Consider the following 144,179-nt stretch of genomic DNA (forward strand, 5'->3'; position numbering starts at 1 on the left):
CCCATCGGTTTGGGTCGTGACATATTCGTATCCTTGGCTTCCTATGTTTCATGTCTATAGATCCCAGTGATTTATTACACTAACATACTAGCCTCTTATGTTACCCAGAGGAGTTCAGAGTATCCTTTTACGAGCTTTTCATGCATTATATATATTTATATATATATATATATATATATATATATATATGTACATCTATTTTCTTATACTGCGCCGCGCTATAGTCGGTCGGGCAGGCACATAGATGTGCACACTACTGCAGTGAGCAGATTATGAGATTACCCCGGACGCGGGATGACATGATATATGGATCGGGTTGTACGTTCCACAGCACTAGCAGATATACTATGATATATGTATACAGTTTTGAAAGGAATCATGCATATCATACGCCGCAGAGGCACTTTCAGTTATCCAAAGTATATGTTGAGATTAGCTTTCATGTTTAAGATATCTTTCATGATTCTTATGTATATGTTGTTCTTATGCCTTACAATTCAGTACATTATTCGTACTGACTCTCATATTGCTCGGGTGGGGCTGCGTTCATGCCCGCAGGTTTAGGTAAACAGATAGGCGGTCCTGCTCAGTAGGACTTCCACCCAGTAGTAGTCAGTGCGCTCCACTTGGTTCGGAGCTGCAACCTATTTTGGTATGCTATTTTGAGATGTATACATGGGTATGACGGGGCCCTGTCCAGTCCTTTCTACAGCTTTGTACTCCATTAGAGGTCTGTAGACAGTTGTACGTAGTTGGGATGTGATGTAGCCTTGTCGGCTCCGTTTTGTTTTACAGTAGATGTAGCAGCCTAGTCGGCTTGCACTGTTATTTTCAGCATGTATGCATATATGTTGGTTGCGAGTTCTTAACATAGAGACTATTATGTTGTTCTTACAGGAGTCGGTATAGTTCAGTTATAAGTCATATATGGGTCATCTTGTTGGTTAGCGAGATCCAGATACAAGTATAAGGGTGTCTGGTCAGTAGAGGTCAGGCACTCGTCATGACTCATCGGTTTAGGTCGTGACAGGGATCATCATCATTATCATTATCATCGTAGAAAACATCTATCCTTAGCATCACAAGAACTTTGAGAATCATGAACTTCTAGCTTTTTGGAAATAAGGATACTATGGAAAACATGTATGGGCTCATAAGAAAAGAATCATGCCTTTAGAACGAAAGGGATTAGCCCATACCTTTTTGGTCTCCTACTACTTAACGTTTATCCTCCCAAGCTCGTAGATCTACATTCAAGATAATTCATACTATTGTTAGGCTTATCGTCATATGCTTATCTTAAGCCTTCAAATTAAATACTTTTAGAATTTGCCGAAATTTGGGCAGCATCTCTCCTGTTTATATCCCTAGCCCGAAATCACAATACCAACAACCAACAATAATAACAACTACTCTAACATCAACAAGATCATCATCAATACCAAAATACTCCATAAAAAATCCCACACGATGTTTTCCCAATGTCCCAACCAATCACTAGCCTTTACGAAGCCTTAACAACTAAATCTCCATAATACCATTCATAATATCAGAAATAGAGAGTATCCTTACCTCAATCAAAGTTGGAAGATCTTGAAATATTATTTATCTTCAATAGATTCCTTCGTCCCTTCAAGATTTGATGTTTAGAACAAGAGCTACAAGATCCTATACACTTCCCGAGCCTCGTTGATGGCTAACTTTAACAGTTTATGACCAAAATTTGCATATGGACTTGCAGGAATATGTATGTATGTTATGGAAGGGTCTAGAGTTGGAAAAATGACCAAAAGGGTCCTTTTATACTTGCCAAGGTCGGTTCCACCGACCTAGAATGTTCGCACACTGTAGCAGCGCGTTCGCGCACTGTCGCAACTGCCCTCGCCTCTGCTCCGCCAGCCTAACTTGTAACGTCCATAACTCTCTACTTTGATGTCATATCAAGGATCCGTTTGTTGCATTGAAAACTAGACTCAATGAACTTCAAGTTAGGCTTTTGTTCCACCTCAAAACTCCTGATATACTAGGAGATATACTTCTCTAAAGTTGACCAAAAATCTAAATTTTTGACAAACTTATTTTCTTCGATTTGCTTGATCCCAGAACCTTTAGACACTTGCTTAACACTTGTTAAGAGTATTCTTTAACCTTATAAGGGTTCCATGACCTCTTCGAGCTTACGTTAGTTTACTCATGACGTAAACGACGCAAAAATGTTCGAGGTGTAACATTCTCCCCCCCCCCCCCCCCCCCTTTAAAAACATTCATCCTCGAATGTTAAACTCTCAGAGATCTTATGGAAGTTTTGGTAGAACTTCCTCTATAGCTATAGTACTACCAGCCTGAAGGTTATAATGTCTCAATCTAGATCTCCTTTAATAATGGAAACAAATGTGGATACTTGGATCTCACATCTTTCTTAACTTCTCAAGTCGTCTCTTTTGCCTTCACATTCTTTTGATAGTACTATTACCAAGGCTACATCTCTGGTTTTTAATCCACCATCCTAGAACTTTGGCGATCTGAGAGGGTAGTAGGGACTTCCTCATACGATAATTTTTTTGTACTCCAAATATCATCAATTGGTACAACTATGGGGGGATTTCTCAATACACTTGCAAAGAATAGACATGTAAAAGACTGAATATACAGGTTTCGATTTTGAGGGTAAATCTAGTAGGTCCTTCGACCATCATCTTGCGAAGTCTAAGATATCTAAGGGTCATACTTACCTTCATTATTACTTTTCGTCAATTTCTTCAGGATGAGTTTCAAAATTTCAAACAATCTGACATTCTCCCATTCTTATAGAGCTTCATATGAGCCATATGGATATTGGAATGATGACTAATGCCATATGCATATTCAATCCATACTTACTGGTCATCCTAATTTTCTTCAAGGTTCTAATATACATGCTCATGACATAACCTTGGACGTCGGAAAAGAATGCTCTTCTTACCCACTTATCTCAAAGTGGGAAAGAATACTGAAGTAATCTATATTCTTTAGGTTTCTCTGTATATACTGATCCTCATGTGCTAGTAGAGAACTGAACATCTTAATCGGGTAACCAAAACTACTAGATAATCGAATAATTCCATGCTGATCATTCCCTGAATATTCTATGCTTGGAATTCTCATATCATCATCATACATATTTGTATCATCAAATAATCACGTTCCTCCGAATAGTTCATTTTCATTTTAGTCCTTCTCAATTGATAACTCCACTTCTTTCCATTGACAAGATGTTACTAGATTCTGGCTCGAATACTTTTGCCTTTAAGGCTTCCCTGTACAATGCTTTCCTAACTATTCTGTGATGTTGAAACTTTGTATCCTCACAACTAGCTTGCGGTGGCTATTTCACTTAACTTTTATCTTAGTCTACTATCTACTTCGAATACCATCATACCCAATCCTTATCTGCTTCTTTATTTCTGAAATTCCTATTACACTCTTATCTTGAAATTCTGAGTAATTTCCTCCTTAGTGTACTCCCTTTCAATTCTTACTTAGTCATGCACATGACTGACTCATGCATATGACTAACTGGTTATGCTTATCATCAAATCGTCCTCACATCTTATCGGCCCGCTAGTGTAATATCCCTTTAAGGTAGTTTCCAATTTCTTTATTATCATATTTCCATCTTTTAACAAGGCCTACTTATGATCCAGTACTTGTTTGTATCATCTTCCCCCTTTAGGGTGTTAGCCCATTATTCTATATTTAACATCCCATTAGTTCTCCTTTTTCTTGCAAGTACATACTCTCAGCAAATCCGCAACTAATCTTAGGTGTGACTATTCATCGTCTGATTTTATCTAGTCAGTTGGACATATTTGTAACGAGTCACATATTCCCATAGATGTACTGGTCCTGGATGGGCCTAATCTTTCCTCCAAAGGATCTTCATAGTTTCTTTACTGTTCTTCCAAAATCACCTTTCTCCTGTTACTCACTTTCCCATTTCATCATCGTGATGGTATCTAGCGCAAATTTTTATTCTTAAAATCTGCCCTGATTGTTAATATTCCTACTTCCCTTCGCTACATAAACACTCGGTCTTTAAACAATCCTCTCTTAAACTACAACTTCATCTCATCAATTAAGGGCACATCTTATATCAACTTACGACTTTAAACTCATTCATCTACCACCATACAACTAATTTCTTCAAAGCATCATTCACATCCTTCATTAGCTATTCAGCCTTGTATTACTAACTCAATAATCTTGTGACAAGAGAGCTTTTGAAAGAGAATCTTTTTGTACCTTAGTCCTTACTTTGTCTTATATCCACATATCCTTATACTCGTACCTCCGTACAACATCCTTGCCGATATACTTGGCCTTTGTCGATATCTGGCTCTTTTAGTAACGTACATCGTCCTCTTACCTCTTCTACCCCTTTGTACTCATAAATCATTAGCATGTTTATACTCAAGGGTCATATTTAAACACATACTTATCCCTTCCATTTCTTACTTCGAGAAAAAGTTACAACTCCCATCTAATCATACTAACATCTCATTAATGAAACACTTCGAAAGGTTTAATCGACTCAAGTTTCGCCCCAATCTGACCAGTAGTATAAGGAGTAACAATGTAGAACTCGGATCAACTAATGCATACACATCATGAGAAAATACGGACAATGTACCGGTAACAATATTGGGTAAAGACTCTAAGTTCTGTCGACCAGTCAAGGCGTAAATACGGTTTTGAGGACTGCTCAAGCTGGATGCTCCCCCTCTGCCTCTGTCACGGTCTGCTGAAATCTGAGAGGTCTGCCCAGGAGGGCGCACAGACAATGAAGAACCAACAGCAGACCCTGTCAGTTAAGTCACACCTTCACCTACTCTCAAAGGACAATCTCTCATAACGTGGCCTGGCCACCCATAAGTATAACAAACATTTAAACCCAAGAAACACTGTCCTGCATGCAACTTGCCCCACACAGTACATCGCGGTGAAGATGGTCTCGCCTGGCTAGAAACCCTCTTGATCTTAGAACTGGAAGCTTTGAGACTTTGAACTGGCCCAAAACGAGCGGGTCTATCAACCCCGGGTCCAGGAAGTTATGGAGGCGCACTAGTTGTTGAATGAGCTAAGCGTTTAGAGAACTGCTTCCTTGGGCCACCTCTGAACTCACTGTCAAACCTTGAAGACCTGACCCTCTTCCTATGACCCCTATCACCATGGCCCGCACCCTACCACTGAGCATGAGCGGCTACTAACTGGGTCACCAAAAGGATGGCCTGTCTCATCTGTTGGCTTGTGGCATCTGGTGGAGGAATTGGAGGTGCTGTAGTTGGAGCTGAGGACCCTTCATACTCCTCTGAGATGGGTAGAGTTAGAGAGGTCTAAGATGGAACCTTATTATGGGACTAACCCTCTTCTATGTCTGTCGGTGTTTCCCGCTCAGTCCTCCTTCCAGCCATCGTCTTGCCCTTCTGGGCCGCTGTTGCTTTTCTCTTCATAGGCATCGCTGAAAATCATAGCACACGATTAGGAAAAAAGGAATCCTGATAACACAGCTCTATTGCACGATCTAAGATAAGAAAGAAGTTATTCCTAAATGCCCTACAACCTCCTATTTAAAAGTGTGGCACGCTTCACACCCATAAACGGGACTCTACCTCGTAAACACACTGTAGGACGAACTGCTCTGATACCACTTTTGTCACAACCCAACCAAAGGCCATGACGAGGCACCGGGAGCTAACCTACCAAGAACCTCTAAACGTACATCTCATAATCATTTCTAGGTGGACCACAAAGATAGTTCATGGGCATCATACTCTGTAAGGGCACATATCACAAGATATTGACACATCTCTATATAATAATCAATAGCTATGCCCATAAACACAAGCCAACAAGGCTGCTAAAATACTATATAACAACATGAAATAATAAGGTTATGGGACATCTAGCTACATACATCTGTCTACGAGCCTCTATATAGAATACAGCTTTTCATGAAGACGAGGCAGGACTCCATCTGTTGCATCTCGGAGATTTTTGGCTTGTTACGTTGTGAGAAGACTAACATGAGATTAAGGTGAAAATGAAGTCCTTAGGAGATTAAGGATAGTATGTGATAACTTTAAGCGCGTACCATAAGATTTCGAAGTCATATAAATCGGTGAAACTAAGTTCGTCGAAGGAAATGGAAATGTAAGCCATGTTTAGGAAGGTTTTGCAGCAAGTGAGCTATAATGTGTTTAGTAATGTCTCGAGGGGGAGATATAGGTTCCTTTTGATGGTTAATGAAGTGTTATACAAGTGTCAATAAGGTTCCATAAGGATTTGAAGTTGAATGAATCGACGAGAGTAAGTTTCGGGAAAGGATGGGTTGTACGGTCATTTTTACAGACCGTATAAATTATAAGGCCCACATAATGGTCCATAGAACCATTCCAGAGAAGAGTATATCCCTGGTGAGATTATATGGTCCATTTATACTGACCGTATAATTTATACGGCCTGTATAATTGGCCATACAATCGCGTCGGGCCAGTTTTTGTTTATATAGGGAGGACCCTTGTTCATTTATTTCATTTCCCACATTTTCCCCAAGACTTGAAAGCTCTATAACCTTCCTCCAAGCATATTCCACTCAAACCCAAGAGAAATCAAAGATCAAATAGCAAGAATCAAGATATTCAAGTGTTGGGAGACTCACTAAGGTTTGTAGGATTCCAGAATTCCTTGGGTGTTGAAGTTAGGGTTTCACTCAAGTTGGTAAATTGATCTAAAGCTCATTCCTATGAGATAAAAGGTTAGTTTTCATGTCTATTTCATGATATTAAGCATGTTTGGATGTTGAATAACTTGGGTAAGGGAAGAAAGTAGAAGATGGAACTCAAATATAGATTTAATGATATTTTTTAGTAGTAAGTTAACTTGAGCTATGATTCTTAGTATGCTATGAGTATAATCTCGTTGTGGGTGGTAATAAGGATGTTGAGGAATTATTGTATGTAAGTGAGTATGGTGTTGTGTTGTAGCTCTTGTCATGAATGACCTTGAAAGGGAGTTTTGAGGATTGGACGATGCTTAACTTGAATGAAGCCTCTTTATTATGGTATTGTTGATAATGTCATTGCTGTTTAGAAATGTTTTGGAGTTTTGTATAAGTCGATTAAATAGGGGAAATGCTGCCCAAATTTTCGCTAGCTTATCAATTATTCTAATTTGAACTTAAGAGTGCCGTTAAGACTTAACCTTGGTATAAATCCTTTTAAATATAGATTTCTCAAGCTTTGGAGGTGAACGTTAAGTAGTTAAGAAAATGTAAAGGTATGTAAGGCTAACCCTTCCTTCTTAAGGTATAATTCCATTGTTGTGCACCTATTCATGAAATTCACCATGTCTTCCATGACGTCTCAATTTCTAGAAATGCTAAAGCTCATAAGTCTTGATACTCTCATGATATCGTTGATCTAATCCTATGATAATTGGCACTATAAGGGAAGATGTATCGATGATGATGAAGATGATGTTGACGCTACTTATGTACTCCTATGTGTATATGTATGTATATATGTGTGGCCATTATGTAACACCGAGCTTGTATGGCCGGGTATGATATTCATTGCGCGCACACCACTGCAGTTGGGTACGGATAACACTGAGCCTTGGGAGGGCCAGGTGTGCATACCATCGAGCCTTGTTATGGTCGGGTATGTAAGACACTGAACTTACATGGTCGGGTATGGTACTACTATATATGTATGCGTATGTAATGGAAGGTTCCCATTAGGAAAAGGGTAAGTAAATATGATGAACGTTGCTAGAGATATAAATGGCTCTATTGTCTGATGACTCTTCTATCTCATGTTATTCTTCTTATTATTATTATTATTATTATTTTACTGCTTATGCCTTACATACTCAGTACATTGTTCATGCTGACGTTCTTTTATTTGTGGACGTTGTGTCATGCCCGCAGGTGGACATGGAGATAGACTTGGTCCTTAGGCTGCCTATCCAGAGACTGCTTAGAGGAGCTCCATTTGATTCAGAGCTGTAGCTGTTGATACTATTCTTTTGTGTATATACATATGGGCATGGCGGGGTCCTGTCCCGTCTATATGATGTTACATGCTTTTCTTAGAGGCTCGAAGACAGTTGTGTATAGCTAGATGTCTCTTAGCCTGGTCGGCTCATATTTTTGTATATCATTTTGCCAGCCTTATTGGCTTGTGTATATGTAAATGTGCATAGTTGATGATGTTGATATAAAAGTGCATTAGCCCGATGAAAATTATATTATTGATTCATAAGATTGCAAGTTAGCCATATGGCTCACCTAGATGTGATTGTGAAAGTATGATGAGAGGTGCCAGGTGGATTAGCTCTGGGTGCCCGTCATGGCCCTCCGGTTAGGTCGTGAAAAAAGTGGTATCAGAGCAGTTCTGTCCTAGGGTTTGTCTACGAGCCGTGTCCAGTAGATTCTTGTTTATGGGTGTGTTATGCGCCACAGTTATAAGTAGAAGGCTGCGAGCATTTTAGGAATGAATGACCTTCTTTCTTCATAGATCGTGCGATAGAGCCATGATATAAGGATTTCTCTTTCCTTAACCGTGTGCGACGTATTTCAGAGATACCTGTAAAGAGATAGGCTATAGCAGCCCAAAAGGGCAAAACAGTGACAGGGAGGCGGACTGAGAGAGTACCGCCGACAGTTATAAAGGAGGGTGAGTCCCAGAATGAGGTTCCATCTCGGTCCCCTCATTCATTGTCTATTTCAGAGGAGCATGAGAGAGCCTCAGCCCCAGCTCCAGTACCCCTAATCCCCCCCACCAGACGCTTCGGGCCAAGATGTCAAAGAGGTCATTCATTTGCTGACTCAGTTAGTTACTGCTTAGGCCCAGCAGCAGGGTACAGGTCGTGGTGATAGGGCAGTTAGTGTAAGAGCCCATGATTTTATTAGCTTGAACCCTCTGGAATTCTTCAGGTCAAAGCCGGATAATGACCCCCAAAGCTTTATTGATGGAATGTTGAGGACCCTTCGGTTAATGCATGCTTCAGACGTCGAATCGGTAGAATTAGCATCATATAGATTGCGGGATGTTGCGATTCATTGGTATACGGTGTGGATGTCTTCTAGTGGAGTTAATGCACTTTCACGACTCAAAACCATGGACCGTGACGAGTGCCCGATCACTACTGACCAAGCACCCCTAAACTCATACTTGCCATATGCTGAATAACCTGGTGGCCCATTTCTAACTCATATCTGAGCGATAGCATCTGCTGCAAAATTTATGCAATAAACTCGGTTTCCAAAAACTCATAATTTATACACATGGATATGTATATATAGGCATACGTGCAACGGATGACAACGCAGTCCGACATGGCCACTACATGTGCTGTACGGAAAATAGAAGACCGCAAAGCTACATGATATTCCCACTATATACAACTGTCTACAGACCTCTATGGAGTCTAGCTGTAGAAAGACAGGACAAGGCCCTGTCATACCCACATCTGTACACTTCATAAATAGCACACTAAAAGCGGCAGCTCCGGATCAAGTGGAGCGCACTAACTGCGGCTGAGGAGATCCTACTGGTCTGGCTCATCCGAATGACTACCTGAACTTGCGGGCATGAACGCAGTGTCCACAAGAAGGGACATTAGTATGAACAGTGTACTGAGTATGTAAGGCATGAATAGTAACATAGTAAGAGATACTGAACATGGAAAATAACATAATGAATGTATGAAGATAAAGTAATATAAAAGAGATCAACCTGTGCCTTTGAATGCCTTTTTAAGACGGATGTCGTGTATGCTTAGCTTCTTAAAAAAAGACTTTTCCATATATACATATATAATATCTTGTCCGGCCGTTAAAGCGCGGTAATATATATAGCATCTTGTCCAGCCATTAAGGCGCGGCCTTGTCTAGCCATGTAAGTGCAATGTTATACATATATAGAGTATCTTGTCTGGCCATTAAGGCGCGGTGAAATATATATAGTATCTTGTCCGGCCATTAAAGCACGGTGAAATATATATAGTATCTTGTCCGGCCATTAAGGCACGGTGAAATATATATAGTATCTTGTCCGGCCATTAAGGCTCGGTAAGTATCTAAATTACACATATATAAATACATATAACATGCACGAGAGCCCAATTAAATGTTACTTCTCTATTGGAGTGACGTGAGGTCGGTAACCTCCGATTTATATTATGGAATAATCATCATCGCCTTACCTCACCTTGAAGGAACAATTATTATAAGGTGAAATCAATAACAGTGAATAAAATCGAGAAAATCATGAAATAACTCAACATTCTCATAATAACATTGAAATCATAAACTTGGAACCTTTAAACATAAAATCATCATTATCGTTGTAATCATCATAGAATCATTCTCAGCTTTAACATCATGGGAAGCTTTAAGAATCATGAACTTCTAGCTTTTGAAAACAAGGAGGTTATGGAAACATTTATGGAATCATAACATAGGCATCATGCCTTTGAAAGAAAGGGACGAGCCTTAACATACCTTTTTGGTCGCCTTAAATTTAACTACTCAACGCTTGTCCTCCCAGGCTCGTAAATCTATATTCAAGAAAATTTATACTATTGTTGGACTCACCTTTATATGCTTGTCTTAATCTTTCAAATAAATCTTTCTAGAATCTGCCGAAATTTCAGCAGCATCTCCCCTATTTATATGCTTAGCCCGAAATCTCAATTCAACAACTAACAACAACAACAAAAATACCAATATCAATCATAATATTCTCAATACCAAAATACTCCATAAACATCCCATATGGGTTTTATCCCATATTTTCACCAACAAAACTATTATACGGCTATTTGACAGTTCTATCTCCGTAAATAAACCACGATTAACATTAATAATAAGAGATTCATACCTTTCTCCCGATAATATTGCTATATCTTCACTTCTCCACCTTGAAATTTAAGCCAAAATCTACTGCGAAATGATGCTATAGTCACAACTATGCACCACCCGAGCCTTGATTAACTAGAATCACTCAATTTTCTCAACTTATTATGACTAAAAAGACCCTATATGTGCTGAGCTCTAAAATCTGATTTTTTGTTAAAAAAAATGGGGTTTTGCCCCTTTTATAAAGTTCTAAATTCGGGTCGGGTCACTGTAGCAAGTCAGTACTGCAGCAGTTACTGTACGATCGCATCCACTCTACTACGTGACCTTCATCGCATGACCTAGAACAAGTTGATGTTCTAACGGATCCCAATCTGTAATGCATCTCCCTCCGGATTGGAAAAATCCCTTACTTTCCTGACCGAGCAAATGTTGGTTTAGCCTTCGGAACTCTCAATAATAACCATCGATCAACACACGACTACCTTCCATTCCTAAATTTAAGTTTTCTAGTAAGGGCCAAAACATCTTAGTCGCAGTTATCCATAAGTACTTTGGTTATCGGTTCCTCTAAAACTCCCATTTGTCACCTATTAATGATATCTTGCAATAATTGTACACACATAAGAAATTTCAATAAAGAACCCATATACCTGTAGTCGACCTGTCCTGAGCTTGGTCTGGAGGGCTATAAAGTGAAGTATCCTCTTCGTTGTCCTCCCGCCATCTGCTAGTCTGGCCCTCCTCATCTCTCTCCTCTGAGTCCGAGGGATACGGATATTCGGGTAGCTCCTGGTTTACTAACGGCCAAGATAATGGGCTAGAATAATCAGTAACACTCTCAGGCGTAGCTGGCCTGACATAGTGCTCTACCATAGGAGCAGCTGGGGGAGTCAACTCTAGTACAGTCTCGAAAATCTCCTCCTCTGGCGTCCCATATGAAACCTCAGACAGGTCCGTGTCATAGCTGTCCTCCGATGGATCCTCCTCTCTAGAAGTCAAAAATTCTGGGGGAATCGTCGCGGGGTCCTCAGAGGGATCAATCTCGATTGAATAGCTAAGGCTCCTCCTGCCAGGTCCCGGAGCCTATGGTCCTGAATCTACTCTAGGGGTCTTCTCAGCACCCCCACTATCTGAGGCTGATCTCTTCATCTTTATAAATTTGTGCTTACCTACAGGAAAGGAGGGTCGGAAATAATCTTTCCTAGACTTTTGCTCTATCGCACGATCTAAGATAGAAAGAAAGGTCAATGATTCCTACATATCCTGCAGCCTCCTGTTTATAAGTGTGGCCGGCTTCACACCCATAAACAGGTTTCTACCGGACACGGTCTGTAGACAATCCCTAGGACGAACTGCTCTGATACCACTTTTGTCACGACCTAAACACATGGAGTGTGACGAGTGCCTGATCACTGCTGACCAAGTACCCTTAAACTTGTACTTTCCATATGCTGAAAATCCTTATGGCCCATTTCTAACTCATATCCGAGCGATATCATCTGCTGCAAAATTTATGCAATAAACTCGGTCTCGAAAAACTCATAATTTATACACATGGATATGTATATATAGGCATACGTACAACGAAAGACAACGTAGTCCTACATGGCCACTACATGCGCTGTACGGAAAATAGGAGTCCACAAAGCTACATGATATTCCCACTATATACAGCTGTCTACAGACCTCTATAGAGTCTAGCTGTTGAAAGACAGGACAAGGCCCTGTCATACCCACATCTGTACACCTCATAAATAGCATACTAAAAGCTGCAGCTCCGGATCAAGTGGAGCGCACTGACTGCGGCTGAGGAGATCCTACTGGTCTAGCTCATCCAAATAACTACCTGAACCTACGGGCATGAACGCAGCGTCCATAAGAAGGGACGTCAGTATGAATAGTGTACTAAGTATGTAAGGCATGAATAGTAACATAGTAAGAGATACCGAACATGAAAAATAACATAATGAAAGTATGAAGATAAAGTAATATAAAAGAGATCAACCTGTGCCTCTGAATTCCTTTTTAAGGCGGATGTTGTGCATGCTTAGCTTCTTAAAAAAAGACTTTTCCATATATACATATATAATATCTTGTCCGGCCGTTAAGGCGCGGTAATATATATAGCATCTTTTCCGGCCATTATGGCGCGGTCTTGTCCGGTCATTAAGGTGCCGTAAGTATCTAAATTACACACATATAAATACATATAACATGCACGAGAGCCCAATTAAATGTTATTTCTCTATCGTAGTGACGTAAGGTCGGTAACCTCCGATTTATATTATGGAATAATCATCATCGCTCTATCTCACCTTGAAGGAACAATTACTATAAGGTAAGATCAACAACAATGAATAAAATCGAGAAAATCATGAAATAACTCAACATTCTCATAATAACATTGATATCATAAACTTGGAACCTTTAAACATAAAATCATCATTATCGTTGTAATCATCATAAAATCATTCTCATCGTTAACATCATGGGAAGCTTCAAGAATCATGGACTTCTAGCTTTTGAAAACAAGGAGGTTACGGAAACATTTATGGAATCATAACATAGGAATCATGCCTTTGAAAGAAAGGGACGAGCCTTAACTTTAACTACTCAATGCTTGTCCTCCCAGGCTCGTAAATCTATATTCAAGAAAATTTATACTATTGTTAGACTCACCTTTATACGCTTGTCTTAATCCTTCAAATAAATCTTTCTAGAATCTGCCGAAATTTCGCCAGCATCTCCCCTGTTTATATGCTTTGCCCGAAATCTCAATTCAGCAACCAAAAACAACAACAGCAATACCAATATCAATCATAATATTCTCAATACCAAAATACTCCATAAACATCCCATATGGGGTTTATCCCATATTTCCACCAACAAAACTATTATACGGCTATTTGATAGTTCTATTTCCGTAAATGAATCAAGATTAACATTAATAATAAGAGATTCATACCTTTCTCCCGATAATATTGCTATATCTTCACTTCTCCACCTTGAATTTAAGCCAAACTCTACCGCAAAATGATGATATAGTCACAACTATGCACCACCCGAGCCTTGATTAGCTAGAATCACTCAATTCTCTAAACTTTTTATGACCAAAATGACCCTATATGTGCTGAGCTCTAAAATTTTATTTTTTGTTAAAAAGAAATGGGGTTTTGCCCCTTTTATAAAGTTCTAAATTCGGGGGTCACTGTAGCAGTACTGTAGCAAGTCGGCACTGTAGCAGTACTGTAGCAAGTCGGCACTGGAGCAGTTACTGTAGCACACGTTTCTACTCTATCAGCCTAACTTGTAACGTTCATAATTATCTACTCCGATGTCGTATCGACGAGCAGTTTATTGAATTGAAAACTAGACTCGACGAACTTCATTTTAGGATTTTGAAACACCTTAAAACTCTTAATATATTAGGAGATATACCCCGCCAAAGTTGACTAAAAATCTGCCCAAAATCCTGCCAACTTTTTCCCAATTTTCGTCAAACTTATTTTCTTCGATTTACTTGATCCTGAAAACTTCCAAAACTCTACATACATGATATTTATCACTAATCATACTTGATAATGGTCATTTCCTTTGGTTCCAAGGTTGTCCTTTCCGGTTACGACTTACAAGATCATAATTCATCCTTTACTTAAACAATATACTTAATAATGCTTCGTTCCTCACAATCTAAAGTTGTTTTACCTAGCCATAGATTGAAATACTTACATTCAAATTTAACCAGTGCTTCTCCGAGGTACGGGGTGTAACATGCACCTCCCTCGGTATGGCAATAATTTGTTGATGCCTTCCTCTGGCATTACTTGCAGCCCGAGGTTCGGCAGGCTAGAGCAGATAAGTTTTTGAATCTTAGGCAAGGAATTATGAATGCCTTGGAGTATAGTCTCCACTTCAATTCTTTGGCTAGGTATGCTCCGGCCATGTTGGCGAATATAGGTGATCAAGTGCACGGGTTCGTGAGTGGCTTAGGGCCACACTTGATGGATGAGTGCTTGACTGCGTCACTTCAAGATGGTATGGACATTTCTCGCATTCAAGCCCATGCCCAGAATTTGGAAGAAAGCCAACAATAGCAAAGAAGTGAGCGTGAGCATGATCGAGGTTATAGTAAGAGGGCTAGATCATTCCATGACTAGTGTGCCTCCACGGTTTATGGGCCAGAGATTTGATAGATCTATTCACTCCGGGCCGAGTCAGAGTTTTAAAGCTTCAGGGGTGACTTGTGCCAGGAAAGATCTCCCATACCACGATGTTCTCAGTGCGGGAAGTTACGTTGGGGCCAGTGCCGATTGGGTTCAGATGTTTGCTATGCATGCGGTCGATCAGGCCATATCATGCGTGATTGCCCCTCGATTGATGGCAGGGGTAGAGTCCAGCCCTCAGGGTCAGCAGATGGGTCTTCCTCATCTATACGCCCTCCGGGACAGGGCCCGCAGACACCAGTCAGTCGTGGTAGAGGTAGAGTGGGAGCGCCCGGTTCTAGAGGTTCTCAGCACCATACTTACGCATTTGCTAGACGGCAGGATATTGAGTCCTCCCATGATATTGTCACCTGTATATTATCAGTATTTTCTCTTGATGTATATGCATTAATCGATCCGGGATCCACATTTTCATATGTTACTCCCTATATTTCTAGTCAATTTGGGGTGAAACGGGAGTCAATCAAACCTTTCGAGGTATCGACACCCGTTGGTGATCCGGTAATACCTAGTCGAGTATATAGAAATTGTGTAGTTGTGATTTGTGATCATCGTACTTTGGTTGATTTACATGAGTTGAAAATGGTGGACTTTGGTATTATTATGGGCATGGATTGTTTGGCTTCTTGCTATGCCAGTGTTGATTGTAGAACAAAAATGATTCGCTTCCAGTTTCCAGGAGAACCAGTTTTGGAATGGAAAGGAAATACAGCGTCTCCGAGAGGTAGGTTTATTTCCTATCTCAAGGCTAGGAAAATGATTTCTAAAGGTTGTATTTATCATCTAGTCTAGGTTCAAGTTATAGAAGACAAGTCGCCGACTCTTCAGTCTGTCCCCGTAGTGAATGAGTTTCCGGATGTATTCCCAGAGGAGCTTCCAGGCCTTCCCCCAGAGCGGGAGATCAATTTTGCTATTGATGTGCTACCGGATACTAAACCTATATCTATTCCTACTTATAGAATGGCTCCTGCAGAGTTGAAAGAGCTGAAAGAGCAATTGAGGGACTTGCTTGAGAAAGGCTTTCTTAGGACTAGTTCTTCCCCGTGAGGAGCACCCGTGTTGTTCGTAAGAAAGAAAGATGGCTCCTTGTGAATGTGTATTGATTACAGGAAATTGAATAAGGTGACAATTAAGAATAAATATCTGCTTCTAAGGATTGATGATTTATTTGATCAATTGCAGGGTGCCAAATGTTTTTCAAAGACAGATTTGAGATCCGGGTATCATCAGGTGAGAGTTAGGGCGGAAGATATTCCTAAGACAGCCTTCAGAACAAGTTATGGTCATTTCGAGTTCCGGGTAATGTCATTTGGGCTAACTAATGCACCGACAGTATTCATGGATTTGATGAACAATGTGTTCAGGCCTTTCCTAGACTTGTTTGTAATTATGTTCATTGACGATATCCTGGTATATTCTCGATCTGAGGCAGAACATGCAGGTCATTTACGTACCATTCTTAGAGTTCTTCAAACTCGAGAGATATTTGTAAAATTTTCAAAGTGTGAGTTTTGGTTGAATTCGGTGACCTTTTTAGGGCATATTATTTTTGCCGATGGTATTCGAGTGGATACCCAAAAGATTGAGGCTGTGAAGACTTGGCCAAGGCCAATAACACCTATAGAGGTTCGTAGCTTCCTGGGCTTGGCAGGTTACTACAGAAGATTTGTAGAAGGCTTTTCTTCTATTTCTGCACCATTAACGAGCTAACTCAGAAGGCAGCTAAATTTCAATGGACGGATGCTTGTGAGTGCAGTTTTTAAGAGTTAAAGAATAGATTAACTTCTGCCCCAGTCCTGACACTTCCAGAAGGATCGGAAGGTTATGTTGTCTATTCTGATGCTTCGGGCGTTGGGTTAGGATGTGTGTTGATGCAACATGGTAAGGTGATTGCTTATGCTTCAAGGCAATTGCGAAAACATGAGAAAAATTATCCAACCCATGATCTTGAGTTAGCTGCGGTGATTCGTGCATTGAAGACGTGGAGACATTATTTGTATGGTGTCCATGTTGATATTTATACGGATCACAAGAGCCTTCGGTATATTTTCAAGCAGAAAGAATTGAATTTATGGCAAAGGCGATGGTTGGAGTTGTTGAAAGATTATGATGTTAACATCCTATATCATCCTAGGAAGGCGAACGTTATGGCTGATGCTCTTAGCCGTAGATCTATAGGTAGCTTATGTGATATTCAGCCAGGGAAAAGAGAGTTAGCTCATGAGCTCCAGTAGTTAGCTAGCCTAGGATTTCGGGTAATGGACTCGGGCAATATGGGAGCTACCTGTTATACCCCGAAATTTTCCGTTCATGTACAGTGAATAGACTAGCGAAGGGCATGAAGTATACCATGTTTCGATAAGTAAGAAATAGCGCTTGATGATCCTAATTGAGGTTTCAAAGGCATTTGAAGTAAGAGAAGAAAGTTTGCTAAGAAAGGCAAGGTATACGTTACGAATCGGAAAGGATTACAAATGATAAGTTAGCGATGATTTAATGATGTCTAGGAGAAGAGTTATAATGTCCCTTATATTGTTAACGAGGTGTTAAACAAGTGTCAAGAAGGTTCCATAAGGATTGGAGATCAAACGAACGACGGAGATCATTTCAGGGAAATGGGGTTATACGACCGACTTATACGGTCCGTATAACATTATACGGTACGTATAAGGGTCCATATAACACCTAGCAGAGATGATGTTTGCCTGGTGGTGAACCACAACCACTTATACGGGCTGTGCAATGTTATACGGACCGTATAAGTGTCCGTGGAAGTCCCAACGGGCTGAGTTAAGTTCAATTATATAAATGTGATCCCACTTCACTAATTTCACTTCCCACACTTCTTCATCTCTCTCAAGGCTTCTATAGGGTTCCACACACTTCTTCCATAAGAACTCAAGAGAGATTCAAGATCAACTTCATTAAACCAAGAGAGTTAAGTGTAAGAAGCTCACTAGAGTTCATCCAAGACAAGGAATCTAAGTAGAAGTGAAGCTAGGGTTTTGGTGCAAGAGGAGTATCTCCGCTCAAGGTTTATTCTTACACTATCTAAGGTAAGTTTTATGATCATTCCATGTTGTTTAAAGTAATGAGAGGTTGAAAGACTTGGATTGTAAAAGGATATAGAAAATGGGTCATGAATGTGAGGATAGTGACATTTTGAGTGGTAGTTTGGAATAAGTCATGAATATTGATATGTTGTGATTATAATTATGTTATAAATTACATTTAGGACATGGGATAAGCATTATATGGGAGAAAACGTAATAGCGTACTATGACCATGATTATGGAGGAATTGAAGTGAAACTGTGAAATGTGGATAACGTAGATGAATGATGATTGTTGCTTATGATATTGTGAATGTTGTTATGGATGTTTGGGAGTTGATATGTAATACGAGGAAAGTTGTATAAACAAAGGAAATGCTTCCCAAATTTCTCTAGCTTTAGTAAGAATGTTCTTATAATCGAATAGCTAATGTTAATACGAACTTTCTTGAAGGTAGAAACGCGAACATCGAAGGAGAACGATCAAACGATAGAATAGCTAAACGAAAGAGGTATGTAAGGCTAATCCTCTCCTCCTAAGGCATTACTCCTATGACATGAATCTTCCTATTTTTCCTTGATCTTCCTGAATAATGGAAATTAAGAGTCCATGACTATAAATAGCTACATACGCATATGATAAAGAAAAGAGATATGATACGAGCATGATAATGGTGATGATGAATTTAAGTATAAAGAATCCTAGAGTAACATACGATGTGCATGAGGTTAATGATCCTAAATATGGTTCCATTGATGCTTTTCTTGTGTACACTCACCTTAAAATGTTAGTCCCCTCAAGGTGAGACATAATGATTATGATCACTCCATAATGTAATCGGGGGTTCACGACCTTATGTCACCCCGACATAGCCATAGTTGCCTTCAAGTTCTAATGTATGTTTGATGATAAATGTATAATGACGCTAACCTTATGATATGCCTATGCAATGTATGAAAATGTTAAGTTTACGATGGGTATATGACGATGCGATTCCACCGTGCCTAAATTGCCGGGCATGTCATCGCGAAGGCGGGATGCATACGATTCCACCGTGCCTAAATAGCCGGGAATGTCACCGCTAAGGAGGGATGCTATGTTTACACCGAGCCTAGAGGGCCGGGCATGACACCACTAGTGGGCAGCATATGATGGTTACCCGGACGCGGGTTAATGATGGTGATATATATATGATATGATGATGTATGCGCTATGATGATACATGTACTATGATTATATATGATATATGTATGAAATGTATCCACCCTTAAAAGTTACGCAGGTTATATCTTCACCTTATGTCTTATCATTTCTCCATTATGTTCATTTCTTTCATGCCTTACATACTCATTACAATGTTCGTACAGACGTCCGTTTTCTTTTGACGCTATGTTCATGCCCACAGGTAGGCAGGTAGGTGATCCAAACTCGTAGGAGCTATTATCAGACTTTGAGAGCACTTCATTGTTCCAGAGGTGCCATTGATTCATTCTTTTATGTATATATATGTTTTGGGCATAACGGGGTCCTGTCCCGCCCATATGTCTAGTACTCTAGTAGAGGCTCGTAGATGTGCATGTGTGGGTAGTATGATCTCACGATTTCTCCCCTGTGTATATATGTAATATTTAGATAGCCGAAGGGCTTATGTATATAAAGGTAATTATGTTTCAAAGTGAAAATGGTTTTCCTATGATTTGGGTATAAGATTAGTGAACGAACTCTTGATGTGTACGATGGGTAATGGTATGAGCGGTGCTCGGTGGTTATCCCCGGGTACCCGTCATGGCCCCTAGTTGGGTCATGACACTACCATTCAGAATTCAACTGTCTCGTCACTAGTAGTCGAGGTGAAAGAGCGCCACTATGAGGATCACATACTAGTTTGCTACAGAAATACACTTCCTCAGAAGGAAAAGTCTTGCTTTGACAATTCTGGAGATGGAGTTCTCCGATGTCGAGGCAGGTTGTGTGTTCCCGACGTTGCAGGATTACGTCATCGGATTTTGAAAGAAGCCCATTGTTCCCGTTAATCTGTTCATCCCGGAGCAATGAAAATGTACCATGATCTTAAATCCATGTATTGGTGGAATGGAATGAAAGAAAGATATAGCGGAATTCGTGGCTCAATGTCCTAACTATCAACAAGTGAAAATTGAGCACCAAAAGCCTGGTGGATTGTTGCAAGCTACAGAAATTTCGACTAGGAAATTGGAAGTGATTAATATGGACTTCATCGCAGGCTTACCTCATTATAAGAATAAATATGATTCTGTATGGGTAATTGTAGATAGACTTATGAATTTAGCTCATTTCCTACCAGTCAGAACTACATACGCCGCTGAAGATTATGCGAAGCTTTATGTCAAAGAAATAGTACGACTCTATGGTGTTCCAGTAGCTATTATTTTCAATAGAGGGACACGGTTCACAGCCAATTTCTGGAAGTCCTTTCAGGAAGGTTTAGGGACTCAGGTGAGTCTTAGTACAACATTTCATCCACAGACTGATGGGAAGCTGAGCGTACCAACCAGACCCTCGAGGATATGCTACGGGCATGTGTGTTGGATTTTGGAGGTAGTTGGTATGATCACTTATCGCTTATTGAATTTTCTTATAACAACAGTTATCATTCTAGCATCCAAATGGCCCCGTATAAGGCTTTATATGGGCGCAAGTGCAGATCGCCAATTGGGTGGTTCGAAGTGGGAGAAACCAAACTAATAGGGCCGGACTTGATCCAACAAGCCATAGAAAAGGTCAAGCTTATACAGGATCGACTATTAACAACTCAGAGTCATCAGAAATCCTATGCAGGTAATCGTCGACGAGATTTAGAGTTCCAAGTGAAAGACTGGGTATTCTTGAAGGTGTCGCCAATGAAAGGCGTCGTGAGATTTGGAAAAAGGGGCAAGCTTAGTTCCTGGTACATTGGACCTTATGAGATTGTACGCAAGGTAGGCCAACTGGCTTATGAATTAGATCTACCTCCGGATTTGGAATCAGTCCATTCGATCTTCCATGTATCGATGCTTCGCTAGTGCACTGAAGATCCTTCCAGAATTGTACCTGTACATGATGTTCAAGTCACCGAGCAACTGTCCTACGAATAAGTTCCCATTGCCATTCTAGATAGGCAAGTACAGAGACTCAGAACCAAAGATATGGCTTCAGTTAAAGTCTTATGGAGATATAATAATAGATAGAAAATGTCCTGGGAAGCGGAAGAAGACATGAATTTCAGGTACCCATATTTATTTCCACCTCCAGAAGAGACTCGGGCAGAGATGCCATTGTCCCCAAGTATGTAATGCTTTCTTTGATGCTTTCTTGGTCGTGTGTGGCCATGGTTGTTGATGATGTTGTTGTAGCCTTGTGAGGCGATATATTTCGGGTTGCTGTGACAAAATGGTAGTGCCATATTACAGGGAAAACTCTGGCAAAATTTATATAGAATCTCCGAGAGTCTAACATTCGAGGACGAATGTCCCGAAAGGGGGGAGAATGTTACATCTCGGAGATTTTTGGATTGTTGAGTTATGAGTAGACTAACGCGAGCTTAAGGTGAACATGAAGTCCTAGGAGATTAAGAAGAGTATGTGATAACTTTAAGCATGTACCATAAGATTTTGAAGTCATATGAATCGGTGAAACTAAGTTCGTCGAAGGAAGTGGAAATGTAAGACATGTTTGGGAAGGTTTTGGAGCAAGTGAGCTATAATGTGTTCAGTAATGTCTCAAGTGGGAGCTATAGGGCCCCTTAGATGGTTAATGAAGTGTTATAAAAGTGTCAATAAGGTTCCATAAGGATTTGAGGTTGAATGAATCGACGAGAGTAAGTTTCAGGAAATGATGGGTTGTACGGTCATTTATACGGACCGTATAATTTATACGGCCCGTATAATGGTCCGTAGAACCATTCCAGAGAAGGATAAATCCCTGGTGGGATTATACGGACCGTATAATTTATACGGCCTGTATAATTGGCCATATAATTGGGTCGGGCCAGTTTTTTTTATATATATATGGACGACCCTTGTTCATTTATTTCATTTCCCACATTTTCCCCAAGTCTTGAAAGCTCTAGAACCTTCCTCCAAGCATATTCTACTCAAACCCAAGAGAAATCAAAGATCAAATAGCAAGAATCAAGATATTCAAGTGTTGGGAGACTCACTAGGGTTTGTAGGATTCAAGAATTCCTTAGTTGTTGAAGTTAGGGTTTCACCCAAGTTGGAACCTTAGTCCAAAGCTTATTCCTGTGAGATAAAAGGTTCGTTTTCATGTCTATTTCATGATATTAAGCATGCTTGGATGTTGAATAACTTGGGTGAGGGAAGAAAGTAGAAGATGGAACTCAAATATAGATTTAATGATATTTTTGAGTAGTAAATAACTTGAGTTATGATTCTTAGTATGCTATGAGTATAATCTCATTGTGGGTGGTACTAATGATGTTGAGGAAGTATTTTATGTAAGTGAATATGGTGTTGTGTTGTAGCTCTTGTCATGAATGACCTTGAAAGGGAGTTTTGAGGATTGGACAATGCTTAACTTGAATGAAGCCTCTTGATTATGGTATTGTTGATAATGTCATTGTTGTTTAAGAGCGTTTTGGATTTTGGTAGAAGTTGATGAAATAGGGGAAATGCTACCCAAATTTTCGCTAGCTTATGAATTATTCTAGTTTGAACTTAGAGTGTCTTTAAGACTTAACCTTGGTATAAATCCTTTTAAATGTAGATTTCTCAAGCTTTGGAGGTGAACGTTAAGTAGTTAAGAAGAAGTAAAGGTATGTAAGGCTAACCCTTCCGTCTTAAGGCATGATTCCATTGTTGTGCACCTATTCATGAATTCACCATGTCTTCCATGACGCCTTCATTTCTAGAAATGCTAAAGCTCATAAGTCTTGATACTCTCATGATATCGTTGATCTAATCCTACGATAATTGGCCCTCTAAGGGAAGATGTATCGATGATGATGATGATTTTGACGCTACTTATGTACTCCTATGTGTATATGTATGGATATATGCATAGCCATTATGTAACACCGAGCTTGTATGGCCAGGTATGATATTCATTGCGCGCACACCACTGCAGTTGGGTACGGATAACACTGAGCCTTGGTAGGGCCGGGTATGCATACCACCGAGCCTTGTTATGGTTGTGTAAGTAAGACACCGAACTCACATGGTCGGGTATAGTACTACTATATATGTATGTATATATAATGGAAGGTTTCCATTAGGAATAGGGTAAGTAAATATGATGAACGTTGCTAGAGGTATAAATGGCTCTATTATCTCATTACTCTTCTATCTCATGTTATCCTTCATATTATTATTATTATGTTACTGCTTATCCCTTACATACTCAGTACTTTTTCGTACTGACGTCTTTTTTTTTTGGACGTTGCGTCATGCCCGCAGGTGGACAGGGAGATAGACTTGGTCCTTAAGCTGCTTATCCAGAGACGGCTTAGAAGAGCTCCATTTGATTCGGAGCTGCAGCTGTTGGTACTATTCTTTTGTGTATATACATAAGGGCATGGCGGGGTCCTGTCCTGTCTATATGATGTTACATGCTCTTCTTAGAGGATCGTAGATAGTTGTGTATAGCTAGATGTCTCTTAGCTTGGTCGGCTCATATTTTTGTATATCATTTTGCTAGCTTTGTTGGCTTATGTATATGTAAATGGGCATAGTTGATGATGTTTATATAAAAGTGCTTTAGCCCGATGGAAATTGTATTATTGATTCATAAGATTGCAAGTTAGCCATGTGGCTCACCTAGATATGATTGTGAAAGTATGATAAGAGGTGCCCGGTGGGTTAGCTCTGGGTGCCCGTCATGGCCCTCCGCTTGGGTCGTGACACCGTCATGCCCAAGTATATACACAAATAGTAATACCAATAAACTGCAGCTCCGAAACAAATGGAGCGCTCCTGACACTCCGCTGATGAAGCTCTTAAGGATCACATCCGTCACCCTGCTTTCCTGCGGGCATGAACGCAACGTCCACAAGAAAGGACATCAGTACGAGTGATGTACTGAGTATGTAAGGCATGAATAATAACATGATAAAAGCATGAAGAATAACGTAAGGTAAAAGAACTGTTTATACCTCATGATACCTTTTAAGACATTCATCATGCTTACTTAACCTTTTTCTAGAAGAAACATTTCATTTATCCACATACATACCTATACAATATCGGTACCCGGCCATAATAGGACTCGTTAATATTGGTACCCAGCCGTAATAAGACTCGATAATATCGGTACCCGACCTTAATAGGACTCGGTAATATCGGTACCCGGCCTTAATAGGACTCGGTACTATCGGTACCCTGCCTTAATTTGACTCGATAATATCCGCACCATATTCGTACCTGGCCATAGCAAGGCCCGGTGTCACAAAAATATAGCTATCAACATGTATAACACACATACGTAACCAAAGGAAACATTACAACTCTATGGGGTGACATCAAGTCGGTAAACCCCTGATTTATATTATGGAACAATCATCATCGCTATACCTCACCTTGAAGGAACAATGATCATAAGGTGAGATCGACAACAATGAGTACAATCATGAAATAAGCTCAATAATGTCATAATAGCGTCAGAACCATAAACTTTGGAATCTCTAGAATTGGGATCATCATCATTATCATTATCATCGTAGAAAACATCTATCCTTAGCATCATAAGAACTTTCAGAATCATGAACTTCTAGCTTTTTGAAAATAAGGATACTATGGAAAACATGTATGGGCTCATAAGAAAAGAATCATGCCTTTAGAAAGAAAGGGATTAGCCTTACATACCTTTTTGGTCTCCTACTACTTAACGTTTATCCTCCCAAGCTCGTAGGTCTACATTCAAGAGAATTAATACTATTGTTAGGCTTATCGTCATATGCTTATCTTAAACCTTCAAATTAAATCCTTTTAGAATCTGTCGAAATTCGGACAGCATCTCCCCTGTTTATATCCCTAGCCCGAAATCACAATACCAACAACCAACAACAATAGCAATAACACTAACATCAACAACATCATCATCAATACCAAAATACTCCATAAAACAAAACATCCCACACGATGTTTTCCCAATGTCTCAACCAATCACTGGCCTTTATGAAGCCTTAACAACTAAATCTCTATAATACCATTCATAATATCAAAAATAGAGAGTATCATTACCTCAATCAAAGTTGGAAGATCTTGAAATATTATTTATCTTCAATAAATTCCTTCGTCCCGTCAAGATTTGATGTTTAGAACAAGAGCTACAAGATCCTATACACTTCCCGAGCCTCGTTGATGGCTAAATTTAACACTTAATGACCAAAATTTGCATATGGACTTGTAGGAATATGTATGTATGTTGTGGAAGGGTCTAGAGTTGGAAAATAACCAAAACGGTCCTTTCATACTTACCAAGGTCGGGTCCACCGACCTAGAAAGTTCGCGCACTGTAGCTATGCGTGCCTCTGCTCCGCCGGCCTAACTTGTAACGTTCATAACTCTCTACTCCGATGCCATATGGACGAGCGGTTTGTTGCGTTGGAAACTAGACTCAATGAAATTCAATTTAGGATTTTGTTCCACCTTAAAACTCTTGATATACTAGGAGATATACCTCTCTAAAGTTGACCCAAAATTCTGCTAAATTTTCCCAAATTTTCGACAAACTTATTTTCTTCGATTTGCTTAATCCCAGAACCTTTAGAAACTTCCTTAACACTTGTTAATATTATTACTTAACCTTATAAGGGTTTCATGACCTCTCCGAGCTTACGTTAGTTTACTCACGACGCAAACGACGCGAAAATTTTTGAGGTGTAACAAGTGCGTCCTTCTGGGTGCGGGTCTCAGTCTTCAGCATGTTAAAGCAGAGGTAGAGGCGGAGCTTCTAGCTCAGGTGGTGCTTAGAACCGCATCTACGCCTTAGCAAGTTTTTAAGATCTGGAGTCCTCACCAGATGTTGTGACAGGTACATTGATAGTCTGTTCATATAATGTTTATGCATTGATAGATCCGGCGTCCAATTTCTCGTATGTTACTCCGTTTATTGTGGGGAAGTTTGGTATAAGGATAGAGTCATTGAGTGAGTACTTTTCTGTGTCTACACCTGTTGGTGATCCTGTTATCACTCGGAAGATTTATCAGGGTTGTTTAGTAGTTGTTTGTGGTCGTCCGACCCTAGCAGATCTTATAGAGTTACAGATGGTCGATTTCGACGTTATTATGGGTATGGATTGGTTAGCATCTGGTTATTCTAACGTTGGGTGCTGGATAAAGATTGTTACGTTCCACTTCCTAGGGGAACCAGTTCTGGAGTGAAAGGTCAATACAGCTTTGCTTACAGGTAGGTTTATTTCCTATGTCAAGGCAAGGAAGATGATTTTGAAAGGTTGTATCTATCATATAGTTCGAGTTCAGAATGAATTAGCACACAACAATAACTATCGTACTATCTACATTCTAGAGGATCATGACAGTCAAGCGACCTCTCCTTATAAAGAATAGTGTGGAAGGAAATGTAGATTCACCACAAGATAACCTGACAGGAGGAATAGTTTTACCTGATTTAATGTATCAAGTTATAGAAAAGTTAGCGCGACAACGAGACTTGAGAAACTTTCTAGTTAATAATGAGGCCTTCGTGAAGATGTAATGCACGAAGAGCATGATGGTATAATGAGACAAACTAATCAAGATATATATATATATATATATGTAACGCATGAGGAAGAGTTCTATGCTACACTAACAATGTGAAAGAGACTACACAGGAAGTACAAGACGAAATGAAGACTAGATATTCTTACCTACTACAGTTTAAAAGAAAACATGGCCTAATCAAAATAATAAGGTGATTTCGTACGTAAGAACTAAATGACTTGGCGTGTCCTACTATATGCTTTTAAAAAGGCAAGATTGAGAATTCTCCGTTAGTACCAGGATTTGGCAGATCGTATTCATAAGGGAAACTCTTTCGAAATGCCACGAGAACTTTAAGGATCAGTGGTTACCCCTATACGTCCCTACATTCAAGGACGAATGTTCTTGGGGGGGGGGGGGGGGGGAGGGGGGAAGATGTTACACCTCAATTTTTCTTCGCTTTGTTCGTATCATAAGTAAACTATCACAACCCAAATTAAAGGGCAGCAACGGGCACCCGGGCCTTACTTGTCGGGCACCACCATAACATACATCCATAGTTGAACTAACATACATAAGTGGGCCAGGGGGCCGTTATAAGACAATTTGAATAGACCATAAGGAATACTCAACAAGAAATGATCCCAACATGATATACATAAGATATACGAGTCTTCAAGGCCGACATAGACATCGTATGTCAAACTATAGGCCTACATGGCCTTACAAAATATCTATATACATCACATATGTCTACAAGCCTCTAAAGAGTACATAAATGTCATAAGGTCGATACAAGGCCCCACCATACCCATAAACCTATATACATAATTAGACTGACTCACAAGAGCAACTCCGGAGCAAATGGAGTGCAACAATACCTTCTGTTGAGCTGGCAACCTACTGGGAGTACCGTCAACCTATCTATCGGGACCTGCGAGCATGAAACACAGCGTCCCCAGGTAAAGGGATGTCAGTACGAATAAAGTATCGAGTATGTAAGGTAGATAACAACATAAGGAAAGACATCAATGTAATAGAGGAATAAGAAACCCAACCATGGCCCTGTATTACCATTGTGGGTCATGATATGCATGAATACAGTTTATACTAGCATATAGTGCCATCATCATTGAATATATCTATACATGCATATAGCACTGTCAAGCCTCTTTGGGAATCATCATAATATCCACCCAATCAGGAGTGCGTCTATAGTGTCGTCGTTCCATATATATGTGTATATAATGCCATCAAGCCACTGTGGGCATCAATATCATAATATATGTATGTGTGTGTGTGTGTGTGTGTGTGTGTATATGCATATGCAAGAGCCATAAAGAGACATCATGAACTGATCGGAGTGACGTAAGGTTGTTGCACCTCTGATTAATGTTATGGACATCAATACCATCAATATAAACCTCAATAGGATTCAAGGATCACATATACATGCTTAGAATAACATTATAAGGAAAGAAACAACATGGATAGTCTTAGTTGCTAGAAGTAGATCTGTTATGAAATGCCGTATCATTTGCGTTCGTTTCACTTTAGATCATGCCAAAAGAAAGAAGGAAGTTCCTTAACATACCTCAATCTCCTCGTTTCCTCAAAACTTCCGGTGCAGCTCATAATACAACTTAATCTACATAAGCACAATGAAGTCTATCGTTAATACCGTTACGAGACTTAGTCGAATCTTTACGTTAGTAGCTTACGAGGTGTAACATCCTTCCCCCCTGGTAACACATTCTTCCCTCCGGAAAGGGAGATTGATTTTGCCATTGATGTGTTACCAGACACCAAGCCTATTTCCATTCCTCCTTACCGAATGGCTCCTGCAGAATTGAAAGAGCTAAAGGCACAATTGAAAGATTTGCTTGAGAAGGGATTTATTAGGCCCAGTTCATCACCGTGGGGAGCACCTGTCCTATTTGTGAGAAAGAAATATGGTTCCCTACGGATGGGTATTGACTATAGGCACCTAAACAAGGTGACGATAAAGAATAAATATCCTCTCCCGAGGATCAATGATTTTTTTGACCAATTACAGGGCGCCAAGTGGTTTTCCAAAATAGATCTGAGGTCAGGTTATCATCAAGTGAGAGTTAGAGAAGAAGATATTCCTAAAGCAGCTTTCAGAACGAGATATGGCCACTATGAATTTCAGGTAATGTCATTTGGGTTGACTAATGCTCTGGCAGTGTTTATGAATTTGATGAATAATGTATTCAGGCCTCTCATAGACCTGTTTGTGATCGTGTTTATTGACGATATTCTGGTATATTCTCGGACAGAATTTGAGCATACAGACCACTTGCGTATTGTCCTTGGCATTCTTCGGACTCGAGAATTGTATCCTAACTTTTCAAAATGTGAGTTTTGGTTAAATTCTGTGACATTTCTGGGCCATGTTATTTCAGCTAATGGCATTCGGGTTGATACTCAGAAATGAAGCTGTGAAGACTTGGCCAAGGCCTACAATGCTCACGGAAGTCCGTAGTTTTCTGGGGTTGGCAGGTTATTATAGGAGATTTGTGGAAAGGTTTTCCTCTATTTCAGCACCATTGATGAAGCTAACTTAGAATTCAGCGAAATTTCAATGGACTGATGCTTATGAAAGCAGTTTCCAAGAATTGAAGGACAGATTAACTTCGGCCCCAGTCTTGACACTTCCAGAAAGGCCAGATGGTTATGTTGTATATTGTTATGCCTCTGGCGTTGGGTTAGGATGTGTGTTAATGCAGCACAGTAAAGTTATCGCCTACGCTTCAAGGCAGTTGCGGAATCATGAGAAGAATTATCCGACCCATGACCTTGAGTTGGCTGCGGTTATTCATGCATTAAAGAAGTGGAGACACTACTTGTATGGTGTAATTGTTGACATTTATATGGATCACAATAGTGTCCAGTATATTTTCAAACAGAAGGAGTTGAATCTTCGACAGAGACGGTGGTTGGAATTATTAAAAGATTACGACGTGAGCATTTTATACCATCTTGAAAAAGCGAACGTAGTAGCTGATGCACTTAGCCGCAAATCAATGGGCAGCCTATGTGAGAATCCTCCGGAGATTAAAGAATTAAACCGTGAGCTCCACCATCTAGCCAGCCTAGGAGTTCGCCTAATTGATTCCGGCGATGCAAGAATTAGTATTCACAATCCAACTGTTACATCTTTAGATATGGAGGTAAAAGAGCGCCAATATGAAGATTCTCAGTTGAGTCACTATAGAGATACATTTCATGAGAAAGAGAAGTCGCCATTTGAAATTTCTATAGATGGAGTTCTTAAATACCGAGACAGGCTATGTGTTCCAAATGTTGCGGAATTACGTCGTCGAATTCTAGAAAAGGCTCATTTCACTCGGTATTCTATTCATCCAGGAGTGACAAAGATGTATCACGATCTTAAGCTAATAAATTGGTGGGATGGAATGAAAAAGGACATATCGGAATTTGTAGCTCAATGTCCAAATTGCCAACAAGTGAAAATTGAATATCAAAAGCCAGGAGGATTATTGCAAGGAATGGAAATTTCAACTTGGAAATGGGAAGCGATAAACATGGATTTCATTGTAGGGTTACCTCGTTCCCGAAGCAAGTATGATTCTATATGGGTGATTGTGGATAGATTGATAAAATAAACCCATTTTCTTCCAGTCAAAACTACCTATTCAGCAAAGGATGCAAGGTATATCTTAAGGAGATAGTGCGACTTCATGGTGTTCCGATGTCTATTATCACTGACAGAGGAGCACAGTTTACTGCTAAATTTTGGAAGTCTTTCCAAGAAGGTTTGGGGACTCAGGTAAAGCTTAGTACAGCATTTCATCCACAAACTGATGGGCATGCCGAACGCACTATTCAGACTTTGGAAGATACGTTACGGGCGTGTGTACTAGATTTTAGTGGTAGCTGGGATGACCACTTACTCTTATTGAGTTCGCTTACAACAATAGCTACCATTCCAGTATTCAAATGGCCCCGTATGAAGATCTACATGGAAGAAAGTGCAGATCGCCAATTGGGTGGTTTGAAGTCGGGGAGACACAATTAATTGCTCCAGAATTGATTCAACAAGCAGTGGAAAAGGTCAAGGTTATCCGAGATCGATTGTTGACAGCCCAAAGTTGCCAGAAATCCTACGCAGAGAACCGTCGACGAGATTTAGAATTTCAAGTTGATGATTGGGTATTCCTGAAGGTATCACCGATGAAAGGCATGATGAGATTTGGTAAGAAAAGGAAATTGAGTCCTCGATACATTGGCCCTTACAAGATTGTCTGCAAGGTGGGTCAAATAGCTTATGAATTGGACTTACCCTCAGAACTTGAATCAGTCCATCCGGTTTTCCATGTCTCAATGCTCCGAAAATGTGTTGGAGATCCTACTAGGATCGTGCCGATAGATAATGTTCAAGTGACAGAAAAGTTGACCTATGAAGAGGTACCTATTACTATACTAGACAGGCAAGTACGGAGACTTAGGAATAAAGAAGTAGCTTCAGTCAAAGTCTTATGGAGAAATAATAACTGAGAAGAAATAACTTGGGAAGCGGAAGAAAATATGAAGACTAAGTACCCGCACTTATTTCAACCCCCGGAAGAGATTCAAGATGAAACATCAACATCATGAAGTATGTATGCTTTCTTTTCACGCTTTTGGTCGTGTGTGGCCATATTTTCTTGCCATTGTATTGTAGCCCTGTGAGGCATTGTTATTGTGGGCTGTTGTGACAGGATGGTTGTCACGACCCGTCTAGAGGGCCGCGACGAGCACCCGGTGCTAGCCTACCCGGGCACCCCTTATCTTACGCTTATGCTTACATCTAGGTGAGCCACATAATTAAACACATAATTCTACTCATTCATCATGCTAGTCCCATTGGACGTCAATGCCTTTATATCATAAATTGGCACCTATGCCACGTCAACGTACATGAGCCAACAAGGCTATCAAAATGACATACAAAATATAGGCCAACAAGGCCAGACATATCTAACCATATACACGTGACTACGATCCTCTAAGAAGAGTATAACATATCACATGAGCGGGACAGGACCCGCTATACCCATAATTATATACACAAAAGAATAAGTACCCAAAATCTATGGCTCCGAATCAAATGGAGCTCTGCTATGTACTCTCTGAGTAAGCAGCTATGGATCAAGCCTGTCTCCCTATGCACCTGCGGGCATGACGCAGCGTCCACAAACAAAAGGACGTCAGTACGAAGAATGTACTGAGTATGTAAAGCATGATCAATATCAATATAGAAGCATAAATAGCAACATAAGAAATAGCGTAGGATGGGAGATGGCAATATCATCGTCATATGCACTTACTTGTCTTTCATAGGAACTTTCCATTGCTAATACGTATTTGTGTACATACATCATTATCTGTATTCCATAATAGTACCTGTACCATATTTGTGCTCGGATTCGTATACATGCCCTTATTCACATTCATATACATAGTCATATCATATTCATATTCACGTCATATACATAATCATATCATATACATAGCATTTACATAGCATACCCGAACACGTAGGATCGGTGTTTCATGCGTACTTGGCCAACCAAGGCTCAAGGTTACTCATACCTGGCCCTACCAAGGCTTCAGGGTTAAATCTACCTGGCTCTACCAAGGCGCCAGGATTATCCGTACCATCTGCAGAGGTGTGCGCGCGTTACGTAATCATATACATACTTATTTACATATCTTACCCGGCCTCATAAGCTCGGGATTCCATATTAGTCATACAGAGACACATATACATAATAGCTCATAAGCATCTTTACTAATTTACATCGTTATCACAATCGTCATCGACATCGTTATTACTACTATCGTCAACCACCACATTTACCTTAATAGGCTTACTCATCATACGAGGAACTTAGTACAATCGTAGCATATCGAGAATCATAAGCTTAGTAGAAGATTTAGATGATTGGCCAAAGAACCATGCCTTATGAAATAAGGGTTAGCCTTACATACTTTTCCGTACAACTATTCTACACTTGTGCTTTCTCCTCCAATGCTAGCGTTTCTACCTTCATTAAAGTCATACTATCATTAGAATCGATAGCTAGCATATATGACTAAAGCTAGAGAAAATCGGACAGAATCTCCTTTATTTATACGACATTCCTCTATATCGTAATTCAACTCCCAAACATCAACAATACATTCACAATACCATAACAATGGCCATTAATTATTTACGTTAACCACATTATCTAGATTTCTCAATTCGCTCCCAATTCACCCATATTCATGGTCATATCACCCGACTTCGTCCATTCATATACAATGCCCATTTTCATGATCTTAACATCATTTATAACACATTCATGTCACAACACAACAAGAATCACAATTCAATTCAAACTATTTCTCAAAACGTCACTATTCATCATTCATGACCCATTTTTATATACTCATCTAATGTCCAAGCATTTTAACTCTCCAATACCTTAAACAACATATATGTTATACCCCGTATATTTATACGTCGAATTATTCGCAAGCAAATCGACTCAAGTTAAAGGCGGAATTATCTTCGGACATGAAATAGGAACCTTTAATTTTCAATCTTAATTATTACACAAATTGTTTATAAATTTTATTTAGTGTAGAAATATTATTGGAAATTATGGATTAATTAATTTTTATTATATTATTAAGTAAGGATTAATAATTTATTAAAATTAATTAATTTAATTATTCGTTGTGGGCCCCACCCGAAATAAAAAAAATAATGGGCTGCCACGTGGCATCCAAGTAGGCTTCCACGTGGCATCAATTGGTCAAGATGAGTGGCATTAACGTGTCAATACATGGAGCAACATATAAATGCACAATTGAGTGAAGAATGATTCAACACTTGAAATCATCTTTGCAAATTAAAACAACCAAAAAAAAAAACAAAGAGCAAGGCCATGGCTGCTGCTCACGGCCAGCCATGGTCAAGAAAATTATGTTGTTTTTTGCTTTGATTTAATTCCAAGATGATTTGAAAGTTCAAGGAGGTGATAGCAACATTGGATATTAAGTTGGGGAAGAAGAAATTGTAAAATTGGAGCAATTGAGCGTAGAAATTCCTCCGAGAAAATTTATGTAAGATTTTCTTATTTTGTGGTGTAATTTTGTTAATAGTGTTGTAATGGAATTATTAAAATTGGATTGGACGAAATTGGAAGTAAGAAAATGCAAGAAATTGATGTTATATGAAATTGTGGGTTGAAATGGGTTCAGAAAGGTTGTTGGGTTGTTAGAATTGTTATGGGCTGAATTGTAAGGAATCCATATGAATATTGCTATTACTATCATTGTTGGTATTTCTGTGTTAACTGGAGGATAATTGGAAATTCGAGTTAGGCGAATATATAGGGGAAATGCTGCCCGATTTTCGTTAAGTCCTTAACTAATGAAAAACCCTAAACGAGAAAGTATGAGTTAAAGAATAAGTTCTATAAGCGATGAGTTGCGGAATTACAACCTAGAAAGTATAGTACTAACGATAGCGTTACTTTTATATTAACTAGGCTAAAGGGGCGACGAAGCGAACGAGATTACGAATAACCTTCAGCAGGTATGTAAAGTTGTCCCTTCTTTCTTTTGGCATGTCTTAGATCTAAGTGATGAATGATATGAACTTTGGGGTAATTCTATTCATAAGTTTTGAGTGTGATTTATGATTCTTATTCACTTTTTGATGTTAGAGCTCTTAAGTGATTGAGCTTCCCTCTTCAGTTTTCTGTACGTTGGATAATAGTCGATATATATAAGCTCCAATTCCTAGAAACTCTACGATAACTGATGTCCTTGACTTCTATAAGCTGTTTCATTATATATTGACATATGTCTATGGTTCCTAAGGCTCTTTTGATATTGTTTATGATGGCGTTCGAGGGATATTTGATATGATTGTCGCTATTGATACTCAGGTGTAAATCCCTTCTTCTTATTCTGTTTGAGTCTTGATAATGTTTTAAATTGCATATGGTTGCTCACTACTGTGCTCGTGCATGCCTCAATATGTCTTTCACCGAGTCCCGGGCCGGGTATGTTATCGTGCACAGTTTCACAGCATTGTTCACCGAGTCCCTCACTAGAGGGCCGGGTACGGTATATATATATATATATATATATGATATGTTATGGCGGCCAGGAGGGCATATGATGACTCTATTCACCGAGTCCCATAATGGGCTAGGTATGATATATGATATTGACATGCATGATTTATGTTTAAAAAGGCAAGTGTTTTGGTATTCTGGGTGTTATACTTGTCTCCTGCACTCCCTATTTCGGTTATGATCCTCTTTACTATATTTCATGCTTTACATACTCAGTACATATCTCGTACTGACCCCCTTTCTTCGGGGGGCTGCGTTTCATGCTCGCAGGTGCAGATACTCGCTTTGGTGATCCGCCAGCTTAGGACTTCTATTCAGCTGTCTTGGAGAGCTCCGTTGTTCCGGAGTTTAGACTTTTGGTACAGATCGTATGATATATAGATGTATGTTTATCCAGGGGTACGACGGGGCCCTGTCCCGTCATATTTCACTGTTAGTACTCTTAGAGGTCTGTAGACATATGTGTGGGTTGTGTATAAGTTCTGTCCAGCTGTGTCTATATGATGTACTATGATATGATGTCTGTCTGTAGCGGTAGCCTTGTCGGCTTGGATATGACATGATATTGATGAGTAGTGGCGGCCTTGTCGGCTTGCGTATCGTTTTATGATTTGATCAGTTGTGACTCCTCAGGAGACAGTTTATCTGAATACACATATATGATGATGTTATGAACCGTTGGAGTTCTTTTGCAAGTTTCCATATTGTTCATAGAATCAGTTTGATTATATTTAACAGGTTCGTATATGGGTGTCCAGCTCGGGCACTAGTCATGGCCCACGGGGTTGGGTCGTGACAAAAGTGGTATCAGAGCAGTTCGTCCTCGGAGTGTCTACAGACCGTGTCTAGTAGAGTTGTTTATCGGTTTGTTGTGCACCACATCTATAAACAGAAAGCTACAGGACATTTAGGATGTTACCTTTCTTTCATATCTAAGATTGTGCGATAGAGCCCAGCCATAGGAAGTGAAATTTCTTATACTAACCTTTGATTTCAGGTGAAGAACGATATTGACAGAAGAAAGTGACTGATGATATTAGAAGCTACACAGTACACAGGTAAGCGATGGTGCGAAAGAGGCATGTCGGATAAGGTAAGAATATTGATATATGATTGAAATGTAAGGTTGAAGGATGAATGAGAAGGTAGATAGGAAGGTATAACAGGACAGATCGTTAAAGGATCAGGTACGTCTCGAGGTGTGATATGTGAGGTAAGTTCCGACACCTTTATACTTTTTACTGGAAATTGGGAGCCCTGTGTGGCTATGATATGATATGATATACACGTATATATGTTGGCCCTGTGAGGCTTTGTTGGTATTTCCTGCGTGCAGGTTTTGGGATAGTAAGAAGTACAGATGAAACTCTGCCCAAACTTTCCCAGAAACAGAAAAAGAAGAGAATGAGATATAAGTTCATAATATGTCTTGAAAGTCGATACCGATTGGGTAAATTTATTATGTCGGATTAAAGCTTTAAGAGATACCCTCCATGTCATGCGTAAGAGGCGCCACTCTTATTTGGGAAATTTTATTTCGAAGAAGCATATATGAGCAGCAAAGTTTGGAATTCATTTGAATGGACCGGAATACTTTCCAGTCATATTTTACCTTAGAAGAGGCTCATGTTGAAGGGTAAAAACGTCCAGCGATTAAGTTTCACTTTTATTGAAAAGTACAAAGCATACAACAAGTAGTTTATGAACTAAATAATTCGTCCACGACTCAAGGATAAATCTGAGGGTAAACTATGTGAATTAAGCGATAGAAGTCTCGTGGTGCTTGTCGGATTCTAGTTCTTCTTGTGTGGTTTCATAGGACGCTTCATGGTGACGTAACCTTGGAGTGGGAGTGTTCTTGTGTTCTTTGAGTTTATTAGTTTAATCAACTAATTGGAGATGGAATTCGTGGAAGGAAAATTCAAACTTGTGAGCTGTCATGGATCATGTGTTCCACGTGTTATTGATGAAATACTAGGATGATTCGGAAGGGCTTGTGATACTAAGGGATGATTTAGAAAAAGGTGGCAACTCTTAACAAAACATTTTATTTAGGTATCGAGTGAACGATAAGTAGGGATAAATTACAACGAGTTTACAGTTAAAAGGGAGTAGTAGTATGATTGAGATAAAAGTACGGAGGAAGAAAAGTTATGACAAATTATGAAGGTATTGATAAGACAGTTTGTGAGATATTAAGGATAAGATTGATTAGAAAGGGTGAAGGGTTAAGTACGCCTAGTCCACAGAGTGTAATTAAAACATAGTAAGAATCGTGAATGAGGTTAAGAAGTGTTACGTTATAGGTTGGATTACGAGCATGATGTAATATGAATACCATAAGGATTGTTATAGAAATGAGTAAAGTCTAGCAAGGAAGTAACTAAAGGATATGACGTGATTAGTGTGAGACGGAAAAGCAAATGTAGAACGAATAAGAAAGACTTACAAAAGTTCTATAGGGAAAATTCAAAATAGAAGTCAAGTGGTAACGAAAGTGCAGGCGAGCACAGGAAGAGGAGGAGTTAATAGAAGGAAGAAGATAAGAAGAAAGCGAGTGGGATTACAGCGTGGCGATATGTTATGACGTGTATAGCTGAGAAAATGATTAATATAAGCGACAGAATTGTGAAAGACCAACCTAAAGAAAGATGAGCAACGAGACCGAATGAATGCCAGAAATGACTGGTGTGATGAGAACAAATAGGGATGAACAGAATTTTTTTGACAATGAAAAAGGGGTTATGTAGAAGTAGTGTTTTCTGAAGGATACAGGAGTAGCATGAGATTCCTCGTGCACAAAATAAAAGATGGACATAGACTGGAGAAATGAAAGGAATACTAAAGGAAGCACTCAAGACGGACGTACTTAATTGAGTATGAGTATAGGATAAAAGGGAAATATATAGCTACAAACTTAAGGTGTAGTACGACGAAAAAGGTGATAAGACAAGACCACTAGTAAGACGAATTTGATATGATTTTAAGTAAATTAGAAGTTAGCGTTGGGTATACAACGAGGGTGAAAGCGCATGAGGCATAAAGGAGTACTGCGTATATGTGACTTCCCCTCGGAAATAGTGAAATCCTTAAAGGACAAGGATTGTGGATTTGCAAAACAACTGATGTATTGTGAGTTTATTAGAGGAAACAGGTGATATCCGTTGGGATAAAGATAGTGTTATAAGAAAGCTTGGGACGCTTATCATTAGAATATAAGTGCTACCGAATGAAGAATTTGAAACGACAAGCACTAGCTAATTACTGATTGGAATGAATGGAATGTGGCTTCGGATAAATTGCTACGTTAATTACATTACTCGAGTACCAACCATCAGATAAAATTTTGTACTATATATCGAGAGTTCTCATTGCCTCGTGATTGTGTAGGAGTTTCATACATGGGTAATCTAAATAATAGATGATATAAAGGAAGACATGGATATGGTGCAGTGTACCAAATGTATTGGAAAAGAATCATATGAATTTGAAAAATTGGAAATAGGGACATAGAGTAGAATATAAATAGATAATGATGTAGGTACACCCAAAAGGGGGGGAAGCGGATGAGAGAGATGCAAGTGTAAGATGAAAACAACTGATACTGTAACACACTTAATGTGGATATTTTAACTTCAAGTGAGATCCCTTGCTGAGACAAGTTAGTAAGATTTGAAAGCCAGCAATAAACGGATAGAAGTCAAGATCGTATTTGAGACAACGCTGAGAATTATTGGTAAAGATCTTCAATAATATGACATCAGAAGGTGGATGCTTACAAAAAGGAAGAATGCGAAAAGAGAATGGTAACAAGTAACTTAAAGGATATTATAAAGGATAACAAGGATATACTGGATTAGGAGTTAAGATGTTGGCAACGGAGTTATTAGCTAATGATATTGTGACATATAAGTAGCAAAGAGAAAGGATAGGAAATCTCTCCTATAGTAGAATATGAGAAAACTAAATGGTAAGTAAAGGAAGGGAAAGGAGTATGACAAAATAGACAGCAAGTGAGTGTTAGTACAATAAGATATGTAGAGCAGAATAAACCAGGAGAAGGAAAGACTATGACTAAGATTGGATGCACTTTGTACAAATTGTACCAGAATAGTTATACAACCTACGAATATTTGTATGCTAAGAATGAGACCAAGTGAGTACTTGATGAGAAGAGTAAATATTCAGTACTAACAACGTGATTGTGATATTTTGGATACATCAAGGAAAGGTATAAGACGGTTTAAGGCAAAACTACAGAGATATAATTAGTACTGATGGCAAAAGCCATAGTTGAGCCTTGATATCAATTGAAAGATATAAGAGAAGAACATAGGGACTGCATAAAGACTAGCATGGCGACGCTAAGGTATTTTCCGGGCTGATTTGAGCACCTACACATACTCGTGTAAAGATTGCAATAGGATGCGTGATAGGAGAACTAAGAGCAAATTTGAGTAAAGGGGCAATCGAAGATTTTGAGTCAGAAATAGAGAAACGACGCGAGATAATATGTCTAAAGTATTAAAAGTTAGGGTAAAGGAAATTACGAAATGATTTAACCGAGACAATCAGAACAAGCGAGTTACGGGATGACAATGAAGTTATAATATGAGGGAACTCTAGCGCTATTTGATAGCCAACCCTAAAGATCGAGATCAAGAACTAAAAGTAAGTGATAGTTAAAAACCTTTAAAAGAATGTCAGAAAGTGACACATGATGCTGAGGATTCCAGAATACGGACTGTAACAGCAGAGTAAACCAAAAATATTAGAGTGGAAAAATGTTACCCTCTGGGAAATTCCGTTTTACTCGTAGAACCTGCGAAGGGTCTACAGGTTACCAGAGGCATGTAATACTCCAGGGATATTAAAATCTAATGAACCGACGAGGGACGTCTGCGCGTCATAAAAAACTTATTTAAGGATTAAAAGGTAAGATGAAGGGAACGATATCTTAAGGGAGTAACTACAGAAAAAGAAGTAGTCGAGTTAAGACTAAGCGCACAAGCGAGAGACAGTAACATTTCAGCAGAAGAGCCCGCAACACTACTGACAACCGACTGCGAAATAAAGAAGAGAGTAAAGACAATGACATGGAATTATTACCTTGAGAAGCAACAAAAAGAGCAAATATTACAGGAATGACTATGAAGAGATCTGGGATGCATTATAGTAAATTATAGCGAATCGACAAACAGAAGAGGTATGTGAAGGGCATAATTAAATAAGAGAACACTTGAGGAAGTATTGAGAGTTCAGGGCCAGTTTAACATTCGAGGATGAATGTTCTAAAGGGGGGAAGGATGTTATACCCCGTATATTTATACGTCGAATTATTCGCAAGCAAATCGACTCAAGTTAAAGGCGGAATTATCTTCGGACATGAAATAGGAACCTTTAATTTTCAATTTTAATTATTACATAAATTGTTTATAAATTTTATTTAGTGTAGAAATATTATTGGAAATTATGGATTAATTAATTGTGATTAGATTATTAAGTAAGGATTAATAATTTATTAAAATTAATTAATTTAATTATTAGTTGTGGGCCCCAACACAAGCTGGAATAGCTCAGTTGGTTAGAGCGTGTGGCTGTTAACCACAAGGTCGGAGGTTCGAACCCTCCTTCTAGCGTATCAAATGCTTCCTTTGACAAAGTTCCAAGACAGATCATATGGAAATGCTTGGAGGCTAAAAGTGTACCTGTGGCATACATTAGGGTGATCAAGGACATGTATGAGGGAGCCAAAACCAGGGTAAGGACAATAGGAGGAGACTTAGAGCACTTTCCAGTTGTGATGGGGTTGCATCAAGGATCAGCTCTTAGTCCGTTTTTATTTGCCTTGGTGATGGATGAATTGACACGGCAAATTCAAGGTGAGGTGCCATGGTGTATGTTGTTCGCGGACGACATAGTCTTGATCGACGAGACTCATAGCGGAGTTAACGCTAAGCTGGAGAGTTGGAGACATACTCTGGAGTCTAAAGGGTTTAAGCTGAGTAGGACCAAGACAGAGTACTTGGAGTGTAAGTTCAGTGAAGCACCTCAGGAGGCTGGCTTGGAAGTGAGACTTGGTACCTAGGCCATCCAGAAGAAAAGTAGTTTCAAGTACCTTGGGTCTATTCTGCAAAGCAGCAGGGAGATTGACGATGATGTCATACATCGTATTGGGGCAGGGTGGATGAAATGGAGGCTTGCTTCCGGAGTACTATGTGACAAGAAGGTGCCACCAAAACTTAAGGGCAAGTTCTACAAAGTGGTGGTTAGACCGACTATGTTGTATGGGGCGGAGTGTTGGCCGGTTAAGATATCTCACGTTCAAAAGATGAAAGTTGCCGAGATGAGAATGTTAAGATGGATGTGTGGCCACACCAGGAGTGATAGGATTAGGATTGAGCATATTCGGGATAAGGTGGGGGTGGCCTCGGTGGAAGATAAGATGCGAGAAGCGAGATTGAGATGGTTTGGGCATGTGAAGAGGAGAGACAGAGATGCCCCAGTGCGGAGGTGTGAGAGGTTGGCCATGGATGGTTTCAGATGAGGTAGGGGTAGACGGAAGAAGTATTGGGGAGAGGTAATTAGACACAACATGGCACAACTACAGCTTACCGAGGACATGACCTTAGATAGGAGGGTTTGGAGGACCCAAATTAGGGTAGAAGGCTAGTAGATAGTCTCGTTTTCCGTTCTTATTAGTAGTCGTATTATCGCAATATAATTTCTTCTGCTCAGATTTCTGCTATTATCTGTTATTTCCTGTGCTTTGATTATCCTGTGTTATCCGTGACGCTTGCATTATTTCATCTCATATCGCTTTGATTCTCTTAACCTTATCTGACTTCTTTTTATGCTTTTATTGAGCCGAGGGTCTTTCGGAAACAGCCGTCCTACCTTGGTAGGAGTAAGGTCTGCGTACACTCTACCCTCCCCAGACCCCACGATGTGGGATTTCACTGGGTCGTTGTTGTTGTTGTTGTTGTTGTTGTGGGCCCCACCCGAAATAAAAAAAAAATAATGGGCTGCCACGTGGCAACCAAGTAGGCTGCCACGTGGCATCAATTGGTCAAGATGAGTGGCATTGACGTGTCAATACATGGAGCAACATATAAATGCATAATTGAGTGAAGAATGATTTAACACTTGAAATCATCTTTACAAATTAAAACAACAAAAAAAAAAAAAAAGAGCAAGACCATGGCTGCTGCTCACGGCCAGCCATGGTTAAGAAAATTATGTTATTGTTTGCTTTGATCATTTGGCAGAAAGTTGAAGTTTTGGAATCCAAAATACGACATGGAAGTTTACGGACCGTATACCACTTTACTGTCCGTATTTCAATTTACGACCAACTGGCCAGAATGCAAACCTGCAACTTTTCACATTTCCAAAACCTATAATTATTCATTATGGAGCATAACCTATTTCTTATTGCAATTGCCTTCGGAATCTTACTTAGGGTCGTCAAATGTTATTTCTTACTCATGAAAACATCGGATACTCGTACTCCTCGCGGGTCCATTCACTTGGACAACAATGGAGGATTTTTCCGAGGTGTAACAATGGTAGGGCCATATTATAGGGGAAACTCTGGCGAAATTTTCGTAGAATTCCCGAGAACTTAACATTCGAGGACGAATGTTTTTAAAGGGGGGAAGGATGTTACACCTCAAAAAAATTCCATGTCGTTGCATAGTAAATAGACTAACACGGGGTAAGAAGTATACGATGTTTCTATAAGTAAGAAATGTTATATAACGATTCTAATTAAGATTCCACATACATTGGAAGTAAGAGAAGAAGTTCCTTAAGAAAGGCAAAGTATATGTTGTGTTTTGGAAAAGTTTCGTAAAGTACCGAGCCAATGTTGACTTAATCATGTCTTAAAAAAAAAGAGTTATAACGCTCCTTAGATTGCTAATGAAATGTTAAACAAGTGTTAAGAAGGTTCCATAAGGATTGGAGATCAAACGAACAACAGAAACAATTTCCGAGAGGTGGGGTTATACGACCACTTATACGGTCCGTATAACATTATACGGTCAGTATAAGGGTCCGTATAACACCCAACAAGAAGATGTTTTCCATGATGGTGAACCACGGTCACTTATACGGACCGTATAAGCGTCCGTATAACACCCGACGTGCTGAGTAATTCCAAGTATATAAATGTGATACCACTTCATTATTTTCATTTCCCACTCTTCTCCACTTCTCTCCAAGACTCTAGAACATTCCGCATATTTCATATACAAGAATTAAAGGGAAATCAAAGGTTCATATCATAAATTCAAGTGAATCAAGTGCAAGGAAGCTCTTGGGGTTGCTAGAGTCAAGAATTCTCTTGGAAATGAAGTTAGGGTTTTTCTTCAAGTGGAGTATTGCTATCCAAAACTCATTCCTAATAATCAAAGGTAAGTTTTACGATCATTTCATGTTATTTGGACTATGGAGAGGTTTAAAGACTTGGATTATAGAAGGAAATAGAAAATGGGTTACAAACATGAGAATAGTGACATTGTTGAGTAGTAGCTTAATATGAGTCATGATTCTTGATATGTTGTGATTATAATTATGCTATAAATGATATTAAGAACATGGGAGGAACATTATGTGAGGATGAATGAAATGCTGTATTATGACCATGATTATGGATGCCCTTGAAATGGAAGTAGGAGGATCGAATAATGTATGGTTGATGAATATTGTTGGATATGATATTAGGAATGTTATTATTGATGATTGGGAGTTGTTATATGATATGGAGAAAGTTTTATAAACAAAGGAAATGTTGTCCAATTTTCTCTAGCTTTAGTTCAAGCATGCTTATGTTACCGATCCTCTAATATTAGTACGAACTCTCTTGAAGGTAGAAACGCGAATATTGGAGGGGAACGTTCAAGCGATGGAGTAGCTAAATGAAAAGGTATGTGAGGCTAGGCCCTTCCTTTCTAAGGCATGAATCTTATGACATGATTTTCCCTTATCCTCCATGACCTTCTTACATTCCAGAAAGTATGAGTCTATGTTCATGAAGAGCCTCATATGAGATAAAGATAAGAGATACGTTACGAGTATGATAATAATGATGATGAGTCAAAGTATAAAGATTCTAAGGCCTATAATATGATGTTTCTACAAAGCTAATGATTCTAATTATGATTCTTTGATGTTGTTCATTATGCTACACTCACCTTATATGCTAATTCCTTCGAGGTGAGGTAGAATGTTTATGAAACTCCATAATGGAATCGAGGGTTCACGACCTTACGTCACCCCGATAGATTTACAGTTTGTCTTGAGTTCTTATGCATGCATTATGATACGTATATGATGATAATATTACATCGCGCCTATATGGTCGGGCAGACACCACTAAGGCAGGCAGCGTATTACACCATGTCCAGAAGGCATAGGCAGACACCACTAGTGGGCGGCATGAGATGTTTACCTCGAACGCGGGAGGCCTGGACGCGGATTAATGATTATCATACTGTACCTATATGGTCGGGCAGCTTATATATTGATACATGATATGATGATGTTTATGAAGTAAGTTAGCATGCATTATTTCAGTCTTAAGTGACAGTCAGTTACAGGTTGTTCCTTTCTTGATGTCTCCTTGTTTCATTAATATGTTATTATTGTTTATGCCTTACATACTCAGTACAATGTTTGTACTGACGTCCTTTTATTTGGACGCTATGTTCATGCCCACAGGTAGACAGTGAGACGGTGCAGATCCATAGGAGCTATCAGCAGATTTACAAGAGCACTCCATTATTCCAGAGGTGCTATTTTGAGATATTCTTTTGTGTACATATTTGGGCACGACGGGGTCTTGTCTCGTTCTTATGTCTAGTACTCTAGTAGAGGCTAGTAGATACGTATGTGTGGGTAGTATGGTCTCATGAATCCATCGTTGTATAGTTGTATATCATTTTGTAGCCATGAGAGCTCATATATATATATATATATATATATATATATATATATATATATGCATACATGCATATGTTTCCCTTGAGACCACAAATGTTAAGGTTGGGTATGATGACTAGCAGGATAAGTGGTGCTCGGTAGTCAGCTCCGGGTACCCGTCATGGCCCCCTAGCCGGGTCGTGACAATACCATACAATAATAACAAAAAAATAGCCCATAAACTCATCAATCTTCAATAGCAACTTTGTTCAGTAGTTCATACTTAATCCAACCATTTTTCTTTTCCAACACCAAAATAACATTAAGCACAAGCAAGAACACATTATACTTACCTCACATAGCATCCACAAGTCAAATCCCTAGCTTCTATTAGCTCACAACCATCCTCAACACCACAACAACACCATAGAAGTACTAATCTTCCCTTGAGCTAATCTTTGGTGTGGAATTAGGATGAAAGTGTTGGAGTTTGCCTTACGACCTTCACAAACTAGTAGAGAGGGTTCTTAGGAGTTTGTAGATGAAGTTTGGTTGAGAAATAATGAAAAATGACCTCTCAAATGTATTTAAAACCAACTAAATTCGGCCACCACTTAGGATGTACGCCCAACTTGTACAAATCGTACATTTTTATACAGGCCATACATGGCACCGTACTTCATGAATTTACAATCTGTCAGTTGCATTGGAAATAGGACTCTCTGAACTTGTATTTAGATAGTATATGCATTCCATAATTCCTTATACACTAGAAGATATACCTCTTGAAAGTTGGGCCAAAATCCTGTCCAGAATTCTGCCTAATCTTCCCCGAATTTCAACGAAATTAATTTCTTCGATTCGCTTAATCCCAAAACTTTAGATACATTCTTATCACTTGTTAAAGTATTTCTTAACTTATAGGTTCCATGTCCTCTCCGGGTTTACGTTAGTTTACTTGCGATACCAACGACGCAAAACTTTACAAGGTGTAACTTTAACTAATGTGAGTTTGGGAAGCCATGAAACTCCTACAAGGATAAAAAATGTATTAAACATGTTTTATTCATGGACCAAAGGTTTTAGGTCTAAAGGAAACAAAGAAAATAAGTTCGTCGAAAAGTTGGAAAAAGGGTGCAATTTGATGGCCAGTAAACGTTTCATGGACCGTTTGTTGGTGGTGGTGCCACGGTAGAACATGGAGGCATAAATTTGAAGCTAAAGTGGTGTTCCACAATGTCCTTTGATGGCTCGTGAAACCATATCACGGTGGCAAGGCCACCGTAGAATAGTTTTATGGAGCGTGAAAGCCACCATGAAAGTGATAGCATTGACCGCTTAACTTTTTATAAAATGTTTGGGGGCCCCATTTCTCATCATTTTTTAACAAACTTCGTACCCACACTCCCCATAAACCCATCTAACAGTTCTTGAATATTCAAGGGGGATTCCAAGTAATCACACCATATTCTAACACCAAAGGCTTGCATAGAAGGCAAATAACACCTCTATAGTGTTGTGGTGTGATTAAGGGTTATTGTGAGCTAATCAAGGTTTTTATTTATAGTTTTATATACTATCTAAGGTAATTTTAACATATTTTTGGTTGTGCTCAAGGTTAATTTCGTGTTGGTTAAGTTATTTGGATGAAATACTACAAGATAGTACTTGAAGTTGTACAAGGTGTTGTTATCTCTCATTGGACTGTTGTAGAAGTTGGATATATAATTTTGTAGGGTTGGAAATCATTAAAAATAGCTTGATTATGTTATGGTTATTGTTGTTACGATTATCTATCTATTGGTTAAGATGCTGGTGTAGAAGAAGAAGAAGAAGAAGAAGAAGAAGAAGAAGAAGAAGAAGAAGAAGAAGAAGAAGAAGAAGAAGAAGAAGAAAAAAAAGAAGAAGAAGAAGTCTTACAACATTAAAAAGTGGTTCATGTTGTGTTAGTTTTTTTGGGTTGTTAATGTAGTTATTTAAGATGGAAATAAGGCTAGAAATTATACAACTATGTTTATTGACAGGTTGGTTATATTTCCATGTTGAAGTTAAGACAAAATAAGGGTAAAAGGGCTTAAATGGGTTCCAATCCGAGCTTGTCGCTCGTCGTGTTGAATAAAGTATTGTTGATGATATTGTATATTGATTGTTGATAAGTGTAGTTGAACCGTGTTGTTATTGGTATTGCCTGGTTGTTATTGTTGTTGTTTGGAATGGAGGAAGTAACAGTTATAGGGGAACTTAGAAGTTTGTTTGTAGATCCTTCATTAGTATGAACTATGAGTTTTACTGTCTTAATGTAGATTGAAGTCTACGGGATGATATACATTGAGTCATTAAGTAAACGACAAAGGTATGTTAATGCACTTTCCTTCATTATTTTGGCATAATTCCAACGAACGAAACGTAAACAAACGAATGATACTTATAAACGACTCTATTCTTAGTAACTATAGAAAGCTTATGTCATTGTCTTTCATAAAGTGTTTTTGATCCTTATTGCATTGATGATGATATTAGTTCTATAACGTTAATCGGAGGTGCAACGACCTTTCGTCACTCTGATAAGTTCAAAACATACTCTATTACTCCTATGCATTCATATATATACACTATATTATGTTGATGATTCCCATGAAGGCTTGATGGCGTTATATAAGCATATATATGGTACGACGATGATATAGACGCACCCCCTAATCAGGTGGATATTATGATGATGATGCCCACAGAGGCTCGATGGCGCTATATGCGTGTATATATTGTACTCATGCATATCATGGCCCTCAGTGGCAAGACAGAGCCAAGGTTGAATTTCTTATTCCATTATTACATTGATGTCTTTCCTTATGTTGTTATATTCCTTACATACTTGGTACTTTATTCGTCTAACGTCCCTCTGCCTGGGGACACTGCGTTTCATACCCGCAGGTCCTGATATACAAGTTCACGGTTCTCCCAATAGGCTAATAGCTCAGCGAAAAGGGTTGTTGCACTCCACTTGCTCCGGAGTTGGCTTTTTGGGTTAGTTTGATTATGCAAATATGTTATGGGTATGGCAGGGCCCTGTCCCAACCTTATGATGTTTATGTACTCCTTAGAGGCTTGTAGACAGATGACATGTATATAGATGTTTTGTAAGGCCATGTCGGCCTATAGTTTGACATACGATGTCCATGTTAGCCTTGTAGGCCCGTATATCTTATGTATATCATTTTGGGGTCATTCTTTGTTGAGTACTCCTTATGTTTTATTTAGATTATCTCATGACGACCCTTACAGTCTATTTACGCATGATAGTATGGTTACAGAAAAACGTTATGTTGGTGCCAGTCGTTCCCTCCGATTTAGGGTGTGACACTCTAACTTTAACATTAAGTGTGTGCTTGTTGATCCAGATAGCGCTGTGAATGTAGCACAACCCTGAGTTCTCAAGGAGATACAGATGATAGAAGAGGTGGTGATCTCGGTGGTCAAAATCTTGACCAAATTCATCCTATCTAGCGAGACCACCCGAGGGCAAATCGAGTTGATTACTCATGTGAAAGGGTTCTCTTCGAAGGGCTTGTTTGACGTCCTCGAGGGGTAGATGCCCTTCAATTTGGTGATAGGGAGGCCCTGGCTACATACCATGAGGGCGATCTCCTCTACTTTTCATCAGGTCATGAAATTTCCAAACCCGTGGGGGATCGCTGAAGTCCGGGGGGACCCAGAGCCTCCAAGGGACCACTTTCCATCAATTGACTAATCGAATGTTCTAATGTCAGTTAGGTCAAAGTGTGGAAATTTTATTTATATGATATAATTGTTAAGTCACTGGAAACAGCGGAACATATAAGACATTTGAAGGAAACATTCAATATCCTTTGGAATCACAAGTTAAAGCTGAATCCAGAAAAATGCATCTTTGGGGTGGGCTCTAGGAAATTCTTGGGGTTCATAGTGTCAAACAAAGGCATCGAGGTCAACCTGGATCACATTCGCGCAATCGAGAAAATACCGGACAACTTGGTAACGCCAGAGAGGTGTAGCAGTTGACTGGAAGGATAGCTTCTCTAGGGAGGTTCATTCAAGGCCGTCCGAACGCTGCCAGAAGTTCTTCAGCATATTGAAAAAGAAAAAGGATTTCGAGTGGACCCCAGAGTGCCAACATGCATTGAAAGACTTGAAAAAGTACCTATCAAATCCACCGCTGCTCGCGAGGTCGGAGGTAGGGAAACCCTTGTTGATCTATTTGGCTGTTTTAGAGACTGCAGTAAGTGTTGTGCTGGTCTGCAAGGAAAAAGGTACGCAATCTCCTGTCTATCATACCAGCAAGGCCTTGTCCCAGGCCGAAGTTTGTTATCTGCATCTTGAAAAGCTTGCCTTGGCTCTAGTAGTCGCGGTCCGAAAGATAAGACCATATTTACAATGCCATCTGGTCTGCGTGGTAACGACATTTCCTATAAGGAACATCTTACACAAACCCAAGCGTTCGGGTAGGTTAATAAGTTTGTCAATCGATATGGGTACGATGTCACTTATCGGCCCGAACTGCTCGCAAGCCTCAGTGGAATTTGTCGCAGACTAAAGTCCGGGCATGATGCCCTGTGTTCAAAAGGAAGCAGTTCGGGAATCTGAGGCTGCTTCTAGAGAATGTGTCATGTATACAGACAGAGCTGCTAACACAAAGGGCACGGGGTTAGGAATCATAATGATTGCTCCGTTACGGAATATTATCAGGCAGGCTATTAAATGTTTACCTTTGACTAACAATAAGGCCGAGTATGAGGCCGCGATTGCAGGTTTGTAGCTAGCTCGAGGGCTCGGTGATGAGAATATGGAATTAAAAAGTAACTCTCAACTGATCATAAACCAGATTCTCGACAAATAAAAGTCTAAAGAAGATCGGAGTCAGGATGTTGTTGTCTCGTTTCTGACAATAGAAGCCACTTAAATTCCTCGAGAAATGAACACAAAAGCTGATACCTTGGTAAACCTGGGTTCTTCGACTGGGGCAACTGAGGTAGGATCGGACTCCGTAGTCCATCTACTGTTTCCGTCCTGGACCCCAGCTTGCACAAAGTAAACACCGCCAGTTTGACATGGAACTGGCGGAATGACATCATAAATTATCTACAAAATGGGACTTTCCCTGAAGATATCAAAGCCACACGATCTATGAGAGTTTAAGTTGCGATATATTGCATGCATGAAGGAGAGTTGTATCGCAGGTCATACCTTGGCCCCCTGGCCAAATGTCTGGGACCAACAGAGGCAGAATATGTGATAAGGGAAATACACGAAGGTAGCTGCGGGAATCATTCCGGGTACAAATCACTAGTTCGGAAGATAATAAGGGCTGGATACTATTGGTCCCAGATGGAGGAAGACGCCAAAGCCTTCGTTCAAAAGTGTGACAAATGTCAACGACACTCTCCTATGATCCACCAGCTTGTCGAATTGCGCCACTCAGCAGTAGCCCCATGGTCCTTCTTAAAATAAGGGATGGATATCGTGGGACCATTGCCGGGGGCCGCGGGGAACGTAATATTTATGCTCGTATTGACAGATTATTCTTTAAAGTGGGTGGACGCAAAGCTATATAAAAAGATCTAAGAGAAGAAGGTGATAGACTTCATCTGGGACCATATGATATGCAGGTTCGGGGTGCCAAAGGAGATAACATGCGATAATGGTCCTCAGTTCATTGGGGAGAAGGTCACCAAGTTCCTGGAAGGGTTGAAAATCAAGTGAATAGCCTCTTCGCAATACCATCCGTGCACAAATGGGCAAGCAAAGTCGACCAACAAAATTCTGGTCCAGAACATTAAGAAGAAGCTAGAAGACACCAAAGGAAAGTGGCCAGAGGAATTGCTCGGGGTTTTATGGGCATATAGAACTTCAACTAAAACAAGCACCGAGGAAACTCCATTTTCCCCAATATATAGGGCCGAGGCCTTGATACCTGTGAAAATCGGGGAACCTAGCATCAGATATAACCAAACCACAGAGGACTCCAATAAGGAATCAATGGCGGCCGGTTTGGAGCTATTCGAGAAACGCAAGGAAATGGCCCTCGTACGGATGGTAGCACAAAAGCAGAGGGTGGAAAGATATTTCAATAAAAAAACAAATTTGAGGCATTTTAAGGTTAGAGACTATGTTCTCCAGAAGGTCCCATTTTCAACATGGACGTCAATGCGGGCAAATTAGGGCCTAACTAGGAAGGCCCATACCAAAATATGGGGATCGCAGCCAAGGGATCCTACCGGATCAAAGGCGAGCATGGAAAGAGTTGAAGAATAACTGGAACGTCAACAACCCCAAGAGATTTTACCTCTGAAAGGACAACAGGTATGGTCTACACCATGTATCTTGTACTAACTTGCTTCCTCTCCCTGGCAGGGACTACCCCTGGAAGAGAATCTTCCTGTTATAGCCCGTACTTTGTACGTTCAGATATTTCGAGGTAGTCGTGGTACGTTAAAGGCACGACCATTTTCCAAAACTATTTTACTGTGCAAGTTGTTTGTGAATATTATTTATGAATACTATTGGTATGGAAATATTGAGAAAGGCTAAGGGTAAAAAGGGAAATTCACAAGATGGCTCATGGAAATAATGAGGAAGGCTGAGGGCAAATTTGGAATTAGGAAAATAATTTTTCATGAATTACAAAAAAAAAAAAAGATGGGCTTGAAATAAAATGGCCATGTGGCCGTCCAAGTTATAGTGGGCCTTGGCCCATATGGAAGTTTAAAATAAATGGCCCAAAAGATGATAAGTATATCATCTTATTCACCTTCAACATTTGGGAAGATTCAAGAAGCTTAGAGAAAAAGAAAGAAAAAGAAAGAAGAGGAGCTAGGTTCGGCCATGGCAAGAAAATTTAGTGCCATGGAAATTCATCAAGAAAAATTATTTTCTCCTAGTGTTCCAAGCAAGTTGAAGGCCCTAATTAACATGGAGTGGTTGTTGGAGCAATAAAACCATTCATTCTTGCAAGGCATAATTCTAGCCAAGTTGAAGAACTAAGTGAAAAAGGTAAGGCTTCATCTTCTTTTATATGTTGTGGGTGGTTTGTATGTGTTGTAGAGTGGAGAAATGGATGAAATTCATGAAAGTGTGGATGCTATGTTGTAGCCGTGTGGGTTGATGTTGTGGCCGAATGTAGTTGTATTGTGTAGAACAAATGAATTGATTTTATTTAGTAATTTGATTGTTGTTGTGTTGTGGATTCTATGATGTAAAATGAGGATTTAATGGTTGAAAATGAAGTTGTAAGCGTTTGTGGATTACGGAAGAAGTTAATGTGACATTAGTATGGTTCTTTATAATTATAAGAATAGAGTTGCTAATGTGTATGTTGTAAATATAATTCATGAATATTGGAAATGAGACATGTGTTTGGAAGATTGTAAGTTGGGTTGTTGTAATTGAATTTGAAAGAAGAAAGTGTGTTGTTATGGTTCTTGTTGCTTTTGGAAGGTTTCGGGTGAAATAGGATATTGGCTAGATTGTTTTGAATATTGTATGACTTGTTTGAAGTATTCTTGAATTGTGTTTGTAAGGTCTTGGGCAAGTATTCGAATGTGTAAGCATTGATGTTGGCTTGATTTCATGTGATTGAATTGAGTAAAAATGGAATGTCGTCGGATTGTGTAGAAAGAATTGTTAATGTTAGAACGTATTTTGAAATAATTGTTGAAGTTGGAAGATATGATTGTTGGTATTGCTATTGATAAATTGGCCGAGTTAGATTCTTGGGGATGATGTGTTTACAGGGGAAATGCTGCCGAAATTTCGATAGAATATAAGTGAACTCATTTGGAATACTAAGACAAGTATATGTCGATGAGTCTAATGATTATGCAAAATCTTCTTGAATGTAGACAAGCAAGTTTGGGACAAATAAGCGTAGCTAATAAGGCGTGGCACAGGTATGTAAGGCTTACCCTTTCTTTCTTTTGGCATGATCCCTATGAAACGAGTATATGATGTATATGTATGATTTCAAAGAGATTCCTATTCTTAGAGCCACTAGGATGGCTAACGTTCTTGATTTCCATAAGCTGTTTCATATGGCTTTGATACGTATCCATGGTTTCCAAAGTTCTATTGGATATGCTTCCGAACGTGTCTACGATCCTTATTTGCCTATTGATATGAGCATACTTAGTATGGTTGAGGTTATGGCCTGATTGGATAACGAGCCAGGTATAAGAGTTCATGTCCTTAAAATGGTTCTGTAAGTATTAATGTTTCTAACTTTTGCATACAGTCTTGGATCGGGCCGAACGTTCCTCGGCAGTAATATAATATAATTATGGATCGGGCTGCACGTTCCGCAGCAATATATTTATGGATCGGGTTGCACGTTCCGCAGCAATATATTGTATGGATCGGGCTGCACGTTCCGCAGCAATACACTGTTTGATGTTCTATGAGTACGCATGCATGAATCTGTTATATGTATATATGATATATGATGTCGGCATATTGATTTGATCCATAATGATATTCGAAAGGTACTTAACATGATTGTTGCTTTGATTTTCCAAAAATGGCTTCTGAAACGTTTGAAAAAAGTTCTGTACTAAAACGTCCATAACTTTTCATACGAACTCCGATTGACTCGAAACGTGTTTACGAACCTCAAGTGTCAGTTTATGTACTTACCTATCGAGTCTTGATTTGTGTGCATTTGGTTTCTCACTACTTTGCTCGTGCAAGCTCAATATGTCTATTCACCGAGTCCCGGGCCGGGTATGTTATCGTGCGCACTCCTCTGCATTGTTCACCGAGTCCCTTAATGGGCCGGGTACGGTATATGTATATGATGATATGATGATGATGATGTGTTATGGCGGCCAGGAGGGCATATGATTATTTGATTCACCGAGTCCCTCACTAGAGGGCCGGGTACGGTATGTGTATGATATATGATGTGCACGGGCATGATTCTATCTACCGAGTCCCTTAATGGGCCGGGTACGGTATGACATTATTCACCGAGTCCCTCACTAGAGGGCCGGGTACGGTATATATGTATATGTATATGCATGCATAATGATATGAAAGTATGATGACATGATTTTATCCACCGAGTCCCATAACGGGCCGGGTATGGTATGTGATAACGATATGCATGATTTATGTTTTAAAGGCAAGAGTTTTGATATTCTGGACATTGTACATGTTTCTGTATTCTTACTGTCAGTTCTGCCCCTTTTCTGTGATCTCTGCCTTACATGCTCAGTACATTTTCCGTACTGACCCCCTTTCGTTGGGGGCTGCGTTTCATGCCACGCAGGTACATATAGATGAGTAGAAGATTCGTCAGAAGATGTTTCAGCAGGATTGGCGGGCTCCATTTGCTTCTGGAGTGTTGCCGAGACAGAGTATATGTATGTTCTGATTTCTGGATTGATGTTAGAGACTTTGCAGACAGAGTCGTGGGTATTGGAAGTCAGTCTGTAAGCGGCTCCATCAGCCGATGTGTCATTTCGTGTTATGATATAAATTCCATGTGATTACAGATTTTGTTGGATTTGAGAATGATAAAAAGAATGTTTCTGGAAAAAAAAAAATGTACCATGTATTCCATCTTTATTTGATTTAAAAAGTCTAAGAAGATTATGTGTGCACTAAGAGTCTGAGGGTTCGCTCGGCCCTAAGTAAGGGTCGGGTGCCCATCACACCCTGATCAAGATTAGGGTGTGACACTCCCGATCACTAGAAGGAGAGCCAAAGATGTGCATTGCACTCTTTTCCTTAACTGAGGTTTTATCTTGAATGGGTTTTACCGGTGAGGTTTTTAATGAGGCAATAATCCAAAAGTGTATCATACTCAACCAATATCAGGACTAGTGCATGCCTTTTTTTTGCGTTTTGTGTTTGAGGTCATCATTTTTAACTCAATCCGGGCATGTCACTTCTGGGAACACTTTTTGCGATCGGGAATTAATCGTATGATTGGCAATAAAGGAGGGTCTTTAGTTTCGGTGCTTATGAGGAGGACGTCTCGACCTTATTTAATGGCACAAAGGTTCAAGGAACCGGCATACTCTGAGGCTCTAAGGTTGTGTCATGTGTTTGAAGCGATTTTTCGGGGCCATGCGGCCTCCAAGTTCGGTTTTGCCCTGAACATTTTGAGTTTAAAAGATGTCTTGCTAACAATAGCTGGGGAATAAGTGAGGATTCTTATTTCATTCTTGAAGTTTGTATGTACAAACCATCCTATTGATACATAAACCTTTTCAGGACTTTTAGGGCTTGTTTGGAAAGCCACCTAGGTAATTGGAATTGGGTGTTGGGTGTAATTACACAGTTTGGCCTGTTTGTTTGACCAGTTAATTATACAGTTAGGTGGGAATTGAGTGTAATTGAGAGGGTGTAATTACACTCTCCAATTCTCAAGGGAGGCCTGAGAATTGGGTGTAATTACACCCTGTAATTAATTACAGGGTTACTTTTTTGTTTATTTCTTTTCTTTTTATTTTATTTTTTATTTCTATTATTTAATTTATTTTTTTATTTTATTTTAATTTCTTTTCTTTTCTAATTTATTTTTTACTTCTATTATTTAATTCCTTTTTTATTTTTACTTTTTAATTATTTATATTTTTTAAAATATGTTTTTCTTTTTATAGAATTTATATTTCACTTTCTTTTTTCTCATTCCCAACTTTTACTTCTTGTGGTTCCATGTAATTGCTCGTATTTTTTTTAGTTTTTTATTTTATTCATTTAGCATAACCGTGTTAATATTCAAATTTTTTAAACTACATATCTTAATATTAGAAAGAATGAGTCGTTAGCAAACTTGACATATAAAAAGTGACGTTATTAATGTAAAATTTCGTTATGAATGAGGTTATTGACTTATATTTTTCATTTCTTTTGAATTATAGGAGTGTTTACTCATGTTACGTTGAAACTTACTTATGTAGCGCTAGAATTTGACATAAGAGTATTATGTTAAAAATATTCTTTTGGATTTTAAATTTAGGTTATATTTTCGATTTTAAAAATGTTTGTTTTAGTACTATTGACTTGTTATTTCACATTGCATGTTGTTTATTTTTCACTTACAGTTGATAGAATTATTGTCAAATGCTTGAATAGTGTTATGGCATTATATTTATAAATATTCTTTTATTGTCAAACATCCAATCTCATGATGTTCTCACAAAAAAGGTATGCTTTTAATATTTATAATCAATTAAAATTAAAATATTATTAATTTGAAAATATATTGTATATCAATTATTTTTTACAATATTAGTTACAAATATATGATTATTAATTAGCATATTTTCAAGAAACAATGTATTATTGAATAACTAATTTAATATCATTTATAAAGACACATATTTTTTAAATATTAATTTTAAATTTTTTATATTTAAATTTTATTTTTAAATCAAACTAATTGTGTAATTACACTTGTGCAACCAAACCGCACACTTGTAATTACACTTTAATTACATTATGACAAACAAACAGGTCGTTGTAATGACAATACTGTGTAATTACTAGGCTGTGTAATTACTAGGGTAGTAATTACACCAATTCCAATTACCAGGTGGCTTTCCAAACTGGCTCTTACAGAATCTTGGTAAGATGTACAAAAAGAGAGAACGAGGTGTGGCCGTTGATTGTCAGCGGTCCCAGTTCACATGGGAATGTCTCCAAGAAAGTCTGTGATTGGCGGCCCTACTGGTTCTCATGGTACCCCTTTTCTCCCCCCGATACTCGAATGCGCGGTGCCGAGGATTCGAGTATTGGGTCACAGGGATCCGGCTAGCTTCCCGAACATTCCAACATTTCCTAACTAAAACACCAACACCCGAATATGAACATAGTTCGGTAAGACGGGCATAGCGGTCATGCCCTGACAGCTAAGTGTTAAAAATATAAAAGCCAACAGGTTACTCATGACCACGATTGTTGCAAGCAAAACACATGTCAAAGCGTAAAAACGAACACAAGGCTGAAAGTAAACAGGCTGATGCCATTCATCATAAAAACAGAAGGTGAAAAAGCCCGAGAGCTCAGACAATAACATACAAGGGGCACACAGGCCCCAATATCCGATAAGATGGGCGAAAGTAACCAAACATTAAATGGCACGCAGGCCAAAACATTCAGCAAGGGCATGGAGGCCCGCAAATTAAAGACATAAGCTAAGCAGGGGGAGGAAAGTCTTCACCGTCCGAGAAACTGGCAGAGGCATCAGAAAAAAAAAAAAAAAAAAAAAAAAAGGATGTTTAGTCATAAAGTTCATCTAAAGCTACCTCAGCGGCTGCTACATTCATATCGACATCTAATAGGGCTGAAGAGATGTTTGTAATACAGCCCTCATAAATGTCACAACCCAAACCGATGAATCGTGATGAGTGCCCGACCTCTATTGACCAAGCACCCCTATACTTGTACCTGAAGCTTACTGAAAGATAGGGTGGCCCATTCACAACTTATAACTGAATTATACTGACTTATACAAGAACAACATCAAAATATAAGTATCAAGAACTATCAACCATCTGTGCATATATATATACTGAAAAGAACAGTGCAAGCCGACCAGGCTGCTACATATGTTGTACAACAAAAGAATGAGAGCCGACAAGGCGACATCGCGTATCAACTACATGCAACTATCTATAGACCTCTTACGGAATAGAAAACTGTAGAAACGATGGGACAGGGCCCCGCCATACCCATATATGCATATACATCTCAAAACGGCATACCCAAAATAGACCGCAGCTCCGGATCAAGGGGAGCACACTAACTATCGCTAAGGGGAAGTCCTACTGAGCTAGATTGCCTCTCTGTCTACCTGAACCTGCGGGTATGAACGCAGCCTCTCGAGAAATAGGGGAGTCAGTACGGATAATGTACCGAGTATGTAAGGCATAAGAACATCAAGCATATAAGAATCATAAGAGACATCTGAAACATGAAAGCAAATCTCAATATCTGAATGCATCTGTGGCTGAACATCTGGGAACATCTGCATAACTCTGTATAACATGAAAGTTCCTATGAGGGCGCATGATATGCATAGGTCATAATATAACTGTTAGTGCAGAGGAACATACCGCCCGATCCATATCCCATATGTTAGTGCCGAGAAACGTACTGCCTGATCCATATATCATATAATGGTACCGAGGAACGTACGGCCCGATCCATATATAATCATCATCGCTGTGCACCCGCTGATCAGGTGGTAATGCGTATATAACGACTATCCCTTTCCCCATACCCCGTATACATATAATATAAGTGTATATAACGCCTTCTGGTCAAAGGTCAATATGCATATGTATAATGAATGCAATGCATAAGTACAATGAGTAACTAGAACTCTCGGAGTGACATAAGGTCGTACTACCTCCGATAGACATCTTTTGGGCTAACATTTTTAATATGTGAAATCTCAAGACCCAAGAACAGAAGGAACAATCATATCAAGGAGTAAAGGATCAACAAAGACTGAGGTACTCCTAGTGCTTCTAAGAGTAGAGTAATATGGAAGCTCGTTTATACGTTTGTTCGTTCATATTATAAGATCATGCCAAAATGAAAGAAAGGACAGCCTTAACATACCTTGAAGCGTATCTAATCGTTCAACTTCTATTCTCGGACTCGTAAGTTTACAATCAAGATAACATAGGCCACAATTAGACCATTTACATCACTTGCTATCCAATTCAAGTGCAAAAGGAACTTAACAAATTTCGGACAACATCTCCTTCGTAACTTAATAATTCCTCAACTTCTAATTCAACCCAAAAATCAACAATAACAATATCAATACTTACATATCAAAATATAATCAATTCTACTCCAATTCCTCTCTCAAAACAGCCCCTTGTCTCACCTAACCCTTATTCAACTTACAACCTTCGTAACTATGTTTCCTTTACTCAAAACCACTAAGATTCTTAATAATCAACTCAAACACAAAGGTAGGAATCATATACATACCTTGAGGAGTCTAGGATTCCAAGAATAAACTCCAACTCTAATTCCCAAGCTCACAACTTCAATAAAACCCTAGGAGCAACCTTTTTCTTCACTAGTTGGGGTTTTACGGGACTCGGATCTTACTAAACTCTCACTAATATGATGGAAAATATAGAGAAGAAATGTTCTAGGGATTTATCTGATTTTGGAGTGAAAATAATAAGGATAAAACGTAAGGGTCAAGTATATATAAATGGAACTAGAAAGTTCCAACGAAGCAGATCCATGGACGGGTCGACGGCGCATTGTCGTGCTACGTCGACCTGCCACCAGAAAGTTCAGAGGTGGCAGAGCAGGGACGGTGCACCATGACGGCTCGTCGACTTGTCGACGGCCTGTCAATGGTGACTGGTTTCTGTAGACTCTCCTGAGTCATTTCGGCTCGCGTCGGTTCGGTTCGTTCAGCTTTTAATCCTATCGCATTACAAAGAATGCATACTTATACTTTGGTACACGCGAAGTAAGGCACTTAATAGCTCAAAAGCTCAAGTACGGATCTCCATCCTAAGGGTATAAACCACCCATAAGCCAAGGACTTTCTTGCAAAGAAAATAAGAGGTGTAACAATAAACCTCCGGGAGAGTATCTTCTCGGGTCTTTAAAATGGAGAAGTCTTTATGATGTTGGCAGCATTCTTGTTAGCGGCCCGACGGAGTAGCAGCGGGTTGAGACGAGCTCGAAGTCGTGCTCGGGAAGCTTCCAGGACTTGCATCCACCCTCAGCTAACAGCTTCCTCTGTTTCAGCTTGAGCCGCCCTCTCTTGAAGCTCTTGATGAGCGGCAGGAAGATGCTGAAGAACACCCTCTCAATTGGACAAAGCCTGCCTAGCTTCCTGTCACTTTGATATGAGGGTAGTCTGTCGAGACGCAAACCTTGACAGGTCGACCCACAGGCGCAAATTCTCAAACTTCAACCTTTTCAACTCTTCAGATGAAAAAGAAGGCATGCTCCTTAGCAGTTCGATGGTAGGAGCAATGCTAGCATGGGCCTGCATAAGAAAAAGGGAGAATAATGTATAGACCCTGACAAAGCATAGCAAGAACTTCATATAAAGAAATTATAGATGTACCCAAATAAATAGTTTGGCCAAGTTGGAGAGACGCTTCCAAGCTAGGACCAGTGGTGGAGCTGAGAGGCCGGCACCCATATCACCAGGCACATTTTCGGAATGCCCGGAACTAGCATTCCCTGGAAGAGTCACCTCACCCTCGGCAGCAACAACGGATGGCCCCCTGGTGCCCCCACCTACAGTCGCCTCCTCTTCACCTTCATCCAGATTTGCCACACCCTGGATAGCTTCTTTCTAATATTAAACAAGCCTGTGGCGTGTCATTACCCGGGAACCAATTCCTCAAGAGGAAAAAGCGTCAGCATCGCCCGAAGGCCCTCATTTGCGGGTACCTGAGGCAGTGGCCGCAGCCAGTGCCATATTGGCCCGGGCTTCCTCCCAGGAGGGGGCCCTCGAGATAAAGATCCCCGAATAGGAAGGCTTATAGAAGAAAAAAACATGCGGAAGTCTCATCGTGAGAGGAGGCGTAAGGAAAAGGTTCTTTAGCTCACCGTGGATCTTGCCCCTCTAGCGATTAGCAGAAATACTTCTCCACGTCCTTTTGACCCCGAGAGACACGCACAGAATGGCCATCACCCAGCCAAAGAGGTATGAGCATAAATTCTTGTTCAACCGGGGCTGCTGTAAGAAAAGCAAGTTACAAATTACAGGTAGTGCCTGTTAAAGTGAAAAAAGGGGTAGCAAAGAAAAGAGGTACGTACGAGCAGGATTCCATAGCTCCTGGAACGAATCAGGAGATGCACGATGCAAGAGATTGGTGTGTATCATTACAAACTGGTCATACCAGCCGCGATCATGATTATCCTCAGCACTAGTGATCAGGCCTCGAGAGCATCGAGAGGCCAAATGAATCATTCCCCCCCTCCCCCCAACCATGGAACGTGCTAGGGGAGTACAAGTGGATCAGATGATCCAAAGTGAAAGGGAGTCAGGCTAGGTCGGCCAAATATTGAATACACTGAAGTATTCTCCAAATTTGGGGTGCCAGTTGCATAATACAGACTTGATAGCGGCGGTAGAACGCCTCAATCATATCATGCACAGGCAGGGAGAAACTGATGGTGAAAGGATAAGCGTAAATCATCGACATACCGGCATCATAATGAGAAATGTTTCCATTCTTAGGGGCCAGGAAAATCTCAACCTCGAATCCCCATTGGCAGTCGATACGAACCTGGCGAAGGGCGGAATCAATGACCAAGAAGTGTATCCCCATAACCGATTCTAGTTGATGATGGGGGCGAAAGCATAAAAACTAAGGATTGGGGGGATGATGTCAACGGTAGTGGACCCCAAGTCAATTTCTTGGGTATTGGCAGAGGGGGCGGTGTCGTTTCCCTAGTCGAAAGGGGCTTTAAAAGCCTTGTCCAATTGTTCCTGTGCTGGAATAGGGGTCTGATGTTGGGAAGAAGACAAAGAGGTAGACATGACTTTTTAAGGGGAAAGAAAGCGAGAAAGACCGAGGGAAGGGATGGAAGAAGAGCGAGAGTATTTGAAAGAGTTTGCGAGAGAGTTCAGTGGCCAAATTGGCAGTGTAAACAAAGGGAATGATAATCATTAGCCTCGATTGGCGAAGCGGCGTGCCTGACCCTGTAACCGTCAATCGCTGCCTCTGAAGCGGTGCCGCCGAATGAGTGAACAAGTGCATTAAATGTTGTCCTAACGAGATGTCTAATGATGGGAAGAGTGGCGATGTTTCGCTAGTTTCCTGCGTGGAATTCGAAAAAGACGGACTCTTCCATTTCCCAGGCTCATGCTATAGAGGACCCGAAAAGTGGGGGACTATCTGCATTGGGTGAAAAGTTCACCCAGAGTTAGCTCACATGATGGAATGCTCGGGGGGTCCGGAGGATCCATGCTGTTGGATTCCACTCCTACCAACTCGGGTCACATCTACCGACCTCGATCAGAGCGACACGGCATATACAAACGTTGATGCCACAGAGAGGTCACATCACCCGTACTTTAGGGTTTGAAAATTCCAACTTTGGCTTATATAAGGGTAGCTTAGGATGGAAGGAAGTGTTACACCCCGTAGTTTCGTATGTTGAGATTCGAGCTACCTTTCAGGAGGTATGTGAGCTTATGTGTGTTTAACGTATGGTTATAAGGATTTAAGTTCATATAGTAAGCTATGAAAGGATTGAAGGGCAAGTGAATTAAGGAAATTAAATTTGTTGGAACTTGGAAGAAAATATGAGGGGCAATTTTGGCCCAACTTGGAGAAAGGATATCTTTTAGTAGATGAGGAGTTTTGAAGCAAAGTAAAAGCCTAAAATAAATTTCGTCGTGTCTAGTTTCCAGCGCAACAAACCGCTCGTCGATACGGCATCGAAGTGGAGAATTATGGACGTTACAAGTTAGGCTGATAGAGCAGAAACGCTGCTACAGTAACCGGGCTGCTATAGTGCTGCTACAATAACTACTACAGTAACCGACTTGCTATAGTAACTGCTACAGTGACCCGACCCGAATTTTACCCACTATTTAAGGATCAAATCGGATCCTAAAGCTCATTTTTCAACCAAGAATTTTCCAAATATTTCCCAAATCTTCTAGAAAATTCTCCCAACTTCTGTCCACTAGATTTTAACGCAAATTAAGTGAAATCCCTGAATTTAAGTTCGAACAACACATAGTTGTGATTATAATACCAAATTGCGGCGAAACTTGTCTTGGATTCAAGGTGATAATCGAAGATATTGCAATTCTAGCGGGTGAAAGATTACATGTTAGGAGATAAGTGGGAAGGTCAAGGACCAAGATTCCAGGTATGTTAAGGCTAAACCTTCCTTCCTTAAGGCATGATTCCTTTGTTGTGAACCTATATATGACATCTTAAATAAACTCGTTTCTAAAAGTACCAAAGCTTACAGTTCCCGATGTTCTTGTGATATCCTTGAGCTTGTTTCATGGCTATTGTTGTTATTCATTGAGGTTGATCTCATCTTATGACTTTGTTCCTTCAAGGTGAGACGTGTTCGTGATGACAGTTCCAGAATAATAATCCAATGAGTTTAGGAACAGGTTCTTAAGGGATGTCTTATAGGACATGAATAGAGTGCTAGTAAAGGATCCCTAATGAAGTATTTAGTGTTCGAAGAGAGGTTCATGTTGTATCTTAGGATTTGGTTATAGTCTAGTCAAGTGGGAAGAAGTACTAATGGCCAGAGATGTGCTTATAAGGCTTGTATGATTATGTAGACACTACGGGTTAAGCGAAGACCATGAGAAGTGCATATAGATTACTTGTAGAAGTTTGATTATGATGTCGATCATAGTTACCACTGGTCTACGACCAGTTGGGTAGTTATTACCACCGTGCTACGGTCGGTTGGGCAGATGTATGTATGTATGTATGTATATATGTATTTACCACTAGTCTACGACCAGTTGGGCAGATGTATATATTTACCACTGGACTGCAGCCAGTCGGGTAGTTACCACCGTGCTACGGCCGGTCGGGCAATTACCGCTGATCAGTCGGGCAGTTGCGTTCTACCGTCGGGCGATAATCGGACGGGCACTTATTACCACCGGACTGCAGTCGGTCGGGCAGTTACCACTGATCAGTTGGGCAGTTAGTATAGGATGATTAGTAAGATAAAGGCACAGTATTGTACATAGATATGGTTAAGCATGCGAGAGTATAGAGAGAGAGATGTATCATATATGGATCGGGTTGCACGCCTCAACACAAGTGCAGATAACGTTTGATGATAAGGTAACCAGGACTATGGTAGGGTATACAGACCTAGTAAAGATCGCAAGAAGATGAAGAGGTATGTATACATATTCTAGATTTCCATCGGTAGTTCAGAAATGCCAGGTTGATTCTTATTCTTCCCATCTTTAGTATATGGCTATTTTGTTGCACTTTCCGCCTTGCATACTCAGTACATTGCTCGTACTGACTTCCCTTTGCCGGGGGCGCTGCCTTTCATGCCCGCAGGTCTTGAGATACAGCTTGACGGATCTTTCAGTAAGGATACCAGCTCAGCAAGCAGAGTCGTGGCGCTCCACTTGCTTCGGAGTTTCCCTGTGAGTCAGCATGACTGCATATGCATTTGCATGGGTATGGCGGGGCCCTGTTCCGGCCACTTTATGCCATGTACTCCTGTAGAGGCTCGTAGACAGATATGCACAGTTAGATATCTTATAATTAACTCGACTTGTACTAGTTTGTATCATTATTATGGATAGCCTTACCGGCATATGCACTCGAGATTAGTTTGAAGACGTAAGTATGTTATCTTTTGGGCTTGTGCCCCTATGGTTTATAGTACCTTGGTCTTATGCTGCCTTTCGAGATACAGAAAACGTGAGTTACAGTTGGTTCGCTCGGTTCCCGTAGGATGCCGAGTGCCAGTCACGCCTTACCAAGGTTGGGGTGTGACAGGAAGGGCGTCTTGCTCACACTTTGTAACACTATCTCTCTTTTCTCTCTAAGGAATATACACAAGATCATACATTATTTCATTGAAATTACATTCTTGAATCATTTCTTACTTTTATCTCGCATTGTGCTTTACCCATACTCGCTGCCATTCTAATCGGACTCATAAAAGAGTTTTCGGGATTGGATATGACCCACTTGTCTTCAAACCCTGTAAAAACAAATCTCTAACTGATTTTTTGATTTAATCCGTTTTCGCCGGAAAACAATATGTGGCACTCTATCATTTTTTGTCAGTTCCAAAAAGAATGACGTCTTTCTATATTAGTTAACAATTTAACTTTAAACTTCTCATTTTACTCTTAATAAAATGTTTTCTAGTCACATAAATATCTGTGGCTTATTTTAGTTCACAAGTTTCAAAAAAAATCTTTTCATTCTTAAACTATGTGCCAAGCCAAACACCCTCATATAAATTGGGACGGAGGGAGTAGAATTTATTTTCTTATTATAGTATATAAACTATAAACTCACATTAGTAAAGGTTGCCAAAGGACGTATCCAATATAGTCTCTAATACAACCTCAGCACCACACAAGTGCATGTTGTCTTATACTCCACCCAGAAATTTACTTTTTTCGCTTCGTTTTACTTTAGTCGTATCTTTAATTCCCCTAATCTTTTTCTTTTTTTTTAAATATTTGATTAAAAACTTATCTTTATATTTTAAGGATTTAGTACGAACATTGGTTAAAGGAACTTTTTCCCGTTTAAAAGTGGTTTCAATGTGAGGAAAATGGAAATAATAGTCCACTTTCATTTTTCTTACTCGAATGTTCCTGCGGATTAATTGCCCACTTCGCTTACCTAATGCAAAACCACGTTGACATATTTGCGGGAAAAAAGAATGTCAGTAGAGAGTATTATTAAAATATGTCCAACATTTGATTGTGCGATACACACTCCAATACGATACTCCCTTCATTCATATGACACTATTAAAAAAGTTGTATTTAAAAAAGAATTGACACCATTTCTTTATTCAATAACATTTACTTTTAAACTTCCTACTTTACAGTAATGAGATAATTTATAGCTACATAAATTTCTACAACTTATTTGAAACCACAAGTTTAAAAAATCTTCTTTTATTTTAAAATTTCGTGCCTGGTCAAGCACTTTCAGACGGAGGAGTACTACTTAAATTGCTTCTTGTTCTTCTTTTCTCTCATTTTTAAACTTCAGCACTGATAAAGAATGATGTTTTACTAATATAAGGTGCCAAAGAAATTTTCCAATAGTCTCTAATACAGCCTCAGCAGAAAGAAAGCAAAAAAAACAAGTAAATTCCAGTGTGCTGGCTGCTTGTACTCCACCCTGGAATTTACATGTTGGTCTTTTTGCTTTCTTTTCCTGTTCGTCATATCTTCAATTCGCATTTGTATTCATCCTTAAAATGATTAAACGAATATTAATTATGGCAGTGTTGTGCTTAACTTCCACAGAAGATAATAAATAGTAATAAACTAAAGCACGAGACAAAAACGTCAATATACAACAAACTTATGAGGACGAAGTTCTGTAAACAACTACTAAGGCTTCACGCGCATTTTAGTGCAAATGGCTAAAGGACAGCAAATTTTGAAAAAATTACAAGTCAAAACGTTGCATAAACCGAGAATGATGAGTAATTTCCCTTGGTCCTCTCTCTAGAAGTTACCAAGATTTTCAAACTCATTGTAAGACTAGTCAAAGGATCTTTCATTTAGCTGTTACAACTAAATCTCGATATTGTCAACGCCGCATACCATGTCGTTCTGCTTATCAATGAAAACCCAAGTTCATCCACTCGGTAGAATCTAGGCATTTTAAAATTAGAACCAGTCAACCAACTTCATTGTCAATGAATTTACATAGCTACAGAACCTCACAACCATTTAGGACCCTAAACGAAAAGGTGCCCACTATCGTTAGGAGACTGAATATCGGAAACAAATAAATAGAATGATTTTCAGTAGACTATTCAAAGGGCAGCACTGAGCAACAACAATTCACATAAAAAAATGCTAGACTTTAAAAGTGTCTTGTTCTGTGACATGGCCAAGTTGACGCTCATGCAGAAAACATGTTACCAGGAATGCGCATTTGCAACAGCCACCATCCATCACCAATCAAGAGAAAACTACATATTTTATCTTATACCATCCGTGGATATATTGATTTCTTGCTGATAGTGGCAGGTGATCTGCACTGAAGCCAAAATGAAAAGACGTGGACTAGTTCAGTAGTTACATCTCACAGTAGCAGTCTCCCATCACAAACCGAAAGGAACAAAAAATATTTTAAATTGAAACAGGTAAAATGCATAGATTAGTAAAAGTTCATTATACGAAAAGGAAAACAAAAAACGGAAGAAAAGAGAGAGAAAAAGAAACAAATGTGATGAAACCGGCATATGAAATGAACTAGCCAAAGCAAACTAGACAATTAATACAACGGCTAGAAAAAGCTCCTGATATCACTTTCTTGTAAAACTAAATTTCACAACAAGTGGTGTGATACCAAATCCAACAACACTTTTCACAAGTTCATCAGAAATGTAAAGGGAGAATTGAGTTGATAAGTATATTGTGCCATTCAGAACAATCACACATTATTTTCCAAGTTTCTTCCTTCCCCTCTCCTGCCCAAAAAAAAAAAAAAAAGAGTAGATTGTGAAGCACTAAATCTATATATACTGACCACCAAATGCCCAAAAAAAAAAAAAAAAAAAAAAAAAGAAAAGAAGCAATAGCAGCAACTAGCTGGTGACAGAAAGCTGCAGCACTTATTGAAATCCTACAGCAGTTCTTCCATGGGACCAAAACGAAATATGTTTTTACTACCTCCTTCTTTTGCTTCTAATACTTACATTGTCTATTTCCTTCTTTTATGTCTCGTCTACTCAGTGCCTTGAAATGTGCCCCAAGCCCCTAAGGTATTGGCTAGTAAAAATTTGAACTGGCTTTGGGACAGCCAACTTTACTGTGCTTCCACGTCATGTCCTGCACTTTTCTTATTTGTCCCTATCAAGCACTGTTTACCGCTAAAAAATGGTTTTAGGATAATCAATTAAATTTGTTGAAAATGGGATTAAAGACAAATGGATCGTGATTGATGACAGAAAAATAGATGGACGAAGTGTTACAGAAATGTAAAGAGTGACAGCATAGTGACTTGCTGTATTCGGAGCTCAAGAATGGAGTTTTTTTTTTTTTTTTTTTTTTTTTGACTAGCACCGGGTGTCCGAGTCTCTTTGAGCCCCGACTAATCCCGGGGGTGCACAGGCCCTCGGCAAGGAGTTTCCCGCAAGTGCACCACGGTTAATTCAGGGTTTCCCCAGTCCGATGGCCCCCAGAAATTGTTTGCACCCAGCGGGTTTCGAACTTGAGACCTTGAAGGGGAGCACCCCAAGGCTCAAGTCAATTGCCACCAGGCCAACCCCTGAGGGTTTCAAGAATGGAGTTTTTAGGGCTACAAGTGTTAGAGATGAGATGCCTGTTCCTTCTCCAAGAAGGTATATTTATCTACACAAGCCCTAGACTTTTCAATGCTAAGGTGCACGTGATGTGACGAGCCAACAGTGTTACCGTCCTATTGTACAGTGTTGTTAACGTCGAGACTGACAGATGTGACGGGGGTTGTCTAGAGTGCAAGCCAGCTGTGAGCAGGCACCGGGTCCTTGCAAAGCAACCCCGTTCCAACGGCTCTCTAGTTTGCTGAGTTCCGATCTCCTACATCCTCAAGGTCCCCGGCCCTTGAAGATTCACGGGGTATTACGGACCGGGCATTCCGGGGATGTAACCGAGGTTACTGCTTAATTGGCCCCACGCCTCCACTTGGCGCGCCTTGATTGGGTTTCCTGCCGACCCCGAATTTCCCCCATACAAGCACAAAAATTATGTATAGAACAAATAGGCATTCAGAATGAGCCTAACCTCAAAATAGATTGAGATGAACTATGAGTTTAAAATTACTTCACTTATATATCGGCATTCAGAATTTTCAGAGAAACATACCAAGCATCCACAACAATTAGGATCAGGGTACTTTCAGTATATGATACACTACAATTACAGTTAGCATTTTTTACTTTCCATGATAATACGAGTAAGTACTCAGCTATATAACACACTGCAAACCAGATTAGTTTTCTGGAGTGGTGCTTTTTCACTACCTAAGTCCAACAAAATCTCATTAGGAAAGACCTCGATAAAGAACCAATGACAGATATGAAACCAGATTGTGAAAGGTTAACTAAAAATAATCTCTTGTTCCTGCATTTATAACAAGTTGACACCAGTTTATGCCTTCACATATCAATTTAAAAAGGACAAAGGGTCAAATTTACCCTCCAAGTATGGTTTATAGTTTAAGTTTGCCCTCCGTCAAAGTATGGGATGAGATTTGCCCTCCCCGTTAGGATACTTGATAAATTTGCCCTTATATGGATGGAAGTATGACTTGGACTCCACAACACAAAAATATTAGCCACATCACTCCACATAAGCTCCCAACCCCAATTATTTTAACCCGTAATCTGTTTCTATGGGCAAGATCCTTCGTAGCAATGTTTATGTGAAAAAGCCAATGTAGCTGATACCTGTAAGTGCCACTTACCCAATTTCTCCAAAAAAGGGTGGACATATTTGTCCCAACACGTTACCTAACTATATAACTTAAGATTCATTATTCAAAGCCTACTCATATCCTTTTTTTCCACTTTACTGCTGTTATAACTGGAAAAAAAACAGAAGAAAAAAAAAAGGATCCCAAGAAATAGAAAAGGAAAGCTCAACAGATACCCCCTTTAATGCTATGATGTTTCCAAATCTTACAGGAAAGCTATGCATATTTTATTAGGTCTCGTTTGGGTTTGTAATGTATGAAATATTATTACAACTGGTCAACTCAATTGAAAACCAACTTTTCCAACTAGTTTACCAGATGAAGGCTGCTCAATATGTTGAAATTTTATCTTCTTTGGTTCTTTTTGTTGAGTTAGCTGAGTAGCCAAACGTTGCCTTAGAAGCTGAAACAGTCTTTGTTTGCCACCAGAAACGGGTTACGGGTTAAAATAATTGGGGTTGGAAGCTTACGTGGAGCCTACGTGGATCTGACGTGGCTAACTTTTTTGTGTTGTGGAGTCCAAGTCATACTTCCATCCTTACAAGGGCAAATTTATGAAGTATCCTAACGGGGAGGGCAAATTTGATCCCAAACTTTGACGGAGGGCAAATTTAAACTATAAAGCATACTTGGAGGGTAAATTTGACCCTTTGCCGATTTAAAAAAAGTAGCACTCATTTAGGCTAATTTTAACTATTTACATCTAAGACTATAATTCTCTGGCCCAGGCACGGTGAGCAACTTATGTGACAAGCAAATAGGACATCCAATTTTCAGCTTGAAACTTACCATGCTACAATAGCCTAAGGTGAGCCAAATAAAATTTAAATAGTTGTAAGATTATCTAACAATGCTTTTTCTATTCAACTCAATTTGTAGTATAATGCTTTAAGTTAACTTTATTAGATGTGATTGCAAGAGCTTGTCAACTCATTCAGGAGCAAAATAAAGGTGCCACATTATGTTGCATAATACATAAGCTAATGATTTAAGCACGTCAATTATTGTATGATTACTCTCCAATTATCCGTTCACTCCACACATGTAAAACTAATCAATTTTTAATATATCTGGCCACCGATATGTTTTGGATTGAAATGTTACCAGACTACTCCTCCATGTAGTATAGATTAAGAAATCTTAAAGTAGTTTCAATTGTTCAAAGTTGAGTCCCAACAGGGGAAATAAGCACCAATTGAAAGATTATGATCATTTAACAGAGTTTACTATTCTGCAGAATTATACTACTCAGGCAAAAAATGAAGCTGCTTCCTTAACATAGTCTAGATATTGCTCCAGGAATCACATCTTTTCAATTCTCCTTTTCAATGACCTACATATAGTACCACGGACTATCATACAACTCAATTTTCACCACACCACAATCATAGATTAGTCGAGCACAAATTTAATTATGTAGAGCATCTAAAGCACATTAGCATTCAGCATAGATGCCCAGCTATTCGATTCAACAAGTGATATCACGACTTAACAACTCACTAGATGCGCTTGGGAAAAACTAGAACAACATCAGATAATTGACTTGTGAAGTTTTTTGGCTTATGTCAATCCAGCCACATGGTGACAGAACAGTACATCACATGAGGAACTACCAAAATAAAATAAGGATGTGTGTTTGACGAAGTGCATCAACTAAAATGAGAGGCCATCCCTATTAGAAACTTCTATCTAGTGGATGCTTAGTCAATTTTTTATGTTTTAGATAAACATCTCATTGTCAAGTATCTTATATATTCTTGTGTGGTGTCTTTATTTCTATAATGATGACACAACTATCTTTGATTGTTAAAGTTCCAGGTGCTCATATTGAGTTGTGTGAAAATATTCCAAGAGTGAAGGACACAATGACTAATTATGGGGAAAAAAAATACTTTAAGTCCTCCTTAATATATCCAAATTAATTTACTTCAAGTTAGGAATTTAAAAATAAGGTTTGCTCATTTCCTCTGATATACATGGAGTCTCCTCAAAATTGTTAATGTCCTCTGAAACTTAGTGGGTATGCCTTGTGAGTGAAACTTAGTGGGTATGCCTAATGGTTCTCTTAAAATACTACCTTACACTAGGCTTGATGTCCTTGCAAGATAGATAAAATGCAATATACTTTTCCACATGACTTAAAGAGTTTCCATCATGAATAAATTTCCTTGGAGAAACCATAAGGTATAAGATTAATACTTCATGAAGGACTGGGGTAAAGGACTTCATTGGGATCAATAGATAAAATTACAATTTGTTGTTCACAAGATAAAATTAGAAGATTGTTGGTGAGGGATTCTAAAACTGTTCCACTCACTCTAAGAACTCTTATGTTACCACCTTCTCCAACCTCCCAAAAACCAAGACACAACTACATAGAAGCTAAAACAAGAAAACTGCTTTTATTGTAAGTTAAAATATAAGAAATATCTGCACCTTCACTGCTTCAACTAGTTCCCCTTATTCTTCAGCCTATCACGGTTTTTGCTACAGACCTTACCTCTCTACGGTTTTTTTTTTTTTTTTTGAGACTTGTAACAGTACTGCTCTATGGTTTATTATACATCTATTCCTAGAAAACACTACAACAATGGTTTGATGAAATACTTTTTAATTACAGATTTCCATTTAAACAAATCATTTCTTTGTTTAGAATAATATCTTCATGTTCAACTAAAAGACATGGATGATGAATAACAGCGAAACCTAACAGCCTCATTTAGCTCAGATGTTATGTTTTTCAAAATATAACATATGAAATGACTCTTCAAAACAATAAACAAAAAACATATGAAGTGACTCTAAGCCAACTCATAATTAATAAAGAAACTAAGACTACTCACTCTGTGAATATTTGAAAATGATATCTGATCTTTCAATGATTTAAATAACTACTTGTAAAACACCATACCAATTAATCATTATGAGAATATCTGTCTTGCGACATTTTATCAAATACCAAATAGGATTCTTAAATCCATCCTCTAGAAGCAAACATTACAAGTAAGTATAAACAAATGAATCTGAACCAAACCAAATCCCAAGCAATATAATGAACAAACGGCTCAAAACTAAACCGAGTATCCTATGATTAAAAGACAGAGTACAACCAAACGCCAAACAAAAAAATCAAGCTAACATATACTATCACTGTAAATTTGAAAAATTGAGAAAGAAAAGAACTTACTTACTCTAAACGACGATTTATATAGAGATGGTTGCTGGTCAAAGCAACTATCAACAACAAATCACATACCCATTCAGCGAGAAAGAACATTTAAACTTTATCTAAATACTTCCATCTTCAGAACCATGGAACATTGAAAGGAAAATCCTTATTTTTCACCGGAGCGGCTATAGTGTCTGTTTGCTGAATGAAACACCATAGATAAGACAAGAATATCAAAAGAAGATGAATACTCCTGGTAAATAGAAAAAAAAAAAAAAAAAAACCCCTCAGGCGGGATGAGTTAAAGAAAGAGGAGGGAAATGAAATCATATAGGGTTTTCTTTGGAGGGAAGATAAAAATAAACGTTGCCTCTTTTGCTGGCAATTTTTTCTCCTTGCCGTAAGAAGGTACATTTTCTTGGCTAATGTATAATAGTCGCTAATAGTTTAGCTTATTGAATATATGGACGGCAATTAATTTATTGCCATTAAATAATTGCCGCTAAAAGCTATTTTTGTAGTAGTGAAAATTGGCAAAAATTATGACGCTCTTTGAAATATTTCCTTGATCTAGGCGACAAAATGCTAGGTAGTTAAACCTGTACATTCTTTTTTGTTTTTTTTATGACAAGGGAACCCGCACCCGCTAACCTTTGGGTGCGCACAGGGTAAACCCCGCTCCTGTGCAATAGCCCGCAAACCACACAGGAGAGATAACCCGCACTAAGCAAGCCATGTGCGACCCAGAAGGCAAATCCCCTAATTTCGTAGGCAGAGGGTTTCGAACCTGAGACCCTTCATTATGAAAGCCCCATGCTCAACCAACTGAGCCACCCTTGCGAGTATTAAACCTGTACATTCTAGCAATGCATCATTCATCTAATTCCCCCAGAGGCATTTACCTATTGAAATTTTCGAATTGTTTCTTCTCAGGATTCTATAATTCACAGAGTTATAAAATCTAGAGTGTGTTAATACCTGTATTTCGGTTGTCCCTCAAAATACTGAGGCAACACAAGCAAAAAGGAAAGATATTGATGGGGAGGAAGAGACCAGAAAAATCGAAGGGGATAGGGCCAAAAATACCCTTGAACTATCCGAAATAGGTCAACTTTACCCCTCTATTACATTTTTGGCATATAAATACCCTCGGTCTACTAACTCAAAAATGCCCTCCAATAGTCCACCAATAATTAGGGATGGCAATGGTGCAGTGCGGTGCGGGTTCTGTATTAACCTGCAACATTACAACCCGCCCCGCCCCGCATAGCTTCTTCACCCACGTAAACCCGCCCCACGCCCACATCCGCACACGCCCGCCCCGCACCGCCTCACGTGTTTTTGAAGAAAAAAAATCCCCTGTTCTTTTGTCTGTATTGAACGTATGTTCTCTCTTTTTGCTATTTGCTCTGTTTTCTTCAAGTCTAATTATCAGAAATCAGATGTCAAACATTATAAACCATTAATAGAGAACAAAATGGACTCCTTCTCCATAAGTTATCTACTTAATCTCCATTTACTGTATAAAAACATAAAAAATTAACTTATTTCTAAAGAATTTCTCTATTGAATTTTTGCAAACCATTACAGAGCCTAGATTATCTATTTTGAAAACAAAGGATTTGAGTGAATTTTGTATTGGATCTTTGATTGCCAGCACTTCTACATAGTATATAACTTTGCGCACAATTCTGGTAGCAGATTACATTAAACATGAACACACTGATTACACAAATAAAAAAAATATATTAAAACAAGATACTGTCAAAAAAGATTAGATTGATGATCCTTGAAGTTTCAGCATCACTATTCTTGCTTCTTCATCTTGTTTACATATGCAAAGTAGATGGAAACATGATACTCATATACGTAAAGGGAGGAAACCCACAACCCGCCCCGCACCCGCACTAAGTTCCTTAAAAAAAGTTTCAACCCGCCCCGCCCCACATAAGGCAAAACCCTCCCCGCCCCGCACCCGCACCGCCCCATTGCCATCCCTACCAATAATTGTATAACATAAAATAATAAATCTAGTGGGAAATCTCTACATCTTGTGCAAAAAAAGTAATGGAGGGTCAAGTTGACCTATTTCGAATAGTTCAGGGGTATTTTTGGCCATTTTCCCAAAATTGAAATATACAATATAGTAGCTTCAACTTATGAGCCAACTTGTCCGTCGGACAACTGCAACCAAATTAAATTCAATAGGAATCATACTAAAGCTTGAATAACTCCATCTCAAGAGGCACATACCGCAATTTAGCACACACTTCTAACTAATCTTATGTTTCTTTCCTATCTAGATTCTACTGCCTATTCATAAAATAAGCCAACTTAGATGATTGAAGCCATGTTAAAATCCAATTGAAATCAAGCTAACGCTTGAATATCTCGTCTCAAGAGGCACCACACCATAATTTAGCATACACATGTTACCATTGGAAACTCATGAATCACTTTCCTAGACAACAGCTCATGAGAGGACTTTACTTTCAAGTTATATTAATAAATTAACTATACAAAACCCATCAAGATACATGAAAGGGACATCACCGAAGATAAAAAGGCAGAGGATTACCATTTACGGTTTCACAAACCGAGCGATCTTAGCAAGCACTGTTCTTAAACTTCGGATACCAGCTCCAGATTTTGAGCTTACCATCACCTGAAAAAAGTCAAAACAAAGTATTATTGTTTTCTAACCAAAAATGCACCTAAACTCAAAGTGCAGCTAATAAATGTGCCCTTCTTACCGCAGGCTGAACAACAGACTTGTTTGCCTTGAGGCTCTGCAAGATAGTGCATGTACGATGATCAGTACTTATGTGATAATGGAAAAGCCAAAAAGGTTAGATAAAAAGGACACTATATTTTTCTATGTTCACCTCTTCAATTTGCATGGCTCGTCGTGCCACATCTATTGGGAAAACCGTGTCTGTCTTGGTTAAAATGATCTGGTATTTTGTTTGAGCTCTGCAATACAACAGAAATTATAATCTCAAATCAGCAGCAAGCTAACAATCATGCAAAGAAGTTCATAACATCTGCAAACACATTGTGATTGGTACTATTGTCCATTTTTTTCTTGTGAAGGAAGTAAGACTAAAGAATTAATTGATTTATCTAGACAAAGTTTAGTTTCTCTTGGGGCCGAATAGCTCATATCAAACTACTGGCTTTCCTAGTTCATCAGTTTTGAAGGTTTTCTGAAGAATATATCTTTACATCTCATGAGAAGGGATATTTAAACAATGAATCCTACAATAGTTAAGTAAAGACGATCAATTACAATAATAGGAAATATTCTATTCTTATAAATCTCCTAAAATCAGGCTAATTAATTAATACAATCAACCCCCTCAAGTTGGTGCAAAGATGTCGCACAAGCCCAACTTGGCAAACTAAAGTATGAAAAGTCTTTTTGCTGAGCCCTTTTGTAAGCACATCTATTAGTTGTTTTCCTGGCGATACATGAAGCAAACTCAAGGTACTACTAGTAACTTTCTCTTTGATGAAGTGCTGATCAATTTCTAACATGTTTTGTTCGGTCATGTGGAACAGGATTCTGACCTATACTGAATGCAACTTTGTTGTCGCAATACAAGGAAAATAGCACTCCCTCCATCCTAGAAAGATTGACACTTTTCGCTTTTCGAGAGTCAAACGAGTTGTTCTTTGACTGTAATTTTTTTCATGTCTTTTAAATATTTTAAATTAGTAATTATGGTGACTTATAGTACTTTTTACGTAGTTTCCAAATATGTAGATTTCATTTCAAAAATTTTAAAGATTCTATGTTCAAACATAATGTCAAAATTAAGAAGTTTGTTTATTCCTTGTACCTCTCCATTAAATTAATGAGCTCATGATCCGCCTGTTTCATGCCCCACTTTGTATCAATCAGAAGGCAGACTCTCTTTAGACCAAGACGTGTAGAAACATACTCTTTCACCTGCAAATTGGAGTATTCAAAGAGGGTGCATGTTCAAAACTTATACAAAGAAACCTCAAAATTTTGGCAGTACCAACAAACACAACAAGTTAACACAAGTAAAGACCAGAAAGGTCAAAGCCAATGGCATACTCACAAGCTCCTCCCAAGCTTCTTTCACTTCTTCTTTGGCATAAGCAAAACCATATCCCGGCAAATCAACCAAGCACATTTTTGAACCAAGCTTGAAGAAGTTAATAGTCTGCAGATGTCCCTATCGTTAGCTTACACGTATAGCAAGAAATACACTTCACTTTAGGAAACAAGTGTCACCTGAGTGAGGCCAGGCTTATCTGATGTCCGTACAACACCCCATTGCCTGGTCAATGCATTTAGTAAAGATGACTTTCCCACGTTTGACCTTCCTATTTCAAGGAACAAAAATTATATAGGCGGTACCCAAATTCCATCACTTGAATTCTTTAAATTTAATTTGTACTCAATTGACTCTAGCACACTAAAAGGTTGTAAAACAAACCAGTCCAAAAAGAATGTGATATCAAAGGGGATGAGATGAGAATCAAACATCAGATAACTTGGATAGCAAAAACTATTGTGTTTTTTTTTTTTTTTTTTTTTGAGAAGGTAACATGTTGTATGTATTAAACACAAAACAGTACATGGATTTTACTGAAACCATATTTACAAGTGAGCAAAAGAGAGTAAAACCAGTCTACAGTTCTAACAGGAACCTAATGAGGCTAGGATAGATATAGTATCCTCTGGGTAGATTTGGTTACACCAAAAAGGAAAAAGCTTAATACAGTTAAGTTTGATCTGATCTCCTGCATTGTGTTGCCGCTGTTCTCAAAGCATCTAGAGCTCCTTTCTTTCCAAATTGCCCACCAAATGCAAGCAGGGACCATCCTCCATCTGTTTACGTCATCTGCTCCAGCTTCAGCTGCCTCCCAACTAAAGAGAGCTTCAGTAATCTTTCTAGGCATTGTCCAGGCTATGCCTCTGAGATTAATGAAGATCTTCCATAACTGATCAGTTATCCTGCAGTGCAAAAATAGGTGACCAACTGTCTCTACTTCCTTTTCACAAAGAAAACATCTTGAGCACACAGTCCAGTTCCTCTTCTTTAAATTTTCATGTGTGAGCACAGCTTCCTTTGCCAGTAACCATGAGAAGCATGCAACCTTGTATGGCATCTTGGTCTTCTAAATATGCTTCCAGGGCCAGTTGGTGACTTGAGGTATTGGTTGGTTTATCATTTTATAGGCTGCATCAACACTGAAATTTCCACTGCTATGTCCCTGCCATCTCAATGTGTCATCTCCGTTTTGAGTTCCTGTGAAGTTATCCAGTTGTTTGTAGAACTCAACCATTCTATTTATCTCCCAACCATTCAGGTCTCTTCAGAGTATCAATTCCCAACCTTAAGGTGACCATATTTCAGCTATAGATCTCTGTTGGTGATGAGCTAAAGCATATATATGTCAAAGAATAGATCCTTCAAAGCTCCATTCCCCAGCCAATTATCATTCCAGAAGGATGTCCTGTTACCATTTAGCACTCTGATTGAAACTTGACTCTTTAGAGATGGCCATAGTACCCTTATAGACCTCCAACGACTAACTCCATAAGCTGAGTTTACTGGTCTAGTCATCCAGTTGTCTTCTACTTCATATTTGGCTTTGATTACCTTCCTCCATAAGCTTTAAGGGTCTTGAGAGTACTTCCATAACCACTTCAATTTGAGGGCTTTAATGTGATTCTTCAAATTTCTAATTCCCAATCCACCTTGAGCCTTGCTGAGAATTACCTCTTCCTACTTAACCAAGCAATAGGCTTTTTTTTTTTCTTTTTTACCTTGCCACAGAAAGTTCCTTCTTATGTTGTCCAATCTTTCAATGGCCCCTACAGGAATGGGAAAAAGGGACATCATATAGGTTGGTCGTGAGTCTAATACAGAATCAAAATGAGCCTTCCTCCCATTGACAAATATTGACACTTCCATCTTGAGAGCTTCTTTTCACATTTCTCCGAGACATTGTTCCATATTCCAGTAGAATTTGACTTGGCCCCCAATGGCATGCCAAGATAAGTAGTAGGAAGAGTCCCCACTTCTCCCCCCAGGATCAGTGCCAAATCCTCCATGTTTGTTACTTCATTAATTGGGAAGAGATGACTGTTTCTCCAATAAATATGCAGCCCAGAAATGCCTTCAAAAAGGACCAGTATAATTCTCAAAATTCTCAGTTGTTCCATTTATGCATCACAAAAGATCAATGATATCTATTACGATGTTCTTTTAAGGGGGTGTTCAAGTCGGCTTTTAGTGTGTCATCAGCATATTGAGGATGCGTAATCTCCTGATTGTTGTGTCCATTCATGGCTACCTCAAAGCCTTTAATCCACCCATTAAGTTTGGTTGTTTTGACCATGTTGTTCAAACCTTCCATGGCTATTATGAAAAGAAAAGGTTACAAGGGATCACCCTGCCTGAGACCTCTCTGAGCAGAGAAGAATCCTTCTGGAGAACCATTAATTATGACTGAGAATCTGACAGTCGATATGCAAAATTCCATCCATTTAACCCATTGCACTCCAAATCCCATTTGTTGTAACATGCTTAGTAAGAAGTTCCAATTCACATGGTCAAATGCTTTCTCAATATCTAGCTTGCAGAGAATGCCAGGCTTCTTCTGTTTCTGTCTTGAGTCTACTGCTTCATTGGCTATTAGTATGGCATCCATTATTTGCCTTCCTTTTATGAATGCCAATTGTTGAGAATCTACCGATTTTTCCATCGCCTTTTTCAACCTCTCAGTCAAGACTTTTGCAATAATCTTGTAAATACTGCCTATTAGGCTTATAGGTCTGAAGTCCCTCAGCTCCTTTGCACCGTTCTTCTTGGGGATCAAGGCAATGTAGGTTGCATTAAAACTCCTTTCAAATAAACCATGGGAATGGAAGTTGTGAAACACCCCCATGATGTCTTGTTTAAGTACCTCCCAACATTTGATAAAGAATCCCATTGTAAAGCCATCAGGTCTTGGTGCGTTGTCCGTAGCACACATTTTCAAACACCCCAAAACTTTTTGTTCATCAAATCTGCTTTGTAGCAGATCCTTATCTTGCTCAGTTATTGTTGGACAGTTCCCAAAATTGCTTGCAGGTCTCCATTCTTCAGTCTCAGTGTAGAGTGTTTTGTAGAAATCTACTATCTCATTCTTGATTCTCTGTGGTTCTGTGATTAATTCTTCCTTGATCATTAAGTGATCAATGTTGTTGCATCTTTTGTGAGCATTGGCAGTCTTATGAGAGAACTTTGTATTCCTGTCTCCTTCTTTGAGCCAGATGGCCCTAGACCTTTGCCTCCAGGCCACTTCTTCATTCTTCAGAAGATCTTCATACTTCAGCAGTAGTGATGCCTTCTCCACCATTTCCCCTTCAGTTAGGATTCTTACTTCTAGTACTCTGTCCAGTACTACCAATTGATTAAGCAGGTCTGATTTTTGTACTTTCAGGTTGCCTTGGCTGCTTTTGCTCCACTCTCTTAGTTTACCTTTCAAGGCCTTCAATTAACAAGCTAGAATATAATCTGATTTCCCTCAGAAGTCAAATGCTATCCACCAACTCTTAATTCTATCAACAAAGCCATCAGTATTCAACCACCAATTGTCAAATTTGAAATATGACTTTGGTTGGTCCCAGTCTCCACATTGCAGAACAATAGGGACATGATCAGATGTCACTCTCTGAAGGAGAGATTTTTTTTATTTTTTTTTTGAAACTGAAGGAGAGATTGTTTAATATTGCTAAAACTGTCATCCCACTCTTCAGAGATCAGGATTCTGTCAATTCTTGAAGCACTAGTGTGATTGTCCTCTCTGTACCAAGTATAAGCACCTCTTTCTAGCTGAAGATCAATTAGACTCATGTCCTCTATGAAGTCTGAGAATTCCACCATACCTATGGACTTCTCCTACAATTTCATTTCTCTGTCGGGAATCTAACAATATTGAAATCACCACAAATTGCCCATGGGCCCTCCATCAGACCCCTGACAGCACTTATTTCCCCCCAAACCTTTTCTCTTTCAATGTCACAATTTGGAGCATACACCCCTGTAATATGGCATTCAAAGTTCTGTAACTGGCCTTCAAATCTGCAAGTCAAAAGTATATGACCCAATCTGAAGAATCTCCCCTTTCCATACCCTTCTATCCCATATCACCATGATTCCACCTCTAGTTCCACTGGCTTCTAGACATGCATAACTTGCCCATTTTCCTCCCCAAATATAATTAACAATATCTTCTACATCCCCCTCAAGCTTTGTTTCCTGCAAACATATAATGTCTGCACCCCAATCAAGAATAGAATTCTTCACCAACCTCCTCTTATCCATGTTATTTAATCCCCTCACATTCCATGTGACTAATTTGAGCTCCATTGATCAATTAAAGTTAAAGCCCTTCCCCTGCTCCTGTTTCCATTACTTTTGAATTTAACATCAAAAGAGGCCAATCCCTTCAGTTCTCGTGTCCCCTTGAACCTGCTCTTCCTAATATTAATCTCTAATTCCATCTTCCTTGCTTGTCTACTACTATCAATCTGCAAGAGAAGTTCCATGGCTTCTTCCTCGTGCCTTTGAAAGTCAGTTCCAAACAATTTACTTAGCTTGAGTAAGTATCGGCGGACCCAAATAGGTGTATCTGTTTCTTTGTCTGAGCATCCATCTTGTTGATGAACCAAAATTGGTTCGGCATCCTCAACTTCCCAGATTTCCCCACAATTTCCCAATTCTGCAGTATTGCAATTAAGCTTTGGTTCCTCCATTACTGTAATAGATAGCTCTCCGCTGGTGTTCACCGATTGTTTTTGTTCTCCCTTTTTCGAGCTTCTTCTAACGTACGTCGACAATTCTCTGCTTGTCCAGTCAATTCGTGAAGAGTCCACTCTGTTAGAAATAGGAGTATAAGGGGAACATTGTTGTTGCAACACATCTGCATATGTGTCTTTGTTACCCTCTTCTTCGATCATATGTAAATCTGCATCGTTCTCTCGGAATTTTCCCCCGTTTTCTTCCTCTGGCTCTTCCCTTACCCCCGAAATTTCTGCATGCATCACATCTTCTGAATAAGAATAAGTCTCACTTGGGACTTGTTGAATCGCCTGACTCTTTCTGGATTAGAGAATTCCAGTAGTTCAGCCAAGGATACGCCTCTTGCTTCTTCCACTATTGTGTATACATGTGATATAAGCATGTATACATATCAGATTTTCATGTTATATCCAATGGATTTGCAAATCAACTAAACTATACCCACAAATTTTGAAGCTTTTTTAGGTGATGGGTTTCTTTAATTTCAAAGGTCTGCTAATGGTGAAAAGTGGAAGAATCTTAAGTGGAGAAGAAAGAGAAAAAATTGGAAAGACGAAATAAGGTAAAGGTAGTTGCCCCCCCCCCCCCCCCCCCCCCACCAAAACTGAATAAAGAAAAGAACCAAAAAAATAGTTAAAAATTAGGAAAAATATGCTCCCCACTTCAAACTAGCCTTTTCACGGGCCTAGTTGATGTGGAACTCATGCAAGTTGCCAAGTCAGCGAAAAGTGTCAAACTAGTACACTTGGGCCCTACTACAGTATAGGTGCTTAATAGGTACAAGGCTTAGTTGAGGTGTCTAAGTGAAAAATCGTGCCAACTTTAGGTGTCTCCATATGTGTGACATCCCAGTAACTTTAGGTGTGACATCGCAGTAACAAGCCCATAAGTGTAGCTTTCAAGAGGAAGAATGCTCAACGTAAATGGGATGTCAAAAAAAAGGGGTAGCCCGGTGCACGAAGCATCCTTCGTTCACGCAGGGTCCGGCAAGGACCGTATTCCAGGGAGTGTAATGAAAGCAGCCTACCCTGGTCCCTGACGCAAGCCTCAGTGACTATCCAGAAGATGGTGATATCATTTTTTTTTTTTGATAAAGAAGATGGTGATGTCATTTCTGACAAAACAAAAGCTCGTGATGAAGCCGTCAAAAAGGAAAATCAAGTATTCATGCCAAGCATAAAGGAATTTTAAAATAGAAAAGGGACTGATCAGTAAACCTGCAAAAGCAATCTCTGGAAGATCTGCAGGGGGAAATGACGACAAAACCTTAGCTGCAGCAAAAAATTCCAACTTATTCCTGAACACCTACAGAAAGAGTAAGCTAAGAAAATAAGTAGAGTATACTGAAAAGAGAACATGAGAATCATATGTGGCTTCAAACTATGGTGAAACACTGAAACTTTGACCTAAAGACATGCCAAGCATTTGATATCAATTAACATGTACTATTAATTATTGTACCGGCCCTTCAATCCGCTTCCTTTCTGAGCTTGTTGAGAAAGGAATGTTATCTAAAGGAGCAGAGAGTTCAATGTTATAGCCTGCCCTCTTTAACTGAATATCACGTCTACGACCCAACAACTGCAATACAAATTGGAGGAATTAGGACTTTAGACAGGAAAGCTGAACACTGAGATTCTGCACTAATAATATTGGCAATCAAACATACAAGTCCTAGCAAGAGTGATTACGTTGTCTTCCACAAAAGAAAGGATAGATGGACTGGGGCATATTGAACGAAATTGTGCGTTCTTTGACAGTTCAACAGTTTTCTGTTTTGCTGACTCTTCTTGCTTTTCCTTATTGTTATCTGAAAGCAATGGAAATGAGTTCAGAGGAAAAAGCTTAATCTACTTTACTCGCAGATGAACATCAAGTAGATTACATGACATGAAAAAGCAAGGATAAATAATTATATAAACACGAGGCATATTAGTGTCTCTATACTCGGGAAGGAGTTAAACACTAGTAGAGGAAGATGTTTCTACTTTGAACCACTAGGCACTCCCGTTAAAGGGTAAAAAATAGTTTCAGCAAAGAGTTCATCTCTTTGGAACACAGTTTCTCCAGGATGATAAAATAATAAATCCTCTACCATTTATCAAAAACTAAGTAGTCAAGAATCTTAGGCTATATTCTTACAGACCTGCCAATTTATTTGTTAAATAAAAGTACTCCATCCGTTTCATTTGACGTGCTTAGTTTGACTAAGCACAAAGTTTAAAAATGTAAAGAAGACTTGAATCCTGGGTTTTGAACTAAAAGTATGGGTAACTTACCAAAAACACCCTTTGAATCTTGTGATCTTAAACATGTCATGTCATTCCTATAAGAAAGTGTCATTGAGGGTAAAATGGGAATGTTGGAATCAAAAACATACTAAATATAGAAAGGTTGCATTTTTTTAAAAATAAACTAAAAAGGAAAGTAAGACATGTGAATAGAAACGGATGGAGTATGTAATGTAATTCTTTGATCATTTTAAACTATAAACTATAAAGCCTTGTAAAAGATCATTTTATAATATAAAGTCACAGGTCAATAAAAAGTATAGAACTGTGTGAGCTTGCTCACATTTTCCGTCTGAGCCCGGATAAAGGAGGAGAATTTGCAATAGGTTGACAACGGGAGTAAAACTAGCGAATTCGTAATGAATAATATTAGACTGAGACAGGATTAATGGAACAACACGGGCAGTGAGAATTCATACAGCAGAAACGAACTTGCTTTTGATGTTGTTTAAATGGTTCTATCACATATTTTGTTCTATGTTAATCACAGATAAAAGAAAGTGCAACAGATTCTAGGTTGTCATGGCTGAGTTAGAATCAAAATAGTATAAGCACGGTTTTATCTTTCAAACAACGAAAAAAGAAATGGTTATAGTCTAACCTACATATTTCAACTTTAAAAGGCTCCAAAATTACACATCATTTATTTTATTTTTTTAATTTTGATACACTTGAAACTCTTAACTTTGGCTATTACTGCAAAGGAGAGAAGTCAATGACATTGACAAGAGCATCTTTTTACCCTCCATGATGGAGGGCTCAGATGGCTGAAAGCTGAACAGAAGATAATACGAGTAGGGGAAATAATAATAGACATAATGCAATGGGATGACTCAGATACTGACCTTTACTTGGCAGTCCATCATCAAGCCTCTTGTTTGAGGTATCATGAGGATCTATTCGAATGACTCGCTTTTTCTTCTTTGGCCTTTGCAAGTTGTTCTTTGTGGAAGATCTTCTAGGAGATTTTTGGTTGCTCCCACTCTGGTCCAATGTCTTTCTTTTAACATTTTCTTCTTCCCCATAGCCATCCACTTTCACGTTCCTAGATTTTCTCTCATTAGACAGCGACCTTCTACCTTCACCATATAAAGCATTCTTTCTAGAAAACTTTTCTTGCGCCTCCAAAACCATTTTACCTTCTTCTTTCAATAAGTACCTTCTTCCAACACTGTTGTCCATATCTCGATGAGCATAAACTCTCTTCCTTTTCCCACCAGACTTACCATTCACTACTCCCTCATAAACTTGCTCCCTATTTTGTTGTGCTTTGTTAGCTCCTTTTCCATTGGAATCTAGGGTCTTCTTATCATCTTTGGATATACAATTAGCAAGTTTTAGTTTTTTCCTAAGCTTTATGTTTCCTGAACTCTTTGAAGCAGGCATATTGACAGCAGATAGTAAATGGGTGAAGGGAAAAAACAAGAATCAAAATGGGTGTTGAATAAACACTCATCAGTGATTTGAAGGAAGGAAGAAGATGAATGAATATCACATATTGACTCTTTTTGTTTGCGGATGGGAACTAGTCAGAAGCGGCTTGGACGTGGCAAATCTAGGAAGGGCTGAGATTTTAGGAGGGTTTAATATCCAAGTTATTAGTCTCCAGTCTCCACACACAACACTACTCGCTACTCGCTACTCGCTAGTGGCCCATGGCTAACACCAAAAATTACAGGGTCATTCGCACTTATGACCCGATTTTGTGTTTGGTGTAATATTTCTCATGTTATGTCCACGCCCTTTGGCATAAATATTATTAAGAGCAAAAATTGCAGACCAACCCTTTTGAAGGGTAAAAATTAAAGGAGAAAGATCACGGCCCTCGAACCAAAATAATTATTCGCCATATGTATTCCTAAATTATGATACCAACATGGTATATTATATTGAGATAGTATTATGAAAGATGTTTCAGTCCTTCTCTTATTCCTCTATGATACCATCATGATATATAAACACATTGAGATGATATCATGGAAGATGTTTCGGTCCTTCTCTTAGTCCTTCATGATATCATCATGGTATATAAATATATTGCGATGATATCATGGAGGCAGGGGTTTGGGCGAGATACACATTAATTAGTTTGGGCTGGGCAGGGCAGAAAATACTTTGGGAGGGAACATAAGCAGGTAAATAGTTTGGATTGGGCGGACAATTAGTGATGTTTTCCCAAAATTAAAGATTAGCCATTTGAAGGGTAACCGTGCAATTTCCTCAAAATTACATTTTCAATTATTTTTCCAATCATTTCTTACTTACTATTTTGTTTAATTTTGTACCTCATATATATTGAGAAAAGGGTTTTGACATTTTGTAGTAACAAATTTTCTTAAGTTATAGGGATAACTTAAGAAACCTTCCTCCAGGTTTGTTTTTATAACACTGATCCAGGTTTGTTTTTATAACACTGATCAAAAGACTAGGTTAATTTGCCAGGGGAAAATAATATCCCTTTGAAATTAAATTTTCTTTACAAGGTAAAAATAGTTTCCTTTATGTTAATCTTTTATTTTCCTCTCAAACGAATGTGTGAAATAAAATCTCATCCTTTTTATTTAGCTAGACTTCTTGTACAACATAATCCAGACTCTTAAACCCCCGCCTGTCATAGTAAAAGTTATGAATTAGATTAAATAGTAATTAACCTATTTTTTAGAAAATTATCCAAAATGAATAATCTATAATTTTCACTAAGGAGCCGTTTGGACATGATTTCATCTCATGAGATGAAATCATGCGATGAAATCATATTTGGACATGCAATTTGGATTTCTTAAGTTACAGTTTTTTTTATAAACATCAAAACCCCACAAGTTGTGAAAACCATCAAAATTTTCTCAATTCTTATACAAACTTACCAAATGAGTAAATAATAGTTCATAATAAAATTAATACGCTACTAGAAGGCCTTTTTAAAAAATACAACATCAATTGATCAAACTTTAGTTCAATAAAAAGGAAAATTTAACATGAATAGTAATGTAACTACTCTTTAATATAGTCCTCCCACATGGTAAACATGATTGGTAAATATATTTTACCAACTTGCAGGTTAATATTTAATACAAATGGTTGGTAAATATGATTGGTAAATATATCTACCAATTTATGGATCTTTTTTTACAAAATATAAACATATGGGTCAAATTTTATATTTATATTTTTTGAAATCATGATTTCAAATCCCAAATCATCCAAAAGATGAAATCAGAGATGAAATCGCATGTCCAAACGCTGATTTCATCTCATAAGATGAAATCGCATGTCCAAACGCTTACTTAATAATGAACTTAACTTATAAATAAGAGTCATATTTGAAATTAGAAATTAGAAATTCAAAATTCCAATACTAAAATATAATGACTACATGTAGACTTTATTCCACGTTAAACCCCACGTAAAAAAAGTTTGAAAGTTTAAGAAAGACAGTTTCACTCTTTCTTCAACTTTTATTTCCTTTTTAAAAATGCAAGTCATGTAATTTCTTCTCCTTTTTTCCTTCATATACTGAATTTCATAAAATGAAACTTAAATTACAATAACATTTCTGACACCCAAAGATGTTTACCCGTAAAACAATACAATTGAATTTGTGTACGTGGTTATGGACACGCGAATCAATATGATCAAAATAATTAAATAATCGACAAGAATAAGTAAGATAATTTCTAGTAAGATAATTGCAAAGAAAGCTAATGATATTCAAAGTAAATAGCTTGAGGCCTGGCGAAGCGGCAAGCTAGAGTCGAAGCGGTGAGCTAGATCTCCGGGCGGACTGATTGCCATAAATCAAGAACAAGTATAAAGAAGTTACTTAAGAGTGTTTGTTTACTATTTGATTTCAGATCCCTTTACAATGGAATGAGAAGTCCTATTTATGCTTGAGCTATGAGATACACGTTCCATGAAACTGTGCCCTCCCCCCCCCCCCCCCCCCCCCCTCTCCCACCCCCTTTATTGCCAAATATTAATGTTAAGGTAACTGTCACCATTCCCAAATCATTTTAATCATTTATAAGAATTATGGGGAAATAAATAGTGATTTAGCTAACAGATTTAAGTTATAAAGACGATAAGTGCGGAAGTAATAATAACCCCAAAATATGGTCTGAACTAGTACAAGAACCACTATTACATAGATACAAGTCCGATGGGACGTACAAATCTTAAATGTCAATACTGTCTCAAGAATACAAAGTAGACAGTTAAATACAAGAAGAGTCTCCGAGTGCCGATCTAGCCCAAAAGCTCACCCTGGAATCTCTGTGGAGTAGACTTGGACCACTTTCGAAGACGGGAACTGGAATTAGTAACACACTCTGCACTCAAAATAAGACTACAACAAGAGTAGCATCAGTACAAACAACAAGTACTGAGTAAGCATCATAGGCCGACTAAGATTAATTCACGCATATAAGCATAAAATCAGCAAGATAAGAAGATAGGCACATACTACCCAAACCGAGGTCACAGAACATCCCATAACCGAATCACAGCCTAAGATGAAGCTTCCAAACCACAAGTTCGTCGAGTCTCAATAATCTCAAATCCAAGTTCTAAACCTAGGCAGAGCCACTAATCCGCAATCTGACCCAGTCCATAATCCGATTGCCACCACAATGATACGAACAAACCACACCAAATCAGACGTGAAGAGCCATATGATGATGCAGAATAAAATTTAATGATGTGCAATGCAATGCACTGGAGAAATACCTCAAATATGTACACACATGCTAAAGGCGTTGTTCATACAATAGTCATGACCTGCGGGGGACCCATGACGTCCATGTACCACTCGCTCCGGAACTGACCTCGGATCACGAGTCCACTCTCTCTGAAATAGACCTCAGATCACGAGTTCCCAAATAGGTCACATCCTCACCCCCTGTCAAATGTGCCTTATAATCATAAGATAGGCCACATCTTCGCTCCCTGTCATATGTGCCTTATATACATATTGATATAATAATGGATATGGAAAACAAAGGAATAACAAGGAAATGAAATAGATAGATAGATTGACACAAAAATAGGCACAATTAGGCAACCAAAGTTCTATAATAACTAAGATCTCCTACTTACACACTATTAAACACCTAATCTCTTAGGATGACCTCAAGGGAATTGAATTCCCAAGCAACCAATCCTCTCAACAACAATAATCAAGAAGAGCCTTCTATAGGCCTTTCATAAGTTTCTCTCTCTAGAGATAACATAAACACTCAATATTCATAATTCATAAAATGCTCCCTAATGAAATAAAAGACCTACTATTTATACTAGAAAATTGTCACGACCCGATTAGGGGCCGCGACGAGCACCCGGTGCTATCCCACCCAGGCACCCCTTGACATATTTTCACATAACACCTAGGTGAGCCGCATAGTAAAACATACATTTCTATCCATCGATCATACTAGACCTTTCGGACAACAACCCCTTTATATCATCATAGGCATCTATGCCACATCAATGTACATGGGCCGACGAGGCCAACAAAATGGTATACAAAATATAGACCAACAAGGTCGAGCACATCTAACCACATACACATGTCTACGAGCCTCTAAGAAGAGTATAACATATCACATAAGCGGGACAGGACCCCGCTATGCCCATAATTATGTACACAAAATAATAAGTACCCAAAAGCTATGGCTCCGAAGGAAATGGAGCTTTGTTGTGTAGTCTCTGAGAATGTAGCTATGGATCTGTTATATCCCGTATTTTTGCATATTCGGAAAAATTTGAAATAATTTTGGCTTGTAAGAAATAAGGCCATATTTTGATTTTATTATATATATATATATATGTGTGTTGTTCATGAAAAATGTTGATGCAAAAATATTGAGGAAGCCTAAGGGCAAAATTGGAATTTCGAAAATTAGTTTCGTGAATTACAAAATATGAACCAAAAGAAGTGAGCTTGGAAAAATAAAAAAGAAATAGAATAAGAGGCAAGTCAAAACGTTGCATAAACCGAGAATGATGAGTAATTTCCCTTGGTCCTCTCTCTAGAAGTTACCAAGATTTTCAAACTCATTGTAAGACTAGTCAAAGGATCTTTCATTTAGCTGTTACAACTAAATCTCGATATTGTCAACGCCGCATACCATGTCGTTCTGCTTATCAATGAAAACCCAAGTTCATCCACTCAGTAGAATCTAGGCATTTTAAAATTAGAACCAGTCAACCAACTTCATTGTCAATGAATTTACATAGCTACAGAACCTCACAACCATTTAGGACCCTAAACGAAAAGGTGCCCACTATCGTTAGGAGACTGAATATCGGAAACAAATAAATAGAATGATTTTCAGTAGACTATTCAAAGGGCAGCACTGAGCAACAACAATTCACATAAAAAAATGCTAGACTTTAAAAGTGTCTTGTTCTGTGACATGGCCAAGTTGACGCTCATGCAGAAAACATGTTACCAGGAATGCGCATTTGCAACAGCCACCATCCATCACCAATCAAGAGAAAACTACATATTTTATCTTATACCATCCGTGGATATATTGATTTCTTGCTGATAGTGGCAGGTGATCTGCACTGAAGCCAAAATGAAAAGACGTGGACTAGTTCAGTAGTTACATCTCACAGTAGCAGTCTCCCATCACAAACCGAAAGGAACAAAAAATATTTTAAATTGAAACAGGTAAAATGCATAGATTAGTAAAAGTTCATTATACGAAAAGGAAAACAAAAAACGGAAGAAAAGAGAGAGAAAAAGAAACAAATGTGATGAAACCGGCATATGAAATGAACTAGCCAAAGCAAACTAGACAATTAATACAACGGCTAGAAAAAGCTCCTGATATCACTTTCTTGTAAAACTAAATTTCACAACAAGTGGTGTGATACCAAATCCAACAACACTTTTCACAAGTTCATCAGAAATGTAAAGGGAGAATTGAGTTGATAAGTATATTGTGCCATTCAGAACAATCACACATTATTTTCCAAGTTTCTTCCTTCCCCTCTCCTGCCCAAAAAAAAAAAAAAAAGAGTAGATTGTGAAGCACTAAATCTATATATACTGACCACCAAATGCCCAAAAAAAAAAAAAAAAAAAAAAAAGAAAAGAAGCAATAGCAGCAACTAGCTGGTGACAGAAAGCTGCAGCACTTATTGAAATCCTACAGCAGTTCTTCCATGGGACCAAAACGAAATATGTTTTTACTACCTCCTTCTTTTGCTTCTAATACTTACATTGTCTATTTCCTTCTTTTATGTCTCGTCTACTCAGTGCCTTGAAATGTGCCCCAAGCCCCTAAGGTATTGGCTAGTAAAAATTTGAACTGGCTTTGGGACAGCCAACTTTACTGTGCTTCCACGTCATGTCCTGCACTTTTCTTATTTGTCCCTATCAAGCACTGTTTACCGCTAAAAAATGGTTTTAGGATAATCAATTAAATTTGTTGAAAATGGGATTAAAGACAAATGGATCGTGATTGATGACAGAAAAATAGATGGACGAAGTGTTACAGAAATGTAAAGAGTGACAGCATAGTGACTTGCTGTATTCGGAGCTCAAGAATGGAGTTTTTTTTTTTTTTTTTTTTTTTTTGACTAGCACCGGGTGTCCGAGTCTCTTTGAGCCCCGACTAATCCCGGGGGTGCACAGGCCCTCGGCAAGGAGTTTCCCGCAAGTGCACCACGGTTAATTCAGGGTTTCCCCAGTCCGATGGCCCCCAGAAATTGTTTGCACCCAGCGGGTTTCGAACTTGAGACCTTGAAGGGGAGCACCCCAAGGCTCAAGTCAATTGCCACCAGGCCAACCCCTGAGGGTTTCAAGAATGGAGTTTTTAGGGCTACAAGTGTTAGAGATGAGATGCCTGTTCCTTCTCCAAGAAGGTATATTTATCTACACAAGCCCTAGACTTTTCAATGCTAAGGTGCACGTGATGTGACGAGCCAACAGTGTTAACGTCCTATTGTACAGTGTTGTTAACGTCGAGACTGACAGATGTGACGGGGGTTGTCTAGAGTGCAAGCCAGCTGTGAGCAGGCACCGGGTCCTTGCAAAGCAACCCCGTTCCAACGGCTCTCTAGTTTGCTGAGTTCCGATCTCCTACATCCTCAAGGTCCCCGGCCCTTGAAGATTCACGGGGTATTACGGACCGGGCATTCCGGGGATGTAACCGAGGTTACTGCTTAATTGGCCCCACGCCTCCACTTGGCGCGCCTTGATTGGGTTTCCTGCCGACCCCGAATTTCCCCCATACAAGCACAAAAATTATGTATAGAACAAATAGGCATTCAGAATGAGCCTAACCTCAAAATAGATTGAGATGAACTATGAGTTTAAAATTACTTCACTTATATATCGGCATTCAGAATTTTCAGAGAAACATACCAAGCATCCACAACAATTAGGATCAGGGTACTTTCAGTATATGATACACTACAATTACAGTTAGCATTTTTTACTTTCCATGATAATACGAGTAAGTACTCAGCTATATAACACACTGCAAACCAGATTAGTTTTCTGGAGTGGTGCTTTTTCACTACCTAAGTCCAACAAAATCTCATTAGGAAAGACCTCGATAAAGAACCAATGACAGATATGAAACCAGATTGTGAAAGGTTAACTAAAAATAATCTCTTGTTCCTGCATTTATAACAAGTTGACACCAGTTTATGCCTTCACATATCAATTTAAAAAGGACAAAGGGTCAAATTTACCCTCCAAGTATGGTTTATAGTTTAAGTTTGCCCTCCGTCAAAGTATGGGATGAGATTTGCCCTCCCCGTTAGGATACTTGATAAATTTGCCCTTATATGGATGGAAGTATGACTTGGACTCCACAACACAAAAATATTAGCCACATCACTCCACATAAGCTCCCAACCCCAATTATTTTAACCCGTAATCTGTTTCTATGGGCAAGATCCTTCGTAGCAATGTTTATGTGAAAAAGCCAATGTAGCTGATACCTGTAAGTGCCACTTACCCAATTTCTCCAAAAAAGGGTGGACATATTTGTCCCAACACGTTACCTAACTATATAACTTAAGATTCATTATTCAAAGCCTACTCATATCCTTTTTTTCCACTTTACTGCTGTTATAACTGGAAAAAAAACAGAAGAAAAAAAAAAGGATCCCAAGAAATAGAAAAGGAAAGCTCAACAGATACCCCCTTTAATGCTATGATGTTTCCAAATCTTACAGGAAAGCTATGCATATTTTATTAGGTCTCGTTTGGGTTTGTAATGTATGAAATATTATTACAACTGGTCAACTCAATTGAAAACCAACTTTTCCAACTAGTTTACCAGATGAAGGCTGCTCAATATGTTGAAATTTTATCTTCTTTGGTTCTTTTTGTTGAGTTAGCTGAGTAGCCAAACGTTGCCTTAGAAGCTGAAACAGTCTTTGTTTGCCACCAGAAACGGGTTACGGGTTAAAATAATTGGGGTTGGAAGCTTACGTGGAGCCTACGTGGATCTGACGTGGCTAACTTTTTTGTGTTGTGGAGTCCAAGTCATACTTCCATCCTTACAAGGGCAAATTTATGAAGTATCCTAACGGGGAGGGCAAATTTGATCCCAAACTTTGACGGAGGGCAAATTTAAACTATAAAGCATACTTGGAGGGTAAATTTGACCCTTTGCCGATTTAAAAAAAGTAGCACTCATTTAGGCTAATTTTAACTATTTACATCTAAGACTATAATTCTCTGGCCCAGGCACGGTGAGCAACTTATGTGACAAGCAAATAGGACATCCAATTTTCAGCTTGAAACTTACCATGCTACAATAGCCTAAGGTGAGCCAAATAAAATTTAAATAGTTGTAAGATTATCTAACAATGCTTTTTCTATTCAACTCAATTTGTAGTATAATGCTTTAAGTTAACTTTATTAGATGTGATTGCAAGAGCTTGTCAACTCATTCAGGAGCAAAATAAAGGTGCCACATTATGTTGCATAATACATAAGCTAATGATTTAAGCACGTCAATTATTGTATGATTACTCTCCAATTATCCGTTCACTCCACACATGTAAAACTAATCAATTTTTAATATATCTGGCCACCGATATGTTTTGGATTGAAATGTTACCAGACTACTCCTCCATGTAGTATAGATTAAGAAATCTTAAAGTAGTTTCAATTGTTCAAAGTTGAGTCCCAACAGGGGAAATAAGCACCAATTGAAAGATTATGATCATTTAACAGAGTTTACTATTCTGCAGAATTATACTACTCAGGCAAAAAATGAAGCTGCTTCCTTAACATAGTCTAGATATTGCTCCAGGAATCACATCTTTTCAATTCTCCTTTTCAATGACCTACATATAGTACCACGGACTATCATACAACTCAATTTTCACCACACCACAATCATAGATTAGTCGAGCACAAATTTAATTATGTAGAGCATCTAAAGCACATTAGCATTCAGCATAGATGCCCAGCTATTCGATTCAACAAGTGATATCACGACTTAACAACTCACTAGATGCGCTTGGGAAAAACTAGAACAACATCAGATAATTGACTTGTGAAGTTTTTTGGCTTATGTCAATCCAGCCACATGGTGACAGAACAGTACATCACATGAGGAACTACCAAAATAAAATAAGGATGTGTGTTTGACGAAGTGCATCAACTAAAATGAGAGGCCATCCCTATTAGAAACTTCTATCTAGTGGATGCTTAGTCAATTTTTTATGTTTTAGATAAACATCTCATTGTCAAGTATCTTATATATTCTTGTGTGGTGTCTTTATTTCTATAATGATGACACAACTATCTTTGATTGTTAAAGTTCCAGGTGCTCATATTGAGTTGTGTGAAAATATTCCAAGAGTGAAGGACACAATGACTAATTATGGGGAAAAAAAATACTTTAAGTCCTCCTTAATATATCCAAATTAATTTACTTCAAGTTAGGAATTTAAAAATAAGGTTTGCTCATTTCCTCTGATATACATGGAGTCTCCTCAAAATTGTTAATGTCCTCTGAAACTTAGTGGGTATGCCTTGTGAGTGAAACTTAGTGGGTATGCCTAATGGTTCTCTTAAAATACTACCTTACACTAGGCTTGATGTCCTTGCAAGATAGATAAAATGCAATATACTTTTCCACATGACTTAAAGAGTTTCCATCATGAATAAATTTCCTTGGAGAAACCATAAGGTATAAGATTAATACTTCATGAAGGACTGGGGTAAAGGACTTCATTGGGATCAATAGATAAAATTACAATTTGTTGTTCACAAGATAAAATTAGAAGATTGTTGGTGAGGGATTCTAAAACTGTTCCACTCACTCTAAGAACTCTTATGTTACCACCTTCTCCAACCTCCCAAAAACCAAGACACAACTACATAGAAGCTAAAACAAGAAAACTGCTTTTATTGTAAGTTAAAATATAAGAAATATCTGCACCTTCACTGCTTCAACTAGTTCCCCTTATTCTTCAGCCTATCACGGTTTTTGCTACAGACCTTACCTCTCTACGGTTTTTTTTTTTTTTTTTTTGAGACTTGTAACAGTACTGCTCTATGGTTTATTATACATCTATTCCTAGAAAACACTACAACAATGGTTTGATGAAATACTTTTTAATTACAGATTTCCATTTAAACAAATCATTTCTTTGTTTAGAATAATATCTTCATGTTCAACTAAAAGACATGGATGATGAATAACAGCGAAACCTAACAGCCTCATTTAGCTCAGATGTTATGTTTTTCAAAATATAACATATGAAATGACTCTTCAAAACAATAAACAAAAAACATATGAAGTGACTCTAAGCCAACACATAATTAATAAAGAAACTAAGACTACTCACTCTGTGAATATTTGAAAATGATATCTGATCTTTCAATGATTTAAATAACTACTTGTAAAACACCATACCAATTAATCATTATGAGAATATCTGTCTTGCGACATTTTATCAAATACCAAATAGGATTCTTAAATCCATCCTCTAGAAGCAAACATTACAAGTAAGTATAAACAAATGAATCTGAACCAAACCAAATCCCAAGCAATATAATGAACAAACGGCTCAAAACTAAACCGAGTATCCTATGATTAAAAGACAGAGTACAACCAAACGCCAAACAAAAAAATCAAGCTAACATATACTATCACTGTAAATTTGAAAAATTGAGAAAGAAAAGAACTTACTTACTCTAAACGACGATTTATATAGAGATGGTTGCTGGTCAAAGCAACTATCAACAACAAATCACATACCCATTCAGCGAGAAAGAACATTTAAACTTTATCTAAATACTTCCATCTTCAGAACCATGGAACATTGAAAGGAAAATCCTTATTTTTCACCGGAGCGGCTATAGTGTCTGTTTGCTGAATGAAACACCATAGATAAGACAAGAATATCAAAAGAAGATGAATACTCCTGGTAAATAGAAAAAAAAAAAAAAAAAACCCCTCAGGCGGGATGAGTTAAAGAAAGAGGAGGGAAATGAAATCATATAGGGTTTTCTTTGGAGGGAAGATAAAAATAAACGTTGCCTCTTTTGCTGGCAATTTTTTCTCCTTGCCGTAAGAAGGTACATTTTCTTGGCTAATGTATAATAGTCGCTAATAGTTTAGCTTATTGAATATATGGACGGCAATTAATTTATTGCCATTAAATAATTGCCGCTAAAAGCTATTTTTGTAGTAGTGAAAATTGGCAAAAATTATGACGCTCTTTGAAATATTTCCTTGATCTAGGCGACAAAATGCTAGGTAGTTAAACCTGTACATTCTTTTTTGTTTTTTTTATGACAAGGGAACCCGCACCCGCTAACCTTTGGGTGCGCACAGGGTAAACCCCGCTCCTGTGCAATAGCCCGCAAACCACACAGGAGAGATAACCCGCACTAAGCAAGCCATGTGCGACCCAGAAGGCAAATCCCCTAATTTCGTAGGCAGAGGGTTTCGAACCTGAGACCCTTCATTATGAAAGCCCCATGCTCAACCAACTGAGCCACCCTTGCGAGTATTAAACCTGTACATTCTAGCAATGCATCATTCATCTAATTCCCCCAGAGGCATTTACCTATTGAAATTTTCGAATTGTTTCTTCTCAGGATTCTATAATTCACAGAGTTATAAAATCTAGAGTGTGTTAATACCTGTATTTCGGTTGTCCCTCAAAATACTGAGGCAACACAAGCAAAAAGGAAAGATATTGATGGGGAGGAAGAGACCAGAAAAATCGAAGGGGATAGGGCCAAAAATACCCTTGAACTATCCGAAATAGGTCAACTTTACCCCTCTATTACATTTTTGGCATATAAATACCCTCGGTCTACTAACTCAAAAATGCCCTCCAATAGTCCACCAATAATTAGGGATGGCAATGGTGCAGTGCGGTGCGGGTTCTGTATTAACCTGCAACATTACAACCCGCCCCGCCCCGCATAGCTTCTTCACCCACGTAAACCCGCCCCACGCCCACATCCGCACACGCCCGCCCCGCACCGCCTCACGTGTTTTTGAAGAAAAAAAATCCCCTGTTCTTTTGTCTGTATTGAACGTATGTTCTCTCTTTTTGCTATTTGCTCTGTTTTCTTCAAGTCTAATTATCAGAAATCAGATGTCAAACATTATAAACCATTAATAGAGAACAAAATGGACTCCTTCTCCATAAGTTATCTACTTAATCTCCATTTACTGTATAAAAACATAAAAAATTAACTTATTTCTAAAGAATTTCTCTATTGAATTTTTGCAAACCATTACAGAGCCTAGATTATCTATTTTGAAAACAAAGGATTTGAGTGAATTTTGTATTGGATCTTTGATTGCCAGCACTTCTACATAGTATATAACTTTGCGCACAATTCTGGTAGCAGATTACATTAAACATGAACACACTGATTACACAAATAAAAAAAATATATTAAAACAAGATACTGTCAAAAAAGATTAGATTGATGATCCTTGAAGTTTCAGCATCACTATTCTTGCTTCTTCATCTTGTTTACATATGCAAAGTAGATGGAAACATGATACTCATATACGTAAAGGGAGGAAACCCACAACCCGCCCCGCACCCGCACTAAGTTCCTTAAAAAAAGTTTCAACCCGCCCCGCCCCACATAAGGCAAAACCCTCCCCGCCCCGCACCCGCACCGCCCCATTGCCATCCCTACCAATAATTGTATAACATAAAATAATAAATCTAGTGGGAAATCTCTACATCTTGTGCAAAAAAAGTAATGGAGGGTCAAGTTGACCTATTTCGAATAGTTCAGGGGTATTTTTGGCCATTTTCCCAAAATTGAAATATACAATATAGTAGCTTCAACTTATGAGCCAACTTGTCCGTCGGACAACTGCAACCAAATTAAATTCAATAGGAATCATACTAAAGCTTGAATAACTCCATCTCAAGAGGCACATACCGCAATTTAGCACACACTTCTAACTAATCTTATGTTTCTTTCCTATCTAGATTCTACTGCCTATTCATAAAATAAGCCAACTTAGATGATTGAAGCCATGTTAAAATCCAATTGAAATCAAGCTAACGCTTGAATATCTCGTCTCAAGAGGCACCACACCATAATTTAGCATACACATGTTACCATTGGAAACTCATGAATCACTTTCCTAGACAACAGCTCATGAGAGGACTTTACTTTCAAGTTATATTAATAAATTAACTATACAAAACCCATCAAGATACATGAAAGGGACATCACCGAAGATAAAAAGGCAGAGGATTACCATTTACGGTTTCACAAACCGAGCGATCTTAGCAAGCACTGTTCTTAAACTTCGGATACCAGCTCCAGATTTTGAGCTTACCATCACCTGAAAAAAGTCAAAACAAAGTATTATTGTTTTCTAACCAAAAATGCACCTAAACTCAAAGTGCAGCTAATAAATGTGCCCTTCTTACCGCAGGCTGAACAACAGACTTGTTTGCCTTGAGGCTCTGCAAGATAGTGCATGTACGATGATCAGTACTTATGTGATAATGGAAAAGCCAAAAAGGTTAGATAAAAAGGACACTATATTTTTCTATGTTCACCTCTTCAATTTGCATGGCTCGTCGTGCCACATCTATTGGGAAAACCGTGTCTGTCTTGGTTAAAATGATCTGGTATTTTGTTTGAGCTCTGCAATACAACAGAAATTATAATCTCAAATCAGCAGCAAGCTAACAATCATGCAAAGAAGTTCATAACATCTGCAAACACATTGTGCTCTAAGTTACTCAGAAAGTCAAAATAGTATAAGCACGGTTTTATCTTTCAAACAACGAAAAAAGAAATGGTTATAGTCTAACCTACATATTTCAACTTTAAAAGGCTCCAAAATTACACATCATTTATTTTATTTTTTTAATTTTGATACACTTGAAACTCTTAACTTTGGCTATTACTGCAAAGGAGAGAAGTCAATGACATTGACAAGAGCATCTTTTTACCCTCCATGATGGAGGGCTCAGATGGCTGAAAGCTGAACAGAAGATAATACGAGTAGGGGAAATAATAATAGACATAATGCAATGGGATGACTCAGATACTGACCTTTACTTGGCAGTCCATCATCAAGCCTCTTGTTTGAGGTATCATGAGGATCTATTCGAATGACTCGCTTTTTCTTCTTTGGCCTTTGCAAGTTGTTCTTTGTGGAAGATCTTCTAGGAGATTTTTGGTTGCTCCCACTCTGGTCCAATGTCTTTCTTTTAACATTTTCTTCTTCCCCATAGCCATCCACTTTCACGTTCCTAGATTTTCTCTCATTAGACAGCGACCTTCTACCTTCACCATATAAAGCATTCTTTCTAGAAAACTTTTCTTGCGCCTCCAAAACCATTTTACCTTCTTCTTTCAATAAGTACCTTCTTCCAACACTGTTGTCCATATCTCGATGAGCATAAACTCTCTTCCTTTTCCCACCAGACTTACCATTCACTACTCCCTCATAAACTTGCTCCCTATTTTGTTGTGCTTTGTTAGCTCCTTTTCCATTGGAATCTAGGGTCTTCTTATCATCTTTGGATATACAATTAGCAAGTTTTAGTTTTTTCCTAAGCTTTATGTTTCCTGAACTCTTTGAAGCAGGCATATTGACAGCAGATAGTAAATGGGTGAAGGGAAAAAACAAGAATCAAAATGGATGTTGAATAAACACTTATCAGTGATTTGAAGGAAGGAAGAAGATGAATGAATATCACATATTGACTCTTTTTGTTTGCGGATGGGAACTAGTCAGAAGCGGCTTGGCGTGGCAAATCTAGGAAGGGCTGAGATTTTAGGAGGGTTTAATATCCAAGTTATTAGTCTCCAGTCTCCACACACAACACTACTCGCTACTCGCTACTCGCTACTCGCTAGTGGCCCATGGCTAACACCAAAAATTACAGGGTCATTCGCACTTATGACCCGATTTTGTGTTTGGTGTAATATTTCTCATGTTATGTCCACGCCCTTTGGCATAAATATTATTAAGAGCAAAAATTGCAGACCAACCCTTTTGAAGGGTAAAAATTAAAGGAGAAAGATCACGGCCCTCGAACCAAAATAATTATTCGCCATATGTATTTCTAAATTATGATACCAACATGGTATATTATATTGAGATAGTATTATGAAAGATGTTTCAGTCCTTCTCTTATTCCTCTATGATACCATCATGATATATAAACACATTGAGATGATATCATGGAAGATGTTTCGGTCCTTCTCTTAGTCCTTCATGATATCATCATGGTATATAAATATATTGCGATGATATCATGGAGGCAGAGGTTTGGGCGAGATACACATTAATTAGTTTGGGCTGGGCAGGGCAGAAAATACTTTGGGAGGGAACATGAGCAGGTAAATAGTTTGGATTGGGCGGACAATTAGTGATGTTTTCCCAAAATTAAAGATTAGCCATTTGAAGGGTAACCGTGCAATTTCCTCAAAATTACATTTTCAATTATTTTTCCAATCATTTCTTACTTACTATTTTGTTTAATTTTGTACCTCATATATATTGAGAAAAGGGTTTTAACATTTTGTAGTAACAAATTTTCTTAAATTATAGGGATAACTTAAGAAACCTTCCTCCAGGTTTGTTTTTATAACACTGATCCAGGTTTGTTTTTATAACACTGATCAAAAGACTAGGTTAATTTGCCAGGGGAAAATAATATCCCTTTGAAATTAAATTTTCTTTACAAGGTAAAAATAGTTTCCTTTATGCTAATCTTTTATTTTCCTCTCAAACGAATGTGTGAAATAAAATCTCATCCTTTTTATTTAGCTAGACTTCTTGTACAACATAATCCAGACTCTTAAACCCCCGCCTGTCATAGTAAAAGTTATGAATTAGATTAAATAGTAATTAACCTATTTTTTAGAAAATTATCCAAAATGAATAATCTATAATTTTCACTAAGGAGCCGTTTGGACATGATTTCATCTCATGAGATGAAATCATGCGATGAAATCATATTTGGACATGCAATTTGGATTTCTTAAGTTACAGTTTTTTTTATAAACATCAAAACCCCACAAGTTGTGAAAACCATCAAAATTTTCTCAATTCTTATACAAACTTACCAAATGAGTAAATAATAGTTCATAATAAAATTAATACGCTACTAGAAGGCCTTTTTAAAAAATACAACATCAATTGATCAAACTTTAGTTCAATAAAAAGGAAAATTTAACATGAATAGTAATGTAACTACTCTTTAATATAGTCCTCCCACATGGTAAACATGATTGGTAAATATATTTTACCAACTTGCAGGTTAATATTTAATACAAATGGTTGGTAAACATGATTGGTAAATATATCTACCAATTTATGGATCTTTTTTTACAAAATATAAACATATGGGTCAAATTTTATATTTATATTTTTTGAAATCATGATTTCAAATCCCAAATCATCCAAAAGATGAAATCAGAGATGAAATCGCATGTCCAAACGCTGATTTCATCTCATAAGATGAAATCACATGTCCAAACGCCTACTTAATAATGAACTTAACTTATAAATAAGAGTCATATTTGAAATTAGAAATTAGAAATTCAAAATTCCAATACTAAAATATAATGACTACATGTAGACTTTATTCCACGTTAAACCCCACGTAAAAAAAGTTTGAAAGTTTAAGAAAGACAGTTTCACTCTTTCTTCAACTTTTATTTCCTTTTTAAAAATGCAAGTCATGTAATTTCTTCTCCTTTTTTCCTTCATATACTGAATTTCATAAAATGAAACTTAAATTACAATAACATTTCTGACACCCAAAGATGTTTACCCGTAAAACAATACAATTGAATTTGTGTACGTGGTTATGGACACGCGGATCAATATGATCAAAATAATTAAATAATCGACAAGAATAAGTAAGATAATTTCTAGTAAGATAATTGCAAAGAAAGCTAATGATATTCAAAGTAAATATCTTGAGGCCTGGCGAAGCGGCAAGCTAGAGTCGAAGCGGTGAGCTAGATCTCCGGGCGGACTGATTGCCATAAATCAAGAACAAGTATAAAGAAGTTACTTAAGAGTGTTTGTTTACTATTTGATTTCAGATCCCTTTACAATGGAATGAGAAGTCCTATTTATGCTTGAGCTATGAGGTACACGTTCCATGAAACTATGCCCTCCCCCCCCCCCCTCTCCCACCCCCTTTATTGCCAAATATTAATGTTAAGGTAACTGTCACGACCCAATTGGTTAATCGTGATAGCACCTACACTGTCCCCCCAGGTAGGCGAACCATTCCCAAATCATTTTAATCATTTATAAGAATTATGGGGAAATAAACAGTGATTTAGCTAACAGATTTAAGTTATAAAGACGATAAGTGCGGAAGTAATAATAACCCCAAAATATGGTCTGAACTAGTACAAGAACCACTATTACATAGATACAAGTCCGATGGGACGTACAAATCTTAAATGTCAATACTGTCTCAAGAATACAAAGTAGACAGTTAAATACAAGAAGAGTCTCCGAGTGCCGATCTAGCGCAAAAGCTCACCCTGGAATCTCTGTGGAGTAGACTTGGACCACTTTCGAAGACGGGAACTGGAATTAGTAACACACTCTGCACTCAAAATAAGACTACAACAAGAGTAGCATCAGTACAAACAACAAGTACTGAGTAAGCATCATAGGCCGACTAAGATTAATTCACACATATAAGCATAAAATCAGCAAGATAAGAAGATAGGCACATACTACCCAAACCGAGGTCACAGAACATCCCATAACCGAATCACAGCCTAAGATGAAGCTTCCAAACCACAAGTTCGTCGAGTCTCAATAATCTCAAATCCAAGTTCTAAACCTAGGCAGAGCCACTAATCCGCAATCTGACCCAGTCCATAATCCGATTGCCACCACAATGATACGAACAAACCACACCAAATCAGACGTGAAGAGCCATATGATGATGCAGAATAAAATTTAATGATGTGCAATGCAATGCACTGGAGAAATACCTCAAATATGTACACACATGCTAAAGGCGTTGTTCATACAATAGTCATGACCTGCGGGGGACCCATGACGTCCATGTACCACTCGCTCCGGAACTGACCTCGGATCACGAGTCCACTCTCTCTGAAATAGACCTCAGATCACGAGTTCCCAAATAGGTCACATCCTCACCCCCTGTCAAATGTGCCTTATAATCATAAGATAGGCCACATCTTCGCTCCCTGTCATATGTGCCTTATATACATATTGATATAATAATGGATATGGAAAACAAAGGAATAACAAGGAAATGAAATAGATAGATAGATTGACACAAAAATAGGCACAATTAGGCAACCAAAGTTCTATAATAACTAAGATCTCCTACTTACACACTATTAAACACCTAATCTCTTAGGATGACCTCAAGGGAATTGAATTCCCAAGCAACCAATCCTCTCAACAACAATAATCAAGAAGAGCCTTCTATAGGCCTCTCATAAGTTTCTCTCTCTAGAGATAACATAAACACTCAATATTCATAATTCATAAAATGCTCCCTAATGAAATAAAAGACCTACTATTTATACTAGAAAATTGTCACGACCCGATTAGGGGCCGCGACGAGCACCCGGTGCTATCCCACCCAGGCACCCCTTGACATATTTTCACATAACACCTAGGTGAGCCGCATAGTAAAACATACATTTCTATCCATCGATCATACTAGACCTTTCGGACAACAACCCCTTTATATCATCATAGGCATCTATGCCACATCAATGTACATGGGCCGACGAGGCCAACAAAATGGTATACAAAATATAGACCGACAAGGTCGAGCACATCTAACCACATACACATGTCTACGAGCCTCTAAGAAGAGTATAACATATCACATAAGCGGGACAGGACCCCGCTATGCCCATAATTATGTACACAAAATAATAAGTACCCAAAAGCTATGGCTCCGAAGGAAATGGAGCTTTGTTGTGTAGTCTCTGAGAATGTAGCTATGGATCTGTTATATCCCGTATTTTTGCATATTCGGAAAAATTTGAAATAATTTTGGCTTGTAAGAAATAAGGCCATATTTTGATTTTATTATATATATATATATATATATATATATATATATATATATATATATATATGTGTGTGTGTGTGTGTGTGTGTGTGTTGTTCATGAAAAATGTTGATGCGAAAATATTGAGGAAGCCTAAGGGAAAAATTGGAATTTCGGAAATTAGTTTCGTGAATTACAAAATATGAACCAAAAGAAGTGGGCTTGGAAAAAAAAAAAAAATAGAATAAGAGGCCCAAGATGTGTGTGTTGGCCGGCCATGGGAGAAAAGAAAAGGCCCAAGCCCATGATAAATTGATCCATGTGATGAATAAATAAAGAGGGCCTATTATATGTCTTCCATTAGAACTTTCAAGAAACAAAACAAAGAGAGAGAGAGAGAGAGCAAGGAGAAATTCGGCCAACATAAGAGAAAGAGGGAGAAATTTTAGCCCACCAACCTTTGATCCAAAAATCATAATTTTCTAGTATTCCTACCAAGTTCAAGACCCTCTTCAACATGGTATAATTTTTAGGCAAGAAAGTACTTCTTTTTGGCAAGTGGACGAATTAAAAAAAGGTAAGGATTCTATCCTTTTATGTGATGGAAGACCTATATATATATATTGTAGTGTATGGAAATGAATATAAAATATGAAACTTGTGTGTTGTGGGTGTGTGGTGTGTGAGTTGTGTGTGTGTGTGTGTTGTGGCCGTGTGGTGTTTTTTTTTTGGTGAAGGAAGATGAATTAAATTTATTTAGTATGAAATTTGTGTGTTGTGGCCTTGTGATGTAAATGGAAGAAAAATGGTTCAAGATTGGCATGAAAATTGGTTGTAAGTTGTTGTAGGAAATTACATGATTTTATTATAGTTTTATGTGATTATGGAAATGGAGTTGGTAAAGTATGAATTGTTGTTGTTGTTGATGAAATTGGAGGATAAAAATGTGTTGTGAATGTTCGTGTCGAAGATTGGAGGTTTCGGGTGAGGTATGGGTTTTGGTGGGATTGTCGGAATATTGTGTAGATTGTTTGAAATGTCCTTGAGTTATGTTTGAATAATCTTGAGCTAGTAAGTGAATATGTAAGTGTCGATATTGGCTTGAAAGGACGTAGTTGAATCGAATATGATACGCTATGTAGAGAAGAAAGTTATTAATGTTAGAATGAGTTTAAATTGATTCTTGATGACTATTATTATGGTTGTTGGTATCGTTGGTGTGGTTGTTGATGAATTTGGCCGAGTTAAATTCTCGGGGTTGTTGAATTTACAGTGGAGATGCTGCCGAAATTTCTGTAGACAAGTACTAGTTAGAATTTGGATTTCTAAGTACTTGTAGCTAATGTTTGGTAATTAATAACGCTATTGTAGATCTTGGAGAACCCGAGACTTGAGTCGGGATTTGTCTAGCGAGTGATTGGGATTTGTTAGCGAGCGATTGAGGTATGTAAAGCCTACCTTTCTTTCTTTTGGCATGACCTTTTTGGAATGAACAAATAACGTATAAGTATGCTCCTAAAGAAAATCCTATTCTTAGAGCCATTAGGATGGCTAACATCTTTGACCTCCATAAGCTATTCCATATGACTGGATACATATTTTATTATGTTCAAAGATTCTATTTGTTATGTTCCGAATGTTGTTCGAAAGAAAAACGAGAAGACTAAAGCCTTTGACGAATATTTCGATATGAAAATATGGTCTTAAAGTCCCCATTTGATTTGATCCATAATGTTATCCGCAAGTTTCCTAGTATGAATATGTGATCCATAATGATGTCCGAAAAATATTTGATATGGCTAAAGCTTTGGATACATATATTTTGATACGTACATATGATCTTAAAGGCTCCATTTGATTTGCTCCATAGTAATGGTTGAAAGTTCCCCTAATATGAATGTCACTTGAATTTCCAAAAAGAGCTTCTGAAATGCTTTTAGAAAGTTCTGTACTTCAAAAGTTTGTAACTTTCGTATACTAACTCCGATTGACCTGAAACTGATTTCTGAGCCTTCGGATGCCGTAAATATATTTGTTCATCGAGTTTCGAAATTTATTTATTTATTTGCATATAGTTTCCGCACTACTCTGCTCGAGCCCACTACTATGATATCGTTCGCCGGATCCCGAGCCGGTTTTGTGATCGTGCGCACTATGTATATTCGGCGGTATGATGTGTTGCGGTTCCTGAGACCTCGCCATAGGGTCGGGTACCGCTTATATACGGCGTTATGATGTGATATGGCATATGATATGTTCTGATGTTTTGATATGATATGATGATATGATATGTTCGGGGATTGTACGGAGATTTGAAACCTTCTGGAGTATGATGTACTGTGGCGCCAGTGTCAGAGTGGCGACCACGTTCCTGAGCCTTATGCATGATTTTATTTGCATTATTTATGTTTTTAAAAACAGGTTTGATATACTGATTCTGTAACCACTTTCCATACTCCCTATTTCAGTTCTGATTTGGATTACTGTACTTCATGCTTTACATACTCAGTACATATTTCGTACTGACCCCCTTTCTTCGGGGGCTGCGTTTCATGCCCGCAAGTACAGACGTTTGTTCTGGTGACCCGCCAGTGTAGGATACATTCTGCTACTTTGGAGTGCTCCTTTGACTCGGAGCCCATACTTTTGGTAAAGACCTTTCATTGTATATGTCTCTGTATATATGTATGACTATCTGGGGTACGGCGGGGCCCTGTCCCGTCATATGTTTCTGTTATGTTTTGTAGAGGCCTGTAGTCATATATGTGGGTCATGGGTCATGTTTGTTCGTTTCTGTTTATGATCTGTGCCTTAAGCGGTCCCGGTTGCTGTTATGGCCAAAACGGCCCATATGTTTGTATATGTTTGTATACCTGGGCGATGTGTATTCCGCCAGCCTACCGGATTTGATATGATATTTCTGTACGGGCAACCGCTTAAGATGACATTTGTTCTTAATATCTGTTTGAAATAACGTATGTTAAGTCTGAATAAATCCTTGATATGCCGATCTGGTATGTAAGTCAGTTTGGGTGTCCAAATAGGGCACCAGTCGTGGCCCACGGGGCTGGGTCGTGACAGGATCGAGCCTGTCTCCCTGTGCACCTGCGGGATGACGCAGTGTCCACAAACAAAAGAACGTCAGTACGAAGAATGTACTGAGTATGTAAAGCATAGTCAATATCAATATAGAAGCATAGATAGCAACATAAGAAATAGCATAGGATGAGAAATGGCAATATCATCGTCATATGCACTTACTTGCCTTCCATAGGAACTTTCCCTTGCTAATACGCATTTGTGTACATACATCACTATCCGTACTCCACCATAATACCCGTACCATATTTGTGCTCGTATTCGTATACATGCCCTCATTCACATTCATATACATGGTCATATCATATTCGTAATCGTACCATATACATAATCATGTCATACACATAGCATTTACATAACATACATGACCACGTAGGATCGGTGTTTCATACATATCCTTATATAACATACCCGACCATGTAGGATCGGTGTTTCACGTACCCGATCATAAATGGGCTCTGTCACGACCCAACCCCGTGGGTCGTGACTAGTGCCCGAGCTGGACACCCGTACACACCTACTTACCAAATCGACATATCCGTAACTTATCCATATCCAACATATTTTAATTTATACAGATACTGAGAACACACGTCGTCTTAAGCGGTCACCTGTAACATACATATCATACAAAAGCCACCAAGGCTGTCGAAAGACATATCGCCCAAAAACATATACATACATATACATACGCACAAGCTGTTAAGGCTATCATAGCAACTGGGACTTCTTAAGGCGCATTTCACACAAACATGACCGAACAACAATGACCCATGACCCACATATATGCCTACAGGTCTCTGGCCTCGCAAGATCTACAACAATATTCATACATACCAAACATTAGCCATAACACTTAAGAGTTCAATTCTAATCCAACACTTTATTTACAGAAATTTCAGCAGCACTTCCCCTGTAAATACAACAACCCCGAGAATTCAACTCGGCCAAAATTACAACAACAAATCTGAGAATTTAACTCGGCCAAAATATCAGCAACAATACCAACAATTATTCTAACAATATCCACAATCGATTCAAAACGCATACTAGCATTAGCAACTTCTTTCTACAACCTCAACGGCGTTTCACTTATATTCAATTCATATTTGCTCACACATTCAAGTACTAATCCGAAGCCATTCAAACAATATTCAAGAACCCTTCAAATAATCCGCACAATAGTTACAACAATCCAACCAATATGTCATTCCATCTGAAACCTTCCAAATTCAACAAGAACAATAACAACACATTTCTTCCTTCCAAATTCATGAACTACACCAACAATTCATACACTAACAACATCATTTTTCCATATATACAAGAAATGGTTTTTAACATCACATTAGCTTTCAAACAACTTTCCAACACTTACAACTTCAACTAGAATCATCAAACTTTTATTTTTATCATAGATTTCATTACGACAACAACCAAAATGCTAAGTAAAATTGGTCCCTTATTCCTACACAACACACATGGCCACACACACCCCACCCACACGGCTCAACCTCAACACACAAAGTTTCATGAATTTCATTCATTTTCTACATACTACAACATGCATAACCATCTATAACATATCAAAAGAAGATCAAACCTTACCTTTTTCCTTCAACTTCTCACTTGGCTAAGATTGCTCCTTGCAAGAATAGATGGTTTTCTTGCTCCAACAATTATCCCATGTTAAAGAGGACCTTCCAATTGGTTGGTTTACTAGAAGAACATAATTTTTTGATCAAGATTTCAAGGGGTCAATTTTGGCCATGCTTGGCCGAATGGAGTGGTCTTCTTTTTCTCTTCCAAGTTTCTTGATTGTTCTTTGGGTTGAAGATGTTAAAATGATGGATTCGTCCCCTTTTTATTACTAGTATTAAGTCCCCAAGTGGGCCTTGGCCCATCCAACATGGCCGGCCACACTTGGGCCTCTTTTTTTTTTTTGTTTTTTCCAAGCCTATTTTATTTCATGACCAATTTTTTGTAATTCATGAGAACTATTTCCAAATTTTCAAATTTGCCCTTAGCCTTCCTCAATATTTCCACATCAAAAATTTTATGAAAAACTTATGCACCAAACAAGATCAAAATTATAGCCTTGCTCTTAACTTCCCGCAATTATCTTAAATTATCCGAATGTACAAAATGCGGGATATAACATCCTCCCCCCCTTTAAAACATTCGTCCTCGAATGTTAAACTGGCCTTGTGGGGTCTTATAACACTTCCGGGGGGGGGGGGGGGGGTGGGTGAGGGGAATATCCTTTCTATCACATACCGTCCCCGTGTGGGTTTCACTTTATCGATTGCCTGCTGAATCATTTCTGCTAATTAACTTAGTTCCGACAGTATCAAACCAACCGATCTGTGACTTGCACTTTCTGTCATGCAGAGCCTCATATGGTGTCGTTTCGGACTGTTCTTTTATATTTGTTGACCTCTCCAGGTGTCTTCCATATTTCCTCCCTATACTATCCTTTATGTCCAACAGTGTCATTACCCTTTTGGTGCGTATCCATTTCCAGTTACCTTCTTCCTAACCACTTTCTTTTCCTTGTCAATATCCTTAATCTTTCTTAGGGAGTAACTCTCTCCTCTTGTTGTTTATAGCATCGGCTCTGAAGTTCGCAAGGTATTCTTTTATACGCGCGACTCGGTTCCGTTCTTAAGTCACCTTCCAGGAAGGCTTCTCTATGTTCAAAACAACTATACCAATATGGCTACGTAATTATCCTTTTGTAATTATATACTTCTGCAATAAAGGATTCGACCAAGCTGTCCTTTCCTTCATGCCCGTTCCTTATCTTTCGTCCTGTTTTCTTTGTATATTTGAACCTCTCGGTCCTCACATGAATTCTTATTCCATGTCATGGGTTTTCTAGTTGACTGCGTCAACTTATTATCTTAGTCCTTCCTTTGATAAGTAATCAGTCGGCTGTCGCCATCTTATTAAAATATCCTCCGTACTCCCATATGCTTGTTCTATTTTCACCGTTAACCTTCCTCAAGTTTGTTTCTCTTTTTGTCCTATACTATCACATTCTAGTTCTTTTACAGACCTGTCCCTTAAAATTCAACGCAAATAGTTTCATGCTTTGCCCGTTGGCTCTTTTGGAGGCTTTGCTCAGCCATGTTTCTTACCTTTCACTTTTTCCGACATTTTAATCTCCTTACCTTCCATTTACTCACTGTCTTTCCTTCCCAAATATTGTTGTATTAGAATCTTCCAACCTTAACCTGTAGTGAAATCAGTATCAGTCTGTTTCATAACCTCTATACCATATCTTTCGCTTTGTCTCTTAAATTCCATTCAGTTAGTGCCTTTTATAGATCGCAACACTGGTTGCTAGATTTCACCTATCAATCGACACAGTCATAAATGAGATGTCATATGTATACACATACATTTACTACCACTTCGCTCACAAAACATTTCCAAACACTATTCAAATTTACTCTGATTCCAGAGTTGTGTTGCGCTTTCTTCTTCTTCACCGGCCTTTTTCTACCTTAGCCTACGCGACCCCTTTAAGGTTTCTATCCACTCTGCATATTCTAATTTCCTTTAGGTTACCCCAATTTCCCATTTGTCTTTTATATCTATATTTGTGAAATTTTTTTGTACACTTCCCAGGGGGTCACCCATCCCAAAATTGCTCTGGCTCTAGCATGCTTAACCTCGAAACTTTAATGCATTTCGATGTGTTAATGCTGGTATAATTATATCCACTTCCCCGTACGACCTTTATCACGTAATCTAAGACAAGTCCGGGTCCAAACAACTTCCAAAAGGTTCTCGTACGGGTCCCATTCCGACCTAGAGAGGGTCCTTTTACTTTTCTGACCATACAATTTCCGTATTGCCCTTTTAAATCCTCAATGTTCACTTTTCGTCTGTATGTATGGCTACCTCGAACAGCTCTATAATTCGGGCTTTACCCCAGTTTTACTAGCAATTGGGGGAGGGGGGGGGGGGGGGGGAATATATAGTAAATTAGAGTCTGGATCTATCAATGCATACACATTTCAGAAAAAGATTAACAGTATACCTGCAACCACGTCTGGTGATGCCTCCTGGTCCTGCCGGCTGGCCAAAGCATATAAGCGGTTCGAAGGACTGCTAGAACTGGGAGCTCCGCCTCGACCTCTACCGTGACCTGCCGGTGTCGGCCGCATAGCTACAATAGGGGAAGATGAACCAGCAACTGACCCGGTAGGCTGAGCTGCACTAGCTGAACCCCTCCTAAGCGGACAATCCCTCATAAAATGGCCCTGACGGCCACAAGTAAAACAAGCACCCGTGGAGCCGAAGCCCTGGAGCTCTGACCTGCTCCTGAATACCCTGCACTACCTGGTCTTCTGCCCGTAGACTGTGGGGGTGTGCTTCGTGCTGACTGGGAAGGGTATCTGCTATACTGCTGCTGAGGCTGGCCGCCTCGAGACTCCCCAAAATATCCAGCTGATCTAGCCCTCTTGGGCTGCCTCCTATCACGATCTCTATCGGGCTGACACCCTCTATGTCGATCCTCCATTCCTTGTGCGTATGCCTGCAGCCGTGCAATATCTATCCCGGACTGAGATGCCATCGCCATACAACTGTCAATCAGGTAGTCATCCAACCCTATCACATATCGGTGCATCCTGTCAGTCTTATCAGCCACGATGGTGGGCGCATATCTGGCTAGGGAGTCAAACTCTAGGCTGTACTCTCGAACACTCCTGCCCCTCTGTCTCAGCTGTAAAAATCTGTCAACCCTCGCTCGCCGCATTTCGGGCGGCAGAAAATGGCCGAGAAAGGCTGCTGTAAACTCGTCCCACACAGCTGGAGGAGCATCCTTGCCTCTAGACAGCTCCCAGGACTCATACCAATTAACCGCTACATCTCGCAGTCTATATGAAGCCAACTCGACAAACTCAGTCTCAGAAGCTCTGACTAATCTCAGTGTACGCTGCATCTGTCGAATAAAGTCCTGGGGATCCTCCTCGGGCTTTGACCCGTAATACTCTGGGGGATTACAAGTTAAAAAGTCACGAACTCTCAAGCTGTCATATCTATTCACATCATCACCCCCTAGCCCGCGTCTGCGAGCCTGCCCTACTACTAGTCTAGTCAACACCTGTACTGCCTCTCTCATCGCCCTGTCCTCTGCCCCTGGCTGTGGAGCTGGAGGCTCGGGCGCTGGAGCCTCTGGAGCTAACGGTGGAGCCGCCTCCTGATCCATAGTGGCAGCGGCTGCTGCTCTAGGCTCCTCTGGTAATGGTGGCGTAGCAGAGCCCGCTGACTGGGGCGTAATCTCGGGCATAGTTTGGGCACGGGCCCTGGTAACTCTCTGGGCCTGGCTAGTCTCTCCGACTGCTGCTGACTTGCCCGTCTAGGCAGCTGTCGCTTTCCTCGGAGGCATCACTGAAAACATAACATTTCGTCAGAAAGGAACTATCCTAATAACACAGCTCTATCGCACGATCTAAGATCGAAAGAAAAGGTAACACCCTAAATGTCCTGTAGCTTCCTGTTTATAGATGTGGTGCACCACACACCGATAAACAAGACTCTACTAGACACGGTCTGTAGACATTCCGAGGACAAACCGCTCTGATACCACTTTTGTCACGACCCAACCCCGTGGGCCGTGACTAGTGCCCGAGCTAGACACCCGTACACACCTACTTACCAAATCGACATATCTGTAACTTATCCATATCCAACATATTTTAATTTATACAGATACTGAGAACACACGTCGTCTTAAGCGGTCACCTGTAACATACATATCATACAGAAGCCACCAAGGCTGTCGAAAGACATATCGCCCAAAAACATATACATACATATACATACGCACAAGCCGTTAAGGCTATCATAGCAACTGGGACTTCTTAGGGCGCATTTCACACAAACATGACCAAACAACAATGACCCATGACCCACATATATGTCTATAGGCCTCTGGCCTCGCAAGATCTACAACAATATTCATACATACCAAACATTAGCCATAACACTTAAGAGTTCAATTCTAATCCAACACTTTATTTACAGAAATTTCAGCAGCACTTCCCCTGTAAATACAACAACCCCGAGAATTCAACTCGGCCAAAATTACAACAACAAATCCGAGAATTTAACTCGGCCAAAATATCATCAACAATACCAACAATTATTCTAACAATATCCACAATCGATTGAAAACGCATACTAACATTAGCAACTTCTTTCTACAACCTCAATGGCGTTTCACTTATATTCAATTCATATTTGCTCACACATTCAAGTACTAATCCGAAGCCATTCAAACAATATTCAAGAACCCTTCAAATAATCCGCACAATAGTTACAACAATCAACCAAAATGCCATTCCATCCGAAACCTTCCAAATTTAACAAGAACAATAACAACACATTTCTTCCTTCCAAATTCATGAACTACACCAACAATTCACACACTAACAACAACATTTTTCCATATATACAAGAAATGGTTTTTAACATCACATTAGCTTTCAAACAACTTTCCAACACTTACAACTTCAACTAGAATCATCAAACTTTTATTTTTATCATAGATTTCATTACGACAACAACCAAAATGCTAAGTAAAATTGGTCCCTTATTCCTACACAACACACACGGCCACACACACCCCACCCACACGGCTCAACCTCAACACACAAAGTTTCATGAATTTCATTCATTTTCTACATACTACAACATGCATAACCATCTATAACATATCAAAAGAAGATTAAACCTTACCTTTTTCCTTCAACTTCTCACTTGGCTAGGATTGCTCCTTGCAAGAATAGATGGTTTTATTGCTTCAACAATTATCCCACGTTAAAGAGGACCTTCCAATTGGTTGGTCTTCTAGAAGAACATAATTTTTTGATCAAGATTTCAAGGGGTCAATTTTGGCCATGCTTGGCCGAATGGAGTGGTCTTCTTTTTCTCTTCCAAGTTTCTTGATTGTTCTTTGGGTTGAAGATGTTAAAATGATAGATTGGTCCCCTTTTTATTACTAGTATTAAGTCCCCAAGTGGTCCTTGGCCCATCCAAGATGGCCGGCCACACTTGGGCCTCCTTTTGTTTTTTGTTTTTGTTTTTTCGAAGCCCATTTTATTTCATGACCAATTTTTTGTAATTCATGAGAACTATTTCCAAATTTGCCCTTAGCCTTCCTCAATATTTCCACATCAAAAATTTTATGAACAACTTATGCACCATACAAGATAAAAATTATAGCCTTGCTCTTAACTTCCCGCAATTATCTTGAATTATCCGAATGTACAAAATGCGGGCTATAACAGGCTCGGCGATCATACATACCTGGCCAACCAAGGCTCAGTGTTACACATACCTGACCCTACCAAGGCTCAGTGTTGTCCATACCCAACTGCAGTGGTGTGCGCGCTACGTAAATATACATACATATACATCTATACATATACTACCCGGCCATATAAGCTCGGTGTTCCATAATAGTCATACATATACATAATAGCTCATAAGCATCTTTACTTTTAACCCCATTATCATAATCATCATCGTTATTATCATTATAGCCATCATCAATACCATTATCACTATCATCATCATTCATTTCTTCTACTTTAATAGGCCTACTCGTCATACGAGGAACTTAGTACAATCATAGCGGATCAAGAATCATGAGCTTACAAGCTCGGAAGATCAAATCATTTGAAAGACAACATACTCGTATAGAGGATTTAGATGTTTGGCCAAAGAACCATGCCTTATGAAAGAAGGGTTAGCCTTACATACCTTTCTATTCGACTATTTATCGCTTGTACGTTCCCCTTCAACGATCGCGTTTCTACCTTCATTACAGTCATACTATCATTAGAATCGATAACTAGCATCTATGACTAAAACTAGAGAAAATCGGATGGCATCTCCTCCATAACGTATCTCAACTCCCAAACGTCAATAATAAATTCACGATGCCATAACAATAGCCATTACTCATTCACATTATCCATATTTCTAGACTTACATTCAATTCATCCATAACCATGGCCATAACACACACGACGTCCATTTACATACATTGTTCATCTCATGTTCTCAACATCATTTATATCGTATTCACATCACAATACATCAAGACCCATGGCTCGATTCATACTATTTCTCAAAATGACACTATTCCATATTCATGACTCATTTTTCTATACCCTTCTACAATCCAAGTATTTCAACTCTTAACTACCTTAAACAACATAGAAATATCATGAATCTTACCTTAAATGTTGTAGGAACAAGCTTTAGTTGATAATACTCCACTTTGAGCAAAACCCTAGTTTATCTCCATTTGGATTTCTTGACCTTGGATGATCTTGATGGTTTTCTTGCACTTGATTCCCTTGATTTATGTTGTTGACCACCAAATATCCTTGAATTATTGTGGAATATATGTAGAGAGATGTTCTAGAGAGAAGGGGTGTGATGTAGAAGTGAAATGAAATAAGCCTTGGTCCCCTTATTTAATGACTTAAAAATCTGATTTGAAGTGCACAGTGGTCGTAAACTTGGTTTACGGTCCGTATTCTAGTTTACGGACCATCCTTCGTCGTCGTATTTAATCATAACAGAACCAGAAACTCAGGCTGGGACATGGTGATTTACGATCATAGTTTACGGGCCGTAAACCACTTTACGGTCCGTATTCCAGTCGTATTTAACCATTTGATCATTTGGCAGAAAGTTTGAAGTTTTGGAAGCCACAATACGACATGGCAGTTTACGGACCGTATACCACTTTACGGTCCGTATTTCATTTTACGACCACTGGCCAAAGTGCAAATCTGCAACTTTTCTCATTTTCAGAACCTATAATTATTCATTATGGAGCATAACCTATCTCTTATTGCAATTGCCTTCGGAATCTTACTTAGGGTCGTCAAGTGTTATTTCTTACTCGCGGAAACATCGTACGCTCGTACTCATCACTAGTTCATTCACTTGCGTACCAACGAAAGATTTTTCCGAAGTGTAACAAAAACTAAATAAGACAACTATGCTATTACATGACTACCCTTAATGATGGCTAGTCTTCCTTAGGAAAAGATGAAAGTCTTGAATTTATGAAGTAGCCTCTTTTGCAATCATAGCCATCCTTCACTCATTTGGCCTCTTCAATGCTCATCCATCTCCAATCTGTCCTCCCATGCTATCATCCACACTTGGACTCCTCGAGACAGTCCTCAAAATGTCCTTGAGGCAACTCGACTTGCATTATTCTGTTACACCTCGAAAAAATTTTCGTTGATGCACAGTGGATAGACTAACACGGGGAATGAAGTATAAGATGTTTCAATAAGTAAGAAATAACATTTGATGATTCTAACTGAGATTTCAAAGACATTCAAAGTAAGAGAAGAAAGTTGTCAAGAAAGGCAAGGCATACGTTATGTATCAGAAAGGATTTACGAGTAACGAGTTAATGATGATTTAATGATGCTTTGGAGAAGAGTTATAACGTCCCTTAGATTGTTAATGAGGTGATAAACAAGTGTTAAGAAGGTTCCATAAGGATTGGAGATCAAACGAGTCGACAAGAACGAAATCGAAATAGCTGGGCATTATACGGCCCAACATACTGGTCGTATAAATTATACTGGCCGTATGTTAGGCCGTATATGTAGCCCAGATGGGAAACCTTCTCTGGACCGAATCTACGGCCAGACATACGGTCAGTATAATTTATACGGATCGTATGTTGGTCCGTTGAAATGGGTCGGGACAGAATTCAGTATTATTAATAAGGGTTCAATTTTCATTTCATTCCATTTCCCTTCACTCCCCTTCTCTCTAGAACTCTCTAGAACATTTCTCCCACAAAAAATTCAAGAAATATTAGTGATCAACTACATCAATCTAAGTGAATCAAGTGTAAGAAGCACATTAAAGTTCATCCAAACCAAGGAATATCAATGGAAGTGAACTAGGGTTTTGGTGCAAGAGAAGTATTTCAACTCAAGGCTTATTCCCACACCATCTAAGGTAAGATTTATGGTATTTCCATGTTGTTTAAGGTATTTGAAAGTTGAAACACTTGAATTGTAAAAGGATATAGAAAATGGGACACGAATAAGGGAATAGTGCCATTTTGAGTAGTAGATTGGAGTGAATCATGAATATTGATATGTGGTGATTATAAGTACGCTATAAATGACATTTAGAACATGGGGTAAGTATTATATGTGAGAAAACGCGATAGTGAACTATAACCACAATTATGGAGAAATTGAAGTGAAATTGTGAAATGCGGATAATGTGGATGGATGATGATTTTTGTGTATGATATTGTGAATGTTGTGATGGATGTTGGGAGTTGATATGTAAAATAAGGAAAGTTGTATAAACAAAGGAAATGCTGCCCAATTTTCTCTAGCATTAGTAATGTCATGGGTGGCTTTACCGCCATGCCCAATGACCCCTTGGTCGCACCCCATGGCCCCAGTGTCATGGACGACCCCGTGGTCTCGGTCGCACCAAGCGACAAGAACGCTTATGCCAATGTCGCCCCATCGTTTGCTCATGACCGAGCCCACCAGCCGGCAGTGCCCAAAGCGCCCATCAGCAAGTAGCGCCCTCAACGCTTGCCTGCAGTCAGCGCCCATGTGCCCATGCCAGGCAGCCCGCGCGCAGTGCCCGACCTTCTGCGCCCTAGCCCGCCCGATGCCAGCGCCTGCGCGCGTACGACAGTGCCAGTGCCCCAGCGCCCGCGCACGATAGCCTGTACCCACGCGGGCCCGACCGTGCCCGCACCCCGGTGCGCACGGCAGTGCCACGATCCGAAGATGCTGTAATGGACCTGCTCTAGTTTAGGTCACTTTTGATGTAAATATAGAGTAGTTTACTTCCTTTTCTTGTATTATGATTCTCTAGCTTTTTTATGTCTACTCCTGTAACTTGGGATATTTTTTTTAAAGCATTATTAGGGGGGATATAGTCGGTGAAATCAAAAAGCATTCAAATCTTCTGCAAAGGTGTTCTCTCCCCCTCGAACACCCCAGCTCTTTTGTAATCAATTCTCTGTTAATACAAGCAAGCATTTTCGTTTTCAATTCTCTCATTGCAATTATTGACGACACGATTTTCCTACACGGCACTGACAGTCTAGTCTAGCGTGTAGAGGGGACCTCAGGTTGGCGGATCGTGATCACAAGGAAGTCGGATTACTTAGCCTTACGTCGCCCTTCTAAACATCTCAAGAAGGCGCCACGTAACAGTTGGTATCAAAGCCAAGTTTTGGATTGGATAGCAAAGGAAGGAAAAAGTTTTGACGGGTTTTGTCACCAGCCATGGTAAGGACTCAAGTGGAACGTATTACGGACCTCAAAGCAGCTGTCGAGGGACTGAGACAGCTAAATGATACTGTGCCCGCTCTGAGGGCCAGTATGGTTGAAAGGATGGATGACCTGGACCGTAAGACAACGACCGCTAGCAACGACATCGTACACATGAGTCGTGATTTTGAGGGAACACGACTGATTGTGGAGGAGTTGTGACAAGGAAGGACTGAGGATGCAGCTAACATAGCTGCAATGCAACAAACTATTGACCAGTTGACGGGCCAGCTTAATATCTTTCAAGCGGCCCTAAATGTAGTACTCCGAGGAGGAGGAAATCAAGGTGGGGGCGCTGGGAATCATGCGGCTGCGCCCCAGAAAATCAAGATACCGGAGCCAAAGGCCTACCACGGTGCTCGAAATGCCAAGGAAGTTGAAAATTTCATTTTTGACGTTGAACAATACTTTGAGGCCGTGGGGGAGTTGGAGGAACCAAAGAAGGTAGCAACTGCTACCATGTATTTCCAAGGTGATGCTAAGCTTTAGTGGCGGGTAAAGTTTGAAGCCATCAGGGCCGGGGAAGAGAATCTAACGACATGGGAGGAACTAAAGGCGGCTATCCGCTTGCAATTCTTTCCAGAAAATGTCGAGTACAATGCGCGCAGGAAGCTCAGGGAGCTACGCCAGACCAAGTCAGTTAGGGATTATGTGCGTGAGTATTCCGCACTCATGCTGAGTATTCGGGACATGAGTGAGAAAGACAAGCTTTTCACATTCTTGGAAGGACTGAAGCCTTATGCCCGCGCAGAGCTGCAAAGGCAACGGGTGGACACAGTGACAAGGGCCATGCAAGCTGCTGAGTGCCTTGTCGACTATCAGGTGGAGCCTCGAAAGGACAAGCCACAACAACCTCCTAGGGGAGGGAATATAAGAGGAGGCCAACACAACAACTATAACAACAACAAAAGGAGTGGCCCTAGTAGAAGTGTGGGAGACCGAGGGTCTAACCAATCTAGGGCCTCCTCTTCTGGCAGTGTGAGTGTTGCGTCTCCAAACAAAAATCGTGGGAAAACGCCCTATGTTCCAAAGGGCGGATGTTTTGAGTGCGGTGGACCGCACATGAGGGCTGATTGTCCTCAGGTTAGAAAGTTGAATGCTGCCCAGCAGAGCCAGGCAGAGGAGGAAATCGAAGAAATAGAGTAAATGGAGGAACCTATGGGTGCCTTCACTCAATTTCTCAATGCCATATGTCAGGAAGAGGGCGAGTCTAGTGCGAGCCTTCGCAAGAAGGAAGATCCTACTCCTGCTGCCACAAAGAAGGCCCCAAAAGAGAAACTGCAGCGCTACGTTAGCAAAAGCAAAACTTTGATGTTCGTTGATATGCGAGTGAATGGTAAGCCCGTTAGGGCCATGGTGGACACCGGTGCTACCCACAACTATCTAGCTTCCACTGAGGTGGAGTATTTTGGTCTTGTTCTGGAGAAAGGCCGGGGTCGCGTCAAAGCAATCAACTCTCCAGCCATACCAGTTGGGGGAGCGTCAAAGGGAGTGCCGTTCAAGTTTAGTTCTCTAGAGGGAAAGATGAATATGTCCATTGTCATCATGGACGACTTCAAGCTGATACTGGGATTGGAATTCATGAGGGAAAATTATGTCATCCCATTTCCATTTGCGGATGCACTGTTGGTGTTGGGAATAAATGGGGCCAAGACTTGCTTCATCCCTGGGCTACCAGGAAAGATGACGGACGGGAATATCTCAGTATTTCAACTGAACAAGGGGGTCAAGAGACAAGAGCACACGTTCTTGGCTACCTTGTGTATTGAGGATATGGAGCGTTCTTCTGGCCCTATGCCTATGGTCGTGAAGAAGCTCCTGAAGGAGTTCGAAGACGTGATGCCACAGGAGCTTCCAAAGCGCTTGCCGCCAAGGAGGAATGTGGATCATGAGATCGAGCTGGTTCCGGGTGCGAAGCCACCTGCTCGTGCACCTTACAGAATGTCACAACCCGAGCTCACCGCGTTTCGGAGGCAATTGATGGAAATGTTGGACGCAGGGATTATAGTGCCATCAAAATATCCGTATGGTTCACCAGTGTTGTTCCAAAAGAAGCATGATGGTACCTTAAGGCTCTGTGTTGATTATCGAGCCCTAAACAAGATCACGGTGAAGAACAAGTACCCTATCCCGCTGATGGCGGATCTATTTGACAGGTTGGGTGGTGCAACGGTATTTACAAAAAATGATCTTAAGACAGGGTATTGGCAAGTGAGGATTGCCGAGGGTGATGAACAGAAAACGACTTGCATGACACGATATGGGTCGTTTGACTTCTTGGTCATGCCATTTGGCTTGACGAATGCTCCTGCCACGTTTTGCACCTTGATGAACCAGGTATTCCACGAATATATCGACGAATTTATGGGGGTCTACCTGGATGACATTGTAATCTATAGCAGGACATTGGCGGAACATCTTGGGCACCTGCGGAAGGTGTTGACTCGGCTAAGGGAGCACGAATTATATGTGAAGCTGTCTAAGTGCTCCTTTGCCCAGAAATAGATTGACTTTCTTGGTCACGTCATTGAAGAGGGGCAGATCAAGATGGACCAGCAGAGAATTCAGGCGATTGCGGACTGGCCGCCGCCCAAGGATATTCATGGCTTGAGGTCATTCCTTGGTTTGTGCAATTTCTACCGCCGGTTCGTGAAAGGTTACTCGCTCATTGCTGTGCCATTGACAGAACTTTTGAAGAAGGTCACGCTGTGGGATTGGTCTCCCAGGCGCCAGGAGGCCTTTGATTTGCTGAAGAGGGCTATGTCTAGTAGCCCAGTCCTGGCCCTTCCTGATATGGCCAGGCCTTTTGAAGTACAGACTGATGCCTCATACTTCGCCTTGGGTGGGGTGCTGTTGCAAGATGGGCACCCGGTTGCTTATGAGAGCCGGAAACTAAAGGATGCAGAGCGTCGCTATGCTGCCCATGAGAAAGAGCTATTGGCTGTCGTCCATTGTCTACGCCTTTAGAGGCACTACTTGTTGGGGACCCCGTTCGTTGTGAAGACGGACAACATGGCTGTCAGTCATTTCATGACCCAGCCAAAGCTGAACGGGCGACAGGCTAGATGGCAGGAACTTCTCGCAGAGTTCAACTTTAACTTGGAATACAAAAGCGGGAAGACTAACCAGGTTGCTGATGCGCTGAGTCGAAGGGCTGACTTAGCGTCGGTGTGTTTACTCGCCGCCCTTAGGGGAAGCGAAGTTTCCACACCCATAAAAGATCTGATAAGGGAGTGGCTCCCCAAGGACCCTGCTGCTCAACATTTGATTAGCCTCGCAGAGCAGGGAATAACTCGCCAGTTTTATATGGAAGATGGGTTTCTCAGAGTCAAAGGGAACCGTCTTTATGTGCCTAAGGGAGGTGACTTGCGGAGGTCTGAAGGAATGCCACGATACTCTTTGGGCAGGCCATCCAGGAGAGGAAAGGACCATGGCGCTGTTGCGTCGTGCATATTATTGGCCCCAGATGGCAGATGATGTCGCTCAGTATGTGAGGACTTGCTTAGTGTGTCAGAAAGACAAGTCCGATCGCTTGACCCAGGCGGGTCTGCTGCAGCCTCTAGCTGTCCCAACGAGGCCTTGGGAAAGTGTCTCGCTAGATTTCATCACTGGCTTGCCCAAGGTCGGAGATCTGACCACCATTCTGGTTGTGGTGGATCGGTTTTCCAAATATGCTACTTTCATTGCGGCCCCTAAATATGTTTTAGCAGAAGAGACGACTCGACTCTTCTTTGCCCACATTGTTAAATATTGGGGTCTGCCCAGAGATATTGTTAGTGATCGCGATTCTCGCTTCACTAGCAACTTTTGGACCTAGCTCTTCAAGTGCATGGGTTCCAAGTTGAGCCACAGTTCGAGTTTTCATCCCCAATCTGACGGCCAGACGGAACGGTTCAATGGCATGCTGGAGGACTATCTTCGGCACTTTGTGACTGGTTCTCAGAGGAATTGGGTGAAGATCTTGGATGCTGCTCAGTTGTGTTTCAACGCCCAAAAGATCTCGAGTACCAACAAGAGCGCTTTTGAAATTGTTACCGGGCAGCAACCACTCCTCCCACACACTGTTAATGCCCCAAATGTGTCTAAATCTCCTAGAGCTGCTAGCTTCTCTAAGGAATGGAAGCAGAACCTAGAGATAGTGCGGAGCTACCTTGAAAAGGCCCAGAAGCGGATAAAGAAACATGCTGATCAAAATCGCCGTTTCGTGGAGTATCAAGTTGGTGACAAAGTGATGGTGAAAATCCCAAAGCGGTACCTATTTGCAGGGACTAGCGATCCTCGCCTGTTGCAAAAATATATTGGACCTTTGTCCATTGTGAAACGCATTGGGGAAGTGGCTTACCGTATTGATATCCCAGCTTGGTGGAAGATCCATCCAGTTTTCCATGTTAGCCTATTGAAACCTTTTCAGGAAGACAAGGATGATCCCTCAAGGAGCCAACTCACAATACCCGGTATTCGAGCAAACAAATCATCTGGCAAAAGAGCAGTAGAAGCCATACTTGATGATCAGGTGATTCATGCATCACAGAAAGACCACCAGGAGTTCTTGGTGAAATGGATAGGATGCGATGCTGAGGAGAACACATGGGAAAGGGTGAAAGACTTGAAGGCCTTCCAGGATTTGATTGATGATTATCTTGCACAGAAGGCTTCGAGGACGTCGCCAAATCAGGTGCGGGAGAATGTCATGGGTGGCTTTACCGCCATGCCCAATGACCCCTTGGTCGCACCCCATGGCCCCAGTGTCATGGACGACCCCGTGGTCTCGGTCGCACCAATCGACAAGAACTCCTATGCCAATGTCGCCCCATCGTTTGCTCATGACCGAGCCCACCAGCCGACAGTGCCCAAAGCGCCCATCAGCAAGCAGCGCCCTTAACGCTTGCCTGCAGTCAGCGCCCAGTGCCCGACCTTCTGCACCCCAGTGCGCCGATGCCAGTGCCTGCGTGTGCACGACAGTGCCAGTGCCCCAGCACCCGCGCACGACAGCCTGTGCCCATGCGCGCCCGACCGTGCCCGCACCCTGGTGCGCACGGCAGTGCCACGATCTGAAGATGCTGTAATGGACCTGCTCTAGTTTAGGTCACTTTTGATGTAAATATAGAGTAGTTTACTTCCTGTTCTTGTATTATGATTCTCTAAATTTTGTTATGGCTACTCCTGTAACTTGGGTTATTTTTTTTAAAGCATTATTAGAGGGGATATAGTCGGTGAAATCAAAAAGCATTCAAATCTTCTGCAAAGGTGTTCTCTCCCTCTCGAACACCCCAGCTCTCTTGTAATCAATTCTCTGTTAATACAAGCAAGCATTTTCGTTTTCAATTCTCTCATTGCAATTATTGACGACACGGTTTTCCTACACGGCACTGACAGTCTAGTCTAGCGTGTAGAGGGGACCTCAGGTTGGCGAATCGTGATCACACGGAAGTCGGATTACTTAGCCTTACGTCGCCCTTCTAAATATCTCAAGAAGGCGCCGTGTAACAGTAAGCAGGTTTATATAATCAAGTAGCTAATGTTGAAACAAATTCCTTTGAAGGTAGAGATGTGAGAGTTAAAGGAGCACGATCAAGCGATGGAGTAGCAAAACAAAAAGGTATATAAGGCTAGTCCCTTCTTTCTAAGGCATTGTTACACCCCAGAAAGTTTGCGTTACCAAGACTGTTGACGGCTTAGTACGAGCTCAAGGGAGAGCAGAGTTATACAAGAATTAGGGAAGAAGATTGTATTATCTGCGTATAAGAGTATACATGTGACATTTGGAGATCGTATGGAATAAATCAGTTAACAAGTTACCTGATAATATCCCTCATAACCATAAGTTAAGGTGGGGCCCACATGTCGGGATTTTATAAAGGACATATGAAGAGATATATAGGTAGTACATGTGAAGTTGAGCAAGTCCTAAGAAGGACCCATAAGCCGAAAATGAGTGTGAGCCCTCCAAAAGGACGATTTAAGAAAACGTTTTCGGTTGATCTGACTTTGAGGGGCCAAAACGGTATTATAAGTTTGGAATTTGGGAAAACTCCCAGAATGAAAGTTGTAGATAATTGAAATAGATTTCCAACCATAGGTCGTGGGTTCACAGGCAACATCGGGATAAGGATATATGGACGTTTTAAGGCAGAAAGGTTAGTTGGTCAGGCCCAACCTGAGCCCAACCGGGTCAGGCCCAACCTGAGCCCAACCGGGTCAGGCCCATTACCCACTCCTTTTTAAGTGAAATATCAGCTTTATCTCCTCATTTTTCATACCAAAACACCATAAAATTTTGGAGAAAAAGAGAGAGGAGAGCCTAGAGAGAAAAATCAATTTTGACCAAAATCTGAGCCCCGAATTCCGAAGCCCATGAAGAGAAAAGTGTCGTACGTCGCGTTGCTTTCAATTTGAGCTAAAAATCAACTAAGAAGTAAAGGGTGGACGTGGTTGCTGTACACTTGAGGTAAGATTAAGGTTCCTTTTCATTGTTAACAATTTTATTCAGAGTTTTAACGGATTAGAACGGAGAGAATAGTGTGATAAATTCGGTTGTTGGTGTTGTCGAATTATGGATTTAGGCTTGAAGAGAAATTTGGATAAAAATATATGTATTTATTTTGTAGGATGTTGAAGATGTTGTTATCGACGTTGTTGGTATTAATTTTGGCTTCTTTACGGAAATAAAGTTATTAATTAGTCGTATCGCAAATTGGTTGGAGAAAATGGGAAAAATGGTGTGTGGGCTGCTTTATGGCATATGTTGTGTTGGAAATGATATTATTACTATAGGTATTTTTGTTGATGTTGTTGGTTGCTGAATTGTAATTTTGAGCTAGGCATATAAACAGGGGAAATGTGTTATACCCCGCATTTTCAGAGCATGAGCATGACACGTGCTTCCTAAAAAAAAAAATTGATTATGTTGTTGCTACGTAATTTAAACTCACGTTGATAGTGTTGTATCCCGTATTTTAGTACGTCAGATTATTTGTAAGCTTAGGTGGGGCCCACACGTCGAGATTTTTTTTTGGACATGTGACAAATTATATGAAGCACATATGTGAAGTTAAACACAACTCAAGAAGGACCCTTGAGCCAAATCGAAGTGGAAGTCCTCCAAACAAATATTTTTAAGTAACGTTTTCGGGTGATCTGATTTCGAGGGGCAAAAACGGTATTATAAGTTTGGAATTTGGAAAACTACCACTAAATAGAAGTTGTAGATAATTGAATTAGCTTTCCAACCATAGGTCGTGGGTCCACAGGTGACGTCGTAACAAGGAGATATGAATGTTTTAAGGCAGCAAGGTCCGTGGGCTAGGCCCAATCCGAGCCCAACCGGGTTGGGCCCATGACCCAAGTTTATTTAAGTGCAACTTCGGCCCTTTTCTCCTCAATTTTCATACCAAAACACCAGAAAATTCTGGAAAAAGAGAAAGAGGAGCCTTGGAGAGGAGAAAAACCAATTTTGACCAAAATCTGAGCCCCGAATCCCGAAGCCCATGAAGGGAAAAGTGTTGTACGCTGCGTTGTCTTCAATATGAGCTAAAAATCAATCAAGAAAAAGAGGATGGACGTGATGGATGCATACTTGGGGTAAGATTACGATCCCTTTTCATTGTTAACAAGTTTATTTAAAGTTTTAACGGATTAGAACGGAGAAAATAGCGATATAAATTCGTTTGTTGATGTTGTTGAATTATGGTTTGAGTTAGAGGAGAAATTTGGATAATATATATATATATATATATATATATATATATATTTCTTGTAGGATGTTGTTATTAATGTAATTGGTATTGATTTCAGCTTTTCTACGGAAATAAAATTACTAAATAGTTATACCGCAAATTGGTTGGTTGAGAAATTTAGAAAACAGTGTGTGGGCTGTTCTATGGCATACGTTGGTATTGGAAATGATGTTAATACTATTAGTATTGTTGTTGATGTTGTTGGTTGCTGAATTGGAATTCGGGCTAGGCATATAAACAGGGGAGATGCTGCCCGATTTTCGGCAGGATATAAAATAGTATGATTTGAAATATGGTACAAATGTGCGATGAAAAGGCTAACGTTAGCATAAATCCCTTCAAATGTAGATTTATGAGCTCGGACAAATAAGCGTAGCTAATAGGAGGTTGAACAGGTATGTAAGGCTTACCCTTTCTTTCTTTTGGCATGATCTTTGTGAAACCAACATGACAAAGTATATGTATATGATTCCAAAGAAACTCCCATTCTTAGAGCCACTAGGATGGCTAACGTTCTTGATTTCCATAAGCTGTTTCATATGGTTTTGATGCGTATCTATGATGTCCGAAGTTCTGTTTGATATGTTTCCGAATGGCATTCGAAAAATAATTGATATGACTGAAGTTTTGATTTTCAAATGATAGCACGTTTGATTATTCCATTGAGTCTTTGATATATTTTGATACGTACATATGGTTCCAAGAGCTCTATCTGATTTGATCCATAACGATATTCGAAAAGTACCTAACATGATTGTTGTTCTGATTTTCCAAAAATGGCTTCTAAAACGTTCGTAGAAGGTTCTGTACTTAAAACGCCCATAACTTTCTTATACAAAGTCGGATTGACCCGAAACTTGTTTCTGAGCCTTCAGGTGTCGGTAAGTATACTTGTCTATCGAGTCTTGATTTATGTGCATATAGTTTCTCACGACTCTGCTCGTGCATGCCTTAATGTACCCTCCACTGAGTCCCGGGCCAGGATATGTTCTCGTGCGTACTCCACTGCATTGTTCACGGAGTCCCTCTCACTTGCGGGCCGGGACACGTTATATGTATATGTATATGATGATATGATGATACGGGGATGGCGGCCAGGATGGCATATGCTGACTTTATTCACCGAGACCCGCAATAGAGGGCCGGGACACGTTATGTATATATGGTATATGATGCTGGTATGCATGATTCTATCCACCGAGTCCCTCAATAGAGGGCCGGGACACGTTATATGTATACATGATATATGATGTTGACAGGCATGATTCTATCCACTGAGTCCCTCACTAGAGGGCCGGGACACGTTATATGCATACAAGATATATGATGTGGATATGTATGATGTTATCCACCGAGTCCCTCACTGGAGGGCCGGGACACGTTATCTGTATATATGATATGATGTGGATATGCATGATTTTCATTTAAAAAGGCAAGTGCTTTGATGTTTTAAAAGGTCATACTTGATTCTGGTAAATCTCTGTTTCAGTTATGATCCTCTTTTCTGTATTCCATGCCTTACATGCTCAGTACATATTCCGTACTGACCCCCTTTCTTCGGGGGCTGCGTTTCATGCCACGCAGGTACACCCAGATGAGTGGAAGGTATTATTAGAAGACTTGCTAGAAGGTGTTCCAGCGTAAATGGCTAGCTCCATTTGCTCCTGGAGTGTTGCCGAGTCAGAGTATATGTGCTATGATTTCTGATTGATGTTAGAGACTTTGCAAACAGAGTCGTGGGTATAGAGTGTCAGTTTTGTAAGCGGCTTCATCAACTGATGTGTCATTTTATGTTATGTTACAAATTCCGTATGATTACAGATTTGACTTGTTTCCGAAAGTTTCCAAAAGCATTTATTATGTTTGTCATTTTTATTGATTAAGAGTTCAAAGGATTATGTATGTAATAAGTGTCAGAGGGTTCGCTCGGACCTAAGGAAGGGTCGAGTGCCCTTCACACCCTAGCGAGATTAGGGTGTGACAAATTGGTATCAGAGCAGTTCGTCCTAGGGGTTGTCTGCAAAGTCGTGTCCAGTAGAGTCCTGTTTATGGTGTGAAGCGCGCCACATTTATAAACAGGAGGCTACGGGGCATCTAGGGTGGTTACTCTTTTTTGACCTCTAAGATCGTGCGATAGAGCCAAGTCATAGGAAGTGAGTTTCCTTATACTAACCTTTGGTTTCAGCAGAAGCACAGTATCGACGAGAGAAAGTGAGTGGTGATATGGGAAGTCACAGAGGTAAGTCACTTCGTTGAGGTCACGTTATCAGAATGTATATTTATGATAATTGATCGATTGACATAGAGGTAAACCAGTGTAAGTACAAGTAGAGGAATTGATTAAAGGTATCTGTTGATGATGAGTTCAGTCATAAGGTTGTGAATTGGACAATCGAATGAATCAGTACAAAGGTAAGCAATGGCACGAAGACTGTATGTCGGGTAAGGTAAGAATATTGCATATATGATGGAGGTGTAAAGCCGAAGAATGAAAAGGAAAGGTAAATAAGAAGATATAACAGGGCAGATCGTTAAAGGATCAGGTACACCTCGAGGTATGATATATAAACCCTTATTGGGATTTTCTATGTATGTGCATTTGCTGTAGATTATTATTAATAAGGGCGAGCGGAAACTCAAAGGGGCCGAGTATTTATAAGTAAAGGAGACCAATGTGTGTTCGCTATCATTGGGAATCTAGAAGTCTAGGACAGAAAGTAGTCATATATACAGATGAAAGATGGGTATTGAGAATTAAAAAGACCAAAATAGTAATTGTGTAATCGGAAGAGTAAGAGACCCCTTCTAATTCGGAGGGAGATACGTTACGAGAGTGTCTTGGAATCCATTAAGGCTTCAACCTGCTCCAGATTATGTTATGAAGATCAGGCGGTGAGGTGGATGCGATTATACCAGTATTAATGCAGCGGATTTCATCAGAGTTTCAAGGTTAAGCGTGCTGGGGCGAGAGAAATCTTAGGATGGGTGACCCCCCTGGGAAGTGTATTAAAAGTTCTGTAAATTTCAGACGTAAGAGAAAAGTGAGAAGCTAAAGTAGTCTAAGGGGAATTAGAGTGTGCGGAGTGATTGGAAACCTAAAGCGGTCGCGTACGACAAGGCGGACTAGACCGGTGAAGAAAAAGAAGGTGCACCACATTTCTAGAGTTAGGTGAGTTTGAGTACGTTTGGAAATACCTTGTAAGCGGGGCGTTAGAAAATGTGTATATATATATATATATATATATATGAATGCGTATGCTATCCTATACATGGCTATATCAGCGGGTATATGTATCCCGGCCACCGGCGTTGCGGTATATTGAAGGCATTGGTCGAACCGGGTGATAAAGTTCAAGCGACAAAAGAATGTTAACAGGTAGGCTGATGTTATCGTCGTCACAAGCTAGAATTGCAGAGTCCTAAGGTAAAGAAAATTGGAAAAGAAAGAAAGCGAATAATTGGAAGGTAAGGAGATCAAAATGTCGGAAAAAAAGTGAAAAGGGTAAGAAACATGAGTGAGTAGGGCCTCCAAGAGAGGCGACAGGCAAAGCACGAGACACGAGGCCATTCTGGTAAAAATTCGAAGGTAGGCGTGTAAAAAGGATTAAAGTGTGGTGGTATGGAACACAAAGATGAATATGTGGGGTCAGGAAACTAATTGCAATAAATGGGATTAAGAGGATAGTGACCATGACGAGGAATGAGAAGTAAGAGAAGGAATGGTTAGACCGTGCGACGATGTCAAGAGATTCCCAACCCTTGAAAGGTATATGAAGGGATAAGGGTGTAGTCAAATTAACACGGTCGCCTCGGACATAGAGAAGTTCTCCACAAGAATGACTTAAGAATAAAACAGATTTGCACGTTTAAAAGGACATTTCACGAACTTCAGAGCCAATACTACAAATAACAAGAGAAGAAAGGTACTCGAGGAGGAATAAACCCAAGGAAGGTTAAGGATGAAAGTAAGAAAGGTATACTAATGGGTTGGTCGAAGGAAGAGGAGAGCATTTAGGAGTGGAGTAACTGGAAATCTCTAACCATGGGAGTGAGAACGATACTTTAACTAAATGACGGTAGGAAACCGATTACTCATCGAGGAAAGAACGAGGATGGTGAGTTGACACAATTGATTAGGAAATTAGTGATATGAGGCAAGAACTTCCGTAAAGACCTAGATGTTCGATTATAAAGGAAATAGAATGAAATGTAAGAAACTTGCATGGAGGAGAAGACAAACTTGGCCGTGGCATAAAAAAGATAAATAAATGATTGATTGGGATGGATAACTACAAGGGAAATGCGACGGGTCTATTAGTAAAACGAAGTAACAGCGTGACGGGGACAGGGGCATAGAATACTAAGGTTTGTAATGAATGTGAATAACTTGGTAAAACAACTTATGTGGTAAGTGTAATAGGGTCAATTAGAAAGAGTTACCGGTTAAGTAAGCTTACTCCACGAGCCTTATTCTGTTTTATAAGCATGTTACGAATGAGATCAAGAAATGGTACTCTATAGAGTTGATTATGATTGGGATATAATGAGAACGTAGCAAGAACTACAATACAAAGTAAGGTATAGCGAGGACACGACTAAGAGAGGTGAAATGCTTTATGTGAATAGAGAGTGAATGCAAATGTGAAACCAATAAGCGAGCCACGAAGCAGTGAATAAGAAAGCTTATAAGACCTTGTTAAGGGAAAGTTCGGCATAGAGGTTTTTGCAATAACAGGACTAATAAAGCAAGGATGTGCTAAAGGAAAAGTGGACTTGAATTAACTTCATGTATATCATGAAACCGACATAGGAAGGAGGCATGACAAGATAATAGAGGTTTATAAAATCAAGGAAATAAATTTTGTCAATACAATATGTCATGTTTCGGGCTATAGTTCGAATCCCTCACACCAGAGAAAAATATTGTGTTACCAGTAAATATGCAGCAGATGTACCCCAAAAGGCAACGAAGGAAGTGAGAAGGCCTACGAGCGATCAAGGATAAGTATTAAGGACATACGGGACTACTAAGGAAAAATTGCAGCTCTGGAAGAGATGAGAGTTGAAAATATCTTCTACGTCGGGAAATTATAAGTCACTGCTTGTATTAAATCACGAGAGTATGTGTCACAGGACCATATGAATAGTTGTCCTGATGAAGTGGCTAGTAAAATGGTGTAGGACGACAACAAATATTTGAAAAGAATGAGGGTTAGTTAAGTTGCAATTAACCACTAGTATAGGAGAGCCAAGGACTTGAAGAGAGAAGTACACTCGTATTAAAAGGAAGATATGATTAAGTAAGATTTTATTGGAGTCCCCGGCTTATGAGTTATCTTGTAATGATGTCCAAATCGGACGAAAAAAAAGGAAGAAGGATTCAAATAAGGATTTGAAAATATTTTGAATGGTGGATTAGTATGTTGTAAATATACTCTTGTGATAGGGGATAACAACGGTGATAAGAAAATGTTGTACACAAATATAAGGAATGGTGAGGATTGTTGTATGAGTCGAATGGAGTCCCATATGAATATAGATCCGTTTGCTATGGTATTTTTGGTGCCTTGGATGAGTAATCCGAGGTAAAGTAATTAAAGAGAATAATAAAACGTTGACAAGAATTGCCGTTTGATAGCCAAGGCCCAGAAATCCAATTGGAGGAAAGAGAAATCAAACGAGATGTTTCGGTGTTAAACTAGTCGAAAGACAAAATACCGCAAAGATTGGTTCAACTGCTACAGAAAGAAAATGATGCTAAATGTGATTAGCCTTGAGTTTATCCTTAAGAAAGTAAGAATAAGAATAATTCAACTTTAAGAAGATAAAGGCTTGGGTCATCTAGGAAACGTAAGGAAGAGACGTGGAGATTGAAGGGAACAAAAAGAAGATGAAACAAATGGATTGGATAGAAGTATGTGGTAAATACGGCATGAAAGGTCATGCAAGAATGTAAACAACGAAAGCTGAAGAGGCAATGAGAACGATAAAGTATAAACAGTTAGTAGACAGACATATAATGTAAAAAGGGACGATTTTGAGTACAGGGATAAATTTTGGCCACAAAAGAATAAAAATAGACTGCATAATTTGGATAAATTCGGTTTCAAATGAGAGTAAGTAAAGTAATTACTAACAAGTATAAGTAAGAACATTGACATCTACCTCAACATTCGAGGACGAATGTTTTTAAAGGGGGGGAGGATGTTATACCCCGCATTTTCAGAGCATGAGCATGACACGTGCTTCCTAAAAAAAAAAAATTGATTATGTTGTTGCTACGTAATTTAAACTCACGCTGATAGTGTTGTATCCCGTATTTTAGTACGTCGGATTATTTGTAAGCTGAGGTGGAGCCCAAACGTCGAGATTTTTTTTGGACATGTGACAAATTATATGAAGCACATATGTGAAGTTAAACACAACTCAAGAAAGACCCTTGAGCCAAATCGAAGTGGAAGTCCTCCAAACAAATATTTTTAAGTAACGTTTTCGGGTGATCTGACTTCAAGGGGCAAAAACAGTATTATACGTTTGGAATTTGGAAAATTACCAAGAAATAGAAGTTGGAGATAATTGAATTAGCTTGCCAACCATAGGTCGTGGGTCCACAGGTGACGTTGGAACAAGGAGATATGAATGTTTTAAGGCAGCAAGGTCCGTGGGCTAGGCCCAATCCGAGCCCAACCGGGTTGGGCCAATGACCCATGATTATTTAAGTGTAACTTCGACCCTTTTCTCCTCAATTTTCATACCAAAACACCAGAAAATTCTGGAAAAAGAGAAAGAGGAGCCTTGGAGAGGAGAAAAACCAATTTTGACCAAAATCTGAGCCCCGAATCCCGAAGCCCATGAAGGGAAAAGTGTTGTACGCTGCGTTGTCTTCAATATGAGCTAAAAATCAATCAAGAAAAAGAGGATGGACGTGATGACTGCACACTTGGGGTAAGATTACGATCCCTTTTCATTGTTAACAAGTTTATTTAAAGTTTTAACGGATTAGAACGGAGAAAATAGTGATATAAATTCGTTTGTTGATGTTGTTGAATTATGGTTTGAGTTAGAGGAGAACTTTGGATAATATATATATATATATATATATATTTCTTGTAGGATGTTGTTATTAATGTAATTGGTATTGATTTCAGCTTCTCTACGGAAATAAAATTACTAAATAGTTATACCGCAAATTGGTTGGTTGAGAAATTTAGAAAACAGTGTGTGGGCTGTTCTATGGCATACGTTGGTATTGGAAATGATGTTAATACTATTGGTATTGTTGTTGATGTTGTTGGTTGCTGAATTGGAATTCGGGCTAGGCATATAAACAGGGGAGATGCTGCCCGATTTTCGGCAGGATATAAAATAGTATGATTTGAAATCTGGTACAAATGTGCGATGAAAAGGCTAACGTTAGCATAAATCCCTTCAAATGTAGATTTACGAGCTCGGACAAATAAGCGTAGCTAATAGGAGGTTGAACAGGTATGTAAGGCTTACCCTTTCTTTCTTTTGGCATGATCTTTGTGAAACCAACATGACAAAGTATATGTATATGATTCCAAAGAAACTCCCATTCTTAGAGCCACTAGGATGGCTAACGTTCTTGATTTCCATAAGCTGTTTCATATGGTTTTGATGCGTATCTATGATGTCCGAAGTTCTGTTTGATATGTTTCCGAATGGCATTCGAAAAATAATTGATATGACTGAAGTTTTGATTTTCAAATGATAGCACGTTTGATTATTCCATTGAGTCTTTGATATATTTTGATACGTACATATGGTTCCAAGAGCTCTATCTGATTTGATCCATAACGATATTCGAAAAGTACCTAACATGATTGTTGTTCTGATTTTCCAAAAATGGCTTCTAAAACGTTCGTAGAAGGTTCTGTACTTAAAACGCCCATAACTTTCTTATACAAAGTCGGATTGACCCGAAACTTGTTTCTGAGCCTTCAGGTGTCGGTAAGTATACTTGTCTATCGAGTCTTGATTTATGTGCATATAGTTTCTCACGACTCTGCTCGTGCATGCCTTAATGTACCCTCCACTGAGTCCCGGGCCAGGATATGTTCTCGTGCGTACTCCACTGCATTGTTCACGGAGTCCCTCTCACTTGCGGGCCGGGACACGTTATATGTATATGTATATGATGATATGATGATACGGGGATGGCGGCCAGGATGGCATATGCTGACTTTATTCACCGAGACCCGCAATAGAGGGCCGGGACACGTTATGTATATATGGTATATGATGCTGGTATGCATGATTCTATCCACCGAGTCCCTCAATAGAGGGCCGGGACACGTTATATGTATACATGATATATGATGTTGACAGGCATGATTCTATCCACTGAGTCCCTCACTAGAGGGCCGGGACACGTTATATGCATACAAGATATATGATGTGGATATGTATGATGTTATCCACCGAGTCCCTCACTGGAGGGCCGGGACACGTTATCTGTATATATGATATGATGTGGATATGCATGATTTTCATTTAAAAAGGCAAGTGCTTTGATGTTTTAAAAGGTCATACTTGATTCTGGTAAATCTCTGTTTCAGTTATGATCCTCTTTTCTGTATTCCATGCCTTACATGCTCAGTACATATTCCGTACTGACCCCCTTTCTTCGGGGGCTGCGTTTCATGCCACGCAGGTACACCCAGATGAGTGGAAGGTATTATTAGAAGACTTGCTAGAAGGTGTTCTAGCGGAAATGGCTAGCTCCATTTGCTCCTGGATTGTTGCCGAGTCAGAGTATATGTGCTATGATTTCTGATTGATGTTAGAGACTTTGCAAACAGAGTCGTGGGTATAGAATGTCAGTTTTGTAAGCGGCTTCATCAGCCGATGTGTCATTTTCTGTTATGTTACAAATTCCGTATGATTACAGATTTGACTTGTTTCTGAAATTTTCCAAAAGCATTTATTATGTTTGTCATTTTTATTGATTAAGAGTTCAAAGGATTATGTATGTAATAAGAGTGAGAGGGTTCGCTCGGCCCTAAGGAAGGGTCGGGTGCCCATCACACCCTAGCGAGATTAGGGTGTGACAAAATTCTGCCGAAATTTCGGCTGATTATAAATGAATTTATCTGAAGGACTAAGACAAGCGTATAACGATGAGTCTAATGGTTGTGCAAATCCTCTTGAATGTAGACTAGCGAGCTTGGACAAATAAGCGTAGCTAGTAGGAGGTGGAACAGGTATGTACGGCTTACCCGTTCTTTCTTTTGGCATGTCCTAGAGCTAAGTAAGGTATGACACGCACCTTGGGGTAACTCTATTCTTTAATTCCGAGCTTTTTTACGATTCTTATTCACTTCTTGACATGAACATACTTAATATAGTCGAGCTTATTATACGATTGAATAACGAGCAAAGCATAAAGAGTCCCTATTCCAAGAAGGGTTCTATAAGGATTAATGTTCCTAACTTTCATAGGCGGTCTCAGATTGTTCTAAAACGTTCATAGAGGTTTCTGTAATGGATAACGTCCATAACTTTCTTATACTAACTCGGATTGACTTGAAACGTGTTTATGATCCTTCAAGTGTCGATTAGTGTACTTACCTATTGAGTCCTAAAAAAATTAATTTATATGCATATGGTTTCTCACTACTCTGCTCGTGCATGTTGTCATTACTTCTTTCACCGAGTCCCGGTCCGGGTGTGTTATCGTGCGTAGCGTCTCTGCATTATTCCCCGAGTCCCTCACTATAGGGCCGGGTACGGTATATATATATATATGATGACATGATGAGATGATGATATGTTATGGCGGCCAGGAGGGCATATGATGACTTGATTCACCGAGTCCCACACTAGAGGGCCGGGTACGGTATATATATATATATATATATGTATATGCATGATGATATGATAGTATGCTGACATGATGACATGATTTTATCCACCGAGTCACATAATGGGCCGGGTACGGTATATGATAATGGTATGCATGATTTTCATTTCAAAAGGCAAGTGTATTGATGTTTTTAATAGTCATACTTGTTTCTGGTAAATCTTTATTTCAGTTATGATCCTCTTTACTGTATTTCATGCTTTACATACTCAGTACATTGCTCGTACTGACGTCCCTTCTTGTGGATGCTGCGTTTCATGCCGCGCAGGTATATACAGATGAGTAGAGGACATTGCTAGAAGATGTTCCAGCTGGATTGGCGAGCTCCATTTCCTTCCGGAGTGTTGCCGAGTCAGAGTATCTATGTTATGGTGTAATGATTTATGTTAGAGACTTTGCAGATAGAGTCACATATGTAGCCTGCCAGTCTAGTAAGCGGCTATTTAAGCCGATGTATTCGCCATGCATCACTTTACAGATTTAACGTGATTACGATTTTACTTGAGTAGAGAAAGACGAAAAGAATGTTTTTTTTTGAAAGCCTTCATCATGCCTTTCATTTTGTGATTTAAGAATCCAGTGAGACTATGAACATACTGAGAACCAGCGGGTTCGCTCGGCCCTAAGTAAAGGGTCAGGTGCCCATCACACCCTAGCAGGATTGGGGTGTGAGAAAGTAGTATCAGAGCAGTTCGTCCTAGGGGTTGTCTGCAAAGTCGTGTCCAGTAGAGTCCTGTTTATGGGTGTGAAGCCGGCCACACTTATAAACAGGAGGCTGCAGGGCATCAGGGAATTGTTGACCTTCTTTCTGTCTTAGATCGTGCGATAGATCCAAGTCATAGGAAATGAGATTCCTTATACTAACCTTTGATCTCAGCAGAAGCACAGTATCGACGGGAGAAGGTGAGTGATGATATGGGAAGTCACAGAGGTAAGTTTTGATATTTTTGTTCTTTTACCTGAAATTGGGAGCCCTGGGTGGCTGGGATATGTCATATATATATATGCCCTGTGAGGCATTACTGGTAATTGCTGCATGCAGGTTTTGGATAGTAAGAATTGTAAAGGAGACTCTGCCATAATTTTTCAAAATCAGGTCATTTAGTTAGGTACACCTAACAGGAAGAAGCGTGGAAAGGAAATATCGTAAATAAACAATAAGTGGGATGCATTGTGTTAGAGGAGTTATGGATTTGGCATGGCATGAAGAATGATTGCGAGGAAGACGATTAGCAGTCCGAAGGATTAAAATGGGTTACATCCGAGGTTTAGTAGGAGCAAGGTCTATTGGGGGATTCAAGGAAAGTCGTCCAATGAGTTCTGCTGTAGATTATTATATAAGAGTGGCGAGCGGAAGTCCAAAGCGGTGGATAATCGAGTATTTATAAGTAACAACGATGAAGGTGTGTTCGCTACCATCGGTAATCTAGAAATCTAGGATGAAAGGTAGTCATACACATAGGTGAAAGGTGAATATTGAGGATTAAAAAGGTTAAAATAGTAATTGTTAAAGGAGGGAGATGTGTTACGAGAATGTTTTGGAATCTGTTAAGACTTCAACTTATTCCAGATTATGCGGTGAAGGTCATGCGGTGAGGTGGATGCGATTATATTCGCATTAATGCACCGGATTTCATCGAAGTTTCAAGGTTAAGCGTGCTAAGGTGAGAGAAATATTAGGATGGGTGACCCCCCTGGGAAGTGTACTAAACGTCCTATAGATTTAGACATAAGAGGCAAATGAGAAGCTAGAGTAGCCTAAGGGAAATTAGAGTATACGGAATGGTGGGAAACCTTAAGAGGGTGCGCAGGACGAGGCAGACTAGACCGGTGAAGAGAAAGAAAGTGCATCACAGCTCTAGAATTAGGATGAGTTTGAATAGCGTTTGGAAATATTTTGTAGACGAGATGGTAGTAATTATATATACATATACATGAATGCGTATGATGTCCCACATGTGATTGTATCAACGGGTATGGGTACTTCAGCAACCGGCGTAGTGGTCTATTGAAGGCATCAATCGAGCAAGGGTACCGAAGTTCAAGTGACAACAAAAATAAATGGTACAAGTGTTACAAGGTAAGCTGATGTTATTTTCACTACAGGTTAAGATTGGAAAGTGCTAACACAACGATATTTGGAAAGGAAAGAGGGTGAGTAAATGGAAGGTAAGGAGATCAAAATGTCGGAAAAAGTGAAAAGTAAGAAACATGATTGAGCAAAGCCTCCAAAAGGGACGACGGGCAAAGCACAAGAAAAATGTGTAACCATATTGATGTGGTAGCTTCGAACATGGAGAAGATTTCCTAAAAATATGACTTAGAAATGAAATGGATTTGCGCGTTTAAAGGAATATTTCACGAACTTCAGAGCTGATACTGCAAATAACAAGAGGAGAAAGGTGCTCGAGGAGGAAGAAACCCAAGGAAGGCTAAGAATGAAAGTGGGAAGGGTGTACCAATGGGCTGATTGAGGGAACGGAGAGTATTTAGGAGGAAAGTAACTAAAAAAATCTCTAATCATGAGAGTAAGAAGGATACTTTAATGAATTAGCGGTAGGAAACCGATTACTCACAGAGATAAGAACAAAGATGATGAGTCGACACGATTGATTAGAAAATTAATGGCATAGAATGAGAATTCATGTGAAGACCGAGAGATTTGATCATAGAGGAAATGGAATGAAATGTAAGGAACGTGCATGGAAGATCCCTCGGTCATAGCATCATAAATATAGTTAAAGGTTCGATGAGCGAGGATAGAGAGAGTGTAAACTGTAAGGATTCTGTGCTAAGAGAAAAAGTAGCGGGACACTCGAAAAACATGGATGCACAGCTGCAACACAAATGCGTAGTTAAGAAGAATTACGAGTAAGTGAGCTAAATGGGCAAAAGGACTAATAGTGGGTAAAAGGATATGGGAATATTGATAAGAATGACGATATAGACGTAAATGAAAGAATAACTCAGGATGAGAAGAATTCTAGATATGTTATAAGCAAGGTCGACAACAGAAAAACAAGGAGTAAGGTGTAATCAAAGACTTCAGAAAGGACGTGGTGAATCTCGGTGTCCCCATTAACTTGTGTGCCTGAAAAACCACTAGTCATAAAAGACAGAGGTGTGGAGAGACGAGAAGGGAAGCATCGCAATTGGATACCCTTATGAGTACTCCAAGTGAACACAAGAGTGTAACTAGCAAAAAGGATAAATAAAGCAGACCATACGACGATGGAACCCTAGCCCTAAGAAGGTCATGAAGGACGGTAGGTAATTTCCGAAGACGATGGATACTCGAAAGCTATTGATGTATAAGAACCTCCTTAATAAGGGGATAAGGGAAAGTTCAGCATAGAGGTTTCGCAATTACAGGACCGATAGCAAGCATAAGAGGAGAGGGAGTCAACTCGAAAAAAGAAATCAGGGAAAGGCGACATAGCAAAGTAGTGGCAGAGAACCGAGGGCACGAATGATATTTCGGTTGGATGTAAAAAGATTAAGACTACGGAGAGATGAATGACTAAATAGAATGACTATTAGGAAAGGGATCAGCATACTAAGGATGAGAGGAAACGAGTAGGATAAGTATGGGAAACGAAGAACGGATCGTATAGGGTAATATATTGTGAAGGACAAAGCGATACTGAGTTAAGAATAGGGTCCATTGTGGGAGGAATAACGGAGTAATGATAAAATAGAGTGAGTATGGGTATAGAAAGAAAAGGGAACATGCGAAGTACACAAGCTTAAGAAGTAGTTGTATTATGAGAAGAAAGATGCGTCTCCTCCGGATACCCTATACTAAGACAGAACAAGTAAAGTACATAAAGGAACAAGTCGGAAAGAAGAATGTGGTTATGAGTTGCGAGTTCACCACATGAAGATACGACGATAAAGTGAGGCTATCGCCAATAGCAAGTAAAAATATGATTATGAGTGTCTTTGAAACCACTGCTGAGTACGATACAAGAGTAAAAGAGTCTGACGTACAAGGGGTATTAGTTGCGCATGGGACTTAAATCCCAGATAAGACAGATGACGGTTAAGGGAAATGCGATTACGGTTACTGTGAGTCGATTACGGGGAAGAGAGGGATAACTTGAGATGGAAAAGAAAAGGGGAAGATGACGCTGCCAGCGAATGCTGATTATTGAAGGATGGGATAAGTGACACTACATGGAGGGTACAGACGGTTCGACATACTAGTATTCTAAGTATCCCCATAGGACAGAGTTGTTAAGTGGAGCAGAGGTAAACATTGACCCATAATTAATGACTGAGCTAAGTAAAATACATCCTTAGTTTGGATTGCTACATTGGCTGTACTACTGAATTACGCTACTGCAAGATGAGTATGTTAAGACTTCGCACGTGAATTACTGCTACTATAAATTATGGGAAATAACATGACTATGATGTGGTATGAAAAGGGAATTGAGGAAAGGGATACATGAATTCAAGATTGGAAGTGAGGCAATGGATTGGCGAATGACATAAGTAAGACCCAAAAAGAGGGGAAGCGAGTAAGGAAAGTATAAATGTAGAGATTGGAACGACGAATCCTAAGATGTTATTATATAGTTGTTATCATTATCCATTTCAGTACGGACATTAGGGGAATCGATGAAAGAAATGTATTGGGTTTAAAATTGAAAGTAAGGATTGAAGATCGAAGTGTGGATTGTTTTAAAGGCACCATAAGGTAAGACTCATAAGGAAGAAGCGAGTGAATAGAGTACGAAGGTCCTAAACACATTCATGTATGAAGAACAGATGCGGTTCGAAGTGGAGAATTTTGTGGAAGCACGTCAATAAGATCTAAGGGTCAATCAGCGAAGGAATAAAGTGATGGAAAGGTATCTCTTAGGATCGAACTGAAATTAATTCGTGAGGAATAAAAGAAATTGAATGGTATTCCAATGAAGGGGGCAAGGGTTGACAAGATATTGAAATAACTACGATGCTTATTATGGTGTGATCACCCAGTAAAGGGAGACTACAAAACAACAAGATCTGAACAACTAAGTGACCAGGTTGTAGATGCAATAATGCATCCATTACGATAGTATTAAAGGAAGGATGATCCGATAAGGGAATGTACCCGGGAACGGGATCATGGGCAGAGTACGAGACTAGTGTAAACATTTGGAAGGTAAGGGTAAAAGAAATGGCGGCAAGGGTGTAAGGATTAGAGAGCCTGAGTAAAGGGTAACACACAAAAAAAGAGATAGCTCGAGGTGGCACCGAGGGAGTAAATGCAAAGATGGCATCGTGGGTTGTAAGTTGCAACATTCGAGGACGAATGTTTTTAAAGGGGGGAAGGATGTTACACCCCGGAAAGTTTGCGTTACCAAGACTGTTGACGGCTTAGTACGAGCTCAAGGGAGAGCAGAGTTATACAAGAATTAGGGAAGAATATTGTATTATCTGTGTATAAGACTATACATGTGACATTTGGAGATCGTATGGAATAAATCAGTTAACAAGTTACTTGATAATAGCCCTCGTAACCATAAGTTAAGGTGGGGACCACATGTCGGGATTTTATAAAAGACATATGAAGAGATATATGGGTAGTACATGTGAAGTTGAGCAAGTCCTAAGAAGGACCCATAAGCCGAAAATGAGTGTGAGCCCTCCAAAAGGACGATTTAAGAAAACGTTTTCGGGTGATCTGACTTCGAGGGGCCAAAACGGTATTATAAGTTTGGAATTTGGGAAAACTCCCAGAATGAAAGTTGTAGATAATTGAAATATATTTCCAACCATAGGTATTGGGTTCATAGAAAACATCGGGATAAGGAGAAATGGACGTTTTAAGGCAGAAAGGTCAGTGGGCCAGGCCCAACCCGAGCCCAACCGGGTCAGGCCCATTACCCACACCTTTTAAAGTGAAATATCAGCTTTATCTCCTCATTTTTCATACCAAAACACCAGAAAATTCTGGACAAAAAGAGAGAGGAGAGCCTAGAGAGAAAAATCAATTTTGACCAAAATTTGAGCCCCGAATTCCAAAGCCCATGAAGAGAAAAGTGTTGTACGTCGCGTTGCCTTCAATTTGAGCTAAAAATCAACTAAGAAGAAGAGGGTGGACGTGGTGGCTGTACACTTGAGGTAAGATTAAGGTTCTTTTTCATTGTTAACAAGTTTATTCAGAGTTTTAACGGATTAGAACGGAGAGAATAGTGTGATAAATTCGGTTGTTGGTGTTGTCGAATTATGGATTTAGGCTTGAAGAGAAATTTGGATAAAAATATATGTATTTATTTTGTAGGATGTTGAAGATGTTGTTATCGATGTTGTTGGTATTAATTTCGGCTTCTTTACGGAAATAAAGTTATTAATTAGTCGTATCGCAAATTGGTTGGTTGAGAAAATGGGAAAAATGGTGTGTGGGCTGCTTTATGGCATATGTTGTGTTGGAAATGATGTTATTACTATTGGTATTTTTGTTGATGTTGGTTGCTGTTAATTATGGGCTAGGCATATAAACAGGGGAAATGCTGCCGAAATTTCGGCAGATTATAAATGAATTTATTTGAAGGACTAAGACAAGCGTATAACGATGAGTCTAATGGTTGTGTAAATCCTCTTGAATGTAGACTAGCTAGCTTGGACAAATAAGCATAGCTAATAGGAGGTGGAACAGGTATGTAAGGCTTACCCTTTCTTTCTTTTGGCATGTCCTAGAGCTAAGTAAGGTATGACACGCACCTTGGGGTAACTCTATTATTTAATTCCGAGCTTGTTTACGATTCTTATTCACTTCTTGACATGAGCATACTTAATATAGTTGAGCTTATTATACGATTGAATAACGAGCAAAGCATAAAGAGTCCCTATTCCAAGAAGGGTTCTATAAGGATTAATGTTCCTAACTTTCATAGGCGGTCTCAGATTGTTCTGAAACGTTCATAGAGGTTTCTGTAATGGATAACGTCCATAACTTTCTTATACTAACTCGGATTGACTCGAAACGTGTTTATGATCCTTCAAGTGTCGATTAGTGTACTTACCTATTGAGTCCAAAAAAATTGATTTATATGCATATGGTTTCTCACTACTGTACTCGTGCATGTTGTCATTACTTCTTTCACCGAGTCCCGGGTCGGGTATGTTATCGTGCGCAGCGTCTCTGCATTATTCACCGAGTCCCTCACTAGAGGGCCGGGTACGGTATATATATATATATGATGACATGATGAGATGATGATATGTTATGGAGGCCAGGAGGGCATATGATGACTTGATTCACCGAGTCCCTCACTAGAGGGCCGGGTATGGTATATATATATATATATATATGTATATGCATAATGATATGATAGTATGCTGACATGATTTTATCCACCGAGTCCCATAATGGGCCGGGTACGATATATGATAATGGTATGCATGATTTTCATTTCAAAAGGCAAGTGTATTGATGTTTTTAATAGTCATACTTGTTTTTGGTAAATCTTTATTTCAGTTATGATCCTCTTTACTGTATTTATGCTTTACATACTCAGTACATTGCTCGTACTGACGTCCCTTATTGTGGATGCTGCGTTTCATGCCGCGCAGGTATATACAGATGAGTAGAGGACATTGCTAGAAGATGTTCCAGCTGGATTGGCGAGCTCCATTTCCTTCCGGAGTGTTGCCGAGTCAGAGTATCTATGTTATGGTGTAATGATTTATGTTAGAGACTTTGCAGATAGAGTCACATATGTAGCCTGCCAGTCTAGTAAGCGGCTATTTAAGCCGATGTATTCGCCATGCATCACTTTACAGATTTAACGTGATTACGATATTACTTGAGTAGAGAAAGACGAAAAGAATGTTTTTTTTGAAAGCCTTCATCATGCATTTCATTTTGTGATTTAGGAATCTAGTGAGACTATGAACATACTGAGAACCAGCGGGTTCGCTCGGCCCTAAGTAAAGGGTCGGGTGCCCAGGCATGATTCTTATGACATGATATTCCCTATCTCTTCATGAACTTCCTACATCCCAAAAATTATGAGTCAATCTTAGTAGAGAGCTATATACGCATATGATAAAGAAGAGAGATACGATACGAGCATGATAATGATGATGATGAATATAAGTATGAAGAATCCTAGAGTAACATACGATGTCCATGAGGCTAATGATCTTAAGTATGGTTCCATTGATTCTATTCCTTATGTACACTCACCTTAAAATGTTAGTCC

The 144,179-nt window shown here is 39.3% G+C and overlaps 1 protein-coding gene, 1 long non-coding RNA gene and 1 other non-coding gene across 7 annotated transcripts; 1 reads left to right on the plus strand and 2 right to left on the minus strand.

The window, feature by feature from the left end:
• Nucleotides 1-40,584: 40,584 nt before the first annotated feature.
• On the plus strand, nt 40,585-40,658 carry TRNAN-GUU (transfer RNA asparagine (anticodon GUU)). The gene has a single exon. It is a non-coding gene; the product is annotated as a tRNA-Asn (tRNA).
• Nucleotides 40,659-66,279: 25,621 nt separating this feature from the next.
• On the minus strand, nt 66,280-85,077 carry LOC132636049 (uncharacterized). 5 transcript variants are annotated; one of them, XR_009580928.1, is made up of 12 exons: nt 84,232-85,077; nt 82,787-82,905; nt 82,557-82,676; nt 82,313-82,400; nt 76,532-76,623; nt 76,356-76,460; nt 76,110-76,219; nt 75,153-75,240; nt 75,021-75,056; nt 74,846-74,932; nt 72,286-72,468; nt 66,280-66,680 (listed from the first exon to the last, which is right to left on the minus strand). XR_009580928.1 is itself a non-coding variant. In XM_060352715.1 (11 exons), the coding sequence occupies exons 1-10, from the start codon at nt 84,770-84,772 to the stop codon at nt 74,849-74,851; spliced, it is 1,383 nt and encodes a 460-aa protein (XP_060208698.1). In that variant the 5' UTR covers nt 84,773-85,076; the 3' UTR covers nt 66,280-66,675; nt 74,846-74,848. The 5 variants fall into 5 exon arrangements, 3 of the variants coding, with proteins under 3 accessions (XP_060208698.1, XP_060208697.1, XP_060208699.1); XR_009580927.1 differs by having other exon boundaries at nt 72,286-72,520; XM_060352715.1 differs by lacking the exon at nt 72,286-72,468 and having other exon boundaries at nt 66,280-66,675; nt 84,232-85,076.
• A 2,390-nt stretch (nt 85,078-87,467) lies between these two features.
• Nucleotides 87,468-99,817, minus strand: LOC132636050 (uncharacterized). Its single transcript, XR_009580930.1, has 6 exons — nt 98,925-99,817; nt 98,423-98,510; nt 98,291-98,326; nt 98,116-98,202; nt 88,109-89,950; nt 87,468-87,979 (listed from the first exon to the last, which is right to left on the minus strand). It is a non-coding gene; the product is annotated as an uncharacterized LOC132636050 (long non-coding RNA).
• Nucleotides 99,818-144,179: the final 44,362 nt, after the last annotated feature.

The sequence above is a fragment of the Lycium barbarum genome, chromosome 4 (assembly GCF_019175385.1).
Source record: "Lycium barbarum isolate Lr01 chromosome 4, ASM1917538v2, whole genome shotgun sequence".
In the NCBI taxonomy this organism is placed as follows: Eukaryota; Viridiplantae; Streptophyta; class Magnoliopsida; order Solanales; family Solanaceae; genus Lycium; species Lycium barbarum.

Coding starts and splice junctions, on each gene's coding strand:
- LOC132636049 (XM_060352715.1), bottom strand. CDS start 84,772: ATGCCTGCTTCAAAGAGTTCAGGAAACATAAAGCTTAGGAAAAAACTA. Junction 82,677..82,786: donor TTTCTTTTGTGGAAGACAAC/GTAATCACTCTT, acceptor TTTGTATTGCAG/TTGTTGGGTCGTAGACGTGA. Junction 76,624..82,312: donor TCCAGAGATTGCTTTTGCAG/GTTTACTGATCA, acceptor TCCTTGAAATAG/GAAGGTCAAACGTGGGAAAG.